The 144,179-nt window shown below is 34.0% G+C and overlaps 1 protein-coding gene across 1 annotated transcript; it reads right to left on the bottom strand.

Annotated features, from left to right (window-relative positions):
• Nucleotides 1-47,614: 47,614 nt before the first annotated feature.
• LOC114754449 (protein SCARECROW-like) lies at nt 47,615-50,569 on the bottom strand. The gene is made up of 2 exons (XM_028943208.1): nt 48,444-50,569; nt 47,615-48,298 (listed from the first exon to the last, which is right to left on the bottom strand). The coding sequence occupies exons 1-2, from the start codon at nt 50,294-50,296 to the stop codon at nt 47,833-47,835; spliced, it is 2,319 nt and encodes a 772-aa protein (XP_028799041.1). The 5' UTR covers nt 50,297-50,569; the 3' UTR covers nt 47,615-47,832.
• Nucleotides 50,570-144,179: the final 93,610 nt, after the last annotated feature.

The raw sequence follows: 144,179 nt of genomic DNA, 5'->3' as shown, positions 1-144,179 counted from the left end.
TCTGATATCTTTAGTATGATTAATGAAAGATTTAGGGCTGACCAAGGCCAGGTGAGATAAAAGATAGATAAACAGCACAACAATTGAAGTGAGAACTGAAAAAGGACTAAATTGTCATTTTTAAAATGATTGGTCTACAAAGGGCATTATCGTAATTAGTGTCTGGAAATCCTAAAAATTTCTAGTAAATCATAGAAAATAGAATTAATGCCGTAGAATGGTATTTGAGGTCTAGAAAGTAAATACAGGTTGAAAATAATTTATTAAAAATTATTTTAATTATTAATATTGGCTAAATTAAGAAAAAATTAGCCAATATTAATTCTTAAAAATACTTAGAGATCTCAGAAAATTATGAAAAATTAAAGGAAATTCATTTAGGAATTATGGATTTTTTTAGAAAAATTCTTATAAACCAGAAAGCACAAGTAAGGAAAAATACAATAAAACTCAATCAAAAATGATATTTAAACACTCGATTACCAAAGAGCTAGGCTCCCTGGCAATAGTGCCAAATTTGATGAAGCCCTGTCGTTAGACTATCAATTAAAACTAAGTTAAATGCAATAAAGTGGCACTAACCTAGATGTTAACCTCTTAAAGAACCTCTGAATGTCTTAGTAATCTCTAACAAATACCAAATTAACCAAGTGTGATATAAGAAGTGTTTGTGTAACCAATGACTATACTAAAACCTAAAGAAAACTATCTAAACTCTTTGTAATTTCTGCATTTAATAAATGAGATGAATGCAATATATGAATGATCCTTGATGATTAAGTCCAAAAATCATCCTAGTTCCTCTCTTGATTGAGTTTTAATTCCTTTATTAGACTTGGTTTGTGAAGACCTTCTACAAACAACGCATTCAATGAACCAGAACCCTAACTCATCAAACTCATCTACATGCGTAATATAGATTATGCTCTGTAAAAGGCATTTTAGTCTCTCAATTAATAATGTTAGAAACCTAACCGGTCAATCAAGAGATTCAAACACTTGAGAAGAAAGAATCAATATAACAAAAGGAAATATCAATGCAATTTGTCAATTAGAGTGCATAATACAATCTAAATCTCAGTTTCAATGTAAAACAACTGAATTACACCTCTTTACAATCACAAATCACAGATTTAAACCTTAAAAACTACAATATATGAATGTAGAGAGTGAAACTAAAATTAAGGTAGAAGAAACTCCCAATTATAGCTTCACGAACTTAGATTGGCTTCATTAAACATCAAGGAATGAAGATCTAGCCTCTTATGACTAAAATCACATCTTCACCAAGTTCTGTAACCTCAATGGCCATAGTGGCAACGATCTGAACCAAAATAGAGGAGAATAATCGATGGACAATAGAAGAATTAGAGTAGAAATGATGAATTGAGGATGGAAAATGGAAGGAAAGTGAAGAGGGACGAAATAAGAGAGCTTTGGATGCAGAAAATAAAGCCAAAACTGAAAAATCATAGAATGACGGATCTAGCACATGTTCTGAAATTAAATCTAGAAAATTTCACATCTTCATTGCGGCGAAGTCAAAACAATATCGTATGAATAAGTGACATGGTTTTCTTTATAACGAACATTCACCACAGTGAATCCCATAGTTGGCCACTGCAAAGTGAGGCAGAACCTTCTTCCAATGTTTCTTTAATCCTCTGATTGCCTATAATATTCAAATTAAGCTCATAGTCATCTATTCCAAGGTATGTGGGATACATAAGATCCAATAAATGAATGAAACTAAAGAATTATTATATAAAAACACACAATTGACTCTTATACCCTTAATGCACAAAAACCTCTATCTTAACCCAAATTACACAATTAAAAGCCACAAAAGTATAAGTTTGGATTAGAAAATATATGTAAAATATGAGACTTATCAATAATACCATTCCATCAATCCATAAACTATTCCCATACATTATTATAGTCAATTATGCATGCCATCATCATTATTTATCATCACATAACATTAATGGCATGTTCATATCATACATTAACATACAAATTATATAATGCAATCCAATAAATTTCCTCAATTCTTTTCCTCTTTCCTTGCTTCTACTTTATGCATCGTTTGCTTGATCATTATCACATATTATGGTTGGTTAAGGGAGAGTGAGATTCAAGAGAATCTCAGTAGCAAACATTACCATTATGCATGCAAGATGGATGCAAGTGTATGACATGCTTATTTGATCTAACTTATGCTTGCTTATAACATATTCTCATGCTCAATGTTTCACATTAACATGCATGGCTATGAAAAATATCAATGAAATAGAGCATCATGCTAGCATTAGCATCTCATATCATCATCAAACAATATAATGCACATCAACACACAAGCATACATATCAAGCACACAAGAAAGGAAAATTCACTACCTTGTAGCCTTTAAGCTTTCTTCTTGCTCCCTTTACTTTCCAACCACCAAGATTGTTTGAACAATCTTTCCATTCCTCCTTCTTGGTGTCTCATGGCTCTAATTTCACAATACACAATAATAGGAAATCCATTAAAACCATGAAAAACCATTAACCATCTTAACTCTTAAACTTGTTCCACTTTGACTTTAATTTTCACTTACTTTTCCATGGCCTTTAAAATCATTCTCTTAGTCATTTTCCACTCAATTTTTTTATGAGAAATCTAAATATGAGCTTGGATTTATCAAAATCTAACTCTTTTCCTTTGAATTCTAGTTGGCTAAACAATATGCACATAGGGTCCAAGATTTCCATTTTCAATTCTAAACTTGTTTTCTCACCTTTACCCCACACAATTTTTCATTTTAAACATATTGAAAGCATTAAAATCATCAAAATCTAATCCTAACCCCAAGAACCAGCTCTGGCCAAAATCTTACTTAAGTTACATAATCATGAAATTAAACTAATTTCAACATAAAACCACTTGATTCTTGTTCCTTTCAAGCCTTTAAACATTATTCTAACATCAATTTCATCTTTCCCTACACTTCAGCATATCCCCTCAAGGTTTCAAGCTTCCAAAAACCATTTTGTAAGAGGTAGTGAAAACTACATCAAAATCCATGAACATACCTTGATTTAGAGCTTGATCTTGCATAGGATCACCTGTTCTTTCTCTTCCCTTCTTCTTTCTCTCTCTAGAATTGATTTTGCAAGAGTTTTCCCATGGTTTTCTTGAGCTTAGGACTAAATGAAGGGAAGGGACAAGTATATATAGAAAACAAGATTGAATTTTGGCCCTTAATCTTGTAAATAGATGGCTTGATATTGACTGTTCATTTTCGTTCTTTGTCTTGTGATGACAAGTGTCCTCATGACTTCATGCTTACCTTATCTTGCTTTCATCATCAAGCCATGTGTCTTGCATTCCACCATGCACTTGTCTTGTATCTGACCATACACGCGTCTTGCATCCAATTCTACATGTGTTTTTCATCTAGCCGTATACTTGTCTCTTCCATGTCCCTTCATTATTTTTGCATTAAAATAGGGAGGAAATTAATAAGAACTTCGTGCAAAATGCAACCCTTAGGTATTCCTCCGCTAATCTTGCTATTTTGCACCGTATCGGGTGCTTTTTTGGGTCCTGACTTTTTCGGGACCACTAGGACATGTTTTGGCATCATTTTCTCACCTCAAATAAGTCCACATGGCATTATATAACATGTCTAAAGAGGAAGTGATGCTCTTTCATTTTTCTTCCATTAAAACAACTAATAATATTTATTTTGAAGTAAACTTGACCAAATTCTTTTTACCGGTCCATGACTCCTAAAATCTGTCTCTGGGTACCAATACTATTTATTCATTATGAGAAATTTATCTAATTTTTATTAGATCAAAAGTCAACCTTCAGATAGTTTACTTTGACTTTCCTCGGATAGTGTATAATCTTAGGCCTCCCTATATTTTAAAAAATTCAATATCTGCTAATATTCAAAATTAGTCAAAACCCTAGGAATCCCAAAAATTCCTTCCAGGGATATTTTTGTTATTTTTAGCCTTATAAAGGTCTCCGGACCTTATTCCTATTTTTTTGGAATTTTTCTAAAGTATTCAAGCCAACTTCCCCCTCTGCCCTTTTCTACCTAAAATTTTAAAAAATTTACGTTTACATCTTTGCTCGAATTTAGCCTTAGGAATCCTCTTACTAAGGTTTGTAGCACAACTTTTGGCCCTTAATTACCTTAACTCCTTCTACTGGACCCCGAAACTTCACATACAAGCCTTAACATGCCATTTCCCATTTTCCAGGATTTTTTAGCATAATTTCCAGGTTTGGCTTAACCCCATAATTCACCTCTTTGAGGCCTCTAACATAACTTTTGGCCTACATTCATCTCTATTTCTCATTTTTGGGCTTCGAGACTTCACTAGAGTCTTTAACTTTCTCTTTTCTAAGTCCCAGAAAACTTTCTCTTTGTGATTTAGTCCCTAGGAATCTCTCTATACCTCTAGGAAATCTCTGGGGCCTCTACTAAAAAAGGTCTAGTAGCCTGCCCATTCCAAACTAATTCTAGTGCTTTTAGGCCTAAAATTTGGGATGTGACAATAATGTGATTAACTTCATGCATAATGTGTCTTGGCTTTATGCAATGTTGAGTAGATTGAATGGTATGTTTGATTACTCCCTTTCCATGGCATAAGAGCATGTTAGTATGCATGTTATTTAGTTAGTGACATGTAACATTCTTGCATTGCATATTTAGCATGATTATTGTGGCTCTTGCTACTGAGATTTCTATAAAATCTCACTCTTTCCATGTTTAATTAATCAACAATATAGGAGTTGGACTATCCAAGGAGAAGGGCAAGGAGATTGTGTTGGGATAAAGTTGTTAATGCTTGAAATGTTCATGGTTTTATGTGAACTTTTGTTTACGCAAAATTGTAATATTTATGTATAAAGTTTGGATACTTGTATTAATGACCTTGGTGACTGTAAAGTATAGATAGTATTATAGTTGAATATGTTTTATATATTTGGAAGTGATATATGATGCCAAAGAAAAAAATTAATCAAGAAAAGGCATGAAAATGGTATTATATAACCCTAATAATGCCTAATTTTCATGTCAATGTAATTCTAGTCAAATGAATGAGTTTTGGGCTAAAAAGTGGCAGAAATATAGATCATATTTTTAGCTTTAAAAGAAGTGATAATTCATCAAAATTAGAGTTTTGTACAGAAAGTTATATCTTTCCAAAATTAGGCATAAATTCTAGGAAATTAAAAATTTACCATATGAACAGTGTTATTTTACATGAATTCTAAGAATGATTGATAAAGGCTTGATACCAGAGAGCATTTTTCCTCCGAAGACCATGTTAAGAGCTTTAAATAGAACTTGGAACCACCTTATTTTGATTTTTCTAGAATTAGTTATTATTTTTCAAAATTTGGCCTAACTTTAGGGTTACATGAATAGTAACCTGAATTTAAAGAATTTTTAAGTTTGAAGTTTTCTAACTTAGGCCATGAGAACTGGTTCCAATTGGTTCTACTTGAAAGGTTATATGGTCTAAAAGGAAGATGTTACCAGAAGCATGTAACACTTATGAGGAATACTTAATTAATGCTATGAATTATGGTTTAAGCATTTTTGAATTGCTAGGGTTGAATTATAATAAATTGACATCTTAAAGGATAGAATTTGACCTAAAATGTACCAAAATTTGACCACACGAGATTTTAATCCAACATAGGAATTTGATCATGAAATTTGGTATATCAATAGATCTCATTTTTTTCTTTAAAATGAGTGGTAATTCATTAAAATTAGAATCTGGTACAAAAAGTTATGCCTATTCAAAGTTAGGCATAAATTTTGAAAAATTAGAAAATTGACCATATGAATAGTGTATATTGACGTGAAGGTTGGCCACACATGAATTATGTCGCACCTTACAATCGGATCCACTTAGGGTTTAATCAAAACCATTTTAGACCACATTGGATGGTCTTGGGCTCAAAAGTTTATGAAAAATGCTGATTTTTGGATTTTTACTGTTCATTGGATAAAAATCCAGTTTTTTAGTCCAACTTCAAAAATTCATAAATTAATCTAGAAAAATCAAAATAGAGTGGTTCAAAATTCTATAAAAAGCTCTTTGAATGATTTTTCAAGGAAAAATAATCTTATGAACCAATTCCATTGGAACAAGCGCTAGGCTTTTGTGAAATTCACCTCTGTCCATTTGGCAAAAATCTTTTTTCCAGATTCTGAACCTTAACTTTGAAAAATCATTAAAAATCATATAGTTGTTCTGCCTATCAATTTGGAGCACACGATGTCAAATATAAGCATACTAAATTTCGTGCAAAGATTTGTTCAGTAACTTAATAAAATGTGGCTCTAAACTGACATCTTGCTTAGAGATTACAGCACCAACCATTGATATTTATACATAACCAAAAGTCCACGAATATTTATGGTGTGACACCATAATTTAGCCTCCAATCTGTAGCTTGCTCTTGGGATTTTCAGGCCCTAAAATGTTAGATTGTATTTGGGGGATGAGATTTTAAGAAATCTCAGTAGCAAGATCAATCAACCAAAACATTAAGATGCATCAAATACAAGCATTTCAACCTGTTGCTATTAATAGGGAACTACTTTACCTCATACATGTAGCACTCTAACATGCAATAGCCAAGGCACATAAAGCAAGGAGTATAGCTACACAATCATCATCATCATCATCATTTAGTTCAACCACATAATAGCACATGAAATTACATAGCAATCAATGCAACACTCAACATTAAGGTCAATTAAATCTTACTACCTTAATCCAATGCTCTTTGATTTTCTTGTTCTTCTTTCTTACTTCCAAAAATGTCAAACCCTAACATGGCAATCCACAAAAAGGGTAGCAAGAATCATCAACCATTCCATATAAGAATCAATAACATAACTAACTCCTAAAACCCTTAAATCTTCCATCTTTGTTCTTGAATTTTTAGAGTTGGTTTCCATAAACCCTAAAAATTCCCTCTTTACTCCTTCCTACATGATTTTTCATGTAGATTCCAAATATCTACTTGGATTTAACAAAATAAATTTCCTTCTTTCAGTTTCAGCTTGACCGAACTATTAGGGTTAAAAATCCAAAAATTGCAACTTTGATTCTATGGCTTCCAACACTTGTCCTTTAGGTTTACCCTACACCATTTTTCATTTTGAACACAATGGAAGCCTTAAAACTTTGAAAAACACATCTTAGGGTTTAGCTTTGGTCTTGGCCGAACCATACTTCTTGGAGTTCAACCATGAAAAACTTTTCAAAACAACACTAAACCACTTGAAACCACCTTGATTCATAGTATTCTAACTATGTTTAACAACAAAACCTCCTTCCCTACACTATACCCATTTCGGCCAGCAACAAGAAGGGACAAGAAATGATTTATCCAACCATACAAATCAATAAAACAAAGCAAGGAACATCTTAAAACAACTTACCAAGCTTGGATCTTAGTTGGAAGGTCAAATATGCTTGCTTTTGCTTGATCCCTTCACAAAATCACTCTTGCTTTCTCTCTTTTCCCTCTAGGATGAAATGAGGTCTGATTATGGGGGAGAAAAAGCTCAATTAAGGCACCAAAATATCCTAACCACCATCAGAAATGAGTTGCCAAGTGTCACCCTCCTACTTGGTCTTGAAATTTCTCTCTTAATTAAGTAAATCATAATGTAATTAATTTCCAAAAGTCACACTCTCCTCCACATGAGGCTTGACACTTGGAAAGCTTTAAATACTCTCCATTAGGGGCTTGACACATGGCTAAATGTGAACCATTTGAATTGCAAGACTCTAGTTCTGCTTTATCGGTGCACTTTTACTCCGGGTTTAACTTCTTTTCTATAATTACAGTGCTCTGGCCTCCATAATTATTTTCTGTCAAATCTATAAATTATTCTCCTCTTTTTTATCTTTCCAAATTACCATCTTTCTCTCAAATTTAATTTCCCAATAATTAAATAAAAAGGAAAACTAATTTCCTTCTCTTTAGTGATTTTTCCACTTTTCAGAGGAATTGGGAAAAATCTTAGATACTTGAGAGTCTTCTTTTAATTTTATAATCTCTTATAATTTCTTTGGATATCATAGGAATTTTTTTTGGGATTTTATTCTCCTTAAAAATATTGATTTGGAATTTTGCAAATAAAAGACCTTAAACTAGCTTAAATCGCCATTAAATTCCTTTATAATTTCACTAAGGGCAATTTGGTCATAAAACTAATTTTAAAATCCCATATAATTCTCAAAGGATATCATCCTTATTTTTCCTTAATTTTTTGAGGCTTGGAAATATTTTTCCATAATCATTCTTAACCAATTTTCCTTAATTAGTCAAACTTTTCATAATTGGCTTGGAAAACTATAATAATTATTTTCTACCAAAATTCTTCTATTTCTCTTTGTCATTTTTGACCCTTAAATATTTAGGAATATCTCTATTCCTAAATGCCATATTACTGGATGTGACAAATTAGGTTTATAATCTAGAAGTATTTTTCCTTAACTATCTCTCTGTAAGTTTCAAGTAGAACTTGGAACCATCTTATTTTGTTTTTTTTAGAATTAGTTATGATTTTTTAAATTTGAACCAATATTTAAGGTTACAATGAATAGTAACATGAGAAAATAAATTCTAAAGTTCAAATTTTTTTCAACTTAAAAGCTTGTTAAATGGTTCCAGTTGCTCCTACTTAATGTAAAACAGGGTAGTAAATTAAGGTGTTATATCTCAAATAGAACCATCCGAAACCATTTGTTTTGGCCTTAGGTTAGGAAAATTCAAAATTTAAAACTTATTAAATTCGGATTACTATTCATGTAACTCTAAACCAAGGCCAAACTTTGAAAAATCATAGCTAATTTTAAAAAAATTAAAATAAGATGGTTCTAAGTTCTATTTAAAGCTATTAATATGATCTTGAGAGAACAAATGCTCTTCGGTATCAAGCCCTTATCAATCAATCCCAGGATTAACACAACATGGTACTGTTCATATGGTAAATTTGTAATTTTTCAGAATGTATGCCCAACTTTGGATAGGCATAACTTTCTGCAAAAGAAACTCCAATTTTGATGAATTACCACTTGTTTTAAAGATAAAAATATGATCTATAAGTTTGCCAAGTTTCAGCCCAAAAATCATCCATTTGATTAGAATCATGTTAGCATGAAATTGAGGCATTTTTAGGGTTGTTTTATCTCTTTTTCCTGCTTTTTCTTAATTTTTCTCTTCCTTTAACACCATAGGGTACTTTCACTCACAAACCTCATATTTAGACATTGTAATCCTAGTCCATTACAATACTCAAAATCAACATTACACATAAGCAAGCTTCAAACATAATTATTACGGGTTTGCATAACATAAATTCACAAGAAAACATAAGCATTTCAAGTATCATCTTCCTCATTACAACATAATCTCCTTGCCTTTCTCCTTAGATGTTCTAACCCCTAGATGGTTAATTAATTCAACATTGAAAGAGTGAGATTTCAAAGAAATCCTAGTTGCAGGAACTACAATAATCATACTAAATATGCAATGCAAGAATGCCATATGTCACTGACTAAACATCATGCATACTTTCATACTCATATGCCATGGAAAGGGAGCAAGTCAACATACCATTCAACCACTCAACATAGCATAAAGCCAAGGTAAATTATGCATGTAGTTAATCACATTATCCTTTACCTAGCTCAACCACATCATGGCATAGAAAAATCAAGCAACACATAGCAATCAAACAAGGCAAGTTAGGAATCAAATTGCAAGTTCATTGCTACCACTTTAACTATACAAGTGTTCGGCCTCTTTGGTCCCTTTGTGTTTCTCCTTGTTCTCTTGCCCAATAGCTATCAATTCATTCATAAACATTTGCCATCTTATCAACAATAATACATAAAATATCATTGAGTACCAAGATAACTCTACAACCCTCTTTTCTTTATTTTTTTACTTTAATTTCCATCTTTGTTTTGCCAAGTTTCAAGGACCATTCCTACACAATATTTCATGTAGAATTCAAATATCAACTTGGTTTTATCAAAATCAAACTTCTCCCTATACATTGAGCTCAGCCAAACAGTATGTAATTCAGGGTTAGAATTTTCATTTTTGATTCCAATGCTTTTAAACACTTTCTCTTAGTGTTCTCTTGCACAAAAATACATTCTAAACTCATTGAAATCATCAAATCAAGCTGAAACAACTTCTAACCCACAAAACCAGGTTTGGCCGAATAGTCTCAATAATTAGGAAACTTGGAATTTCTTCCAAAAATCAATTAACACGTCAAACAAGCAAGCCAATGCAAGCTCTAAATCATGGTTTCTATCCTTCCCTAATTAACCCTCATCAATTCAGAATTTTGGACAGCATGTGTAATACCTCTCTTTATAACCCATTATATGTCAATTGGAACCATTATAACGTGCTTCCTAACGTTTCCATATGCAAAATTTCAGTTTCAAAATTTCACACTTAATTCTGTCCGTATACTGTTCATCCGAAATTAGGCCAACTTCGAAAATTTATAACTAATTCTAGAAAAATTGAAACGGGTTGGTTCTAATTTTCACACGAAGCTTGTCATGATTAATTTAGGGAGAAAATACTCAGTGGACACATTTCCATTCGAAGCAATACTAGAAAATTTGACAAAATGCACTGTTCATATGGTCAAATTTTTTAATTTCCATTATTTTAGCCTAACTTTGAAAGGGCATAAATCTTTGCACAGAACTTCGATTTCAATGTTCTACCACTTGATTCAAAGCTAAAAATATAATCTATAAGTTTGCCAAATCTCAGGTCCAAACACAAAGAAGTGCTTATTATTTTATGTGTCCCAAGTTTGGCTATTTTTAGGGATATTTTATCCCCTAGTTAAGGCTAACTTGACCTTTTCTTTACCTTTTACCCATCCTTGATCTTTTGGGACTTATAACATGCTTACACATACGTTCTAATATACTTAGACATTTTCATACATGTTCACACATGTTCTTCTCCATAAAGGAGCTATTATCCAACAAATATAAAGCATCCAAACATTTCATAAAATAACATAATATCTATTAAAATAATGTCATTATGCCTTTACATGCCTTTATTCACCACTTCTTGGCCTTTGTCCTTGCTTGATCCTCCTCATAGGGTTATTTTACACATAGGGGGAATGAGATTTCAAAGAAATCCCAGTAGTAGAGAATCATAATTGTCATGCAATCATGCAAACATAACGTGACATGCTTTTGTTCACATAACTTTATGATTCATGTATCGTGAAATGCCATGGAAAGTATAGCAGTTCATTCATATTTGTGTAACATAATATCAATGCATGCTCAACTTAAACATTACAATTATAATTCAGTAGCATAACTTAGTCACATCATGGCATTCATAGCACATACACACATACACATAAATGTAAGCAAAAAAGCACTTTAATCATAATTTAATGCTACTTTTGTTACTTGTCCAATTTGATCACTTCAAGAGACAATGTTCTTCCTTACTTCCTCCTCACAAAGCCTATCAAACCAAGCATAAAATAGGCCATATTACTAACCAAACAACTTGTATACAGTCCTTAAACTTTAACTTAACAATTTCCCCCCTTTTCCTTTGATTTTTAACAAAATGATTCCTCCTTTAGCATTAATGACCTCATGACTCATTCCCACACAATTTTTCATCAGGAATTCAAATATGGAATCAGATTTTTGAAAATCAAACTCCTTTCCTATGAACTTGGTTTGCCCGAATAGGGGGTTATAACTTCGAAAAATTCTATTTTTGATTCCAATGATTTTAAATACTTTCCAACAACATATCCCTATACAAAAACATGTTTTAAAGCCATTGGAATCATCAAATCAAGCCAAAACAATCAGCTCCTGCATGAACAATGTTGACCAAAATTCCCCCCTTAAACCCTAACTTTGATTTCATCCAAAATCAATCCATACACCATTTAATCTTCCTTATTCCACTTGATTACTAAGGTTTCTATCCTTTACTAAGCATCACACATCTCAACCGAAATACTCAACATTTTCCAGCATTTTCCCAAGCAAAAATCCTAATCTAATCAATATAATACTTAGCGATAATGATGCTTAGACATATTTAATATACTTAGCGATAATGATGCTTAGACATACTTTAATATTTTCTTGGTGTATGTTGGATGATTTCTTGCCTAAAACACCTCAATATTTTCAAACAAAAGGGCTAGACAAATAGTGGCAGAGTCTCCACTATTTTTTCTAATTTTCTAACATTTTTCTTGGTATTTTCAAGGGTATTTATAGAAAAATTCCATCTGTCCTTACCCCTCCATGTTTGGATGAAATTGGACACCTCAAGGGGTGTATTTGGCAGTCATCAAGTGGCTTTTCTCTAGATTTTTCCACACAAATATCCCTTAATTTCACATTTTACTTAATAAAAATAGAGGGATCTGGAAGCTGCAAGAAATTGGGCCTTTATTGGGTTCAATGTGAGACCCATAAATGGCTTGGGCTGGTCCAAAAAGATGGCCCACAAACCAAATCACTATCTCAAACAAATTGGAAACTTTATCGGTTACTATTCACTAGTAACATTCTATAATTTTTCTAGACCTCCAAAAATTCATTTCCCTCTATGATAATTCACCTTTTAATATGGGAATGTGAACAAAAAATTTTCAAAAAAATTTCCCACCTCTAGGTATTTATTTTGAATTTTCTCCAATTAGGCCTCTATCAGTAAATCTGAGAAAAATAAATTCCCTAAAATTAATTCCTGAGCTTTCAAGCCCTAAAACTAATTTTATAAATTTAAATAAATATTTAGATGATTTATCCATCTTTTTTTCAAATTTATTAGGGCTTCCAACTAATTAAAATAATTATTTGACTGTTGTATGAAATAGGGGTGAATGGTTTATCGAGTTAGGGTTCTGAAACTGATAGGGTTTTTCAAATTCTGAACGTTATAAACTCAAAAATGATCAATCAAGTTATCAATCAATGAATGATCAATCACATGTTTGATAAATACAAAGAACAAGCAAGAACACTAAGAGTAATTATCGATCAAGTTATCAAACAATGAATAATCGATCACATTATTGATAAATATTAAGTAAAAGTCATACCTGATCTGGTTTATCAATCATTTGATCGATTAACAATTTATTGATCAATTTATCGATAATTCTTACCTATTTGACTAATTTGACGAAGAGTTCCATTCTGTTGTTGATCAAAGTGTTGATTGATAATTGAGTGATCGATCAACTTATTGATAATTTTGCTCCCCATCATCTTTCTAATCAGTTCCTATGCCTTGTTGATCGATAAGCTAATCTATAATTTGGCTTTATCCATCAAGCGATTGATAAATTAGGCTATCTTCAATACATGGTTATCAATGCCTTCATTGATCACACCCGTACTCTATTTACCTTTGTTTTTCAGTGTCCGAACAGAGCTTCCTGTAAAACAAATTTTTATCCACTCTAATGCTTAAGTTAGTCTCCTAATCATCAAAACTTTAAATCTAGATGCTCAAGCTAAAGGAATAGTGTGAGATTTCTTACAACTCATTGGGATTTACCATTCCCAATTCTCTTCTAAAGTAATTGATTTTTTGTTGATTGAGAAGCCTCGTGAAAATGCCTGCTATCTGAATTCAGTGGGAATGAATTCTACCTTCACATCTTTCTTTTGAACGTGGTCCCGAATGAAGTGATGCCAAACATCAATATGCTTGGTTTGAGCATGATGAATCGAATTCTTAGACAAGCTTATTGTGCTCGTGTTGTCACACAGGATTGGGATTTCCTTCAAGTTGATTCCCAAAGCTTGTACTTGTTGCTTAACTATAGGATCTAAGCACAACAGCTGGCAATGGCAATATATTCTAATTCTGTAGAGGATATCGCCACAGTGTTTTGCTTTTTGCTTGACCACAAGACAAGGCATCCTCCCAGAAATTGACATTGTCCATTGATACTTTTCCTATCTGTTTTATAGCCTCTATGATCAGCATTTGAGTACCCCATTAGATATTCTGCTCCTTTCTTTGGATACCAGATTCCCAGATTTGGTATTCTGACAAGATATCTGAGGATTCTCTTAACGGCTTCTTCATGTGATTCCTTGGGAGCTGATTAGTATCTTGCACACATTCCCATGCTAAATTGAATGTTTGGTCTATTTGCTATGAGGTATAGTAGTGACCCAATCATTCCTCTTTATTTAGTCAGATTCACGTCTTTGCCTTTCTCGTCTGCGTCCAGTGAAATGGTTAAGCTCATAGGAGCCTTTACACTTTTTGCATTTTCCAAGCCATATTTCTTTAGTAACTCCTTAAGATATTTCATCTGGGATATGAATATTCCATTTTTCTTTTGCTTGATTTGCAATCCTAGGAAGAAATTCAATTCTCACATCACTGACATCTCGAATTCACCCTATATTAACTTAGCAAACTCTTGGCAAAGATCCTCATTAGTAGCTCCAGATATAATATCATCCACATAAATTTGAACAATTAACAGTTCTTTTCTATTTCTTTTGATAAAAAGTGTAGCATCCACTTTGCCTCTTTCAAAGCCTTTTTCTATCAGGAAATTGCTAAGTCATTCATACCAAGCTCTAGGTGCTTGTTTTAAACCATATAAAGCCTTTTTCAGTTTGTAAACATGATCAGGAAAATTAGGATCTTCAAAACCAGGGGGTTGTTCAATGAAAACTTCTTCCATAATATAACCATTCAAAAATGCATTTTTAACATCCATTTGATATAATTTAAAATCCTTTATGCAGGTAAAAGCTAAGAGTACTCGTATGGCTTCCAATCTGGCTACTAGAGCATATGTTTCCTCATAATCAACACCTTCTTCGTGATTATAGCCCTTTACCACAATCTGGCTTTGTTTTTTATGGTTATTAGGTTGGGGTACCAAATCCCAAACTTGATTCCTTTCAAATTGGTTCAACTCTTCTTGTATTGCTACTATCCAGAATTTATCTGACAGAGCTTCGTCAATATTGGTTGGTTCAATGTGTGAAATAAATATAGAGAAACACACTTTATTGAACACTTGTCTTCAGGTTTTAACCCCTTCATTGACTTCACCAATGACTTGTTCCAGAGGATGGTTCCTGTTATGCCTTCAAGCCTTAGGTTGTTCCAGATTTTCTTGAGAAAGGGGTTCATTTGAATCATCTTTATTTTCTAAAGTTTCTTCAGAAGGTACTTTGTTTGAGGGTTTGTTCAAATTCAGTTTTTCAAAACTTTGAACAATCTCAGCATCATCATTTAGAGATTTTGAAATCGACTCAGTTTCAGCAAACACAACATGTATTGACTCTTCAATAGTAAAAGTTTGTTTGTTGAAAACTCTATAGGCTTGACTACGGTTAGAGTAACCAAGAAACAAACCTTCATCAGCTTGAGGATCGAATTTAACGAGATTTTCTTTGTTGTTGTTGTGAATGTAGCACTTGCTTCGAAAGATCTTTAAATGAGCGAGGTTAGGCTTTCTTTCTTTGTACAGCTCATATGGAGTCTTCCCAAGCAATGTTCTGATGTAAGCTTTGCTGGAGATATAGTAAGCCGTGCTCATTGCTTCAGCCCAGAATACTTGAGAAATCCCTTTTTCATTCAGCACTACTCTTTCTATTTCTGTGAGCACTCTGTTCTTTCTTTCTACAACTCCATTCTGTTGAGGAGTTCTTGGTGCTGAGAAATTGTGGTCAATTCCATGCTCATCACAATAGTCCACAAATTTGTTGTTCTTAAATTCTCCTTCATGATCAGTCCTGATTGACACAATAGAAATACCTTTCTCATTTTAGACCTTTTTAGCAAAAACAAAGTCAACTTTTCTCCATTTACAATTCTCCTGAGGAAGGCAGAAGAGTAAATAGAGAAAGCACAAGTACTGTTCTCTAGCGCTTTACCATTATGGGGCGACTAGCGGCAGAAGAAAACAATCATGGAAAAAAATAATTGGATTGTAAGCTTAAATAAATAATGATAGAACATAATGACATTTAAAGTTCAAAAATGTTACTTCAAGGGAATGAAAATAAAAGAGACAGGTTCATCTTTCATCTTTTCAATGTAGCATCATGAACACTGGTTATTTCCCGTAATCAATATATATAAGTTGCGTTTACATCAGTTTCCTAAACATCCGCTGTAAATAAAAAAAATAGGGATAAATATACCTATAGTCCTTATACTGTAGGTCAACCTTAGTCTTAGTCCCTATAACTCCTTTTGTTTCCTAACATTTGGTGATGTGGCAAACGAAGCTCATATGCCTTTAACACTGCTAATAATATGCTAATATGAAACAACACATGGGCAAAATAGCTAAATGGCCCTTTTTTCTTAAAAAAATTAAAGATGTTTAATCAAATCTAATCAAAAAAAATTTAATAAAAGTACAAGCACCAGGGTTGCTCGATGGGGGAGATCAGAGGTGATCAAGTGTAGTGGCTGCATTGAGACTTTGCACCCTTGCCCAGCTTTACAGTATCTTCTCTGCTGGCAGAGAGTTTGTACCATCACCAATAAAGAGTCCCTTCTTGTCCAGTGATGAGCATCATTGGCGCTTCCTCCTTCTCCTCCGGTATTGCTTCCTCATCGACATAGTAATTATGATAGATTTTTCATTCAAGGTTTTCAATAAACACAGTGAATCTTTTTTATTTGGGAAAAACAAGAATCAGTTTAATGAAACAACAATAGCAGAGAAAGGTTTAGTATAGCCACAGGTGGCGGTTCGAAGTTCTACAGATTCTAAAGTACTTAGAGCCGGCTTTCACTGAATGAAATATTGAAAAAAGGTGGTTGATCAGACCGGAATGTCGCCTTCTGGGTTATCAAAATTTGTTATTGCACCAGATAATGTAATATAGGGTGCAACCAATCGTTCTTCTTGAGGAGCGCTTTATTGGAAAACAACTTAGTATAAATTGGTAATAAAAAACATGATAATTTGGGCAAAGAAAAAGGGGGTTCCAACTATTTAAGGTGGTGCAATAATTGAAAAGTGCAGAGGATTAAATGTTTTTCATATTTTAATTGAATGAAGAGATGTTTTAGATTAAAAGGGAATTATGATGAAACAGTCTCTTGATGATGGAAACTCAGCATCATTGCTCTTTAAAATGATTTGGGAGTTTTAGAAAATCTCTAAGTCTGCAGAAAACCCCAAGTAATCACCTAGGTCCAATGTCCTAATTAGTGAAAACTCACTTTAATCAAAGTTAATTAACATCTCTTAAAAACATTATTAGAAACCACTTAGAGTGTAGATGAACGGATGATGCAAATGTCCTTAGAAAGTCAATCGACAATCGTTGAATACCAAGCACACAGAATAATCACCAATGATCACTAATAATTAAATGACCACAAGGATTCAAAACTGATATATATATATATATAAATGATCCAACATTCACAGCATCCAATCCAAATAAATTCGGTAGTCTAAACACAAGATTTACAATCATAAATCAAGTCTAAAACAGATGCAGAAATCCCTAAATCTAGAAATCTCTAACATAGAATCAATACAAGTTTAGACCGATAACTCCCCTATTAGATCCTTGAGCTCAAGCTTCGTCCTCTATCACCAAGAGCCTAAGGGTTTAGCCTCTCATGCCTTCAAATCGATCATAATCGCTCCAGGAATGAACAGCCATGGTTGAAGCTAAAAATGGGATTGGAAAAATGGAGAAAAAGGTGGTTGGAGTGGTTCATCGATTTAGAAATGCAAAAAATGATGAAGGGATGAAGGAAAATGGAGGTTTTAGGTGTAGGATTGAAAGAGAGCCTTTTCTTATCATTCGCTTAGGGGTTCTCACTCAAAATTAAGTCCAAGCTATGCAGTATAATGCAAACTCGGGTCGTTTCTCTTTTGGGAGCCTAAATTAATTTTCTAAGTTAAACTTAATGCTATGCAGAGTAATGGAAAGGGGTTTTTGGGTTTTTAACAAGTAATGAAATGTGCCAAAATTAAATGCAATGAAAACAAATCTAAGAAACTATGTTTTTGGAGTTTTAAGATAATAGAGATGTAATAGAAATGAATGATAGAAAATCTCTTGAAAATGGTTTTGATGCAATCATGGTTCACTTAAATATGGGAGTTTCACAAATCATTAGGTTTTCTTAATCAGAACCTCATTAACTCAATGAGTCCAAAGCTTTCATTAATGAACTCATTAATGAAAGCTTTGTTTAGCTTGCCTAATGTGTAAAATTGGAATGATCATGCAAATGGCTTAATGTAACACTCAATAAACTCAGAACCCAAACACAACCATGCAAGATAAGAGAGAATAATGATAGTTACAATAAGCATATATGCAACTACATATATTTAAGCTCATAGTTCAACATGAATCAATCCAAAAATACAAATGCTAATCAGTAACCACTGATTACAGAATTAATCAAAGGATCTAACTAAGACTTTACAACTCCTAAACCTAGGAAATCATAAATGCCTACCTAAAACCTAAAGATTAAAACTAAAACTCCCCTTTTGAAACTTTGGAACTCATGCTACTCCACCATCTTCAACAGTTAAGAAGCTTAGCTCATCATAGCCTTAGAATCAGCTCCAACCAAAGGGAGTTCTTCAGCCATAACAGTAGCAGATGGAAGAAATGAAAATGGATGGAGAAAAGATGCAGGAAAATCGAAGGTGAAGAAGATGGATATGGAAGATTAGGGTTTCTGATGGAGAGAGGAGAGAAGAAGATGATAGAAACGTAGGTGGTGGCTGAATAATGAGGGCCTGACCTTAACATACCCAAAATAGGGTTTCTAACCCGAAATTTGCGTGCATGGGTCGGTTCCTGGGGGTGGGTAGGTCAACATTTCCTGAAATGATCGGGTCTGAGATTTGCTGATACGAGTGGTTCGCCGCGGCGAAACATGGCAGAGAGCCTTGCTTCTTGACGGACGAAGTTCGCCACGGCGAAGGATAAGTGTGCCGCAGCGAACTATGGCAAAGAATCCTTCTTGCTTCTTGTGCCTTGAGTTCTTCATTCTGGCCCCAATCTCTAGTGTCCTAAAATAAAAAGCAACAAATTGAAGTATCAATTGTCCTAGAAATCAATTGAATACAATTAATAACCAATTATGACAATTTTATCCTCAAAAAGACACTAATTTAAAGTAAGAACTCTTAATCTAAATTAAGCACAATTATCACTAAAAAGGGCCAGAGAATACCACAAAATCATGGATAATGTAATGAAAAGATAATAATACCTTGAGCTCAATCAAGGATCAATAAAGGCTCAAGAGAAAATAGAAAAGGCTGCTATCCTTGTAAATCTGTAGAATGGAGACTCCCTATTCATGGTGGCTGCCCCTAGGTGTAGAAGCTCAGAAACCTATTCCAAAACGCATAGCTTCACTTAACGCACTCAACTCGCAACCTCAGGAGTGTCAGGTCGTGACTTAGGGGGCCCAGGTCACGACCTCAGAAGTTTCATGTCGCGACCTGGGGAGACAAAGAGCTTTCATCTTGACTCAGGTCCAAAACGTGTAGTTTCATTAAAAGAGCATCCAGATCGTGACCTGGGGAGGCAATACACTCTAAGCTCTTGTGTTTTGGTCCTTGTAACTTTGTGGCTCCATCTATGCTCCATCTTAGGTCTTGGATCCTTCTCCAACTGCCTAAAAATCATGATAAAGAGCTTTATAAAGACTAAGTGATTTCAAATCAAGGCAATTACAATTAAGGAGAGAAAAATGACCCCTTTTTACCACTTAAACAGCAAAATGCAATGCATGATGCAATGTAATCAAATGGATATAAATGCATGCATAATGAGGGTAAAAGTGTTGTAAAACATTAGAAAACACTTAAGAAAACTATATAAAGATTGGGTTCCATCAACCCCCCACACTTAAACCTTTGTACTCTTAGACAAAGACTTGAATCATTCCAAAGAAAGTACAGCTACAATTAAGGAAACTAGTATGTTTAAAATGATCTCAAGAACCAATCAATCAACATCTTTTAGGGAGGCAAGAATGATAACACGAATAATGCCAAGTAATTAGATACAAAGTGCAATTAACTCTAAATGTGTGAACAATAGAGATTTGATCAAAGGGTATAAGTGTTTGATTCACTCATCTCTCCTTATTAGGGTTCTTTTCTCTCAACCATCCAAGCAGTAAACATTCTACCATAAGGTTGTAATAGCTCTAAAATCTCTACTACTGCTCAGCATTCATCTAAAGAATCAGGAAGACTTTCAAGGCTATAGTGTCACACCGTACTTCTATACACTTTAGCGCATTATACGGAAGCATTCAGAACCACATTCGTTGGCCTTAAGGTTAGAAAATCAAGTTTTAAAGTTTGACTTGTACGATTATGGTTTACTGCACATTCCAGAATTTGGGGGCCAAATTTGAAAACTCATAACTAATTCTAGAAAAATTAAAACGAAGTGGTTTCAATTTTCACATAAAGCTCTTTCAATTCTCTACAAGGAAAAAAATAACAATCTAGACTTAGACCTTGCCAATTCGTACAGTTGATTCATCAAAGGTTACTGTTCATTTGGTCAAAATAGTGTTTTCTAGAAGTCCTACCTCAACTTTGAATAGCCATAACTCTTAGCATACACATCCATTTCATGTGACCTACCACTTGTTTTAAAGCTCAGGATGTGCTCTAATTTCTTACCAAATTTCATGGCAAAATTTGTTCATTTGCTCTGTCTCATCATTGGCACCAATTCGTGGCTCATTTAGGGACTCTCTAACTCCCTAACTTAATTCAACATTTTCAAATAAATTTATTTCCTCATGATTTTCCATGCCATTTTTGCACATAATGTTATCATTCATCTTCTCACTTCATATTACATGCTGTAAGCATTTATAAGCATCATACAAGATACATAGCATAATGGAACATCAATTAACATAATAGTTACATAACATAGCATGTTATAGAAACATAAGACATGCTTGGTTTCTTCCCTTTATCTTGCACTTCCACTTCTTGATTTTTTGTCCGTCAAGCTTGTAGCACCTATTAGGGGTTGTTAAGGGAGGGTGAGATTCGGGAGAATTTTAGTAGCAAACACTACTCATAAGCATGTAAGACATAATGCAAATGCATGACATGTTATCATAACATTAACATATGGATGCCATAGAAAGTAAGCCAAACATCACATGCTTTCATAACATATCGCCAAGGCATAATATAAAATAAGTTTGCACTTAAATTTGTAAACATTTCATTATGGCTTAGTCACATTATGGCATCACAAGCATACCATGCAAGCATACATATCAAGCGCACAATATAGGTAAGTTCACTACCTTGTAACATAGTTTTTCTCTTGTTTTTCCTTGATTCCCTTGATGTTCCAACCTTATAGATTTTCGATCAACATCTCCACACATCCTCTTGGATGTTCCAAAGTCCTAAACACATCAATACACAATGCCAAACATTTATTAGAACCAAGACACCAACCTATTTCTTGGTTATTTCTTGAACATGATTGAATTCTAACTTTTGAGTTTTAATTCCAATCATCCTAAAATTATTTTCACATACTATTCCCACATAATTTTGCATGTAGAATCCATTTCCAAGCTCAAAGCAATCAAAATCCAACTCCTTCCCTCCTATTCTGATTTGGTCGAAACATAGGTGCTTTATGTCCAAAATTTCCATTTTCAATTCTAAAGCTTCCAAACATGTTTTCTACATTTATCCGTACACAAAATCATCATTTAAACTTATTGGAAGCATCAAAATCATCAAATTCTAAACCCATCATAAATTTCCAGTCATGGCAGAAACATACACAAATAAAAGGGGAAGTTGGATTTCTCCAAGAATCAATATCAAACCACTTGATTCTTATTGTCTTCAAGCTTTTAAACATGTTTCTAACATCAATTTCATCTTTCCCCTATTCTTTCAATTTCGTGCAGCACCTCCCTCATAGGGTTTCAACCATGAAAGTCTAACCAAATCACATACCAAGCTCACAAATAGCAAAAGGGATGAAACTACATTCAAATCCATAAACAAACCTTGAATTAGAGCTTGGATTTGCTTGGGACCTCTTGTTCTTCATCTTCTTCTTCTTCCTCATTGTTGTTTGGTCTCCTCTCCCCTTTCTCTCCCTTGGTAGAAAATGTTGCAAGTGTGAGGGGAGGAGATATTTATTAAAAACTTGAATGAATCTTGGCCATTGATTTCAATTTTGGGTGGCTTAATCTTGGCCCTTGATTTCTTTTCTTTCTTGCCAAGAAATTTGCCACATGTGCTGTGTCACATCCAGTAATATGACATTTAGGAATAGGGATATTCCTAAATAATTAAGGGTTAAAAATGACAAGGAGAAATAGAAGAATTTTTGTGGAAAATAATTATTATAGTTTTCCAAGCCAATTATCAACAGTTTGACTAATTAACGAAAATTGGTCAAGAATAATTATGGAAAAATAATTCCAAGTCTCAGAAAATTAAGAAAAAATAAGGACAATATTTCTTGAGAATTATATGGGATTATAAAATTGGTTTTATGACCAAATTGCCCTTAGAGAAATTGCAAAGGAATTTAAGGGCGATTTAAGCTAGTTTAAGGTCCTTGATTTGGAAAATTCCAAATAAATATTTTTAAGGAGGATAAAATCCCAAGAAAATTCCTATGATATCCCAAGGAATTATAAGAGATTATAGAATTAAAAGAAGACCCTCAAGTATCCAAGATTTTTCCCAATTCCTTTGAAAAATGGAAAAATCAATAAAGAGAAAGAAATTAGTTTTCCTTTTTATTTAATTATTGGGAAATTAAATTTGAAACAAAGAGGGCAATTTGGGAAGATAAAAATGAGGAGAATAATTTATGGACCTGACAGAAAATAATAACAGAGGGTAGAGCACTGTAATTATAGAAAAGAAATTAAACTCGAAGTAAAAGTACACAGATAAAGTGAAGACTAGAGTCTTGCACTTTACTTGGCCCACAAGTTGCCACTTGTCAAGCCTCTAATGGATGGTAATTAAAGCTTTCCAAGTGTCAAGCCATCAATGGAGAGGATCTTGACTTTTGAAATTAATTTCATTTGGCATTAAGTTAATTAAGAGAGAGGATTAAGATTAAGTAGGCATATGACACTTGGCAAATCATTAATGTTGGTTAGTGGGATATTTTGTGCACATTAATGAGCTCCTCCTCTCCCATTTTCTGAATATGTTTCGGCTAAGAGAGAGCTAGAGAGGAAAAGGAAGAACTTCAAAGGGAAACCAAGGAGAAAGGCATCAACTTTAAGCAAACAAGTGAGAATCAAGGTTAGTTTATGGTTCCAAATGGTTCCTTGCTTTGTTTGCTTGAGTTGTATTGTTGAAATTTCTGGTTTTCTTCCTTCTTTGGTGCTGACTGAAATGTATAATAAGTAAGGGGAGAAGTTTTATTGTTCAATCTTGCTAGAACACTTCAAAGCAGGATAGATCCTAGTGGTTACAAGTGGTTGTACGTTATTTTTTAAGTGTTTTCTTTGTTATGTTACAAGTGGACCACTTCGACCAAAGCAAGAGCTGAACCTTAGGATTTGTCTTTCAAAGTTTTGAGGCTTCCATTGTGTTTAAAATGGAAAATGGTGTAGGGTAAACCTAAAGAACAAGTATTGGAAGCCATAGAATCAAAGTTGTAATTTTTAGATTTTGAACCCTATTGGTTCAGTCAGCTCAAAACTAAAAGAAGAGATTTTATTTTGTTAAATACAAGTAGATATTTGGAATCTACATGAAAAATTATGTAGAAATAAGTCAAGAGGGAATTTTTAGGGTTTAAGGAAACAAACTCTAAAATTTAAAGAATAAAGGTAGAAGCTTTAAGGGACAAAGGTTGTCCTTGAGTTATGTTGTTAATTTTTACGTGGAATGGTTGATGATTCTTGCTTCCCTTTTTGTGGATTTCCATGTTAGGGTTTGGCATTTATGGAAGCAAGAAAGAAGAACAAGAAAATCAAAGAGCATTGGATCAAGGTAGTAAGATTTAATTGACCTTAATGTTGAGTGTTGCATTGATTGCTATGCAATTTCATGTGCTATTATGTGGTAGAACTAAATGATGATGATGATGATGATGATGATGATGATGATGATTGTGTAACTATACTCCTTGCTTTATATGCCTTGACTATTACATGTTAGAGTGCTACATGTACGAGGTAAAGTAGTTCCCTATTAATAGCAAAAGGTTAGAATGCTTGTAATTGATGCATGTTGATGTTTTGGTTGATTGATCTTGCTACTAGGATTTTATTGAAATCTCATCCCCCATATGTAACTAATATTTCAGGGACTGAATCATCAAAAGGGAGGCTGCAAATCCAAGGATAAATATGGTGATGAACCATGAGGAAATATTTGTATTTGGTTATGTATAAGTATCTATGGTTGGTGCTGTAATCTCTAAGCAGGACGCCAAATTAGAGCCACATTTTAGTAAGTTACCGAATGAATTTCTGCACAAAATTTGGCATGCTTAAAGTTGACGTCATGAGCTTAAAATCGATAGGCAGCATGTTAAAAATGGCTAACTATGCGATTTTTAATGATTTTTCAAAGTTAAGGTTCAGAATCTGAAAAAAGGATTTTTGCCAAATGGACAGAGGTGAATTTCACAAAAACTTGACACTTTTTCAAATGGAATTGGTTCATAAGATTATTTTTCTTTGAAAGATCATTCAAAGAGATTTTTATAGAATTTTGAACTACTCCATTTTGATTTTTCTAGATTAAGTTATGAATTTTTGAAGTTGGACAAAAAAACTGGATTTTTAGCCAATGAACAGTAAAAATCCGAAAATCAGCGTTTTTCATGGATTTTTGAGCCCAAGACCATCCAAGGTGGTCTAAATTAGTTTTAATTAAACCCTAAGTGGATCCGATAGTAAGGTGTGACATGTTGCCCTTCCTCTCTCCTCTTAGTTAGCATTTTTCTGCCCAAAATATGTTCAAAATTTTGGACCAAGTGGAAAGGAAACAATCAGCCACATATGCAAGCTTATTTCACAAGCTTACTTGAGATATTTTGCAAAGTCATGATTAAACCTTATCCAACCAACTTGACCATGTGCATGGGCTTAGGGTGCATGAAATTCTCTAATTCTTTGGGCTAAAGTGACACAAATCTAGTTAGGAAGCAATGGGATTAATCTAGTTCAATCCCAACCACAATCTTTACTCGATTTTCTCTTTTTAGGCCTTTATTAGGGAAAATAGCTCAGGGCCTCTAAAAATTCATTTCTTTCCATGAAAAATCCAAATTTAATATAAAAGTATAATCTGGAAAGTTTGGAGATTTTTCATAACCTCTAACTATTTATTTCACATTTTCTCCGAAATCTGTCTTTTACCGATAGGATTTCAGAAGTAAATTCCCCATAAATTATTTCCTTCACTTACAGTGCTTGGGAACAATTTTATAAATTCATATATATTCCCAAGGAACTTACCCATATTTTTTCTTGAATTATTGAGGCCCTTATATAATTAAACTAATTATATTTCCTCAATTTTCACTATTTTCTTCAAAAAAATCACTATTTTTGGGAAATATCGCAATAATTTTTTTTGGGCTATTTTCACTCCCAAAACATCATATATGGCTCAAAAACCCCTAATTTATCCTTTTTTCATTTTTAAGAAATTTTTGAGAATTTTTCATAGAATTTCCCATTTGGCCCTTTAGGGACCTGACATTGTTGGTCCGGCTCCCTTCTGGGTTTCTAAGCATTGTTAGAGTACCTTTTCATTGACTTATAACTCAATCCCCTCATGTCATACTTATAGAGAAGGAAATATCCTACTTCTCTCTTTCCAGTGACAATTAATTAAATGGTACTTAATCGGAGTCGATTTTGCCGAATTCTTTTCCACTGGCTCATAACTCTGTCGATCTGCCTCTGAGTTTCATTCTTTCCCTTTCATCATGGGGATTTCCCATAATTTTTTTTAAGTCAAAAGTCAAACTCTAAACAGCTATTTTGACTTTCCCTGGATAGGGTATAAATAAGTTTTAAATTTAATTAAAGCTAACCTCGTTACTTTCTGGGGGCGGAATTAATTTTATAATCTGTGTAAATTCCTCAACTACTGTTCCCCTGTTTTTTCTGATTATTTGAGACCGTCTCATACCTTAAATAATTCAATTTAAGTTACTATCTCACATTGCTCAAAACCCTAGAATGACTTCAGGACATTTTCGTCATTTCCAGCCTTATATCAGCTCCGGGATCCTATTCCCATTTTTCTAAAATTTTTCTGAAACATTTGGGCCATTTTCGATAACTTTGAACATTAGTTGACCAGAACTTTTATTATTTACAATTAGGTCCCCACTTGGCCTAGGAATCTTTTATTTACAATTTAGTGCATGAGAATCCCTCTATCCCTCCAGGGAGTCTCTGGGACCTCTGCTAAAAAAGGTCTCGTAGCCTACCCATTTCAGGCTAATTTCGGTACCTCTAGGCCTAAAATTTGGGATGTGACATATAATGATGGAAAGGATAGATGGAAATGAAATCAAGTGTCAAGAATCAAAGAAAGGTGAGTCAATATCATCAAATCTTAAACAAGGAAGTTCAGATCCTAACCTTCTACCACTAAGGGAATACTTTATTCAACTCTATTTTGTTGCTATAATTTATGCGTATAAAAAGTATTTTTTTCCTCTTTTTTTTTTTCAAAACTTTTCTTCCTTCTTCTCTTTTTCTTCCCTTTTTTTCACAAGTAAAATTAAAATTCCCAATAAAAGTTCATGAAGGTTAGAAAGTCGTATTTATCAAGATGAAATCAACTCAATCAACATCACAGTTCAAACACCCATAATGATAGAGGAGGAGAAGGAAGTGTAGGACTGAAAGGGTTAAGCAATGGATAGATGGTTGTGGGTCGTCTTTGGGTAGAAAGGTGTAGAAAAGAATGCCTCTATCATATTCAAGATCATAAATACACATGTAATTTTGACTAAGAGCTAAAACAAGTTCTAGAGAATGTAAACCACATGAATAATCACTCAAAATAGGGATCAAGGCTCAAGAACATCTTTCTAACAAGGGTTTCATATCTCAAATGCTCATACAAGAAGTTTTAATCAATATGCATTAGTCACAAGGCATCAAGACACTTATCACAAAAGCAACCCATAAGATGAGGATTAAAACGATCAAATTAATCACTTAAGAACATACTTGAGTCTCAAAAATGACTATAAAGTCTTCAGAGAAATCATTTTCAAAATCCACTATTCTTAAAAGTCCAAGGATGGGCATGGTTTTCAAGAAAAACTGTTTGATGCAATGAAGGTAGATTAAAAGGGCAATGGTTTGCTTGAAAAAAATGCAAAGGTAGTTTAAAAGGTTCCTCCCACACAGCATTGCAAAAAGCAAAGAGAAGGAAAGTGATGCACAACAAATGAGGCCAGGTCGCGACCTGAAATCAGTGAGGTCGTGACCTGAGTACACAGAAGCACCAAGTCAGGAAAAGGGGGTTGAGGTCACAACTTAAAATTAGTGAGGTCTGTAACATCCCAGTTTTTGGGCCTAGAAGTACCAGAAATAGCCTGAATTGGATAGGCTACCAGACCCCTTTTTAAGCAGAAGTCCCAAAGATGAGAAAGGAAGTCAAAGCAGTTTTAGGGTCTAAACTGCAAAGTAAAAGTTTGCAGGGGCTCAAGCATAATCAAATTAGAGGCTCCAGTAAAGTCTTGAAGGCCTTAAAAGAGAAAAGAGGCTAGATACAGGCCAAAGGTTAAGTTAGAAACCTCAAAGAGAGGATTGTATGAAATTAAGTCCAAGCAGGGACTAAACAGTAAATTCAGAAAGTTATGACCAACAGGGGTAAAAATGGAAGAGTATACAAAGAATTTCAAGAAAATCCTAGAAAATGGAAAATAATATTCTAAGGCTCTTCTGTGAAGAGAAAAGAAGAAAATACCCCTGAGGCAGCTTAAATAGAATTTATGAGGTTATGGTCGGTAAAAAGTATACCGTTTGAGGTAATTATTTGAAATAGCAAGAGACCTCAAAAATATATACAAAAATGAGATTAAATGGTTGAAAGGTTTTACTAATTTATAAAATTAGTCTCACAACCAAAGGGCCAGTGGAGTGGCTTTAATAAATAAAAAGCCGGTTATACCGATAAAAGGACAGTTTAGTAAATGACTTTTTATGCAAGGCTTAAAGGAAGTGCTATGGCCTAAGAAAATTCATAGATACTCTCTAGAATTAAAAGAAATTTATAGAGCAGATAGAAGAATTTTCTGAGCTCCGAAAGGCCATAAAGGAAGTCGGAGAAATGTGGGCCAAGTAAAATAAGAGAAAACTTAGGGAACAAGTTTTGATCCAATGGCTAGGATCTAATCTCCCTTCTCCTCCACTATATTTGTGACACTTTGCATCTTCTAGAAGAATGAGGTAAGGATGATGCAAGAAGATGATGCAATGATGATGTAAAAGTCAACTTGAAGTTCCAAGATTGCCCTTACCCTTTCTATTAGCCACCAAGGGCATTTTGGTCCATTCAAGCTAAAGTTTTAGCTATAAATACCCCACCTTGGAAGAGCATTTTGGAAGCCATTTTGTAGAGGGAAAACTCAGCCAAAATTTAGAGAGAAAAACGTAGGGGTGAAGGCCAAGAAGAAGGAACAAGATTCAAGCTTCAAGATCAAGGTATGTGATGGTTATAGCATCTGATTTGATGCCTATTTCGAATGTGTTACTCTTTGTATCTGATTTTGAAATTTGGCATGCTTAAAGTAAACTCTGTAAGATTTAAATCCATGGGTATAACACTTCATTTGGATATGTGTACGATTTATGGTGATTTTTCAAAGTTAGGGTTTGAAATCTGGAAACAGTGTTTAACCTTTGGAAGAGTGTCGAGTTCTGTACAATTCCGGTACTATTCAGCATAGAATTGGTTCCTAAAACTATTTTTCCTTTAAACTAAACTTAAGGAGATTTCAGTGAGACTTGGAACCACTCAATTTTGATTTTTTTAGAATTAATTATAAATTTTCAAAGTTGAGGAAAAATTCTGGAATTTCTGCGTGACAGTACCCGTGAAGCAAAATTTTCAGATTTGATCTTCTTGAATCTAAGGCCATCTAAAGTGGTCCTAATTGACAAAAAATGAATCTTAAGGATGGTAAATGATGAGATTTATGTTAGAAAAGCTAGAAAGGAAACCCTAAAAGCAAGAGAAAGGGTTGAGGTTCAAGAGAGCTAGTTTTCAACTTTATGTAATCTAGAGGTCCTAATAGATTGTGTGATCATTATGACTATGTTTAGGACCTTGGAACATCCAAGAGGATGTTTGGTGATGTTAATCGAATGCCCACATGGTTGGAATGTTAAGGGAGTCAAAGGAAAAGTAAGAGGAAAGCTTGAGGTGCAAGGTAGTGAACTTACCTATTGTCATTGCTTGATGTTGTATGCTTATGTGTTGCCGTGTACATGTTATTGAATGTTATTGTGATATGTTTTAGCTATTGTAATTGCTCTTCATGATGAGTAGCTTATGTCTCCATGGCCATACATCAAGAAGTTCGCTTTGAGCATGCTAATATGTCACTAATTAACAAGAGAATAAACAAGTTGTGTGTAGTGCATTAGCATCCATCTAGCATGATTAATGTGGTATTGTTTGCTACTGAGATTCCCCCGAATCTCACCCCCTCCCTAACCAACCATTTAGGTCAATCATCAATGGGCAATAATGGCATAAGAGGCAAGGAGAAGAAAGTGGAGAATTGTTCGTGTCAATGAATGATATTATTATTCAATGTGTAATTCTCCTATTATGTAATTTATGTTATGGATGCCTATGATACCATGTATTTAATTATAATTCTTATGGCATGTATATAAATGTATGAGCATGAATGGGAAAGAGTAAGCCCATGTTATGTATGCCAAAGAAATAAAAAGAATTAAAGTAAAGAGATGTTAAGAGATAAAACGTAGGTCCTGGAGTAGTGAGTTTGTAGCTCTAGTTTGACCTATCAAACGAATGAGTTAAGTCACGATATTTGACAGACTTATAGTACACATCCCAAGCTTTAAAATGAGAGGTGGATCATCTTGATTGGATATGTACACAAGGAGATACGAATTTCCAAATTTGAGGCACAAGATCTGAAAGTTCCAGATTTTTGAGACAAAGAGTAATATTTATGGATTAAACTGTATGAATTGGGTAAGGATAAATCCAATTGGATATTTTTTCCTTAAAGAGCATTGAAATATCTTTCTGTAAAATTTTAGAACACTCCAATACAATTTTTATGGAATTAGTTATGAATTTTTGAAGTTGGACCTGTAATCTGGAAATTAAACAGTAAATAGTAACCCGAGTAATTATGTTGAAACTTTAAATCCATGGGCTTGTGTCATGATCTGCTTGAGCCATAACGCTTACGAATGCATGCTCTGAGGGTTAATGGCAGGACATTTCAAGGTCACAGCCTAAAATCACAAAGAGCCCTCCCTTGCTAAAGCCACACCTCAAGTCGCGACCTAAGGTCAGAAAACTACCAACGAAAGTTTGTCAAAGCTTGGCCAATATTTAACAAGTAAAAACCCTTTCAGCAAGCATCAAAACAGATAGAAATGATTAAATTCGTAGCAATTCACCATCCACAATCAATTCAATGCCAAATAATGATGATGAAAGATTGGATTTTCAAAAAAAAAATTTGCCAAAAATTCTGAAATGACCACAGAAAGGATGCAACACTAGGAAGCAGCAAAGCTAAAAGAATCCCTCCCCCACACTTAAACTTGGCAGTGTCCCCATTGTCAAATGGAAAGGGAAAAGAATGGCAACAACCATAAAAGGGAATACAGTAAACCAACCATTCATTGCAATGAAGTTTTAATACATCAAAGTGAAACCTCTTAAGTAATGAGTTCACAGGACAGAGCAATGGAAAATAAAAAGAAAAACATAGAAACAAAACAAAAAAATGAAAGGTGCCAACTGTCACATCCAGTATTATGGTAATTAGAAATAAGAAATATTCTCAAATTATTGAGGATTAAAAATGATAAGGAAAAGTCAAAGGATGGTGGTGGAAAATAATTACAATAATTTTCCAAGCCAATTATAGGAAATTGACTAATTAAGGAAAATTGGTCAAATGTAAATAAGGAAAAATATTTCCGAGCCTTGAAAAATTAAGAAAAAATAGGGATAATATCCTTTGAGGGTTATATGAAATTATAAAGTTGGTTTTATGACCAAATTACCCTTAGAGAGATTATGAGAGAATTAAAGGGTGATTTGGGCTAATTAAGGGATTTTATTTGGAAAATTCTAAATAAATATATTAAGGGGAATAAAATTCCAAGAAAATTCATATGAGATCCCAAGGAATTATAAGGAATTATGGAATTAAATGGAGACCCTCAAGTGTCCAAGATTTTTCCAAATAATGATGAAAAGTGGAAAAATCCCTAAAGAGAAGGAAATTAATTTTCCTTTTTATTTAAATATTAGGAAATTAATTTTGAGACAAAGAGGGCAATTAGGGAAGATAAAAATGAGGAGAATAAATTAAGGATTTGACAGAAAATAATTACAGAGGCTAAGCTACTGTAATTATAGAAAAGAAATTAAACTCAGAGCCTAAAGTATACTGATAAAGCAAGATTAGTGTCTTGCAAATCCAAGGGATCCTATTGAGCCATGTGTCAAGCTCTTGAAGGAGAAGATTTGAATTAGCCAAGTGTCATTCCATAAATGGAGAGGATCTTAACTTTAGTAATTAATTTCATTTGGAATTTTGTTAATTGTGAGAGAGGAATCAAGATTTAGTAGGGTAATGACACTTGGATTATCATTAAAGAAGGTGGTTAGGATATTTTGAAGCATTAATCAAGCTCTTCTCTCCCCTATTTTCAGATGTTCAATTCGGCCAAGGAGGAAAAGGGAGAGAAAAGAGAGAGCTTGAGAGAAAACAAGAAGAAAGGGAGCATCTTTGGTCATTCAAGCAAGTTTTCAAGGTTAAATCTTAGTTCTAGAGGTGTTCTTACTTTGTTTTCTTTCCTTTTTATGGTTAAAAATCTGTCTCCTCCCTCTCTTGATGTTGACCGAACTGATTAATAAAAAAGGAAAAGGAGTTTTGCTCATTACACTTGCTAAGACACAACAACATAAGCTAGATCCTAGTGTTTGCAAGTGAGTTTAAGTTGTTTTAAAGCATTTTTCATGGTTGTTTTCTTGAGCTTCCATTTCGGCCAAGTGAGGAACTGAACCCTAGGATGAGTTTTTTATTGTTTTAAGGCTTCCATGATGCTTAAAATGAGGAATGGTGTAGGGTAAACTAAAAGGAACAAGTGTTGGAAGCTTTAAAGCAAAATTGTGATTTTTGGTTCATGATTCCTTGTGGTTCGGTCAAAGGGAAACTAAAGGAGGCCATTTTATTTTCATAAATCTAAGCCCATTTTTGGAATCTACATGAAAATCCATGTAGGATTAAGTTAAGAAGTGATTTTTAAGGTTTAAAAGAATCAAGTTTAAAACTAGTGAACAAAGGAGGGAACTTTATGGTTCAAGAATCATTTTGATGTATGTTCTTGCTTTTTCATGGTTGGATAATGATTATGGCTACCTTTTTTGATGGATTATATGGTTAGGGTTTGATATTTGTCAAGGGAAAGAGGAGAATGAAGAAAAGTTAAAACTTTTGGAGCAAGGTAGTAAGTTAAACCTAGCTACTACCACTAACTAGCATTATTGATTATTGTATGGTTAATTGCTATTATTATGGTTGAGCTTTCTTGATTGTTATGTGACTGCTCTTTATAGTATCTTGCTTTGGCCTTTTCATGTTTGAGTTTGCCAAATGATAACCATGTTAGTTCACCAATAGTAGCTAATGTGATCATGCATAATAATAATGCCTGCTTGGTGCTATAGTTGGTTAATTTGCTATTGCGATTTTCAAAAATCTCATCCCCCAAAAATAATGTAACATTTTAGGGCCTGAATCCTCCAAGGGAAAGCTACAAATTGAAGGCTAATTTGTGGGGTTTATCCACAAAAATTTGTGAGCTCATTTTGGTTATGTAAATATTAAACTAACAGTGCTGGAAGCACACTGACCCTGACTGGTTCACGCAACTTTTTGATTATTCTCCCAAATGCGTTTAGTCATGAAATTTGGCATGATGAAAGATAACATCCTGAGCGTCAATTTGATGGCTAATACGTTGAAAACAGCCCAGTATACGATTTATAATGATTTTTCAAAGTTAATGGTCAGAATCTGGGAATCAGGGTTTTTGGCAAATGGACAGTGTTGCTTTTTCTCAAAAACCTGACGCTTTCTCATAAGGAATTGGACAATGAGATTATTTTTCCTTGAAAGACAACTTAAAGAGATTTAAGTATAATTTTGAATCACCCTAATTAGATTTTTGTAGAATAAGTTATGAATTTTTGAAGTTGGGCCAGAAAAACTGGATTTTTACCTAATGAACAGTAAAAATCCGAAATTTAGCGTTTTTATGGTAAAAAGTGAGCTCAAGACCATCCAATGTGGTCTAAAATGATTTTGAAAGGAACCTAAGTCGATATAATAGTAAGGTGTGACACCAACAGCAAAACCTTCAATCCTCCTCCACTCTTCTTTCCTCTTCTCCTGCTTAGACATTGGCTTCTCCCATCTCAACATTAGTAGGAGCAGCAACAGCAACACCAAAAGATTGCCCCGGACCCTCACTAACGTAACTGATGGTAGGAATGATGTTCTCCCAGAAGGCCTGATCATACTTTTAAGGAAAGTTGACCTTAAGAGCCCTGGCCATCTCCAACATTAGAGAATCCATAAACCTCTTCCTTTTGAACTCATGCGACATGGAGATAGCTTTGTAAGCATCAAACTCCTCACTCAGATTCGTCACTTGCTGACCGAGCTCGGTAATTTGCTCACTCAAGGAGGCGAGGTTGAAACTAGAGCCACCCTCAGCTGCCTCCTCTTCTGGACCTTCCTCCACCACCCTCTTTCCTCTCTTCCTCTCTCTGTTGGATTTGGAGGCGGCATAGCACCTAGTCGTGGTAGGGACCAACAGAGAGTCTGACTTGCATTCTAATATCCTTTTTGCTAAACACATATCGGTAATTAGGTGTGGAAATACCATAAGAGTCCGAACATTGTTGACACAATGATCAATCTAGTCCAGGGCAATAATGGGGATGTCAACTGGCTACATGGTCATCAGGAGATGTAAAAAGAGCGCACCCTCTTCAAAGACACTAGAAATGTGGGCTAAAGGCATTATTTTTTATTTCATGAAGTTCAGCCAAATCCTAGCTTCATTATTCATGTGCTTGCACTCGAAAACTTTCCGCCTACTCTCCCTTATAGTCCAACCAGCTCCTCCTATCCCGATGGTTTGGAAGACCTTTTCCCAAGAAACTTTTGTAAGTCCGGTCTTCCATCGCTGGTACTCACAGACAAGGACATCGAGCAACTTGTAGAACTTCTCAATAGCCTCCTGGGTTAAATAACATTCACCACCTCTAAAAGTGATGCCCCTATGCCCGTCCATGGCAGAGCAAGTATATAACTCTCACCAATGTCAGATTGGCCTTGTTTCTCTTCTTCATAGGTTCCTCAAGGCCTCTCGCCTTGGCAAGTTCATAAAAGTGGTACTGCTCGGTTTTTAGAAAATACCGCTCTTGAACCACCCCTCTAGTGGCAAACAATTCCATGGCTTCCTTCCTTGAAAGTCTGGTCTCCTCACGGGGGTGAAGCTTCTTCGAGCCTGAGGACTCGGGGTTCTTAGTTCGAGGCATCTAAGCGCAAGGCAAACATATAGCAAATAATAAAAGGTAAACACACAAAACAAACAACCCTAGAAAAGAAACTAAAACCTACACTAAACCCAGAAACCAAGCACTCCCCCACACTTAGTGAAAAGCTATCCCTTGCCAGACTCACTTAAGCAAAATTGTTGAAGATTTTGAATTAGGACACTTACATTTGAAAACAATTGGGAAAATCATAAGAAAACCCAAGTATTCATAATTTTCAATTGCCCAAAATCTATTTCTTGCAAATACTTAATAGGTAAAGTCAAAATCCATTAAGAAACTGCAGTTTGGAAACCACAGAGGTGAAACAGAGGTTTAAAGGTCCTCCGTGAGCTCAGGTCGTGACCTGAAATCATCGAGGTCGCGACTTGAACAGACAGAGGGAAAATTTTGAATGCAAAAAGCTTTAAGGTCGCGACCTGAAAACAATGAGGTCGTGAGCTAAACGAAGAAAGTTCAGGAAACACAGAACAAACTAGTTTTCTAGAAACCAAAAGTTTGTAGCAAATGTGATCCTAAGCAATTCAAAAACTAGTTAAACAGTAGATTAAACAACCAGCCCAAACTATACTCAATCAAAATCAAAACACTAGAAACTAAAACCCTAGAAAACAAAGAACTAAACTAAACTAAAAAGAACAAAAAGAAAAACAGAGCAAACCTTAAAAGATCGGTAGGAAAAACAGAGTTCACTAAAGAATGGCTTGAAATGCAGACTATAAGGGATGAATTCCAAAGACAAGAAAGTGATAGCAAGCGCAGGAGAGCAGGTTGGCATTTAGGGAGATAAGGGAGTGGAGAAGAGACAAGTTTTTAAAGTGGAGGAGCAGTTTCACTTGAGAAAACTGAAAGAGAAGGACGGTTACCGAAGGAGAAGGAAGTTCGCGACTTCAGGAGAGGAATAGTCGTGGGTGATTGTGCGCAAAGGAAGAATCAAAAGGGAGGGTTCTACGTGGTTTTACAAAGAAGGATTAGGGTTTTGGCCCCCTTGGAGTGTATAAGACTTGAATTCAAGGCAGGTTCAAAGGGCAAAATGGTAATTAGGGTGGAGATAAGGGTAAAGAGGTGAACTCAGTAAAAAAAATCCTGACTTTTCATGTCAGGTCGCGACCTGAGGGATGTGAGGTCATGACTTTAATAGACAGAAGGAGATTTAGCATTTCAGAAGGCTCCAGGTCGTGACCTGAAAACAGTACGGTCGCGACCTTAACTCACAGAGAGCTTTTACCCAGTGTCTTCCCTAAGTCGCAACCTGATATAGCGAGGTCATGACTTTAGCTCACAAAGAGCTCACCTCCTCAGTCTAACCTCCAAGTCGCGACTTGAAATCAGCTAGGTCACAACCTGGGGTCATATAGAGGTCTCTGACACTCTAAACCCTGAAAATCCTCAAAATAAAGACCCTATACCAAAACCACTTATCAAAATACCTATCAAAACAACCTAACTCAGTAATCCATCACCAGATTCTCAACAATTTAACACAAAACTTCAAAAACAAGTGATGAAAGATTGGGAAAAACTTTCAAAAAATTCAAAATTTCTCAAAAATTTTGGCAAGTTTCTACAAAAACTACCCATAACAAGGAATAACCCAACAAACAAAACACAAAAACCACTTTTATAGGCCTCCCTCCCCCACACACTTAAAGTAATGTCCGCATTGCAGAGCACAGTCACATGCCAAAACACAAAGCTCAAAAATAAAAACAACGAAGGTGGAAGTTGTGAAGTTCAATTCAGGATTAAAGCACGACACATCACCCGTCTAGAGAGAAGAAAAGAGCTAAGTGCAAGGATGGGAAAACTCAAGAATGCAATTAAGTGTGTGGTGATGACAGAATAGAAGTAAAAAAATTAGCTACAAAAAAAAAACCAATTAATATGTAACTCAAAGTACTATGTTTATATCAAAAAATGCTGAAAAACAAATGTGAAAATGATAACTTCATTGATCAAAATAAGAGAATATAAGTAGAATACTTGAGGTTTATGTGAATGGAAGACCTAATAAAGACTAAGGATATTGATGATTCTGTGCTTTGAGCTTTAGTCTCCAGTTTTTGAAAACACAGCATAACTATACTTTTATGAATGAATTAAAACAAAGAAGAAAATTTCTAATTTAAAAGGGAAAAAAAGTAGAGGAGGTTTGAGTGTTCATATTCAAATCTGCTCGTAGTTACAAAACCCCTTTTAGATTGGAAATCAATAATGTCAAACCCATAACAAAATCAAAATTGATTATTAATCTAAAGGGAAAAAAACGCATCATAAAACCCCTCTGTCAAAAACCCAATATAAACACTTAGTTAATGATGTGATTATTCTCTCTTAGTCTCTTGTAGCACCGATATCTCGCGATCATTCTTCATTGTCCATCTAGCCCAAGCTGTGATTACTTCCTCTTCTTCATTGGTGGGGCCCTTCTAAGTTGATCACTTCTTGTCCACCGAACCCAAATGACGATTCCCTTTTCATCTTTACCCTAAAGTGACCGTGAATCAATCTCCTCTGCTCCACAAGCAACCTTCATGCCTTAAGCTTGTGTTTTGACTAAATTTGATTGATTTTAATTTTTTTAATTAAATGGGTTTTTGTCACATCCCAAATTTTAGGCATAGAAGTACCAGAATTAGCTTGAAATAGGCAGACTAGGTCTTAGAAGTTCCCCGAGGTACAGAGAGATTTCCAGGAGCTAAATTGTAAAGGGAAATTTTTCTGAGACTGAGAAAAGAAAAAGTTAAAAAAAAACTCTAGTAAAGTCTTGAGGCCCAAGAATGAGAAATAGAGATGAATGTAGGCCAAAAGTTATGTTAGAGGTGTCAATAGAGTGAATTATGGGGTTAAGCCAAACCAGAGGCAAAATCATAATTTTGTAAAGTTTCAAGCTGGTAAGGGCAAAAATGAAAATTATGCTTCAAAATCCCAAAAAAATCCTAAAAAATGGAAAATGGCAAGTTAAGGCCTGTATGTAAAGTTTCAAGGTCCAGTATAAGAAGTTAAGATAATTAAGGGCCAAAAGTTGTGCTAGGAACCCCAATAAAAGGATTCCTGAGGCTAAACCCGAGTAGGGACCTAAACACAAATTTTGCAAAATTTTAAGTCGTAAAGGGTAGTGATGGAAAGTTAGGTTAAATACTTCAAAAAAATTCCAAAAAAATAGGAATCAGGTCTAGAGGCCCGTATGAGGCTAAAAATGATGAAAATACCCCTGGAAGGAATTTGTGGAATTCTTAGGGTTTTGGCTAATTTTAAATATTAGCATAAATTGAATTATTTAAAATACAGGAAGGCCTCAGATAATTGGAAAAAAATGGGAAAAAATACTTGAGCAATTATCACAGGTTTTAAAAATAATTCTGTCCCTAGAAAGCGAAGAGGTTGGCTTTAATATAATTTAAAGCCTATTTATACACTATCTGGGGAAAATCAAAGTAAACTATCTAGAGGTTGACTTTTTACTTAAGAAAAATTAGAGAAATTTCCTGTGATGAATAAATAGTATTGGTACCTAGAGACAGATTCTCGAAATCGTGGACCGATAGAAAGAATTCGGTTAAGTTTACTCTAAAATTAATATTATTAATTGTTTTAATGGAAGAACAATGGAAGAACATCACTTCCTCTTTAGGAATGTTATACAATGCCATAGAGACTTATTTGAGATGAGAAAATGGTGCCAGAATATGTCCCAATAATCCCGGGGAAGTCAGGACCCGAAAAAGCACCTGATATGGTGCAGAATAGCAAGATAGGTAGAGGAATACCTAAGGGCTGCATTTTGCACGAATTTCTTATTAATTTCCCTCCTATTTTAAAGCTAAAATGATAAAGGGACATGGAAGAGACAAGTGTACAGTTAGATGAAAGACATGTGTACAGTTAGATGCAAGACACGTGTATGGTCGGATACAAGACTCGTGTACAGTTGGATTAAAGACATGTGGCTTGATGATGTAAACATGATGCTATCAAGATGATGTAAGCATGATGTCATAAGGACACATGTCATCACAAGACAAAGAAGGAAAATGAACGGTCAAGATTAAGCCACCTATTTACAAGATCAAAGGCCAAGATTCAATCTTGTTTTGTATATATACACCTCCCCTCCCCTCATTTTGTCCTAAGCTCAAGAAAACCATGAAAAATTCTTGCAAAATGAATTCTAGAGAAAGAATGAAGAAGAGAAGAGAAAGAACAAGTAATTTCATGTAAGATCAAGCTCTAAAACAAGGTATGTTTATGGTTTTTGATGCAGTTTTCACTACCCTTGTTGTTGTTGAGCTTGAAACCCTTGGGGGGTATGCTGCACGAAATTTCTAAGTATAGGAGAAGATGAAATTGATGTTAGAATAATGTTTAAAGGCTTAAAAGGAACCAGAATCAAGTGGCTTTGTGTTGAAATTGGTTGAATTTCATAATTGTGTAACTTGAGGAATCATTTCAGTCAGGATGAGTTCTATGCCTTGGGATTGGATTTTGATGATTTTGATGCTTCCAATGAGTTTAGAATGAAAAATTGTGTGGGGTAAAGGTAAGAAAACAAGTTTAGAAGCATTAGAATTGAAAATGAAATTTTTGGACCCTAAGTACATACTATCTAGCAAAGGCTGGTTCATGAGGAAAGAGTTGGATTTTTATTATTTTGAGCTTGAAAATGAATTCTACATGCAAAATTGTGTGGGAATTAATTTTTGAAAGGTTGTAAATCAAACTCAAAAGTTAGTAGTTAATATAGTCCAAAGAGAACAAGGTATTGATGTTGTTAATTACCATAGCTCTAATGAATAATTAGCAATGATGTGTTGTTACATTTAGGGCCATCAGACATCAAAGAAGAGGAATATCAAAGGTTAAAAAAGTAACCTCAATGTTGGTAGCAAAAGGAGCAAGAGAAAATAAAGAGAAAGTTTAAAGACACAAGGTAGCAAACTTTACCCTACTCTTATGTGCTTGGTATTTGCTTACATGTATGACATATTTCTATGTTTATATGATTTTATGAACTCATGCATTATGATTGTGAATATGTTTCAAATATGCCACAGGCCTATGTGTTTTATGATAAATGCATGATACTTTCCAAACATGTCATTATGTTATGAAGATGTTAAGTTGCAAACATATTACAAATGCCAAGCTTGCCATGTATGTTTGGGTGGTTATTGTTTGCTAATGAGATTCTCCCAAATCTCACCCTCCCTTAACCAACCATAATAGGTACAAAGAGTATGGGAGAAGAATTCAAGAAGCAAGGAAAAGAGAAAAGAATTTATGAAATGTATTACATTACATTGTATAATTTGTATGTTAATGTATGATATAAACATGCCACTAATGTTATATGGTGATAAATAATGATGATGGCATGTATAACTGACTATGATAATGTATGGGAATGGTTAATGCATGGATGGAATGGTATTATGCATGGAAAGAATTAATCATGAATTGTTAATGTAAATAAGGAGAATAAGTTATCCTTAATTAAGTTACAAAATAGTGATAGAATAGAAGTGAGGTAAATGATTGATTCTGCCCGTAAAATTTGGTATAATTAAAGTACAATCCTAAAATTTAAAATAAATGGTAGATCACTTAAAATAGATGTGTATGTGATATCTCTCTATATTTCATTAATTCTAGCATGATTTTCATGGTATTATATGTTTAACTTTGGATTTAATGGTGATGAAGTACTACTAATTGCTTGGAAGGAGTGTTTTGTAATTTCATGAGAATTTAGGTCCAAAAATCAAAGAAACAAACACTCAGTGACTTGGTATGCAAAAGTGACAAGACTCTCTATGAAAAGCGCCATGGCGGATTTAGCTCAACAGGCAACTCAGAGTCATTAATCTAAACGATGCAGTTTTGGATGTGCGCCGCGGCGAATGACGAAAATCAGCAATTTGAACCAGTGTGCGACAAAATATGGGAGGGAATGGAACCGAATCTTGGAGCTCCATTTTGGTTAGCACGTGGATCCTGAACTGATTTTCAGTTGGGAGGCGTTAATTACAAGGGAGAAAAGCATTTAGGGGAGGATTGAGTTTTCATATTCAGTTTTTAAGTTTCCATCTTCATCTTCATCTTCATCTCTCTCCATTTTTTGGTCTTTCTGGAATCCTCCGTCCAGATCCTCTATTTCCCAACCATCACTGTTGTTGCGATGAAGTTCCTATCCTCCAGCTTGAGTCTTTCATCCTCCATATCCAGCTAAGCTTCAAGGATTTCTAGGAGTTATAATGGAGCCTGAGAAATGGTTAAACAGGAAAGAGTTTAAAGTTTATAGGTGTTTACTTTCGGTAACATTTTGATTGTGTTGTCAATCTTTATTTCTAGATTCAGACTCCTCTCTATCTATTTCTGTGAGTTGAGATTTGGTTAATTGTATTCAGAAGTTATCTTCTTAGTTTAGAGTAATGATGTATGATTCTTTAGCTAGGTCTAGTTATGGATTTATACATTGCGATTGAATTCTTCAAAAGTATTGGTTAATATTTCTTTTGGAAGTGGCTGAATCTCCATTTAATCAATCTCACCTCATCAGAAATTAATTCAATTAAAGCTCTTAAATTTTGATTGATGCAAGAAAGGCAATGAAGGCAAAGTTATACCTCTTAGGAATTGTTCATCTCATTGATTTCCAATCTCAAAACATTCTCTTTTCTGAATTCTGATTTTAGTAGCATTTGATTACAGTCTTAGAAATGATTTCATCTCAGTCACCAATACATTCACCTGATTTCTTCCCTAAATTGTGACTTAATCACTTAATAACACTATTGGACTCTTGAGTTCCTTGAGATCGACCTCTGATTGGAAGCTACTTTGCTGCATTCTTAGAGTATTAAATTTTGTTTTAAATGACATAAGATCAGCATGCCAAGAGTTATGTTTGATTAAATTTAGGGCAAAGAAACTGGAAAGTACAGTTTTTACCAAATAAACAATAAAATTCAACGAATAAACTGTACAAATTGGTAAGGGTTAAGTCCAGTATTATATTTTTCCCCATAGAGAACTAAAAGAGCTTCAAATAAAATTTTGAACCATCTTAATACAATTTTTTTTTTATAATTAGTTACGATTTTTCAAAATTGGACCGAAATCTGAAATTTAACCAGTAAACAGTACCCGAGAATTAACTTGCAAATTTTTAATCCACGAGCTTGTTTCGTGATCTGCTTGAACAGTAATGCTTCTAAATACGTACTCTGAGGGGTTAAAGGAAGGATATTTCAGTTTTTTTACCCATTCATCTATTTTGCCCATGTGTTGTTCTATCTCAACATATGATTGATAATGGTAATGCCATGTCAGCTCGGTTTGCCACATCACCAAACATTAGAAAACAGAAGGACTAACTTTTTAACGGAATGAAACTATAAGGACTAATACCTAAACAAACAAAGTACAGGGACTAAGACCAAAGTTGACCCAAACTATAACGATTGAAAATATATTTAACCCTAAAAACATATTACGCCAGACTTGTGCACATGTGATGCAAACATTATATTGTTATTTAAGGGGAATGAAAATAAAAGAGAGTCATCTTTCATCTTTTCAATGTAGTATTATTAACACTAGTTATTTTCCATAATCAATTTATATAAGATGCATTTACATCATATTCCTAAACATCCACTGTAAATGAAAAATATTACACTAGATGCGTGCTTATGTGGTGTAAACATTGTATTGTTATTTATAAAAATATCACCACCTCATTTATTACATTGTTGGCATAATAACCAATGTAGACAAGGGGCGTAAAAAGGAGTGTTTCCAGTAATATTATCATGATGATTTATTCTAGCTATATGAGTGGCTAGTTCCCTTGCGTTTTCTGAAAATGAACCCTAGGGCTTGAATTTCATGTCTTATCTAAGGAGTTATAAGTTTTATTTTTCTCTTTATGAATTTAATGATTTTTTAGCTTTTTAGGTATTGAAATTTCATATTTGAAACTTTCATTTGCTAGCTAATAATTTTTGTATCAAACTTTTGTAATTCTATTTATATTTTATTATTTGTAGTCATTAAATTATATCTTGTATTCCTGTTTCAATTAATTTGTATTGTATGAATGTGGCGCATGAGTTGATTGATTTTCTTAAATTTTTTATTGATAATTATTTTAGACGAGAAATTATGAAATTAAAGTGAATTATGAGTTGAGTAGTTTTTTATAATAGTTGTCTAAAAAGTAATTACAATTTAGAGTTCTAGTTGTAATTGCTAATTAAACAATTAAGACTTCAGGAGTTCCTTAAGATTAATATTTAGATTCAGTTATTTGCATCTTCTCAGCATTTGAACTATGGCAGTCATATGTTCATCCTTTGGAAGGTTTATCATTGGTCATTTTATCTCTTACTCTCTTTTCTACGAGGAGACTATGTAAATTGATTATCTTTTAATATCATTTTGACTTTCATTAAAAAAAAAATCTCTTTTATTACTCTTACTCAAAAAATTACTTTTCCTTAAATTTCTCTCTCCTTTTTTCCTAATTTTCACAACACATAATTAATTAGAAATTGAGCTTTGAATTGACTATACAAGAAATCAACCTTAGTTGAGCCTCTATACTGTATGGTTTTGATATGAATTTGTGAGCCTAACAACAGAGATGCATTAGTGTCAGTCATTCTAACAATGAGAATACCCCGATTGTATCAAAAGAAAGATCAATCTTATGGTGGGCTTTTTTACCAAAATGCTACAAACAGTAAAATTATATACCAAAATGTTGCACTTTTAAAAGTATTTATCAATATGCTATACTTAAAGTCGTTCTTCAGATGAATAATTTTTAAAGTCGTTCTTCTAGTAAATGATTTCTTCAAAATTAGTCATCGATGTGTGTGAAGTGACTAAAAATCGTTCTTTTGGTGAACGATTTCAAAAATCGTTCTTCTGGTGAATGACTTCAAAACTTCATCTGCTGCTAAACGACTTCTCATCTTCTCTCCTAATAAATAAAAATAGAAATGATTAGTATAATGATTTATCAATCATTTGAATGACAAAATCATGACTAAATAATGGGAGGAAAATGTTGATAATTACATAATGATATTAAAATTAATTGTGAAATGAGTATAAGATGTATATTAATTAAAAATAAAAAGTAATAAATATTTTATTGTAAAAAATAATAAATAAAAATTAAGTTTATAAAGCAAAAATTATCCACCTTACTGACAGTGACTTCCAGTACCACATTTTGCCCTCCTTCTCGTATGTTGTAGCCGTTGTTCTTGTATGTCAATTTCTTGAGATTTAAGTGTCTCATTTGCTAGTGTAGTTGGCGTGATCAAATCAAACCAAGGTGATTCATTTAAATGTATAGATTGTCGAGGAGTGACAAATGCTTCATTCGATGGTCTACCATATTCAAAAGTAGAAACATTGTATTCCATATTGTTGAACCTACCACTCAACTCCTGAAAATTAGAATAATGAAATATTAACTCATCAAGAGTAGTATGGATGAAAAATCAAATTTTATATCACAACTGCAAATTTTTTAATGGAAAAAATAGAAGCGAAACAACATGCCCACAACAGTAGTAAAAGAGTTTGTCAAGTATTTGGAAGCAAGAGTGAAAAAATAACAGAGCAAGATAACAATGAAAGTGGAGCAAGTGAGAAGAAGAAGAAGAAGAGAGAGCTCGAATGCAAGGAGATGAAGTAAGAGAATGGGAGATTCTCACTTGCATAGTAAGTGGCAGAGATTCTTGCAAGCCAATGAATTGGCAGAGATTCTCACATGGGATATGAATAGGAAAAAAGTAAAATCATTCTTGGTATGAACGGTTTCACTTTTTATCAATTAACATATAAATCGTTCTTGTAAAAAATGACTTGTATATAATTTAAAAGTCATTCTTGCTACGAACGATTTTAAGTGTAGCATATTAGTAAATACTTTTAAAAGTACAATATTTTGGTATATAATTTTACTATTTATAGCATTTTGGTAAAAAAAAAAAAAAAACCCCCCTTGTAGTGTCTTTATGATTAAGATTGTAGGTGACTAGTTCTCCTAAAGTACTATCTCGATCATCTTTTTGACTCTTCACATGTGGAAATATGGAGTAGCACACGGCTTTTTTATCCAGACACGACAAACAGTAAAAAAATTTACTCAGATGCTATAAGATAAAAAATATTTACCCAGATACTACACTTAAAATCGTTCAAACGATGAACGAGTTTAAATTTGTACAGAAGTCGTTCAAGCCAAGAACGACTTTAGTGGGACCCACATCACAAAATAATAAAAGTTGTTCTTGGTTTGAACAACTTCAGTGGGACCCACATCACAAAATGAAAGTTGTTCTTGGTTTGAACAACTTCAGTGGGACCCACTATATACATTGTCTTACACTCCACTAAATTAAAATTAGCACAAATTGGACTGAAGAATACTCAAACCTTATTGAAGCATGGAATAGATGGTCACATGCTGTTGTTGATGCTCCTCTAGTACTTGGTGAACTTGATGAACATCTGAATACATGCAATGGTATTGGAGACATACAAGACGATGGATCCAACGTATTAGTGGTGATACTGGCTATGGGGTAAGGTTTTTTTTAGTTTTTTCTGATCAATATCATCATTTTCTTTTATACAAAATTTTTTTCAAACCTAATGTTTTATTTATTTCAGGCTGACATAGCAATACTAAAAGTTTGAGTATTCTTCGGTCCAATTTGTGCTAATTTTAATTTAGTGGAGTGTAAGACAATATATATAGTGGGTCTTACTGAAGTTGTTCAGACCAAGAACAACTTTCATTTTGTGATGTGGGTCCCACTGAAGTTGTTTAGACCAAGAACAACTTTCATTATTTTGTGATGTGGATCCCACTAAAGTTGTTTTTGGTCTGAACGACTTCTGTACGAATTTAAACTCGTTCATTGTTTGAACGATTTTAAGTGTAGTATCTGGGTAAATATTTTCGATCTTATAGCATCTGAGTAAATTTTTTTACTGTTTGTCGTGTTTGGATAAAAAAGCCAGTAGCACACAATCACAATATACATCTCTTTCATGCACAGATACCAAAACAAAGGCAAGTAGATGCCCAAGCCTCGAACGTCTCTCTTTCGCGAACTTGCTTACTAAAACTCTTACTTGGAAACATTAAGTAAACACAGGGTCAGATATAAAGTTTCAATAACCAATAGTTAGTTTAGAAAGAATGCAAGAAAGGATCATAAGTTAGTGAAAAATTGCATAATTTAATAAATACTAATATACATGTTCCCAAGTATTCCCGAACATAAAGCATTGCACACCAAACTTATTAATCCTCATAATTCCTAGGCAGTACCTGAACCTCCCGTGTAATGTAGGCCAGCTACAGGCCACGCAACTCATATTGAGTGAACAAATTCCTTCTCTTACCTCTTACCTCTTACCTCAGTCTAGACTTGACATTTGCCCTATTCCAAGCGCCAGTCTCCTAATCTAAGATCACAAAACTTTTCATCAACAACAAAATCAAACCGACTAAACACTTCATGTAGTCAACATAATTCATTTAAACTCAAAATATTCAGTTAAATCTCCATCCATTTCAAAATCCAACATAAACCATGACTTTCACCATCTCACAATATAAGTGTAGATGAGATGAATCAAGTTAACACTTACCCAAGAGTTTAAAAGGTCAAAAAGACCGCAAAGAGTCAAAATTACAAGTCCTAACAGAACCAAGACCACCTAACATGAGCTCCCATTCAACTCATGGTTTTAGTTTAAAAATTGCAGGAAATGGCATAGATGTACCCCGACTTTATGAATTCATAATTGATTTCACATATCTCCAAAAATTATGAATTTAAATTTTTTTTAAAAAAAGTTTGGGATGTTTACTTTCTCTCGTATAAAGACCTTAAAAAATATCATGCAGACCAAAAAAAAAAAGGTAAAAGAAAGCATTATGCTGCGATCACCAATGAATAAAATATACATGAAATACTAATTTTCAGAAACGAGAAGTACAACCCCCAAATGAATACGTGCTTAATGGCGCAATGCCACGGGTGGATTTGCATTCTACGCTAATGACGGAGAAGATAGTACTCGTTGAAGATAACCAGACATAAAAAATTCTTAAGTCTTCTTTTCTTGCGTTAATTTCACAAAAAGTGGCCACAGATTTTTTTTTTTCCTTTTATTTTTAATTTTTTTTAAAATAATCCATTAACGATCTACATGTCATTCACATATTCTATATATTCACACTTTTCCTCTCTATGAATTGTTTTGAAGATAATTTAAAATTTTACAATTTAAGAAAAATCTAAATTCAAATAATCACCAAGCTGACTTATTTGCAAGAGAGACTTCAATTGTTATTTTTGTGTGCTAGTAAAACCACAGAACGTAGCATGACAATTGACAAAGCCACATATATGGGAAGAAGATATACTAATTATTTCCCACAATCCATTTACTCCTTGAAAATAATCGATTTATCTTCCAAATTTGTCAATTTTGGGCCGACTGATGACACTGCTCGTCCTGCGAACACTCGCATTCATTATTCTTCATTATATCCACTAACAACTCACTACCCCTGAATTAAATTCCCTGCACGTACGCTCATTGGAAGGACGGAAGAAGAACAAATTGGTAAAGATGAAGATGTATATTTAATACGAACTGGAAAAAACATGTTCAAAGCAAAATTAGTCAAGTTTGACTGCTTAACCAGCGAAGAAAATGAAAATAAGAAGTATCCATAAGGTTCAGTTGCGGAATCATCATGCAATGACAATGTGAAATTATGACCAATCTTCAAGAAGTCAAACTTGAGAGAGAGAGGGGGAGAATTCAAACGCCAAGAATCACCCATGGTGGACGATGGCGGTGGTAGTATTATTGTGGAAGGAAGGTCTCCAAGCAGAAGCAGTGAGCAAGCAGAGATCTTTCCAACCAAGTTTAAGTGTGCCATTGTCCTCCACCAGGGTATACCCATCAGAAGGAAACATGCCGAGAAGTAGGCTGGCTTGCGTGGCGGCGTTACCGGCGAGGGAGATGCCTCTGAACCCACATTGCTGAAGCTTCTCCCTCCAGTTATAGAACTTAAGCTCGCCGGTCCTCGACGGACCTCCGACGGCCAGCACGTTACGGATCTCCCTCGACAGAAGCTGCTGTTCCACCACGTGTCTCTCCTCACTCTCCTCTCCATAGCTTGATCCCAGCGAATCGAATAGTGCTGAGTAATAGTGTATGGCTTCCACAAACCTCCCCAAGAATGACCCCGCGTGGCTCAGGTCCTGCTCCACCACCGTCACCACTTTGGGTGCCAACCTGCAAAATATTCCATTAATCCATAAAAACCTCAAATATTGCTCCATTTACCTTAGTCACGTAGGACAAAGTAATTCATAAGATCCCAAGAAACAAATAAAGATGAAAATCGTCAATTTTACAAGAAAAATAAGAAGGCACCTACCTCTGCAAAAGCCACAGCGTATTAGTATCGGAGCCAGTGACATCATAAAGGGAATGTTGGAGCCAGTGGACGGCCACAGCTTCTGCCTTGCTAACACCTAACCTCTCAGGGTCAAGATTCCCAACCTTGTCAGCCACAGGAAAGAACTCAAAAGGAAGTCCCAATTTATTTGCAAAATCCGACAATCGCTTGCCCGTAGCTTCAAGAGCTTCCATGGAGGTGCCAAGCCCCGTGAGTCTAACGTAAGGGGGTCCACCAGCTCTCGAAGCCAGAATGTGAAACAGCCCAGGCCATTGTAATCCCTGCATTATGTCTAGATCTATGATATGGACCCTCCCCTCTCTCTCGAACGCTTCTTGGATCGCTTGGTTCGCTGTGAAATGTGAGAACTTGACGAAAGGACTGATCCCATTGAACACTTGGAATGCTGATACCATCTTTTGGCTATGAGGCACCATTGGAAGAGTAGCGTACATTCCCAAGCATGAGTTAATCAGCCTAGCCGAAATGGCTTCTGAGAAATAAGCCGCAACCCGCTGCGCCGACGTACCGAATGGTGTGGAGAGTTGTGAAATCTCAAGCAACATCTTATTGGCTTCATCGAAGTTATCACCTGCCACAGCCTCAGCACATTGAAGCAACAAAGTTAACAGGTGCAAACCTTCTTCGTCTCTCTTCTGTTGCTGCAACTCCTCTTTCCTCTTTTTTGCTAGCAAGATTTCTGTAGCTGATGAGGCCGCCGTCGCCGTCGTTGTTGCTGATCGATTATCACAAGGGGAAGAAACTCCATCTTCTTGTTTCTGGTTCTGATTCTCTTGTTTCTCATGAATTTGTTGCTCCTCCTGCGGCGAATGACCTTGATGATTTGACGATGACAGTGGAGATAGTGGTAACGTAATCACCGATGGGTTGGCCCCCTCGTGGACTAAGGCTGTGACCGTAGGTAGTCCCCAATTTGAGTACATCTGATTCCCCAAAGATGGAGGAACCACAACAGTTGAAGAATTTGGAATATGTAAGTTGGAAGCTATGGCGGCAAAGGACGGGCCTACTTGCTGACCAAAAGACCTCTGGTTTAAACCCACGGCCACCGGCACCATCGGAGGTGGCGGCGCTTCCGTCCTTTTCTTGTCACCATAGTTTAGAACAGATTCAGAAGTATTAGTGGACGTGAGGAGGCGGAGTCTGTATTCAAGAATGACAGCAAGGTTGGGGTTACAAGGATAGATAATCTCCCTAACGTTGTTGATGAGCTGGGGGATGGAGACGGCGGTGGAGCCATGGATGAGATCCTTCAAGATGCCGTCGATCCAAGCCATAGCTGAACTATCTTCCATAGAAGAGGAAGAAGAAGGTCGGCCGGCGTCGGCGTTTGTAGCCACCGAAGCAACACCGTCGACAGCCGTCGTAGTAGTACTGGTACTATCAACCCGATTATTTTCAGAAGGAAATAGAGGCAAGCCGGAGAAACCACACACGGCAGGAGCAGGCGAAGGGTCCTGATGAGTCTGAGGTTGAAGGGCTTGAAGATGGGGATGAAGAGAGAGGTTTTCACCGCAATGACGATTGCTGTAGTTAGGTGACGTCATGACGGTGAGATTGGTGGAAGAAGAAGGTAGAAGAGTGGTAGTGGAGTAGTTGGAAAGCGTCACTGTTGTGGGGTTAGGAATAGGAACGTTATCTCGTGAGCCAGATTTACAATGATAGCTATACTTACTGTTATTGCTTGAAGCTGCTTTATCTACGGTGGATAATAGAGAGGAAGCCACAACGCTTGGACGGGGAAACCGGAGATGATAATCGCCGGCGGAGTTGTGAACTTCCATTTCAGAAGCCATTCTCTTTCTCACCATTTTTTATTCTCACTGACTAGACTTGGAGGCTTCCACAATAATTCCTCTTGAAAGTTTCACAACTGGGGCTATTCACATTTGCTTGAGTGGCTCTTACATTGGGGTCTTCATTAGTTAATCTCTCTGGGGCTCTTCATGGCGGAGGAGGAAGAGAAAAGTATTGTGGGTGAGGGGCGTCCAAACAAACAGAAAACGGTGTGAAGATTGCTACACCGGCTACAGGGTTGGGATTTCTATCCATCTATCTTTGCTTGGATGTTGGGTTAAATAACATCATTTGGATTAAGGCGGAAAGAAAGAAACAAGGGAGGCAAAGGAAAATCAGAATCGTTTATTAAAATATTATTAAAACTGGCATCTTTAAAAAGACAACCGAGCGAGGGTAAGAATACTTGAATTGAATCTCTTGCGTTGCAGAAGGGCAAAAGGAAGAAAACAAGAACAAAAACAAAAAACATTCTCATATTTTAGTTTACTGAGACAAATATTGGGTTCCCTGCATTTTTTAACCCAACGGTTCCCTGCATTTGCTCAAAACCCCATTTAAATTAAAAGGGAAAAAACACACACACATATAATTAAGGATAGGCGAATTATTTTTTACATTGATTTTATTGATTCCTGTTTCTCGCTTTTAAACTTTTTATTAGGTAAACAATAATTTATTAAATAATATATAAATATTAAAAAAAATTTATATATAGGTGATGCAAGGAACGAGGAGAGAGAGCCGTCAAACATCAGTTCCCGAAAATCGCGATTCTAGGTTTTGACATTTTGCTTTCAACTGCGGCATCACTAAGCAACTTTTTCCCCTTGACTTCATATGCTGTTTTTTTTCTTTTTCCAAAAAATTTCATTACCTCAATTTTTAATTTAATTTGTTTTGGTCGGGATTAACAAACTTGGAGCAACGAACACAAACCAAAAAGCTGGCAGCAAAAGCAATGACGAAAAGGTAGAATCCACAAAGCTGAACAACAAGGTCACTTGCTCTATGTATATATATAAAATATATGTGTATATATTATAAATAACAACCATCATCTTATTTTTATTTCTAAATATAAATAACATTTGAAAGTTGTCCTAAATATTTGTTATTAAATTTTCTATTTTGTCCTGATTAATTATTTATTGTAATACTCAATATATTTTTATCTCATTTTTAAACTATTAGCTGTTTTTGTCACACATTTTCTCTCTTTTATAATAAGATTTATTATAATAATTTTTTTTATTTTCTTTCTTATACTATCTCTTTCATAAATAAAAGTATTTTGGAGAGATTAATTCTAAATTTTGCATATTTATTATCTTTAACCAATTCTAACTAAACTTTTATTTACGTGATTGAGTCTAAAATTGTTTATATTTGAATGCATTCTTTTTATATTTTTCTCAATACATTCTTGGTAAACTCAATAATGATCATGTTTTATTCAAAAAATAAAAGAATAAGGATCATGATGATGATGATCATAATTAGTGTGTTACATATGCGCGCGTGTATGAAATTTTCTCCGATGCATTCCTTGATATAATAATCTAATATTTTAGTCGAGACAATATCTTGTTAAGTTTTTCTATTCCCTTCGTCATAGCTAAAAATGAAGCCTAAAGCCATATCTCACGTATGGGAAACGGGTCATAGTAGCACCATCTTTTAAATTTATTTATTTAGATCAAGTACTTCAGAGAAAAACCAATTTGATTTCGTTCTGTATTTTCTCATTATGCAAAATCTAATTTGAGTTGCTATTGTTTAATAGTGATATTTCTTGCAAACTTTACGTACATTATTATTCATGGTATCGATAAAACACTATTAATCTCTTTTATTTATATGGGATTGACCCTATAGCTTTTATACAAACCCTATATTTGATATGAGAGAAATGAAAGAGAGGAGGAAAGGTAGGAAAATTTTAATGGATTCAATTTAGAAAATTAAAACAGTGAGGTTATAAAATTTGAACAAAAAAATATAAAATAAAAGTGAGAAAAATTAATGAAAATTTTTTAAGTTTTAACCACATTTTTTTAATTTTTTAAATCCAACTCACTAAAATTTTTCTCCTACTCCTCTTCCTCCCATTTCCCCCATGAGATGACAAGAGAGGTATCGTAATAAGTATTGAGAATCTAATTAACTGAAAGCTTCTTGTCTCTCCCATCCCGTGGGAGCAAAATAAGGAAGAGAAAGGTGAGGAACGAATGCAATAGTGGGCAATTAATTGTTGACAGGGACTAAGCTAAAATTTAGTTATAAGAAGATCAACACTATACAACATAAATAGGTAGCATAAGTTTTAGAAGGCAAAAGATGTATAATAGTTGTATAAAACTATTAAAAAAAATTGCCAATTTGATCCTTGTTTGTCCTCCTCGCTCCACCATTGATTGTTAGGAAGTGACGCTAGTGGTGGCAGTTAGTGCCTTGATCTTATTTACTTAAATCTTACTAATTAAGAGTATCAAATCAAAATGCGATATGAAATGTTCTCAATTTTCAATTATTATTTCACAAAACAAGGCACTAATGGACAACTAATTGTGGCCAAATGATATCATGTATTTAAACGAGAGAGTAAGACAGCAAATGAGGAAGGCATGGGAACACCAAGCACTTAGCTGTCCCCATATATATAAATATATATATGAATTAACTTAGATTTTACCCAAATATTTTAAATTTATAAAATATAAATTTTCTTCTTGATAAATATTTATTATTATAGTTACTACTAAGCATGATGGTGTTCATCTGAATCATTTTTATAGCATAATAATATTGTTTTATTAGTGATAATTCTATTTTTGTCAAGCACCTTTTTCAGCCAAAATTGAAATTTTAATTCATTATGGCTAGTCGCATTCAATAGACCCAATCTTACTCATTAAACTATTTTTATCATATAATGCGCCAATACTTTAAAAAATAAATGCAATAGTCCGAAATATATGATACAATAAATTTGCATTCCATGTTTATGGATACGCCAGCATGTTTCCGCACCTCCTTGAACTTGTTTGGTATCACATCACATTTTAACAGTAAAACGGATAGAAATATAATCTTATGGGTGCCATAACATCACATCACATTTTAACAGTAAAACGGATAGAAATATAATCTTATGGGTGTTTTGTAATAATAACATAGGATTCTTCTTCAATGTTATTGTGTTCGAAAAGGGATAGCAAAAATGTTATTCTCATTCTCTCGTAGAACCTTTGATTCCCATATTTTCACCCATATTGACAAGATCCCTTTCAATGATATCCTAGAAATGTGAAAGTTGTCAGATCTAATGAGCTGTTTTGATTTATATTTTTTCTTGATGTGACTGTTAACTAAGAGATTCAGTATCATCCAGTCATATTTGATCAATTTTGATCTCATCAATGGAAGATAATAGTACTTACAACATAAATTTTTTAATATAGCCCACAAAATTCAAACCTTCAACCTATTAAGGAAATGAAATCCCTTTTACTTGAGCTAATCACAATTTATTGCATTTTTTTATGCTTCTACTATCCTTAATATATGACCTGAATTTAATATTGATCATATATATAAAACCTATTTCATATGTTCATCAATTTTTTTTAAAATTAATTATATGGATATTTTTTTAATAATAATCAAGCAGAGGAGAGGAGATAGAACCAAAAAAAGATGATTATATTGTTTTTAGAAAAAAAATAGCATATTAACTAATTTAACTAATATCTTTAATATACTCAAATTAGTTAATTAAATCTTACATTAAAGACAAGATGAGTAATACAACATCATTCCTGTTTTTAATCAGATATTTAGTTACGGATGCTTTTGTGATTTTTTTTATATTTTTAATTTCTAATTTTAAAATTTACGTGGAAGTGAAGAGATTAGTTTCATGGAAATTTTTTTTTTCCTTTTTGAACTTACAAGTTTCTTCTTTTTAAAAAGGACAATCTTTGTTTTCTAATATAATTATATTTCTATAGGCAAAATTAATTGTTATTTAAATCTGACTATCGCTTTCAAGTCCTGAGTTCATTTGGGTATTGTTGTTTTTATCAATTATTTAATATTTCAACCACTTATCATGCCATTTATTATTTATTGAATGGCATGCGTCAAGATTTGCATGTTTTATTTGTTTATTAAATTAAAAACATTATCTAACATGTCCTAATATAAAAGTTTCCTGTGTGCGTGTGTTCAAGTTTCTTTCTATTTTTCAAGGTATATTCGAGTATTTGAATAACATAACATCTGATAATTCGAACTTATTGGTAACTAATCCGATGACCTATTATCTTACAGTTAATAATAGGATATGAGACAAACAACTTCACAATGTGTGTAATGATTAGATTAACGTTTACCTTATTTAACAAGAAAAGAAATCCATGACCAAGAAGATTTAATAATATCGAGCATAATTATTTAGCCAAAACTTGTTCTATGAGAATAAGATACAGTGCCTATTAATATTTATATGAAATATAATTTATATGCGAACCCATACACATATAAGTCGACTTATATGTAAATATTAAACTTTGGTAATTAGACTATGTGATTCATGCGCATGCACGCATCCGTCTTTTGCATTTTCATTCACATTACTTATTCGCTCCTTTTAGAAGACACCACTATTAATTTAAAGGTCTAAGACTGTACACCATAATTTCACAAACCATATGATCATTGATTTGAACTTTGCCTGCCATCATTATTTTTACAAATAAAGGGTATGTAAAATTAAGGGTATGTAAAATTGCCTGCAAGGGTCGGGTCCGACTGGTCGCAAACGGGAACGCAAGGCGCCTTCCCTACCATGTCATGGGCTCGATACCTGCGAGTGCACCTGGGATTAGTTTGGCCTTGCTGAGGCTGGGATACCCTGAGGCAGCGATCACATCCTACTCAAAAAAAAAAAGGGTATGTAAAATTAATCGATACCTTATTGATTTTATAACATGATACTTATTTTCAAATAAAACCAAAAGTATAAAAGTGATCATTATTATAAATTAGTGAAAAGTTGCATGAGGTTTTGTTATATGTTGTCTTAGCCGAATGCCCTACTAATAAAAAACCCAATCAATCAATGGCTGTATACCCTTTTAATCTCACCACTCTGCGCGTAACTGCCCATATGCAACCACCAATGTGCAGTGATGGTTCAAAAAGCCGTCACTTCCACTCTATTTAAACTCCTCCACTCTATTTAAACTCCAAACTTGACTCCTTTTCTCCATTATTTCTTCATACGTTTTCATCAGTCTTCTCCTATTTGATCAACATGGTGAAATGGATTAGTGAAACATCCTCCTTAAACTCCATTTATTGCATATTTAGAAGCATTACGTTTCAAGCGGATCACGAAATAAACCAGTAGATTGAAAATTTGAAACTTGTTTCCCAGGTTACTGTTCACTGGTAAATTTCAGATTTTTGGTTTAACTTTGAAAATTCATAACTAATTACAGAAAAATCGTATTGACATGATTCAAAATTTTATTTGAAACTCTTTCAATTCTCTACAGGGAAAAAAAATACTCTATAGTTCATTTACTTACTCAATTCGTATAGGTAATTGCATGAAATTTACTATTTATTTGGTAAAAACTATACTTTTCAGTTTCTCTACCCTAAATTTGAGTAGTCATAACTCTTAGTACACATATTCATTTTAACTCATCTACCACTTATTTTAAAGCTTCAGATGTGCTCTAATTACTCACCAAATTTCATGGGCATATTTGATTGTTCGCCTCCCTTTAACTCTGTCACCATTTCGTGACTCATTTAGTGATAAACTATCCCCTAACTTGCAATAATATTGCAAAATTAATTCTTTTCAAACATGTTATCATTCCATCATTGCACTAACCATTCACATACATCATCATAGTCAGTTCTACATGCCATTGTCATCGTTTAACATTACACAACATTGAGAGGCATAATTAAACATTAATCAATATAATGCATTACTTAATATAATATCATAACAACTTATTTAATTCTTCAGCTCTTCCTTCATTCTTGCATTCCCACAACTTGCATTGTTCTTCCATGATGTTTGAACCTATTAGGATTGGTTAAGGGAGTGAGATTCGGAAGAATCTCAGTAGCAAACATTACCTTTCATGCATGTAAGATAAATGCCATGGTTTTATCTTACTTTTATCTTACTTGTAATATGTTATTAATGTCTATTCTTTTAGGGGTGTTCCAACTTGGTTGAGTCTCGATCATAATTAGACTAGACAATTTAATCCCATATTGTTTACATATACATATATGTATAACATTTTTTGAAATTTTATTATATGTACAATGATACTAACATATAATAGTAATAGTTTTTTACTTGCTAAACCCTTATTCATTTCCTTTTCCCATTTTTATCGAGCACAAGTATTTGTTCCTTTACAGCAGGTGCTAAAAATATTTTCTACAGCAGCAATGGTTTTTAATGATAAGAGGAGAATAGAGTTGGCAGCATTCATTGTGGATCCTAAAACAACTTGTAATTACTTATGAAATTTAGCAACAAAATTTTTATTTAGCGACAAAATTACTGATAAAATCAATTTATGATGAAATTTTTTGTCATTAGTTCTTGCATTGCTAATTGGATTACGTACAATAATATATATTATATATTTCATTTTTATTTATATTTATAATATTTGTATTTGTTATTTATATCTATAATATTTTATTGAATATGCTACTTCCGGTCCTTAATATAAGAGCTAGCAAACTAATTTGAGTAGATTAAGAAAATTAGCTAAGTTAGTTATTTGTAATAAATAAGTGTTGTCTTTTCTACAATACCCTACTAATCAAATATTATTTAATGAAATATTTAACATGTGCTATGCAAACTACCACTACCAGAAAAAAGGCTTTTCACGGCGGTTAATAGTGGCTTTTCACGGCGGTTTTGAAGGCGAAGTTGATAAAGGCGACGTTGAAAGATAAAGAAAACATGGCAATTTGGAACCGCTGTGGAAAATTGATTTTCCACGGCGGTTCTTAGTAAACCGCCATGGAAATTCATTTTTCCACGGCGGTTTTTTGTATTAACCGCTGTGGAAAAGTATTTTAACGGCGGTTATAAATATAATTGTCGTTAAAAAAAAAATTTTTTTAAATTCTGCTTGATTTTCATTTTTACCACCATGCGGTTTACAGTTCCAAATAAATGTAGGCAGTGCAGAATACGTAGAACAAGATCAATTAGCTAGTTAATATATATACAGCATTGAAATTTCTTTTACACAATGCGAAAATAGGGAAACCGGCCAATAGAACTAAGGGGTTAATTAAGACCAAGGAACACGTATTGGCTAGGTCCAACAATTCTGAAATTGAAGTAACTACTTCTTTGTACAATAGAAATCATGAACATGTACATATAAGAGGGAACCGAGAGAAAACATCTAACAATGAATTTTTTGAGAAATGACCTAACTATTTGAAAGCTAAATTTCAATAGTTTGTACCAATGTTGTTGACAAAGTGTCCCTCATCAAGTTGATGTCATCCATGAGATATGGTGCAGTATTTTGAAATATCTGTTAATCAAAAATAACATAGTAAACTTAGTCAAAAATGTGAAATAAATTGAAGAACGTCATGCAACGTAACTCATCTTTACCTCATCTAATTTCTCAGTCGTTCCTGTCTCAATTATGTCATTCATGTAGCAGATGACATAATATCCACACTCAACATGTCCTTGTTGACAACGGTACTAAAAAAATAAGATATAAAATTGAATATTAGACATTATTGATTATAAACATTAACTTTAATTCATCCAAAAATGTTTAAAAGTTAGTTCAAAACAACATATACCTTTGGAAGAATCCATGTTAGTGCTTGTCTATTTTGTTTAATCGCCACAACATTAAAAGTATGAAAAGCCCTATCAATAGTATAAGAGAAAATGATATTAGAGCATGCTTGTATAAACTTCACAAGTAATAAATATATAAATAAAAACTAGCGTGTCGATGACATCTTTGGTTTTTTCGGATGGACTTCCACAGAGTGAATCGAACCAGTAAACTTTGTTGTCAAAAGGGGCACAAACAATTAGAGTCCAATGATAATTGCAAAAGACAAACCATGTTAATTATAACACGACACATACAACTTGTATATCTCAAATACAATAATACACTTACCCTTCCACGTAAGGTGCAAAATATATTGGCTTTCTGGTCTAAGTCATTGTGGTCATAATGTAGATTGACCTTGCTTCCATAGTATTAAATTCTTTTTGCACCCTTTGAGGACACGTAAAGCCATATGTTCCTTCAAGTCCTCCATTTCGACAGATTTGATTAAAGTGCCTGTTGTTCAAGTAAAAAACATTAGGACATGCATGAAGTATAATATGTAATAAGAAAGTGATATGGTAACTTACAAAATAGCGAGCTGCATGAAGACTATATCAAGCTCCTCAAAGTTGAGGAACTGAATGAGGTCCCTCTTGTCAATGGTGAAGTCGTATGTTATATCTGAACCCACAACCGCAACGGCATCTTGAAAGTCACAGGCTTATCTATGTTTGGGACCATGGAATGAAGAACCTCCAAACTGGAATACATAAGCGTAACATCACCAGGAAGAGGCACCAGGAATACATAATAGCCCCAAAAGATCAAGAGAAAATAACCTTTACTTGTCCATATGGCACGTTCAAAAGAATGCCATTTGGTCTTTGCAATGCTCCAGCAACATTCCAAAGATGCATGATGGCCATCTTCGCTGACATGATTGAGAAAACAATTGAAGTGTTCATGGATGACTTCTCTGTTTTTGGAGATTCTTTTGATTGTTGCTTAGATAATTTGGCGACTGTTCTGCAACGATGTGAAGAAACTAATTTGGTTTTGAATTGGGAAAAATGTCACTTCATGGTGCAAGAGGGCATTGTCCTTGGTCATCGAGTATCCAAACAAGGCCTAGAAGTTGAAAAGGCAAAGGTATCTGTTATTGAGCAATTGCCTCCACCAACAAGTGTAAAGGGTATTAGAAGTTTCTTGGGTCACGCGGGATTCTACCATCGTTTCATTAAAGATTTCTCTAAAATCACTAAGCCTTTGTACAATTTGTTGGAGAAAGATAGGGAGTTCAAGTTTGATGATGCTTGTATGAACTCTTTTGAGGAATTAAAGAAGAAGCTCACCTCAGCACCAATTTTAGTGGCACCTAATTGGGAGCTACCCTTCATCATTATGGCAGATGCTAGTGATTTTGCCGTTGGAGCAGTTTTAGGACAAAAAGTAGAAAAGGTCTTCCATCCCATCTACTATGCTAGTAAAACTTTGGATGATGCCCAACTTAACTACACTACTACAGAGAAAGAATTGCTTGCAGTGGTGTTTGCTTGTGAGAAATTCCAGTCTTATATTGTGGGCACCAAAGTGACTATCTATACGGACCACTCTGCCCTAAAGTACCTATTTACCAAGAAAGATTCCAAAGCACGCCTGATTCGATGGGTCCTTTTGCTTCAAGAATTTGACTTGGAAATTGTTGATAGGAAAGGCACTGAGAACCAAGTGGCAGATCATCTATCTCAATTAAGTAGTGAAGCTAAACATGATCATTGTCAAGAGATCAATGCATCTTTTCCCGATGAATGCTTGTTCATTGTGGATAACTCAACTACTCCATGGTATGCAGATATGGTTAATTATTTGGTTTGTGGAGCTCTGCCACTAGACCTTAACTCCCATCAAAAGAGGAAATTTCTTCACGATGCAAAGATGTACTTTTGGGAAGAACCTTACTTGTTCAAAAGATGTGCCGATCAGATGATAAGAAGATGTGTTTCGGAAGTTGAGCAGTAAGATATTCTAGAGTGTTGCCACTCTTCAGCTTATGGTGGGCACTTTAGAGGAGAGAAAACTGCTGCCAAAGTCCTTCAAAGTGGTTTTTATTGGCCTTCACTATTTAAAGATGCATACGCCTTTGTGATCCGATGTGATCAGTGTCAACAAGTGGGAAACATATCAAGAAGGAATGAAATGCCTCTAAATAATATTCTAGAAGTTGAACTCTTTGATGTCTGGGGAATTGACTTCATGGGCCTGTTTCCAAAGTCTCTCAATCAAGAGTACATTCTGGTTGCTGTGGACTATGTCTCGAAATGGGTTGAAGCTACTGCATGTGTATCCAGTGATGCTAAAACGGTGATCAAATTCTTAAAGAAAAACATCTTCACGAGATTTGGAGCACCTCGGGCTATCATTAGTGATGGCGGTTCTCACTTTTGTAATCATCAATTTCAAGCTCTGATAAAGAAATATGGTGTAAAGCACAAGGTAACTTTGGCTTATCATCCTCAGTCAAATGGCCAAGCAGAAATATCCAATCGAGAGATCAAAAGCATTCTTGAGAAGGTAGTAGGTGTAACAAGAAAAGATTGGTCATTAAAACTGGATGATGCTCTTTGGGCCTACAGGACAGCATATAAAACTCCGATTGGGATATCTCCCTATCGGTTGGTGTTTGGAAAAGCATGTCATCTGCCTGTAGAATTGGAACATGGAGCTTATTGGGCCATAAAAAAGCTCAACTTTGACTTTCAAGATGCTGGTGCAAAAAGGCTCCTTCAACTAAATAAGTTGGAGGAATTTCGCCTTAATGCTTATGAAAGTGCAAGGCTCTATAAGGAACGGACCAAGAAGTATCATGATTAGAAAATTATCCCCAAGGTCTTTGAAGCGGGGCAAAAGGTGTTACCTCATAATTCCAAATTGAGATTATTTCCGGGCAAACTCAAATCACGTTGGTCAAGGCCATTCACTGTGGTACAAGCTGCTAATCATGGTGCGGTGGAGCTAGAAAATGAAAAAGGTGAAAGATTTCATGCAAATGGCCATTGTTTGAAGCATTATTGGGGTGGAAAGGTGGATCGTCAAGTCTCTACGATCTACTTTGCTGAACAATCATAACAGAGATGAAGAGTCTAGCTGAAGACTATAAACCAAGCGCTACTTGGGAGGCAACCCAAGCTCTAAACTTGCCTTTGATGTGTTTCTTTTATTTCAGTTTTGTTTTAGTAGATTTACGTTTGATCTTTATTTTTGTAGGCCTTTTGGTTTATTCCTCAAACTTTGGAGCTTAGCAGGAGTGGTTGATTTCTAATTAGCGCAACCAAGGAAGTGCACCTAACCTTAATCTCCAGCAGTGGCCTTGACCTTGATTGGTTTGAATTTGTGTTAAATTGAAGCTTGTGGATTTTGTTTTTATGTGGTTGTTTGTGTTGTATTTGTTTTTATGCTTGTGTTTGTGTTTAGTCTTGTTTTATTGTGTGTAGGGTGTTTGATTGTGGTAGGTCCAGTCTGTGTTCATTAATTTTTCATGTTAGGCCTTCTCTGTTTGAGACTCCGCGGCGCATTTGATCAGAAGCCGCGGCGCCTTGTCTGTTTCAGAACCCTCTTTCTGTAATAGGCGCCGCGGCCCCTGCGTTAATCCGCCGCGGCGCCTTCGTCATTGGCTGTAAGTCCGTCTCGGTAAAAACCGCCATGGCATTTAGATATAGAGGCCGCAGCGTGAATAATTTAACTAGAGTCTGCAATTCTGTAAAAGGCGCCGTGGTGCCTTGGTGAATCCGCCGTGGCGCCTTCTCGTAATTCCTTCTTTGTGTTTCCTGTTCTGACCTTACTCATTTGTCTCAATGCCCACTTTGCCCTTGTGTATCTGACCGGTTTTGAGGGTAGATTCATTGTTTTAATTTTAAAACCCTAACCCTTTGGTCTTTTCACTCCCCATCCCAATTTCAAAACCCCCCCTCCCGTCAATTTCCCCATTTGATAATCCCCCCCTTCGGTTTCCCCTCCCTTTCGATAACCCCCATCAGATAATACTCCTTCGGTCCATTCGAAATCACATCTCCATTCGGTCCATCAGATAATCCCCTGGTCACCTCTCCCTCTTCCCTTGCTGAAACCGCTGGTCATCTTCTTTCTCTCCCTCAAAGTCAGCGACTCTCTTCTTTGTTCTTGCGGTGCCTTCCGTCCACTTCCGTCATTTGTTCGTCCGTCGATTAGTGTTCTTTCTTTCTCTGTTATTTATTTTCTTCTAGTTTAGTTTTGCTGGAGATGGGTAATGCTAGGGTTGTGCATTGTGGTTAGATGATTTTAGAACTCTAGATGGGGGCATTTTGATTCTCTAAGGTTACATTGTGGTTAGGTGATAATTCCTTATTGCCCAACTATCTGTGAACATGTATTGGATAAAATGTGATACTTGTGAAATTGAGTGATCATAGCTTGGACCTGATTTGAGAAAATGAGATGCTTGTCTAAATTTTCAAATACTTGTCTAAATTTTCAAATAACACCTGTTCATTACCCAAGTTATGTTGTTCTTTTTCACTTGTAACTAATTTGGAAATGTCATTTTGATTTAGTGAAAATAGTTTAAATTGGCAGCTACTGGTGGTTGTCTGATTTAGAAATTATTAGATAAAAGAGAACTTTTGTAAACTTGATTTGAATTGGGGGTATTTTATAACTCAGGTTTAGAAAGGGATTAAGTAATGGTGAGATTGTGGTCTAGCTCTTTGATTTAAGTTTGGGGGAAAGTTTTTCTTTGTTTTTAGGTTAGTTTTCTTCTTTTTCTTTGTCGGTTGTTTCGTGATTGTGGTGTGTTATGTGCTTAGTTTGTGTGTGGTGTGCTTTGCTTTCTCTTTGCAGGTAACAATCCAATGGCCCCCAGGAAGAAAGCCCGTGCTACCTCCCCTGATCCTCCAATTAAAGAGCTTATTGAAACAAGAGGTTTGCATCAAGAAAGAGAATTTCCATGTACAAACAAATTTGGATTTTATAAAAAAGCAAGGAAGCTCAACTTCTTAAATTTGATTGGTCCCAAAGGTGAAGGGAATGAGAAGCTGGTCAGGAAATTCTACATTAGGGTGGCAACAAACTTGAGTAATGAGATGTTTATATGGTACCAGCGTGTCCTCATTACTCTGGTGCACATCAGAGATCACTATGAGCTTCTCGAGGTTGGAAAGTGCCAATACCAGTGGTATCTCAACAATCAGAAGGAGATTCCTCTCCATGCCATCTCAGCAACACTCACCGGTTCTGATGAGATGTGGGTATGGCCTAAGAGGGGCCAAGCGTACATTATGCGAAAAGACATGATACCTGAGGCCATAATTTGGTTGCATATTGTCACAAGGAACATTATGCCAACCACTCATCTCAGTGAAGCCCCAAGGAATCTGGCACTCCTGATATATCTGTTTATGATTAAAGCGGCAGTGGATGTTGGGAAACTGATTTTTGATGCCATCTGGGATGCCAGCAGAGCCCACAACACAAATCTCGTTATGCCTCACCTCATCTCGGATCTACTATCTAAAGTGGGGGTAGAATGGAAAGACAAAGACCGAAAGTTCAAGCCTGTTTCACCATTCAATTAGTCTAATCTGGTTCCTGAACGAGAACAGCAAAGGATCACTGAAGCCATGTATGCTGAACAGTTCCCTGAGGAATATAGGAGGGAACAGGAAGCTCAAGCCAGTGCCAGTGTTGACCCTACCACTCAAAGCTTGGATCTCCTCCATGAGAAATTGGACAAAGAGATATGTCACAGGAGACGTAGACAAAGGCGCATAAAGGAACTATTAGTCCAGATTGCAAGGAAATTGGACATTGACGCGCCGGATGTGGAAGATACAAGCACTGAGGCAGAGTCACCGGGAGATGAACATGAAGCTGGAACTTCTGGGGCTGGTATTGGCTCGGGCAATGATATAGCCATCGATCCATTTGCAGAGGGTGATGAGGATTAGGGGGATCAGCATTCTGAGGAGGAGGATGACTAGTGTAAAACCCTTTTTCTTAAAACATTATAAACTCGTCATGAAATTCACTACTATGGTAGAAAGAAATTGCATAACTTTAGAAATTAACATTTAAACTCGGTTCAAACTCGAACTTTGTTGCATGCAACTAAAATCATTAATTAACAACCACTGGGCCTCCGAGCCTCCGGCCCGGGTAACAAAAGACATCAAAATCAACCCATCCAATTAGTTTTCAACCATGTATATCAAAGTTTCACAAAGCACTAGAATTGGCCTCCGGCCAACCAAAATAAGGAGATAACATTCTCTCCAGTTTACAACAAGGCCGAGTAATCAAAATATTTCAAAAGGGATCCTAAAGGTGGCAATATATACTAGCCATACATATACAAGGGCTAGAGGCCTAAAGCTAACCAAGCTCAAGCCTCTGCGTCTCTTCCCGGTGGCACACACCCGGAACCTTCGCCTGAAAACATTGTAAACCACGAGGTGAGACAATGTCCCAGTAACCAATCTTTCCAATTCAAGGTACAAACTAAATAGGTGCTTGTGAGGTGTCAAGTGGGGCAGTTCATAAGTCATGTTATAAATGATAGCCACAACAAGTAATGCAAGTGCAATGATGCAATCCCATCAACCATATCCCTCACTTTGGGGGATTTTCAAGAGCCGAACCCGGCCTATCCCTCACTATGGGGGACATAAGGAGCCATAAAAGGCCTATCCCTCACTCTGGGGGACGTAGGGAGCCAAAAGGCCTATCCCTCACTATGGGGGACGTAAAGAGCCAACCATCATGCATTAATGGAGGCCTTACAACGTGGTAGTACAATCAAAACTCTCACCAATTCCCAATTCATGCATCATGTTCAAACTATAATCAAAGAGTAAATAATCATTTCACAATTAACTTCTTTCAGTGGCCTATCTTTCACAAGTTACCATTTCAATCAATATCAATTTAAACCCCACGAGACGGTTTTCCTTTTCAATATACAACACACACTTTGAACACAGTTGCTACTCAAAGCACAAAGCATAAATCCACTCACAGTACCACAAAAGCATGTACAAAGGATTGGAAAGTGGTTACCTCTCGCCTGAGCAAGGAATAACAAACCGACAATAAGGCCCCATGCACCAACAAGGCTTACAACCGGTCTACACAAGCACACAAACACACAACCACCATGTATTAGCTTTCAACTAATAATGTGGCCAAAACAGCACTTGGGGACACAAAATTCCTAGCTCCAACCAAAACTCTACCCAACTAAAGAGGGTATAACCATCAAGGCACACTCCAACGTCATAAAAATCCATTAAAACCTTAATTCCTTTCTAAACATCAATTAAAACTCATAACCTCAAGGACTCACTATAGGAATTCAACACCCAAACATCCCATTTGAACAATTGAAGTCTTAACAACATTCTAAACCGATTAAACATCCAATTTAACCATCCTTAACATAACCCAAATCACAAAACTCAAAATCAACCTCTATATTATCATCCTCAATCACAAACCTCCCATTTCCATAAACCCTAGCTTCAAAAACTCAAAGTTCTTTAAATCCAAGAAAACTACACCGATTAAATACTTAGACTAAACCAAAGCAATCAATTAAACTCAAAACAATCGGTCAAAAACCTCAATTCCATAACAACCTAGAAAACTCTAGGGTTTCACCATAAATCCTCAGAAATTCCAAGAAAGAAAGTAGATTAGAGGTTAAAATCACTTACTTGAGGTAATGGATCCTTAGAAATGCCTTTCCCAAGCCACAACACCGAAACCCTAGCAGAGCTTCTCTCTCCTCCTTCAGATTTTCTAATTTTCACACCAACAAACCCTCCCACGACTATATAGATTCGACACCTTTCGCCGCGGTGAACTAATCCTGAGAGGGATTACTTGCCTGAAAACCTGACTTTGCCGCGGCGAACTCCAATCTTCGCCGTAGCAAAAGCTTCCCGAGAGGAAACTCTCGCTCGCCCAGAAAACCTTTGCCGCGGCATATCCCTACCTTCGCCGCGGCGAGACCTTCCCAAGAGGGAAACCTCGCTCACCTGAACAACTTCTCCGCGACGTCCCTATGACTTCGTTGCGGCCAAACCTGCCCGAAAGACAATCCCCCCTGGAACTCCCGGTTCGCTGCGGCGAACATACCCTGAGAGGGGTCTATTCACCTATTCCTCCAACATACCTCAATTCCAACCCAAACACCAAGATCAACATTAAATCACTATTCTATCCTCAAAATCAACCAAAAGAGGTTATTAAAACCCGATAAAACTTAGGATGTTACAACTAGCTGGGGCCGTTTCTGTTGCTGTTGTTGCTTGCTTTGTTGTTTTTGTCTTTATGTGTGTTTTTGCATTTTCTTGCGTTTTGGTCTATTTTGTGTGTTGTTGTTTGCTCATATGATTCTGACAAGGCTACTAATGGCCTGTTGAACTGATTCTGACTGTTGAACAATATCTATCATTGTTGATTTTCACTGTGTTAACTGTTGCGAAATGATTGAAAATGTGAATGGTTAACGGATCTTTTGATTGATTAATTTGTGGATGCCTTTAGTAATTGATGATTTCATTATGATTATCTGATGATGATACTATTGATAGTTGTGCATACTGATATACTTGTACAGGAAGAAAAGCGAAATTTTGACCTTTCATGCAGCGAATATATTGTTTTTTCGATTCTGCCCGCATGCCCTGAACTTTACTTCCTCTTGTTGACAGTGAGGACACTGTCAATTTTAAGTTTGGGGGTGAGGATTGATTTTTGTGGATAACAGGATTAAATTTGAAAATTTTGTGGATAATAGGGTTAAATTTGAAAATTTTTGAAAGGTCATTTTGTTGAGAAAATTTTGAAACAGTTGAAACAGTAGAAATTTTGTCAGCTTAAATTTTTGCTCGGTTGATTTTATGAAATATGAGCTGAAGTAGCAAGTTGTTAGTTGAGAATGTATGAATAGTCCAATGATTGAACAAAATTCTTAATTACTATGCTTGATAGGAAGTTTTGAATTGCTCTTTGATGCTTGAATTGTGAGGTTAAAACCTATGTTTCTTTAATTTTGGAGAAACTAATGCACTAAAAGGGTCAAGAAATTTCAAGTGGTTATGTTGAGGTTGAGTGGATAATTTAGCCTCTATACTTTTGTTTCAACTAAATTGTTTCAGAACCTTCTTCTGATTTCTCAAAGTTTATAGTTTGTTCTATATGAATTTGAAAAATGATTAAGGCAGTTCTTAAATGCGTTTGAGCCTTTCAAGCTGACCTTATAGGTTTTATATGTTCAAGTTTTGTTTTAAACCCTAACCTCTTCCTAACCCAAAACCAATTGAGAAAAACCATGAAATCCCTAGCTTTGAGATAAATGGAAGTTGAAAGGATAAGGGGTTTGATGAGATGTGGAGATTTTGAAAGGTTGGCAGGGGTAGTCAATTATTCTAAAAATTTAAAGTGTTAGGAGCTAAGCTGTAAATTTTTGTTTTCAATGTTCAAAAAAAAAACCAAAAAAAAAAAAACAAAAAAAAAAGTATATATACATATCTATATATAAATAATTGTGGTACAAGTTTGGGAGAATGAAAGTGGTTGAAGTAAGTTCTGATTATTGAATATCTATTTATCTCAAAGTATTTGTATGATCTACTTTCCCCTTTCTTTCCTAAGCCATTACCTCTTGGCCACGTTATAAGCCGAAAAGTCCCTTTGATTTCAAATGTATATGGGGTGAGTTGTAGACAGAGAGAGAAGAAGTTAGGCTTATGAAAGGATGCGGTTGAAGGCTAGTATGTTGGCTAAAGTCTCCCATTCCACTGAAACAGTATCTTAAGAGATGCTCATTGACTCTATACACACACTCACACTCCAAAATCATTGAAAGTTTGTTTTAAGTTCATGAAACTTGTTTCTTTGGGTGATTCAGTAATTTCCTATCCTCTATAATTTCTTGAGCATTTGATGAGGATATAACTGTTCCTACATTCTTTAATGTGCAATTTGTTACTTAGTCACTGGTTTGTTGTTTTACTCGAGGACAAGCAAAAGAGTAAGTTTGGGGGTGTGATAACCTCTCAAAATTCCTACTGAGTTAATCTGATTTAACACTCCTTTATGAGGTTTGAAAGTCAATTTTACAGGAAACAAAGCCTGAGGAGAGTAAAGAATGGAGAAAAGAAGTCAGCCGTCGTGGCCTCTGGGAGAAAACGCCGCTGCAGATCAAACAGAAAAGAATGAGCGCGTCTCTGTAAAAGGCGCCGCGATGCCTTGCTGAATCTGCCGTGGCTCCCAAGCTGTCTCGAAGGAACCTATTCGGTATAATCCGCCGCGGCCGATTATCACATGCGTCGCGGCTCCGGAACCTCGAAAGGAAAGCCATTCTGTAAAAGGCGCCGCGACGCCTGAAGGAATCTGCCACAGCGCCTGGCCCTTCGTAGCTGTGCGTTTTATGTTGTAACTTTAAAAATTAGGGCATATAGAGGTGGATACTCGGTTTTTCTGGGGGACTTCGACTTTTGGAGCAATTTTGGAGGCTGGCTCTGCTAGGGTTTGGAGTTTTGGAGGCTTGGAACCTTTGGGCTTGAAGCTAGAAGAGATTCAAAGCTTGTAACTTGAATTTTCTGGGTTTCCTTCTTCTTCCCTTCTTGTTTCTGCTATGACTACTAGCTACTCTTATAGTTGTAGTTCTTTACTCGATATGTATAGCTAAATCTGTTTTTCTAGGGTTATTTTGATCTATTGTATGGATTGAGACTTGGGTTTTACTATCTCTTTAGTGTTAATGATAATATTCAATTGTTTTTACTTTGAGCTTAATGCTTCCTTTTGCCTGGCCATCATTTGGATTGATTGATTGATTAGTTTAACTTGAGAAAGTTAAACTAATTCGTGAACTTTGGTAAAAACATGCTAGTCCAGAAATTTAATTGAGTAAATAGATGGTTTGTCGATGGAGCAGAGATGTATCTGTTGACTTAGCATAGACTAAATGGGTTTTGGTTTTTAAAGTGCAACCTTTTCAAACAAGTGCAAGAGATTGCTGTGTTTTAATCATGATTGCGAACATTTGGTTTTGACTTGAAAGCTTAATCAATTCTGCAAACCCAGGCTAACTGAACTTATTGTAAAACACTACTTGAGAAGTAATTAATCCAGTTTCATGAAATACTTTAGTAAGGAATAACCCTAGTCTCTTAATTGTTTCGAGGTCGAGTTGATTTTATACTGCTTTTAAACCATTGTTTTCTTACAACAATTGTTTTTACTTAACCTAATCAAATACACAATTATTATTTTTCAACTCATCTAGCCTTAGTCTCTGAGGGAACGATACTTTTAATATTACTTGCGACCCGTCCACTTGCGGTCAAGTTATTTGGTGAACATCACCCTTGCTTGATCGCTCGGAATTTTGTTGCCGTGAATCGTTGTGCCCATGAATGCTCGACCACTAGCAACATGAACAGGTGAATTTTCATAATCCACATAGAGAGAACACGGCATCCCATTGTCTTCGACAGGGTCAGGGCTAGGGTCAGGGTCAGACATTGTCAGTTGCTATGTCTGATTATTACTGCCCTTTCCGCTTTTTATCACAGGTGAACCCTGAAACATAATATGAAATTAGTTAAGGAACATTAAATAAGTTTAAATAGATCAAATGAATCTTTAGAAGATTTAAAAAGATGTGTGATTATTACCTGGGAAGGTTTAGATACTCGGGGCATCTGGAATCCGCTTGTACCCATCATCATCAGAGTCTGTTGAAACTTAGCATCGAATTCGTCACGTATCTTTTGCATCTCTGCCATGTGTTGTTGACTTAGTTCAGCTCGAACTCTCTCTGTTTCTTCCTGTAGTCGTTGGTCGAGCTCCTCTTTAGATACCATGTTAGCGGAGGATGATCTAGTGCTTCTTCGTGAAGCAAAGCCAAAAAATTCTTTAATACCAATCCCTTTAGGAGTCCCTCTAACTCTTCCGGGATGGTCAGCCTTTCTAATAGCAGTGGCCAAGATATCCATCCGTCCTTGAGGGATGAATGTACCTTGAGATAATTGCTCCTCAAGTGTATCCTGTATCATTAAAGCAGCAAATTCAATTTAAGATAATTGAAAAAAAACAATTAATGAAGCATAATTCTTAAATATTACTTACAATCCTCTCAGCAACAGCAGCAGACTGTGGAGTAATGTATTGACCCTTTTTAATCCTCGCCGCCTTCCATTTTTCTTGGCGAGAAGGACGTTCAGTAGGTGGAATGTAGCCAGTAGGATCTGAAGCAGCAGCCATCTGTGCATTCTTCATCCGTTCCTCCATCATACTTCTTTCTAACCCACCATACCCTACACGAGACATGGTATGTGGGTATACATTCTGCTCAGATATTTGTTTGTTCTTTTGACTCAATACCTATGACAATGAAACAAATTCGACAAAGTTAGTTTAGTTAAATAAAATATGACCTAATTAAAAATTAAGTTTGAAGAAACCAAACCTGAAATATAGGGTCTTCACGTTGCTTTACAAAACTCTCCCATGCCTCGTCACAAATAAATGAATATCGTTCCTTGGGATGCTCACCCTTCCTTTTTCCAAATATAATGTTTTGTAAGCGTGGCCTTAAACTCCCTTCACCGTTCATCAAGTTGCTTAAACAGACGGTCTCTCATTTACTTAGTGGCAGGAATATCAAATGTCAGCTGCAATACAATAATAGCATAGAGTTATAAAGTAAATAAGCAACTATAATTGAAACAAGTAGAGAAAACAATGCACAATATAATATACCAATATATCCTCCCAAATGTTTTTCTTCAAATCTTTGTCCACCTTCTTCCAGCTAGGAATGTCAATGTCAATCTTACTGCGGGCGACATAACCCACATAACTAGTAAATTGAGCCCCAGCCTTTCCTATAGGCTTCAGATCATCATCAAACTCCACTGTAATCCTCACAGGCTGTGTGCTCTCATCACGTAAAGCTAAATGCCTCATATAGGTTGGCCCTCTACCCTTTCTCTGGCTAGTAAAAGAGCTGTCGTCACCAGAACCCTGTTGATCGGATCCGTCCATTTCCTGTTTAAAGAACAATGAATTAATAAATGTAAGAATAAGAAATATCAAGTTAATATAAAACATTATATTATTAAGTATATTTAGCAAAAAAAATATCAAATAATTCATTTGAGGCTTACAACGATTATCCTCCCAAATTCCTTCACAATGATCATCTCTAACAGCATAGTCATCATCTACCAAATCTAATTCAACTGCTTTAGGTCGAGTAGCTGTGAAAGGCGGGGTTTCATCAAGATGAAGCTCTAAGTCACCATCATCTCCACCAACTCCTTGCCTTTTACCTTGAAGCACGATAGACAATTTCTTTTTCGCTAGATCGGGAACGAAGAACACTTGTTTTGCTTGACTTGCCAAAATAAATGGCTCGTCTCCATATCCAAACCTCTCAAGATCAACCAAAACAAATCCAAATTCTTCATCCACTTGCACAGCATTACTATTAACCCACTTACATTTGAAGACGGGAACTTTAAACTTGGTATAACTAACCTCCCATATCTCTTCTATTATTCCATAATAGGACATTACCGCCAACATTGGGTTTCTGTCTTTAGAACTAGCAAAATGCATGGCTTCTGCTACTACCATCACCCCACTATTCTGCACAGTACTCTTATCGTATTGGGTTTTTGTGTAAAAAGAATAACCATTTATATCATATCCACCCCAACACAAAACCTCAAAAGAAAGCCCTGTAGCTAGCCTCTGTATTGTCTCAGAAGGATTGCCATCTTTTAACACTTCTCGCTTGAACCACTCTGCAAATGACTTATTATGTTCATTAGCTAGTTGCATATCACTCTTTCTTGGATTCAAGTTCCTCAGCATATTCTTGTGAGCATTCAAGTAAGGCAAAACTTCATCCATGTTGTTTAAAATGTATAGATGTGCCTGCATTACAACTTCTCTTGACATAGACCTCACTATGACACCCCATGTTCCCTTGCTTCTTCTCCCCTGATCATGTCGAGATTGAGGAAGACCAACTACCTTTACCCTATCAAGATATGCGTTACAAAACTCAACTGCCTCCTCAGCTACATATCTCTCAACAATTGATGCCTCAGGCCGATAAGGATTCTTAGAGTACCCTTTTAGGATTTTCATGTATCTCTTAAAAGGGTACATCCATCTTAAACACATAGGGCCATAAAGTCTTATCTCTCGCACAAGATGAGCTATCAAGTGGACCATAATATCAAAAAATGATGGAGGAAAATGCATTTCCAATTGAGAGAGGATCACATAACCTTCATTTTCTAATTCATCCAACTCAGCAGGATCAATGACTTTACTGCAAATGGCACTAAAAAACATACAAAGTCTTGTAATAGTATTTCTCACATCGGTTTTCATAATGCCTCAAATAGCAAGTGGAAGTAATTGTTGCATCAACACATGACAATCATGAGACTTCATTCCCGTTATCTTCAAATCTTGCATTGAAACAAGTTTGCTTAAATTAGAAGAATAACCTTATGGCACCTTAATACTATTGACAAAACCACAAAAACTTCTTTTCTCTTCTTTTGATAATGTGTGCGCAGCTGGATGTAAATAAGCCCTCTTACCATCTCTTTCTTGTGGGTAAAGGACATTTCTTATTCCAATTTCGACTAAGTCTCGTCTTGTATTGATTCCATCTTTAGTCTTTCCACTTATATGCAAAAGTGTACCAATAAGGCTCTCACATACATTCTTCTCCACATGCATCACATCTAGACTATGCCTCACATCAAGACTTTGCCAATATGGAAAATCAAAAAAGACAGATCTTTTTTCCATATATTTCTCTCACCGACAGTCTTCTTCTTCTTCTTACCGAAGACCACATTAATTCCCTCCACCCGCTGATAAACTTCTTCTCCAGTTAATGGTCTTGGAGCCATTTCATATTCTTGTGAGCCATTAAATGCCTTTTTCAATCTACGGTAAGGGTGATACCGACTAAGAAACCTTCTGTGACCAAGGTATACTGTCTTCCTGCCATGTTTAAGTTGCATATAGTGGGTGCCTTCTTCGCATATCAGGCATGCTTTATGCCACTTAACACTGTATCCTGACAAATTTTCATATGCTAGAAAGTCATTTATCGTGGTGAAGATCATGGCACGTAAATTGAAGGTCTCTTGTTTATATGCGTCAAACACATCAACACCTTCCTCCCATAATTTCTTCAGATCCTCAATCAAAGGTGCCAAATACACATCGATATCGCTTCCCGGTTGTTTTGGCCCCGAGATCATCAAAGATAGCATGATATACTTTCTTTTTATACATAACCAAGGAGGCAAGTTGTAAATTACGAGGAGCACTGGCCAAGCACTGTGTGTGCTACTAAGATTACCATATGGGTTAATTCCATCCGTACAAAGCCCTAGCCGAAGGTTTCTTGGCTCGCCACCAAATTGAGGAAATTTTTGATCTATTGTTTTCCATTGAGGAGAATCTGCCGGGTGACGAAGCTTTCCATCACATATTTTCTCATCGAAATGCCATCTCAAGTTCTTTGCATCTGTGGCATTAGCAAATAGACGCTTAAATCGTGGTATTATTGGAAGATACCACAGAACCTTCAAAAGAGAACCTTTGGTCATCTCATTATAATCACCATCATCTTTCTTCATTTTGTATCTTGAAGTCCCACATTTAGGGCACTTATTCAACCCTTCATAATCATTTCTGAATAATATGCAGTCATTAGGACATGCATGTATCTTCTCATATTCCAAACCCATTGGACACAAAATCTTTTTTGCCTCATACATTCGTTTCGGAAGTGAATTCCCTTTAGGAAGAATATCACTCAGCAATTCAAGCAATTCCGTAAAACTAGCATCAGTCCAACCATTTCTTGCCTTCAAATTCATTAGTTTCAATACGGTTCTCAACCTTGTATAATCATCTTTGCACCCCGGGTATAAAAGTGTCTCTGCATCACTACACAAAGTTTCAAAGGTAGAAGAGAACTGTGTAGAGGATTCAGACCTTATATCATGAAACATATCCGAAATTCTATCACCAAAGTCTTCATTCACAACCTTCTCATTTGCAGACAATATAGTCTTTCTAATTTCTTCATGCCATATCCAATTTGTATACCTCAAATTTATCCCATCACAGATAAGATGCTCTTTTATCTCAGAAATACTCCGTCGACTATTGTTTAAACATTTGACACAAGGAAAATAGTACAATCCATCTCTTTTACTAAGGGCATTTCTCTGAGCAAACTCAAGAAACTTTTCAACCCCATCCTCATATTCCTTACTAATTCTCTTAGCTTTCATCCAACTACGATCCATTGTTCTATAGATTATTTAAACAACACTTTATTATCAATCAAAATTCATAACGAAGAAAAAAAACACAAAATAACAAACAGATTATTTATTACTAAATTCTTATATTTATTACAAAAAAAATTATCAAAAATTCGAAATAAATATCAAAAAATTATTAAAAAAATTTAAAAACTTCACAACTAATCAACTCCAAACATTTAAACATATTTCTAATACAGTATATAAGAAGGAATTAAGGTTTTCTCACATCCAATGCCCACCAATCAACACCAATCAACAGTTCAACCACATAAAAAATGCAAAATGAACAATACAAGCCAACCACAATGTAAAACTAACAAACCCATTTCATATATAACAGATTTTCATGGCCAAAACATTCAACAAACCAAGAAAAATTGAAAAGAATGAAAGAAGAGGATACTCACAGAGCAAAGAAGATTCAAATGCGAAATGAGGGCGTTTGAACGGCGGCGGACGACGGCAACGTACCACAAGCTTAATGGAGGAGTTTAAACGGTGGGATAGTGGGGGGTATGGCCGGTTTTCGGTGGTAGGACAGAGGGGACCACGGCTAAGCAAGAATGATGCGAAATGTGGGCCGTTTGAACCATGACAAACGGCGGCGGATGGCGGCAAGGCACCACAAGCTCAATGGAGGAGTTTAAACGGTGGAGTAGTGACGGGAATGGCCAGTAAAGACAGTTTTTAGGTGGTGGGGCAGAGGGGGACCATGGTGCATTGATGAAATGAGAAAGAAAGTGATGGAAAATCGAAGTGGAGAAGGTAAAGTGACACACTTTTCACGACGGTTTTCTTAAAAACCGCCGTGGAAAATAAAAACCTCTTCAACTTAATTACAAAAATGCCACCGCCTTTTTTTTCACTTCGTTTTTCTGCTTAACCGCCGTTATTTTGCGACGTTAAAAGTCTTTTTTCTAGTAGTGTACCTTGCAAAAAATAGGTAAATATGAGAGACAAAATAGATTTGGATCTTATACTTAGAACCAAATTGAAAGTAAAACAACCTCTTATATTAAGGATAGGGTGTAGTATTATATTGTACTTTCATTTTCAAATATGATTCAATAATTTGTACACATTTATATTACTATTTATAGGACAATTGTCTTGTAAAAATATTATTTTTAATATAAGACTAATTACAAATGAGATAAATTTTAAATTAAGAGAAATAGTATTTTTAAATATTAAAAATTTGTCATTATAATTTTTTGGTTATTATATTTCAAAGAAGAATTCAATATTTCTTCTAAGTTTCTCACCTACTATTGAAATAGATTGCAAAATGAAATTATATTTCTAATAAAGTTATTGTATGATTATAACTAGCAAAAAATCCAATTATTGAAAAACATTAACTGTCATAAAATCAAATAAATTATATAACGATATCAAATTTCATTCTTTGATCATTCAAATTCAAAATTCTCTCAAACATTAGCTTGCTCAATAATAATAAATTGGAGGTACAACAAATTGTTTTTTTTCCATCAAGTTACTATATCATTATATAACTAGCAAAAAATCTAATTATTCAAAATGCCTAATTGTCACAGAATCTAATTATTCTGTATAACAAACTCAAATTTCATTATTTGATCATTAGACTAGAGGTGTATGCATAAAAATCCATTTATCAATTTTGGGTTTCTATTATGTGTTACATTTTTAAATATATTTTATTAACAATACAATTATTTCTTTGTTATATTAATTTTTATAAAAAATGTTATTAATATTTTTATCTTATTTGTTTAATTATTATTAATAATAAAAAGAAATTAATATTAATAAAACATAAAACAAGTCTATAGAGAATCATCTTTCTATCTCAGTAAGTGTTTAATAATGAGATCAACGATGACAATGTCTTTATTAACACTAACTCCACAAATATATTAATTTATTTTATAATTTAAAATATATTTAAATAATTATATTATTAATTATGTTACTCCTTTCATCTTTTTTTTTTTATAAGAAACATTTGATCAAATCATGTGGATCAAAAAGTTAGCTTAGTTAAAATTGTTCAGTGACTATAAATATGTAAAATTTGTAATTTTTTTTTCAAAAATGACCTTATTTATCAGGGGTAGAAAGTATAAGAGAATATAAGGAAATAAATGAATGATGTTTTAAGAAACAAGATAATAAATATATTAAGTATTAAAATATATAATTAATGGGCGTAAAATAGAAAACTAACCAAAAAAGTTTAAGACATCATGCAAATGTTTCTTATAAATAGGGACAAGGTAGATATGATATTTTTTTTAATAAGCTAGACAGATATGATAGTTGTTTTTTTATTAAAAAAAAAGATGATAGTGGGAGTGTTATAGCAATAAAAAAAAATTTTGTCACTGAAAATTGTGACCAAAACTAGTGACCAAACTAGCGCTGAAGAGATTTTATTGCTAAAAATGTAATGATGAAATTATCAACAAATTAGTAATGGAATCAAGTTCCGCAACTAATTCGGCACTAGTTTGGTAAACAAAATATTCTGTTAATAATTCATCGATAAATTTAGTGATAAATTTTTCATCGGTAATTTATTAAAAACTAGTGACAAAATAATTTTTCATCATTAATTATGTTGCTACTAAGCTTTTCCTTTTATTTTTAATGTAGTTTGTTGGACTTTCAAGCCAAACATATATCCATAAATAAGCTAAATTAAATTTAGTAATACTCGATATAATTGGAAAAAAGGAGATAGAAAATTGAACTTTGAAAATGTTGTCAAAATAGTAATATGAAAGTTCCATTGCGAGAACTTATAAATAAAGAAGGGGAGTGGCAGCTCACTACCAAAAAAGAACCATTTATTGTCAATATAGTATCAATAAACTATGAAATATCATGAAAGATGTCATAGTTAAATTTAAATGACAAAGATGTCTTGCTAAACAAATGCTTTGTGAAGAAAGAGAAGAAAAATCTACCTCACGCATTGACTCATCAAGGGCTCGCTCAGCAAAGCTCCAAATAAAGAATAGTCAGTAACGGAAGCAGTTTTACACCTGATTGGATGGGAAGAAAAGTTAAGAGGAAAAAAATGAAAAGAAAAAAATTGAAGAGAAAAGAAAATTGAAAGGAAAATATTATCATTCGTCCTGCTGGGAGGAATGAGAGAAAATGGAGAGGAAATAAAATGAGTAAATATCATAATCACTAAAATATCTTTACTATAAACAATTAACAAAGAAACTAAATAATTTAGCAAAAGAAAATTATTTTTCTAGATAAAACAAACAAAAAGGGGATAATTTTTTGAATTAAATAAAATTAAAAAAATTATACATTATCCAATATTTTACTAAAATAATAAAAATAGAATAAAATGAAATACATTTTTTTGGATTACAAAGGCAAGCTCACGCCTGATACAAATACCAAGACTAGACACAATTAGAAGAGGCATATGCCTCCCTCACTTGTTGAAGGTCCTCCAAAAATCTTTGTCCACAACTCAAATCGACCTCACTTATCAGAGTTGTCTACGGTCCCAGCTGATGAGCATTTCTAACCAAAATATCAGCATACGCAATGGTTTCCCTATTACTATAATTCACTTGAACAAATTGTTTCTCATATATTAGGTTCTTGACCCCGTCAATTTCGCAATAAAAGGAATGATTGGTGTTACATCCCGCCAAATTTGATCTTAAAAATGTGAATAATAAAGTGGTAAAAGATCAAGTGGTAAAGTAGACTTAGAGGTGAAACAACTTTTGAGTTGAGATCTGACTGTTATCCGAATTGATATTTTTGAAATTATTGTCCAGGAAGGGTAAAATGAAAGAACTTGAAAAACATTCTAGAAAATTCCCATAAAATAGTAAAAAGTTAAACTAGAGATTTTGGAACCTTAATAGAGGCCCTGAAGGTGAAAATAGTATAAAAATAGCTTATTACAGAATTTCCTGAAAACAAAGGTTTTTTGGAAAAAAACAATAAAAATTGAGAAAAAAATGATTATTTTAAAAATATAGAGGTCTCAATAACCCTAGAAAAAATGTGAAATAATTATCTAAATATTTGAATGCATTTATAAAATTGATTTCAAGCCCTAGAAGTGCAGGAATTAATTTTAGAAAATTTATTATCAAAGTCTTACTGATAAAGCCTTATTTCGGAAGAAATTCAAATAAATAGTTAGAGGAGGAGAAAAATTCTGAAACATTCCAGAATGCCTTCCTATATTAAAATAGGATTTTTGATGGAGAAAAATATAATTTTGGAGGCTTAGAATAATTATTGAAAGTTACAAGTGAATAGTAACCAAAAAACACCATTTTAGCTTGAAATTGATATTTTATGATTTGGGCCACTTTCTTGCTCCTTCCAGATCAGAATTGAGCCTCATTTTGGGCCAAGAAAGCCCAAAAAATTCATGAAAGACATGGCCCAACAATTTAATAGATTTAAGCTCACTTTAAGTCAAAATATCAATGGAAAATTCAAGAATCAAGACACTTGGCAAGATCAGAAAATTTGAGGCACTTGATGAAGGCCACCTGGCCTCTTAAGTGTTAGAATATCATGCCACAAGTGAAGGGGGAGAGGTCAGAAAATTTTTCTATAAATACCCCCTAAAATACCCTAAATTCGGTGGAAATTGGAAAATCTAGGGAAGGTGCTGCCAAAAAAAACTTACCTTAAAAGGGAGTCTTTAACCATGCAATTAGAGGAGGAAACATCAAGCTTTGATCAAGGATCAATTAAGGCAAGTTTAACCTTGGTTTTGGTTAAGTTTAAAGCTTGTTCTGGTTAGGAATTCAAGTTGTAACTTGAGGTTGTTATGCTGTCTATTTTGGCATAATTAAATATGAGTTAGGGAAGGATAGAGGCCTTGATTATGAGCTAGAATTATCATATTTAAATGGTGTTTGGATTGATTTTTGAAAAAAAAAACTAAGTTAGGGTTTCAAAGAACACCATTTCGACCAAATCAAGTTCTTAGGGTAGGAATTTGTTTTAATATATTTTGATGATTTGAATGAGTTCAAAAGGTGTTTTTCTATAGGAAAACACCAAGAAAAAGTGTTTGAAAGCATTGGAATCAAAAATAAAATTTTGAACCTAAAAGGGGCCCTATTCGGCCAACACTAGTCGAAGGGGAAGAAGTATGATTTTGTTAAATCTGAATTGATATTTGGATTCTACATGAAAAATTGTATAAAAATGAACCAAGAGATTGATGGAATTAAAGAATGAACAATTATGTCAAAAATCATGGAAAAGGGGGATTTAATTAGGTTTAAGGTTAAGCACTTGCAATAAAAGCTTGAATGGTCGGTAATTTGGCTTGTAATTATGTTTGAATTGAAAGGTTTTATGGAGAAGAACCAAGGATAACACTAAACCCTTGAGGAGGCCAAATTGAACCAAGGATAAGAGGTAGCATGGATCTATAATTTGATTGTTTTTCTTGCTTACTTAATGTGAATGTGTTGCTTGCTTTGTTTTGCCATCAGATGATTGAGTTATGCTATGGCATTGAATGTTTTTCTATGCTTGATATGCTTTGGCCAAATGTATAGTAATATGTAATGTGAATATGTGCTAGTTTTCTTGATGGTATAATGTGTTATTCATAAGTTTAGAAAATGTTATTGAGCATCGTAACATGTCATATCTAAAGCATGATTAACATGACAGTTATGGTTCATTTCTACTGAGATTTTCATGAAATCTCATTCCTTCTTGTGTTAAATTATGCACCAAATAGGAAATGGATCAAGCAAGGACAAGGGCAAGGAGTTAGTCTTCGAACAATGAAGTTATATAACTTTTGTGGCTATATATTATTATGTTGTATATTAATGGACTTTGTTATGAGTTTGTAGCGACTTTTGGATGATGTAAACTCAAGACTATGCACTTGTAATATAGTGTTTTGCCCATGCATATTGGCTTGTCATGACTGGTTTTATGTGGCATGAAAAAGAGTAAAAGAAATTCAAGAATTCATGGTAAAAAAGGATTAAAAAAATGCCCTAAAATTGGATGAATTTGTGACACATAAAACAATAAGCAAATGGATGAGTTTGGATCTGAAATTTTGTAGGCTTATAGATCTTAGTTTTAAGCTTTAAATCAAGTGGTAGATCATTAAATTTGGAGTTTTTGCTAAGAGTTTTGCCCTTTCAAAGTTAGGCATAAATTCTAAAAAATTAAAAATTTAACAAATAAACAATATCACTTTGCACAAAATCTGGGATTAATGGATGAGTTCTAAATGCCAATATTTTTTCCTAAAAGGGGACATTAAGAGCTTTAAGAAGAACTTGGAACTACCTTATTTTGATATTTCTAGAATTAGTTATGATTTTTCAAAATTTGGCCTTTATAAGGGTTATAATGAATAGTAACTCAAATTTAAGAAATTTTAAAGTTCAAATTTTTTTAACTTAAGGCCATAAGAAATGGATCTAAGTGGTTCGAATCGAGGTTAAATGAGGTCTAAAATTAAGGTGTGACAATTGACACCACTATCCTTTGAGAGCATATTGAGAGCCTCTATGGAAATCAAGAAGAGTTAAACTTTTGTCAGATGGAGAGAGTAACGCCCCTCTAAGCCTATTTGAATTGCTAGAAGTTCAGCTCCTGCTACTGGTACAATGCCCAAATTTTTCTTGAAACCAATGATATGTTGTCCCTTCTCATCTCTAATCACAGCTCCATAAGTTGCTTGACCTAAAGATAGAACCAATGCATCCACATCAACTCTAACCACACCTAGCTCTAAGGGAGTCCAGACATTGCATGTTTGCTTCCACTTGTTGAAAACTTTATGCTTCAACCTCTTATTTTGAATCTCTTCCATAAGTAAGAAAGCACAGTGATGTGCCACTTCAGTTGCAGAGGCTTTGTGTGCTTGGAATATTTTTCTGACTTCTATATTTCCAAATCAGCCAGCACAATAGGCCAAACGCTCAAAGCCATGGTGCCTCTTGAAATTTGATTCTCCTCGGTGCATGTGAGACATTCCACCACAATCAGTCATGTAAATTACCATAAAAAAGGACATAAAAGGAGTTAGGATGTATAAAAACCTTCCATATCTATCTCGCCCTATCACAGTCTCTCATTAGGTGTATCAAACTCTCCTCACTTTCACACCCAAAAGGACATATAGGTGAATTAGTTAGGCCCCTCTTAGCTCTCATAGAGTTAGTCAAAACTCTCTCATCAAAAATTTGCCACAAAAAGTATTTCACTTTCTCAAGAACGTGCCAGCACCACAAACTCCTCGAAATAGGATTCCCCACCTCTGCTACTGGTTAGGAAAGAAATTTATAGACTACTCAATGTGAGAAGTTTCCGTCATTTGAGCTTTTCCAACAAAAAGTATCTCGTTGATTGCTATTGGAAACTCTAACTTGGAGAATTCTCCTTATAACCCAATTAGAAAGAAATTGTTGTAGCTTTCCCACATTCCATCCTCTATGTTGATAAAAAAAATCAGACACTTTGTCATTTGGATTAATATCATCTAAATTTTGATTGACAATTACTATTAGGGGTTTGTCCACATCCACTCATAGTTCCCACCAAAAGTTGGTAACCTACCTGTTACATATCTTTTTTCCAATCTTTGCCATAAAGTGCTCCCACATTTCAATGATGGCTTTCTAGGTATTTGACATATTCTTCTTTTTGTTTATTGTTGGAATGGATGAATTCCCACTTTCATAAATGGCTCTCAAACATTGAACCCATAAAGCATCTTCTTTAGTAATCAATCCCTAACACAACTTCTTTATTCTACTTTTCGAGGTTCTTTAGGCCAAGACCACTATTTTTTTTGCTTTAAGCATAGTGTCCTAGGAGATAATACATCTTCCTCATACTCTCATCTTGACATTATAGGAATTTTCTACTAATTTTCTCTACTTGTTGTAGGGTCCCTTTTAGAAGGAGCGAAGATTGCATTTGATAATATAGTAATGCTAAGATCACAAATTTGATGAGAATTGATCTTCCAACCATGGAAAGATATTTACCTTTCCAACCATATAAATGGAGTCTCATTCTGAATTATATGTCCCAAGGTGCCTTAATGACTCTCAAGTGAATAAGTGGCACACCTAAATATTTGCCAAGATCAGCAATAATACGAATACCCAACGTCTGACTTAGAGCTAACTCTCTGTTGATATTAATGTTGTAGGAGAAAAGGGCTTTTGATTTCTCTAAATTTATTCTTTATCCTGAGGCCAAATAGAACCTTTTCATTACCTGCTTGATTTTCTCCACTTGAGGCACTAAAGTTTTCACAAAAAGCAACAAATCATCCACAAAAAATAGGTGGGAGATTAGAGGAGCTTCACTATTAAAATGTAAAGATTTCCACATGCCTCTATTGCATTTAGTTAAAATTATATGACTTAGTCTTTCCATGCATAACATAAACAAATAGGGACTAAGGGGGGTCCCCCTAATGAACCCCTCTAGACAAGTGGAAGGTAGGTCCAACTTCACCATTCCATAGAACTGCCATAGACATAGTGCTGATACATGCCATGATCATCTCTATGAGTTTAGCTCCTAAACTAATAATCTATAAAGTTTGTAGCAGGAAGTTCCAATCCAACCAATCATAAGCTTTCTCCATGTCTACTTTGATAGTCATATATCCTTTCTTACCTGGTTTAGACCTCATCTAGTTGATCGCCTCCTATGTAGTGATGATGTTGTCACAACTTGACCTGTCGGAAATAAAATTGCACTAACGTTGGTCGATTAAGTGGTTTATCACAACTCAAAACCGATTAGCTAATAGCTTGGGGATAATCTTGAAGCTCACATTATCTAAGGATATTGGTCTTATATCCTTAAGTTTGGATGGGTTATCAACCTTTGGGATGAGAAAAATATTTGTCTAGTTAATTTCCTTAATGGATCTGGGCTTTTTTCACCATCTCACAGACTTGACTACCTACTTTCTCCTACTATGTTTAGAAAAAGTGTGGTTGGAGACCATATGGTCCCGTAGCTTTAAAAGCTCCCGTAGTAAATGCCGCATTTTTAATTTCAATGTTAGAAACCTCTTGGTGCAACATGTCAACTTAAGATGGTTCCAATTGAGGGAAACCATTTGGCTAACTAGAATCCATATGAGTTTTAACATCTTTTATATAGACTTTTTATAAAAATCATATGCCATTTGTTTCAGTTGTTCTTTATCATAGATCTAAGAGTCATCTTCCCCTTGTACGGTCAAGATCTATGACTTTTTCCTCCTAATCACCGTCGAGGCATGAAAGAATCAGTATTTTTATCCCTCTATTGCAGCCATTTGCATCTTGACTTCTGGTACCAAATTAATTCTTCTTGAAGAAGAACTTTATAATGTTCCTCCCATAAGCTCTTTTCCGATTGAAATAGCCTACTAGGTTGTCCCTAGGACTTTCTTTTTTCAATACCTTCCAATCTTCTCATGAGCTCTTTTCTCTTTTCTGGGGATGCTTCTAATCCTCTCCTTGTTCCATTTTGTCACTTCCTCCCAAAAAATATTAACTCTTTAAGACCAGTTATTCCCTTGCCAAGCTTTATCAACTATATTATGAAAGTCTTTTCCCACCCCCTAGGATGCTTGGAAAAGGAATTGAGGAGATGTGGCTGGGTTGATTGTCTCTCCCATCCAGCTCACTACTACCACCTTATGATCTGACTTATATTTGAGATCCAGGGCTACCTTAGAGTTAGGAAAGTTGGTGGCCCACAATACCTGACAAAACACCCAATCAAGTTTTTCCTATACCCCCTCCTTCTCCCACGTGAATCTTTTTTCCGGGTTCAAGAGCTTAAGTAGATTTGCTTTATTAATATAATCATTAAAGTGCTCCACGGAGGTTGAGTGGGGTGAAGACCTACACATTTTATTGCCTGGTTCCCTAAAGGTGTTGAAATCCCCAAGTAGTATCCATTCCTCCTTAGTGTTTTCAGCCACTGTATTAATTTCCTGCCGTAACTGTCTCCTCTCTCGATAATGAGTTTCCCCATAAACAAACATTCCCACAAAGAAGTGATTAAGGGTGACGTTGGTGATTTTACAGGGAAGGAATTGCTCACTCAAGCTCAGATATTCAACCACAAAGTTAAAATCATTCCACAAAAGCCAGATACCCCTAGCAAAACCAGTAGCTTCTACCCTTAACCAGTTACTGAAGCCAATCATCTCACAATCCCATCAACTTTGGCTCCACTTATCCTAGTTTAGTAAGGCAAAAATTCCAATTCTGTTCTTTTTAACAATATACTTGAATAAATTAGGGAAAGACCAGCCTCCAACCCCCTTACAGTTCCAACATGCAATATTCATAATTAACCCAACAAAAATAAAAAGGCATAAGCGAGGGCACTTATCTGGCTTCCCCTATTTCAGGGACAAATTTTGAAACTTCAGAGACATCTTCAGATAATAGTGTCTCTTCTTCCTCCCCTATGGGATCTTCTACTATTTGTGTCATCTAACTTAACTCTAGCGGTCTAGTTTCTACCCCACAATCCCTTTGTGAATTGTCACTACCTTCAACCCTATAGGAGTCTGCAAAGCATCTTTCTTTTCCATCTCACCTTGAAACCCATGTCTCCCTTCTATCCAATTCTTCATGCTTCCCTTATGTTCAATAGCCACAATCACCATTCCTTTGTTGGACTTTGTTCCCAAATTTTCATTGACCATAACATGTCTTTTCTGGGCCTTAGTCTTAGGCCTATCTGACTCTATGATCTGCCTTTTTTGATAAACCACTAAGTCCATACTCCTTCCTTTTCTCCCATTTTGGGCCTAATGTTTTCCTTTCCCTATGCTGGCCCAATGTGTTTATGCTTATCTTTGGATGAATTTCATCCTTTCTTCTTATTTTTCAAACTCTCCTGCCCTATTGTTAGAGTCTGCCTTACCAATTGTATGCTATCCTCATAATTCACTCTTCTCAAATCTTCCGAGGTATCTTTTACCCTTATGTCACAAGCTTGTTGTTGCCTTTCCTCAACCTCATCACTGTCATACTCTATCAGGGCCGTATGGCGTGAAATCTAACCAACTTTATAGAGCTTCTGTTCCCCTTTTGTCACTAGTCTTTGCATACTATAGCCAACATTTTGTATCCCCCGTCTTGAAACCCGAGCCTTATTGTTTCTCGTAACAAACATCCATGAACCAAAAGGCTCTTTAACGTATGGATTTTCCTTTTCCGGTATCTCTTTCCTCTTCGGTCTGTTTTTTGTCACTGCTTTGCTTTGTTTATTTTCATATTCACCATTTTGTGTTTTACATGGACAAGCTTCGTGCCTATGTCCACATCTCCCGCATTCAAAGTTGATTAAATTTAATCCTTTATACTTAACATTAAAAAATTCGTCTGCTATAATAACATGCGGAATCAAACTTATCTGGAGATCTAACTTCACGCAGAGTCTCACGTATCCTGCTCTTTCAATTAAGGCACCTTCTGCCATACCATCTAACAGGGTATGTAGATCAACTCTAAGAGGTCTTCCAATCCTTTCCCCTAACCTAGCTGTAAAATTATTATTGTAACAATACAAAGGAATTTGTGGTATTCTTACCCATGTGACGATCTTGCGCAATTGATTCTTATAGGGATTGAAGTAGGGTGTCCATCTTTGAACCAAGATACAATGTTGAGCAATCACCCATGGGCCATCATAAAGCACCTTTCTGTAGTGTTCCTTCCAATATGATTCATTAAGGAACCAAACAACAAAATTTTGTTGTTTGGTAAGTCGATCAGTTTGAACTCTGAGATTCCCCAAATCTTTGTCGGATGCGCCTTTAGCATGTACATGTTGAACCTTCTACTGAACACTGTGACTATCAGCGAGTAGTTCCATAGCTCACACCATTGATTAAAATCCTCTCATGAGATGGGTACCACTGGATAAATTTCCATCAATTTCTTCACTTCCTCTGATGACTCCGGTAGTTTCCAATAAAAATCACGCTCCTCCTCAAAAGTATCCTCCGTCTCCATGCATCTCCCCCCATTTATCATGCCATTAAAACCCAACAAAGATTGCTTGTAGGAGGGAGCCACGTTTTTCGTCCCAAACAATTCTGGTATCTCTTCTCCATTTATTGGCTTCCCAGCTCTTTCTTCCCTTCCTACATCCTCAATTTGCATTGACGATCTGTGTCCTCTGTAACATGCGAAATAATGGCACAGTTCCCAGAGAGAGAAAAACGAACTCTTTTTTACTGTTTGTGGTAATAATATATACACACAAAATGAAATACTATAATAATATGAGAAATTAGTATAATGAAAATGTCACTAATAATACCAATAAAATTAATCTTGATATTTATAAAATAAAATGCCTTACGGTATGATCATGAAGGGCAACAATAGGAATAATTTTTTTGGGTGAAAATATCTCCACTTACAAAGTGAAATATAGGAGAAAATGGGATGTGGGACCTACTCTATTTTTCTTACTTTTTCTTCATATTTTCTTTTCTATCCAAGTAAGGTAAAACTCCATCCATCTCCCATTTTCCACTCTATTTTTCTTCTTTTCCTATTTTCTCTCAATCCAAGCAACCATAAGTTTAAATTTGAACTATATGAGACAACGTTGTTGGAATCTTTGGGTCCTTCAATTCAGCAAGGTCCTCCCAATCTTTTATTAGCTGAAGATTCTCTTCTTCAAGAGTGGTTTCTACTTGACGAAATGCTTTGACGTGACACGTCATCAGTTGTTTCATGTGCCCAATGGTTGCCACATTGACTTGAACAAGACTCCTTACTTTTTGTTAGACTCGGTTTTAAGATTAAAAATGTGTTTGATTTGATATGCTACATATATAGTATGTGTCTCTATGTAATATTTTCTTTGAGTTAAATTATAAATTTGTTTCAAAAAATTTTGCTCAGAAGCATTGGGTATGTGGAAGTTTGTTTTGACTCAATATTATCCTAAAAGTTTTCAAATCGTAGCAATGTCGCTGTAGTCATCATTAAGGTTAAATTTAACCATTAATTGACCAAATATGTTGAGTTGGTAGGTCCATATGTCATCCACTTCACTTTTTTTGATTTAAGGTGCAACTTTATCATAAAAGTTTTTACTCACGAATACTGGGTATCTGGAAGAGCTTTTTTTTCAAAAAGAAAAATTCAATGTCACTCTAGAAATTTTTAAATCATAGCAATGTTATATGCTGGTATTTTGATGCAATAATTTGGTCTCCTCATTTGATTTAGATTGATTTTCTCCATGAGTTTTATGATAAAAGTTAGGGGGGAAGACTTTGCAACACATGATTAAAACAATAAGGTTTAATTTGGTCGATTGTTGAATTGAATGACTAAATGAAAGGAGAATCCGTTCTATATAATATCTTTTTGATCGCATGTCCTACACGAAAATATAATACACTTCATTTTTTTCAACGTGTGTTCATACTGAGAAAATCAATCTAAATCAATTTCGTAGACCAAATTATTTTAAATTCTACTAACTATTATCTAGACTAAGTTTGAATATTAGTTGACCAAATATGCTAAGATGGTAGGTCCACATGTCATCCTCTTCATTTTTTTAAAGTGAGGATTTAACACTAATTTTGAAAAAACTATTGCTTCTATACTTTCTAAACACGTAGCTATTCCTGAAATTAACCTCATTATTTATATCTTTCAAGAATTCTTGTGAGCTTTTTCACTACATATATTATTTACTATATTTTTTGTGCTATACTCTTGTGCTTATAAAAAATACCAAACTAAGAGCGAATGACGAAATAACAAATATATAGAGAGAGTTGTTTGTGTGGGAGAAATGACATTAGCATTTTGAACTATAAGTGAAGTAGATAACTTGGAAAATAAAATGAAATGAATCACATATAACTCTATCAGTTCAGCATATTTGGTTAATTAATAGTTAAACTTAACATGAATAACAGTTGGGACAACATTGCTCCAATTTGAAAACTTCCTGATACTTAGTGCTCTTGACTAAAAACTCTAGGGGCAAATTTGTACCTTAACCCAGAATAGAAAATGATGTGGATGACACATGGACTTGCCAACTCAATATATTTGGTAAACTAATGATTAAAATTAACTTAGATAATGGTCAGGGCGACATGTCATAGTTTGAAAACTTCGATGATGACATTGAGCCAAAAAAAAATCCAAATACATAGTGTTCTTAAACAAAAACTTTTAGAATAAATTTACACTTTAACCTAAATTTCTATTGTTACTCTCGTCTTGTTTCAAGTCATGAGCCTGAAGCTTTCTGATTTTACTGCGCCGGGGACACATACGTGTTATCATTCTTCACTACTTTTTAATAATTAATATTATTACTAATTTTTTGTAAAAATTTTTATTAAATGTTTTTTTCATAGTATTTTTTCTTCTTATTTTTCTCTCATTTCTCCTCATCATTTGGCAAAACACTCTTAATTACTTGCAATTACAATTTTGAGGAGACAAGGAGACAGAAAGTCTTTCTGAGTTCGTGGTTGCCTCGAAAGTGCTAAAATGGATCAATGTTAACCCCTTACTAACGTTAGTTTTTTAACAAGATAGGTAACATTATTATACTTTGAAATTTTCGTTACGAACTCAAAAAAAAAACTTTTAGAGCAACATTAGTCATTAGCAAATATTTTCAGAACAAATTTATATCATAACCTTTTATTTATTTCTAATGTTCTATTTGGTGAGTTAGAACGTCAGTTGCGAAACAAATTTAGAAAAGTGTCAAAGTCTTGAAGCTTGCAGTTAAGTGTCTAAGTTTTTTTTTAATAAAAATGAAGTATGTAAGTGTATTTTTAATGTTAATATTTCATCACTAAAATTAATAGTTCGCCAGCAAAATACTCTTTTATTAGCCCCAAATTTGGGGATAAATCTTACATTCGGGAACTCGCAAATCAATATTCAAGCACACTTTCAATATTTTGTCTCAAAGATGAAAAGGTCAAGGAAAAATATATAATAAAATATTCTGAAAATTGTTAAAAGACAAATCACTATACCTGAATTTTAAAATCTCGATTCAAACACTTTGTACTATTTTGAAATTTTCAAATCCTGCAAAATTACGCAAATACGTTACATTATTTTTTTAGTTTTATCTTTTTAAATATTCTGTTGAAGCTCCAATGACATGACTACTATTTCTTATGTATTAACAATTTTTTTAACTATTGACTATATTTGTTTTAGAACTCCGATGACTACTCTTGTTTAACTATAGACTACTTTGATATTGTGATTGACTGTTTTCATTTTTAAAAATTTGATAATTACTTTTGTTTAGTTATTGACTACTTTTGTTGCAAAAATTTTAAAAAAATGCATTAAGTATTACTCGAGATCTAGTGATTACTTTTTGTTTAGTTATTTACTACACTTATATAGTTAATATCTATATAAAAGTAGTCATTGGAACTTTGAAAGAAAAAATAGCCAATAGTAAAACTAGAGTAATCAATATCTATATGAAAATAGTCAGTCACTGGGAATAAAGATAATGTTGTCATTTCATAATATTTTAAAATTTTTAAAATAATATAGAAGGTTTGATTTGAAATTTTAAAATTTACTCACCTTAATTTTTTTAAAATCATTTTTAGAATATTTTAGTGTCTCTTTCGCAAAATCGCAAAGGTATAAAATAATTTTCTGAAAAAAAATTGAAGATACGTTGCGAAACATTTTTAATGAAAGTAAAAACTATCGTCCGCAAAATAACATTCATTTTTACTCCAAAAAAAAATAACATTATTTAATCAATCGAAAATCAGGGGACATATTTGTCAAACTTTGAAAATTTGAAATCAATGTGCAAGTCCAGGTTTCATTAACTTTCAAATTGATAAAAGGCTTATGATCTTCCGGTAAATGATCAACATTATATTTTTATTTAATTTAATCCTTCTCCTTTTCGTCCTCATCCTTCCCGGACTCAGTTCCCAATAATCCCAATTTTAGCGTTTGACATTTTGCTTTCGGCTGCGGAATCACCAAACAACTTTTTCCCCTTGACTTCATGTGCTATTTGTATTTTGTGGGCTTCATATGCGCTGCAGCATTGCCTTAATTATTTCTGGCAAAAAGGCGCGGGAAAATGACAGAAAAATGATGCTGAGTTTCAAAATTTTTAAATGATCACTTAAATAGGTAAAATATCAGTTTTGGTACAGGTAATTAAATTGATATTTGCAAATTTATTAAAATAAACATATTGCTCTCTATTTTTTTTTAAAATACCAAACACCTTAACTAGTCAGCTGGTCGCTGAAACTCTGATTATAAGAGTTGTCAATATTATTACACGACTTGTTAATTACGTTACTAAAGTTGTAAAAATACTACTTTTTGAATTTTCTAGAAAACCTGATATGAACTGCTATACTAAACTTGTTAATGGCGTTACAAAACTTGTTAACTGCGTTATTGAAGTTATAAAAATGCCACTTTTTGAATTTTCTAGAAAACCTGTTGTTAACTGCTATACCGCACTTATTAATAGCATTATAGAACTTGTTAATCGCATTATTGAAGTTGTAAAAATGTCACTTTTAGAATTTTCTAGAACATCTATTATTAACTGTTATACTGAACTTTTTAATAGTATTAAAGAACTTATTAACTATGTTACTGAAGTTGTAAAATTTTTCAAAAAAAAAAAAGTTGCTAGCCGCCATAGCTCCAGTGACCGGTCATTAGTTCGCTAACTTCGGCGGTCACCATTAGCACCGAAGCTCTAGTGATTGGTCAGTCGATAAGGGTGCTTGACTATTGAAAAAAAAAAAGGACAATGGACCTTTCAGCAAATTTGCAAATCTCAATTTGATCACTTATACCTAAACTGGAATTTTGCTTATTTAAGTGATCATTTGGAGATTTTGAAATTTAAGAATTATTTTTCTGTTGTTTTTCCAAAAGACACATTGCCTTCGTTTCTTTTTTTTTTTTTAAATTAGAAAGGCAAAATGTCAGTGAGTTATACATTAGCTATATTACACAAACTTTCAAAGCAGATAAAGTAATTAATATATTACTTTTCAGGGTTAATATAATTTTTAGTCTATAAAATTTGGGCTCATTTTGATTTTATTCTCTCAAATTTCAGACCAACGGTTTTAATTCCTAAAATTTAGTTCGTTTTAAAATGTTGGTGTATAAAGGTATGACAGTGTTAAAATTGGCCAAAACATCATAAATGGCATTAAAGTGATGGTATACAATTAGAGTTGGGAAAACTGGCCGAGTTCGTCAGGCCGACCCATTTAGGCCCAAAACTTGTGAAGGTCGAGGTTGAAATTTTTTCCTTTAAATGAGAAACAGGCTTAAAAGAGACTAGCCCTATAGGGCCAAGGACTTATACGGCCAGGTCATTTAGGCCTTTTTGTAATTTTTTTTGTTTTTTTAAAATTATTTTTCTACAATTCTAATATTATTAATTTTTTACATTGTTAATGATATTTTGAATATTTAGTTATTATTATCATTTTAAAATTAAATTTCACAAAATGGTTTAATTTATTTATTTTTAAATAATAATTTGTCCAATTAAATCTTAAAAAATGGGTTCATTTGAACTTTAATAATGAGTTGATTTATATTATATGTGTTGGTATTTTTGAACTATATACATCTGATAAGAGAGTATTTTTATACTTATATAACTGGTGATTTTATAATTTGAATTAGAAATTTATGAGTTTTAATAACAATGTTTCTCAAACTAAGGTAAAATAATAGCTAGACTGCAAAATTTAATAATGAAATTGCTATAAAGAAGAAAAGCTTGATATTTTTGCTACGAAAGAAAAGCATACTTATGAAGAAGAGCAATTGATTATAGTGAGGACAAAATTTCAAAAAACTAATGATAGTATTTGTCTATTGCACATTTGCACTATTAATTAAACTTTTGGATGTTATTATCTTATTGATAGATGTTTTAAATATTCTTGAATGTTAATGGATATTTCGATATGATGATATTTTGTATTTGTTACTTAATGTTATTCATATTTATGTTTTTATTAATAGTTTCATTGGTTTGTTTTTATTTTTTTAATTAAAAAAATGAGAAATATGAACAATAATATTTTTTCTTAAATAAGCCGAAAGCCCGAGGGCCGACCTTGAGCTCGTCAGCTTAAAGGTCAAGCCCATCAAATTAGAGTGTTTTTGAAATTTTAGTCCGGCAAGGCTGGCCCCTATTGCCACCTATAGAATCACCAATTGTTACCTAATTGGATCATTTATGAATAACAAGGAGAAAAGAGGATGTTCACGAAACGTAACACATAGAATTATTGTGCAAAGGAGGATGAGTTCTCAAAACGTGATGAACAAGTCCTCAAACAAATAGCGAGAGAAAAAAAGGGGACCAAACAATTGTGCTTTGAGAACCTATTTCTCTGTTTTATCTTCTATTGGCCATATAAAATTCAAATAGATATCATCTAGTGAGGCCATATTATTACTTTAACACCGTTTGCAACATTTCAATATATTTTAACATCGGTAAACCTCCAAGGACTAACATATTAAAAAGGATTAAATTTTAAGGATTAAAACTATGATCTTAAAATTTGAAGGACCAAAATCCAAACAAGCCCAAATTGCATGCACCAAAAATTATATCAACCCTATTTTTGTTTTTAAATTTACTCTTCAATAATTTTATAGGTAATAAAATTGCAATATTAAATACGAGGTTTCAAACATGAATAAAACACTGATCGTTTAAAAATATTTATAAAATAAAAAAATTTCTTTGAAAATAAGTTTTATTTTAAAATAAAATGAAGTAGTATTTATTAATATTTATATAATTTGTTTTGGGCATCCAACAAACCAAGCAGCGCAACAGACCCAAAACAAAAAGGATATATTTTCATGAGGTAGATTTGTCCGCCTTTTAGCCCCAAAATTAAGTACTAATAATACAGATATTTCAGCCTATAATATTTAAGGAAAAAAAAGAAAGAAAATTAATAGTGTGAGTAATGCCAATTTTTCGCATTACCCTTCATCTAATTATTATGTATGACCCCTTATAATTATTTTATCAGAGGCATTTTTACGAAGAAAACGAATAGTGACACGTCTAAAACAGTTAATCAACAAAACTAATATTTTATTAAAAAATAATTATTTGTTTCTTGTATTTAACAAGGTAATGAGGACAGTGATTTTAATGTTAGTACTTCAAATTGGAATCATATAATTGAAATAGATAAAAAATACTTTTTTATAATAATGAAAAAGTAATACTTTTAAAAAAGGAAATAATTCACAAGTAAATAAAATATTAAAATATGAATCATACAAAGTTCAACAAAAAATTAGTAAAATACAATATACTAGTTTTTCCTTTTTTTAAATCATTTTGAACTCAATAAATATATACTATCTTCGCTTTTAAATATACAGTGTAGTTTAGTTTATAGTGCAAATTTTAGTACAAATTAAATTTTAGGATTAAAGTGCGCCTAGTATTTTAAAATATTTTTCTAGGTTACTCATTATCCTAAAATTATTTGTCGTGTAATTACATCTCTGAAATATTTAAAATGATATGCCCATGATCATTCCTAATCATTTTATTTGACTGTCAAGCGCTGAGCCTGTTCCATTTTCACTAAAATAATCCTAGGTAAATACTTACGTGTTGAGTTGCTTCTTCTTGTTATTGTTTCTTCTTCCTCAACTCTCTTTTTCTCTCGTCTGATAAGCTGGCCTTTTGCCTCTCAAATCCGCCATTGACGTACCTACTGGAGTCATTTAATTTTTCTCAAGGCATCAATATAAAAAATGATAATTTTTTGAATTCTAGTACAAATTAGATTTTATGTTTGACGTAGTAAAATCTAACCTAATTAATGGAGCCAGATGACGGATTCACTGGCTTAATATCATGCTGGGTGGAGACGTGGAGTTGTAAGTTAAAATTAAATGTGCATTCGTGTTTTTTGGACCCCAGCACCATTTTCAAACGAGCAAAAAGATGAATGTCTTTTCAAGGGACCACGTCCCTCCTATCCCTTACATACTCATCCATCGATGTCCCTAGGACACGGTCAGTCAGAAAAGTTAATGCACGTGACAGACAAAGGACACAGGTTTCTTCAGGGTTTCTTATCAAGTCATTATCCAATTACTCTTCGTTCTCCAGAATTTCGCTTTTTGAGTTTTTCTTTTTTTATTCCTTTCCCACCAATTTTTTCCTCTTCTCGTCTCAATTATTAAATTCAAGGCTAATGTATTTTCGATATATTAAGGATCTGTTTAGATTGAATGTGGGAAAATTACTTTTTTTTAATATGATTTTTATAAAAATTAGAATGGATAAAAATATGATAGTATTATATGATTTATGTTTAGATTGACTTTTATGAAAAAGTCAATTTGAGAAGTTAAAATTTATTAGATGATTAATAAAACAGTAAGTTTAGATATAAAATGACTGAAAATAACATAAATTTTACTGTATATATTATATGTATCATTTTAAGGAAAATGTTAAAATCAAACTTAAATTAAAAGAATTTGATGTATCATTGAAAAAGTTGTAAAATATTTCTTATTTTAATTATTATTTTTACATTAACAAATAAAAATAAAAAGTCAATTTGAGAAGTTAAAATTTATTAGATGATTAATAAAACAGTAAGTTTAGATATAAAATGACTGAAAATAACATAAATTTTACTGTATATATTATATGTATCATTTTAAGGAAAATGTTAAAATCAAACTTAAATTAAAAGAATTTGATGTATCATTGAAAAAGTTGGAAAATATTTCTTATTTTAATTATTATTTTTACATTAACAAATAAAAATAAAAATATATAAATCTAGGTAGCATGGTCATTTTCTATGTAAATGGCATTCCTTTTGTGGCAACAGAGAGGATATAATTTTTACTGCACCGTGATGGATTAGAGAAGCTATAAAAAATGATTTCAACTTAAAAATTACTTCTTTCTATGAAGCTCTTTTGTTTTAGGGTGTGTTTGGATGAAACCAAACCATGATTTGGAGAATAGCTTTTGAAAAATAGATTCTGGGAAGAATAGATTTTGGGGGTGTTTGGATGAAGCCAAACCATGGTTTGGAGAATAACTTCTGGAGAATAGATTTTGAAGAGAATAGATTTTGAAAGAATAGCTTTTCTGAAAAAGTGATTCTGATAAAGTGAGAGTGTTTGGATAGTTGTTGTCAGAAGTGCTTTTTTATATGTAGAAATTACTAAAAAGGACATAAGTTTAAATGATAATTACATATAAATTATATTTCATAATATATGTTTATTTGAAGTAAATAAATAATATTAATACAAAAACTAATACGTATATATATTAATAAAATAAATAAATATGTTTTTTTGCAAAATGATTTAATAAAATAATTAAATATGTATATATATTAATAAATAATATATATTAATAAAATAATTAAAATTAAAACGTATATATATTAACAAAATAAGTAAATATGTTTTTTGTAAAATATATTATTTCTCACCCTCACAGACTCGGTCACTCCCCTCCCCCGATTGGCGATTCCCCGTGCCCCCCTCCCCAAGCACACAAAAACCACCAGCCTTTGCCTTCGTCTCCGTCAGTCGAGTACTCGACGCTCATCGCCCCAAAGCCCCCACCTCTCTCGACACCTGTGCTCTCTCCTCTCTCATCGGCGTTGCCTCCGTCAGTCTTGTCTTGGCGTCTCGTCTGGTTGAAGTGAAGCCAGGAGGCTGGCTCTCTCCTCTCTCGTCTCGTTGAAGCGAAGACAGGAGGCTGGAGAGTGAAGGACCGAAGAGCTTGTGCCTCCTTCTGAGCTAAGCACCGAGAGTGAAGGCGTAGGATGGAGCTCGGTCGAGTGAAGGAGGAAGGAAATAACTGAAGCTTCTTCTGTGTAATATTCCTGGGCCCACCAACGGTCAATTATTTGAAGCAAGTAGAAGCAGCCCTCCGCCCCATTATCCGAAACCAAGGTTTCGGGGGACAAAACCATGGTTTCAGTTTTTTGAGGGGTGTTTGGCAAATTTTTTTCCAAACCATGGTTTGGGGGAAGAGCCAAACACCCCTTTTGTGAAGAATAGATTTTGTAAAAAAGTGATTCTGAAAAGTGAGAGTATTTGAATAGTTGTTATCAGAAGTACTTTTTATATATACAAATTACTAAAAAAAACATAAGTTAATATGATAATTATATAAAAGATAAATTTTATGATATATTTTAACTTGAAGGAATAAAATTGTTAATAATATATTTTTTATCAACATAATTAATAATACATAAGATAATGTAATTAATAAATAATTAATATGTGTATATATGTTTATAAGATATAAGGTTAAATATGTTTATAAAAAAATAATTGAGAAATGTTAAAGTCATATTATTGTTGAGATCTACTCTGACAGGCACAATCATCTCTCCAATTTGAGCCAGAGACAGAATGAATTCACTTTTCCTGAAACCATGGTTTTGGATTCCAAAACCATGGTTTCGGCCCAAGCCATGGTTTCAGATTATTGGCCTAAAATTGATGCTGTTTGGGTGACATCTCACCAAAACCATGGTTTTACCTCCCAAACCATGGTTTTGAGGGTCACCCAAACAGGCCCTTACTTTCACTAAAAATTTTAACAAGTTACTTTTGTCGAGAAGAAGTCAGTTTGAGATCTCAAAACATGATCCTAAACACAGCTTAAATTTGTTCTTATTTGATTTTGATTTCTCAAGTTTTAAATTATAAATTTTGGTCCTTTAAATTTCTTTTCATTTAGACCATTTCTCAATATAAATCAATAAAAGTTTAGACAATTTTGCCTCTTGAGAGATCAAAACCTATTATTTAAAACATAAAAAAAAACCAAAATGAAAATGAATTTAAAAGACAAAGATTATATTGATTCTTAAAATTAATTGATTCAACATTTTCTAAAATATTTTCAAGATTTTTCATTTCAATTCTGAATTGTTTGGATCAATTTTTAATATTTTGAATTTTATATGATTTAAAATTTTGATAAAAATTTAGGATTAAATTAAATCATTTTAGAACTATATAAATTTAAATTATTTTCTAAAATATTAAATTGGGAAAATCCCATATAAATACCTATTGAATTCTAAAATCCCAAATAAGTCACTCTAATTTCACAAAAGACAAATAAGCATACAGCATTCAATTGGAATTTGCAAATTTTGACAAATTATCTCCACGCCTTTTTTCTCATTTTCTCATTGTCTTCTTCAGGGTAAGAGATACAGTCGAACTGTTTCTATTCTTGAAATTAACAATAGAATTTCCCACACAATCTGTTTGGCATCCCTTTCATTAATTGGCCTTTCACTTCAACAATTATATAGACCCACAGTTTTTATTAGTTGAATTATCTCTGAGTTTTCTAAGGTAATTACTATTTGGATTCAAATGATTTCACAAGAAGATGAAGAAGACATTACTTCATGCCGTAGCTGCATCATTCTTTCAATGGGTTTTGTTGGACATTGGAGATGCAGTTGAAATACTTTGGGGTAGAGAAGAGAGATCGCCGTTGATGTTGGGAGCACACCATTCTACAATGGGTCCTCTTCTTCTTCAAGTAGCGGCCATTACGGAGCTTTATTGCTCATGTTTATGAATCGAAAGAAGTCATGGGAACCAAAGTAACAACTATGAGTCATCTTCTTTAGAGAGAGAGAGAAGACACAACTAAATATACTTTTTCCTCAGCTATGGTAGCACTAAATGTAGTTACTATCATGGGACATTTTGGTTCTTGGTAAATGCTATTAGTGTAGTTGTCAAACCCATTGTAAATGTTGTCAATCATATTAGTATGCAATGGGTTGACTTTTGTGGTTTGAATGACACGAAATTATTATAGGTGCTGATTTAATTTTAATACTGACTTGTCATTTGAATATATTTAATGTAACTTCTACCATATGCTTGTTGGGTTTTTATAAATATTGTCATTTTAGTGGTCAATTTTATTACACATGTAGTAAATTATAAAAGTTATTGATACTATGTTTATTATGATGTTTTTCTAATGTATTTGTATACTAATTTGTCAACACATTTTGACTCTTGTTTAATGCCCCAAAGGCTAGACTTAAAACAGGTTACAAAAATCGCTATGCATTTAGTAATTTTCATTACGCAAGTTATCATTTCTACTACATATTTAATAAAGTTGTCTGTAAATGAGCTAAAATTGGTTTGCAAATAAACCAATTACAAATTGCTTGATGGAAATGGTAACTTGCATTATGCAAGTTGTCATTTTCGTTACTTGTTTGTAAAATAATAGGTAAGTGACTTAAAACAAATTTCAAAAATCATTATGCAATTGGTATCTCTCATTATGCAAATTGTCATTTGCGTTATATGTTTAATAAAATTCTTTATGCTCCTCCCAAAATAAAATAGGAAAAATCTCATATAAATACTTATTGAATTCTAAAATTTCAAGTAAGTCATTCTAATTTTATAAAGGACAAATAACTCTATAGGTATTAAATTGAGATTTGTAAATTTTGACAAATTACCTCCATGCCCTTTCTTTCACTCAACTAGGGATTCATACAATTTGTGTAATGAAAGTTATCAGCTGCATACCAGTTTTTGCAACCTGTTTGAAGTCATTCACATATTATTTTACAAAACAAGTAACAAAAATGACAACTTACCTAAGGCAAGTTGCTATTTCGATTACAGATTTGTAGCCTATTTATTTGTAACCCAATTTTAATCCATTTAAAAATTTTTATTAAACATGCAAATAACAATTTGCATAATGAAAGATACCAATTACATAATGATTTTTGCAACCTATTTTAAGTCACTTACATATTATTTTACAAAACAAGTAATGAAAATGACAACTTACATAATGCAAGTTGTCATTTTCCGTAAAGCAACTTGTAACTTATTTATTTACAACCCAATTTTAGCTCATTTGCAGACAACTTTATTAAACATGTAATAAGAATGATAACTTGCGTATTGAAAATTACTAAATGTATAGCAATTTTTGCAACATGTTTTAAGTCTAGCCTTTGGGGGAATTAAACAAGGGTCAAAATGTGTTGACAAATTAGTATACAAGTACACTAAAAAAACATCATAATAAACATAATATCAATAACTTTTATAATTTACTAAATGTGTAATGGAATTGACTACTAAAGTAATAATATTTACGAAAAACCAACAAGTCTATGATAGAAGTTACATTAAATATATCCAAATAACAAGTTAACATTAAGATTAAACCAGTAACTATAATATTTTTTTGTCATTCAAACCACAAAAGTCAATCCATTGCATACTAATATGATTGATAATATTTACAATGGGTTTGACAACTGCACTAATAGCATTTACCAAAAATTAGAATGTCCCATGATCGTAACTACATTTAGTGCTACCATGGCTGAGGAAAAAGAAGATTTAGTCATGTCATCTCTCTCTCTAAAGAAGATAACTCATAGTTGTTACTTTGGTTCCCATGGCTTCTTTCGATTCATAATTATAAGCAACAAAGCTCCGCAATGGCTGCTACTTGAAGAAGAAGAGGACCCGTTGTAGAATGGTGTGTTTCCAAAATCAATGGCGATCTCTCTTTTCTACCCTAAAATATTTCAACTACGTCTCCAATGTCCAACAAAACCCATTGAAAGGATGATGCAGCCACGATATGAAGTAATGTCTTCTTCATCTTCTTGTGAAATTGTTTGAATCCAAATAGTAATTACCTCAGAAAATTAGAGATCATTCAACTGACAAAAACTGTGGGTCTATATAATTATTGAAGTGAAAGGTCAATTATTGAAAGGGATGCCAAACAGATTGTGTGGGAAATTCTATGGTTAATTTCAAGAATAGAAACAGTTCGGCTACGTCTCTTACCCTGAAGAAGACGATGAAGAGAGAGAAGATAAGGAAATGAGAAAAAGGGCGTGGAGGTAACTTGTCAAAATTTGAAAATTCTAATTTAATACCTGTAGGCTTCTTTGTCTTTTGTGAAATTAGAGTGACTTATTTGGGATTTTAGAATTCAATAGGTATTTATATGGGATTTTCCCTATTAAATTTACACTGTTTAATTATCAAAATAAAAAATGAGGAAAGAATATGTATAAAACAGCTTCCCATCTTTGCCAATTTTCCCTCAAGAGGTGGAGAATAGGAAAGGACATTCTAGGACGTTCACATCCCATGCTCAACTAGTGCTGGGCCTAGGAATATGGGTTGAACATATGGATCCAATTTGTTAAGTCTACAAAAATAGCAGATTAGAATTGGCTAAAAGTCAACTTGCCAGTAAATAAGTCTTGTTAACCAACACCAGCCCGTCACCTCGCAGACTAACCTGCATTTATTTTTAAAATTTTTTAATTATTATAATTATATTATTATATATTATATCCTATCTAAAAAAATTTTAAAAAAAAGCTACATAATTTAGTTGGTGCTTTCAATTAAATATTTGAAGGAAAAACAAAAATCTCATTTTATCTTTTTGAATATTGTATAAAAAAATTAAAAAGTAGAAAAGTTAAAAAAAAAAAGTAAATAATTGTTGGCAGGTTGACTCACCAACTCACCAACACACCTTAGCAGGTTAAGGTTAGTTAAAAGCCAACCCGCCTTTAAACAAACATTTCTAACAAATACCTAGAGGTTTAACCCGTCACGCACCACTCCAAACTTATAGGTTGACCCGTGTTACCATCTTTATACTTAATAAGTATATGGGCATCCAAAGCTCATCTAACACGAGACGGAATTTGGGATTTTGGAAATCGTCACCTCCGGGTAATTGGAAAGTGGATTGCACCTATTCCCATTTAATACTCTTGTTAAAAGAAGTGAGTGTTTTTTTGGTCAGGATTAAAAGAAGGGAGAATTACTATAGATTCATTGGAAAGATAATTTACTATTAAAAAGTCCCATGAAATAGCAAAATAAATATGAAATCTCCAGGGACTTAATAGTGAGAGAATGTAATTATTTAGTGATCATAATACCCTTTTTCATCTGAGAAATAATTGAACGAAAACGGGGAGGGTTCATGCTATTCAAACAACTCCCTCTCTCCATTACTGTGTCTCTTAACTCGTCGGTCATCGTTGCTCCTTGTCACCACCGTGCTCCTCATCGTTGCTATCCTCACTAGTGATTATCGTGCCCGCCCTTCTACCACAGGGGTGATATCCTCAATGCTTTCGTCCGTTCTTAGACTTCTCTTCTGTGTTTGGATAGGTATTTTGTCTCCTTTCCCTCTCAACTTTTGCCTTTGTGGCTGGTATCTATCTGGTTAGGTCTTCCACTACAAAAAAATATGTCAATTGTAGCGGTTAAAGTGACACATTTCTAGCGGTTTTAATCGCAACAAATAACATTTGTAGCGGTTAACAAAACCGCTAGAAAACCAGGCGTAAGAAAAAATTTCTAGCGGTTATGGCAACCGCTACACATCATGGTCAAAACGCTAGAGACTTTGTAGCGGTTTTTAACCGCTAGAAAATGTTTAAAGGAAAAAAATTTCTAGCGGTTTTATAACCGCTAGAAACATGCTAAACCAAATCTATTTTGCCGGGAATTAAATAATTCATTAGCGCGCCGAAATTTCTAGCGGTTAGAGAACCACTAGAAATTTTTGGGAAATTAAATTTTCCCGCCAATTAAATTTTTGGAATGGCATCAAAAAAATTTTCTAGCGGTTTGAACCGCTAGAAATTTTGGCGCAAAATTTAAATTTTACGAAATATTTGTAGCGGTTTGGAACCGCTAGAAATGTTTACCGTGCCAGAAAAAAATTTATGGTTTTTCATATTATAATTTTAAAAACCATTAAATAAATTATGTTGAAGAATTTTTGTTAATTTGTATAATTAGTTATATGTTACATTTTATATATTTAAATTTTGTAATAAACAATATGTAATTAAATTATGAGTGTGTCAAAAGAAGTGAATTTAATTTAATAAGATAATTGAATTGAATATTTAATAAGATAGTTGAATTGAAGATGAGATAGTTTGTAATATTGAACATATAGTGTTAGGTTGAGGAGTATTTGAATCAGTTGAGGAGGGCATGACAAGTGTGAAGAAGAAAAATCTGAAAGAAAAGGAGAAATAAATATGTTAGTAAATTTTAAGTAAAAACAAATAAAGATACAATGAATTATAAAATAAAATTCACTTACCATACAGTAAAGAAAAAGAAACCACCATATGAGATAGTAAGAAAAAAAGAGAGAATTATGAGGAAGAATAGGAGAGGAAAGAAAAGAGATGGAGTAAATGAATGTAGAGAAGATATGATATTTATAGAGATCAACGACACATTTGTAGCGGTGTTTTTGTAGCGTTTTATTGCATTTTGTAGCTGTTAGTCATTTTCTAGCATATAACTAACCGCTAGTATTTTGTAGCGGTTATATTTGTAGTGGTTATTAACCGCTACAAATTACAATTTTGTATAATAAATTTGTAGCGGTTATGTAACCGCTACAAATTTAATTTCTTTTATTTTTTAAAAATCTGAACGAATTTTAATTTATACATATGTATTTGTAGCGGTTAATAACCGCTACAAATTATAATTTTGTATAATAAATTTGTAGCGGTTATGTAACCGCTACAAATTTAATTTTTTTATTTTTTAAAAAACTGTATGAATTTTAATTTATACATATGTATTTATGGACGGAAAATTTTTTTAATAATAAAAATTTTAGATGCTGCTATTCTCCATCATCATCCGGCCTGAAAGGACACATTTTAAAAAAATTTGTTAAATTTATAATGTATTTGGAAAAAATTAGTAATTAGTAGTTAATTATTTAAATAATTTAAGAAAAGACGTGTACCTGATAATTGGCAAATTATCATCTCCTTGAGGAAAGAAGTCTTCAAAATTCGAGGGTTAGAAGGGTTCACTGTCGTAAATAATGTCACCATCACCCATATCATAAAGATCCCGTGGCTTGAGGTGAACGACCATATTTCAGTCTTTATGTTTCTCGTCCTCGACATAGTAAATTTGGTGTGCCTCAAAAGCAAGGATATATGGCTCATCATCTTCAGATGCCCCCGTATGAATAAGTCTAGAGAAATTAACTGAGGTGATGCCCAAATGGTCAGTAGCGAGTCCCCGTGAAGTTGTCGTATTTGCCTAGGAGCACTTGAACAGTGTCACGGTGAAAAGCTGGTAACTCAACTCAATAATGTCAATTAGCTTTCCATAGTAAGTGACGCCTCCAAAGCGCATATCACCATCACTACTGCTAGCATAACATCTCGTTCCGAATGTCCCGCAAACTCCAGAGTTTTGTGTGAGCAATCCCTGATCACGTCCAATCGTACAGAACTTGAAGTCGTTGACATTGTACGCGGTAAACCTTCGTGCATGGTCTAACGGACCGAGAGAAAGAGCTTTAAATTCATCTGTGTATGGGCTGTTGTCATTACGTATTCGACGTGTAAACCAACTGGGAAACTCTTTGTGGACTCTTTTATCAATGTCAGCAGAACGCGCACGGCCTCGTAGCTGACGCCTGAGATAACTCCTAAACTCACTATAGTAAAGTGTAATTTGTTAGAAGAGTCAGTAAGAAACAAATATAAAGTGTAAAAGCTAGTGAGCTTATATGATATATATACTTACTACATGAAGGGTTCAACTTGGCTGCAATTTATCAAAACGTGTCTGTGTGCCTGGAGTTTCTCTGTAGGAGTGAGTCTGAAGAATTCATATCCTCCAACTGGTTTCCCAACAGGAGGAAATAAAGTTGACGTGGAAGGACCAGGAGGAGAATCATCTACGCGACGCGGGCGGTTAAAAGATGTCTCCATGTCATCAAAGTACCTCGAACAGAAAGTTAGGACCTCATCTCCGGAATAACCTTCTGCTATTGACCCCTCAGGCCATGCCTTATTCCTAACATATGATTTTAATTTTCCCAAGTACCTGTAAGTTAAGATTGCATTAATAATTACGAGTAAATGAAAGAACAATGTGAAATTTAAAGAGGCGGGAATAAAAGATAATCTAGTACCTTTCTATAGGGTACATCCATCGATAGTGAACTGGGCCAGCAACCTTTGCTTCTCGAACAAGGTGGACAGTCAAGTGAACCATAACAGTAAAGAATGATGGAGGAAATATCATCTCCAAGTGACAAAGTGTAAGAATAATTTTATTTTGCAGCTGATCAAGCTCTTCCGCTATCAAGACCTTCGCACACAACTTCTTGAAAAATGAACATAATTCTACTAAAACCACTGATACATCAGAAGGAAGTGTGTTTTTCAAGGCCAATGGAAGTAACTATTGCATAAGAACATGAGAGTCATGACTTTTCAACCCAGTAACCTTTCGAGCCTGCAGATCGATACACCTTGAGATGTTGCTAGAATATCCATCTGGTACTTTTATGTTCTTCAACGTCGTGAGGAAGATATCCTTGTTTTGCTTTGTCAAGGTGAATTTAGCTGGTTGAAACTTGTCGTTTTTATCAGGCCAAGCCTCTTCACGAATTCCCCAGGCTCGTAAATCTTTTCTAGCTGCGAGATGGTCTTTGGACTTTCCAGCTTCATTGAGCAACGTATATAGCACATTATCGCACACATTTTTTTCAATGTGCATAACATCCAAACTGTGTCGTAGCAAATTAGATTCCCAATAAGGAAGAGTGAAAAATATGCTTCTCTTCCGCCATTGCATAGGTTGCGTATCAGATGTCCCACGAGATCGTCATCCCAATCGTTCGGGATCCACACTCTTACCAAACTCGACATTAACATCTTCTAACTGCCGCAAAATATCCATACTAGACAAAGTAACAGGAGGATCTCTCTTCTCCTGTTTCCCATCAAAGCGAATCCGTTGCAATCTAAGTCTGTGCTTGGAATCAAGGAACCGTCGATGTCCTATGAAGCACCACTTGCGACTGTGTGGAAGGCGACATGGCACAGAATCAAAATTGCACTTAGGACAGGCCAACCCAGTATGCACATTCCAGCCAGACAAAGTTCCCAAACCGGGAAAATCACTTATTGTCCACATCAAGGCTGCACGGAGATTGAATAGTTGCTTGTCATGTGAGTCATATGCCTCAACACCATTCGTCCATAGGTCGATCAATTCGTGTATCAACGGTTGCAGGTATACGTCAATATCATTTCCTGGTGCTTTCTTGCCAGGAATGATCATGGAAAGCAAAAAGGAGCTCTGCTTCATGCACATCCAAGGTGGTAGATTGTATGGAATTAACACCACCGGCCAGATACTGTAACTTGTGCTCATGTTTCCGAAGGGATTGAAACCATCGGTTGCCAATGCAAGACGTACATTTCTAGGATCATTGGCAAAGTCTGGAAATTTGCATCAAATGCTTTCCACGCCTCCGAGTCTCGTGGGTGCCTTAACCTACCATCTAGATTTTCCTCAGTCGTGTGCCACCTCATGTGCTGAGCCATTTTTGATGACATATACATTCTTTGCAACCGTGGTTTCAAAGGAAAGTATCTAAGAAAATAATATATTAAAAATTTAAAATACCGAATATTTAAATACTAAATATTGACTCAATTTAAAAAAAATGATGACATAATCAATTGTTTTAAGAATTTCAAATATCGAATATTTAGAGACGGAACAAGTAACACACTGTAATAATTTGTACCTGAGAATTTTGGCCGGTTTCTTCTTTTGCTTCTTGCCCTTCTGTACCGACTTATAGCGTGACGTCTTGCATCTCGTACAAATCTCTTTGTTGGCATCATCTCCCCAGTATAGCATACAGTCGTTTGGGCATGCATCTATCTTCTTATAGTTTAAGCCAAGCTTGTTAATAATCTTTTTTGCTTCGTAAAAAGATGGAGGGAATTCAGCTTGGGGGAAAGCATCTCCCAGTAATTCCAGCAACATGGACATCGCCTTGTCAGTCATACTGCACAAGCATTTGATGTGATACAGCCTCACCAAGAATGACAACTTCGAATACTTTGTGCACCCAGAATAAAGAGGCTTGTCAGCTTCGGTCATGAGGTCAAAAAATTCCCGAGCAGTTTCGTTTCTTAGAAACTCCGGTTGAGGTCCCTCTACTTCATCTTCGTTGGGATTCGGGCTTTCGTGAACACCAAAAGCATCACGCACAGCATCATTCACGGCATCGGCTTCATCCACTCGAACTCCCATCCGTGAAATTACTGGAACTGACTCAGCACACATATCTAGCCGTTCCCCATATAGTTGCCAAAATACGTACTCTTGCGGAAAGGGCTTAAAGATTAAATGTTCTCTAACAATATCTTTGGGATGCCACTTTTTGAAATTACATTTAGGACAGGGACACTGAATCTTACCATTTACGGCAGCATTGGCGAAAGCAAAATCCAAGAAATAGTTTAGACCGGCCAAGTATTGCGGAGTCGACCGGTGCAAGTTGATCCACGACCTATCCATCACTAATATTACTCAAATTTTGTGAAAATATGACACAGGAAGCTCAAAGAGAAGTTAAAATGGAATTCAGTTGGAGTGCTTTAGCTTATAAAGGAGGCTGTCAACGAAGTGGAACGGTCATTTTTTTGTAGCGGTTACAAAACCGCTACAAATTTGTAGCGGTTTTAACGGAAATTTTCAATTTCCAGCGGTTATTAACCGCTAGAAATTCAAAATATCGGTTACAAACCGATAGAAATTTCTAGCGGTTTTAACGGGAATTTTGTTTCCAACGGTTTTGAAATTTCTAGCGGTTACAAAACCGCTAGAAATTATGTAATTTTATAGCGGTTTTTGAATTTTCTAGCGGTTACAAACCGCTAGAAAATGGTTTCGCGTTGTAATGAGATTCGGTTGAATTTTTTAACGGTTTTAGAACCGCTAGAAATATTTCGCCTTGATTTTCTTCCGGTTTATTAATCGCTAGAAATGATATTATTTTTAAATATTAAATATAAATACTGCGCAATAAATTAATAACATTACAAAAATAAATATTTATTAAATTAATAAATGATTATAGAATTATTTTGATTAATTAACATGTTTAACGTGTTTAATAAATTGTAATGTTCATGTTGTAATAAATAAATAAATATTTCAATATTAATTAATACTTGACATAAATAAAATTATAGAAATAAATAAATAAAGTAAACAAATAAATATAAAATTTAAATAAATATCTAAATAGTGTATAAAATCATAAAATCAAAATTCTAATAAAATCCTATACAATGAAAGCAAGATAAATCATGGGTGAGAGGTAGAAGCAGCATCATCGTGATCATCCTCTGCTGGATCCTCCAGCTGGGGGTGGGCAGGCCGCTCAACCTGCTGGGACTGGACTGGCGGATGGGGGGGTAGGGGCGGGACTGGTGGCAGGCGTAGGTCGGGGATCTCAGGAATCGAGATGTTTGGAGCTATACTGACCACCACATGACGCATAGCCGTAGTAGCTGCCAAGAGCTGGTCAAGCTGCGCCTGGAGCTGACGATCACGCTCCTCGATCCTGGCCTCGATGCTGGCCTCTAACTCTTGTCTGAGCTCCTCTCACAACTCCTCTAAGGATGAGGAACCCGGCCGCTTCGCTCTCGCACTCGCCTGAGAGCTCCCGGCAGTATATGAAGGGCCAGAGCCACTTGAGCAGGGCAACCTAGTCGGTGTAGGTCCAAGTCCAAGCCCGCTAACTCGACCAGGGTGCTGCGGCCGGCCACGACCCGTTAAAAGTGAGGCGGTGGGATCCAAGGCAGACCCCTGAGACTCACGCAACTCGGTATCGACCTGAGTCATCCGTGCCTACCAAAATTAATATAAAGAAGTTAATTATAATATAATGATATTTACACTGTGATATTATATTAATATTTAATTTATTACTTACCGCTATCTCCTCAACCTCATCCGACGCACGCCCGTCTCGAGGTCTATACACCATCAGCCACATATCGCCATAAGTGGCCGTGTATCCCCGCTCCTGCCGTATCTTTTCCCTCTGTAAATGAAATCAAAGAAATAATTAGTTACAAATTAATACATATACATATTTAATAAATTTATTTCAAGTACTCACAATCTCGTCATAAGTGATCGCAAAGCTCCTGGATCCAGCCCTATGACATATCGTCTGATGCCTGACGCTCCCAGCATTTCTCCTAGAAAGAGCCTGAAGCAAAATGTAAAAAAATTAAATTAAATTAGTCAAGTCGGATAAAAAATAAAAAAATTATAATTAATACAATATTATCATACCATCTGGTCAGCCGTCATCCTAAAATAGACGTAACTGGACCAGTCTTGCTCCGGGACTCCACCAGATACATCTGCCAGTATCTCCTGGAGAGGCCTCGTCCCGTCACCTTTCTTCTCCCTCCATAGGTCGGCCCTCCTGTTCTTCCATGCCATCCCAAGCCTCTTGATCGTGTTAGCCCTTAACTCCTCCCCCAGAATAAATTTACTCTATGATTAAAATAATAAATTAACTAAATAACAAATTATAAACAAACAATTAAGCAATTTCAATAAAAATATTTAGTTTTTAACTAATTTAAAAATATTATAAATAAAATATAAATTATATCAAAAACAAATAATAATTAAACAATTAAGTAATTTAAATGAAAAAATATTTTTACTCAACTAAATTTAAAATTATTATAAGTAATAAATTAATGAAATCAATAACAAATTATTTTCATTTAACTACTTTTAAATAATTTAAATAAAAAATATATATTCATTTAACTACTTTTAAAAATATTATAAATAACAAACAAATTAAATAAATAAAAAACTATAATCAAACAATTAAATTATTTGAAAACAAAATATATAATCATTTATTTAAATTAAAAAAATCATAAATAACAATTTTATATTACCTTAATCATTTCCCAACCTTGTTGCTTCTTCTCTAAGGTGATCTTCTTCCAGTCCTGCACGTAGATGGGGAACAGCGTCCACTGCTGACCAAGGAGGCGCACGTACTTGTTGTACAACTGGCCACCTTTCTTCGTCGGTTGGCCCAACTCATTGAGCGGCACAACCACTCGTCCGCTCGTCATCATCGACAGCTCTCTGGCTGTCAGCCTCCTATAGGACCTGTTCTCCTCAGTGTCTGTAAAATTTAATTAAGAAATAAATTATATATCAATGAATTAATACAATTTCTATATAAATTAAATACTTATCAAAATTTAAAAAAGTTAAATAAATACTTACCGACAAATTCCACCTCAAAACCAGCCTGAAGTCTGGGAGCAGGACGCTGCGCAGCCTGGGGATTCTCATTCCCCTGATCCTGTTCCTCCTCCTCCTCTTCGTCAGCAGCATCAGCATCAGCATGAGGTTGCTCATCCCCAGTAAAATGAGCCTCCTCAGTCCGCTCAATATCATCCTGCTCCATAAAACTGAGGATATCCTCCTCGCTGAGATCGTAGTCATGAATGCTGGGGAATGGCTCACCAGCATCATGATGATCCTCACTGGGTCCAGCTCTCTCAGGATCAACTGGCTCCTTCCCTGGCCGACGACTCATCCTAATAACAACAAATAGTAATTATTTATAAATAAAATAAAAAGAAAAATTATTTATAAGCCACAACATAATAAATTAAATAAAATAAAACATAAAAATAAAAATTATCTATCAATAAATTACTACTTCTACCTGAAAATAAGGATCTGCAACTGAACCAGAACTCGGATATATTTTGTGGAGAAAATTCAGCAGAGTTTCGTTTCCTGAACGATTGAAGAAGTGAAAGTGAAGGGGGGTATATATAGGCCGAGCATTTCTAGCAGTTTTTGTAAAAACCGCTACAAATTTCTAGCAGTTCTGGGAAAAACCGCTACATTGCAACGGTCACATAAAAACTCCTCGGGAAATTAAAACATTTCTAGCGGTTCATGTGTTAACCGCTAGAAATGTTCCGAATCTAGCGGTTTATTGGCCTCAACCGCTAGAAAATAAACGCTACAATTTTGGCGCCAAGTTCCCGCCAAAACCCGGGAAATTTTCTAGCTCTGAGTTTCTAGCGGTTAGGTTATAACCGCTAGAAATATGCGGGCAATGGTCAAAGCGTTGCTAATTTGTAGCTGTTTTTCTTAAAACCGCTAGAAATGTTGGAATTTCTAGCGGTTTTGGTTGAACCGCTAGAAATGTTCCGCTGCTAACTCAACATTTTCTTGTAGTGTTCTTTGTGGCTAGGTGTTAGTGAAATTGAAAAGGGAATGTGTTTCATTTATTTATTTGGGAGAGTTTGGAATGTTGGTGTTGGGTATCTAATTTTTTTGGTGTTGTCGTGTTGACATTACTCTGGCTTTTCATGCTGTAAAAATTTTTTAAGAAGCAGTCCAGTCTAGAATTTTGTCCACCTTATATATAGCCTTGGGTATGTAATGTTTTGGTCTGCACTACTTGTTTCGAAACTTAGTTGTGAATAATTTATATAATAATGTTGACATTCTTATTTACTTGAATTTTATATGAGTAAACCTCTACGGATATGGGATAAAGGTGATGAGTGTTTTATGGTTTACAGCATAAAGGGATCATATTTAGAGCTAGTTTTTTTGGTTTGAAATGCTTGTTTCGAAGTTCAATTGTCTTGCAAGTTCTAGACTTCAATAATGTGAGATGATGATTTTAGGCCTCCAATTTTCAAGTTTGTAAGTTTGCCCTTGTTTGAGGTTTTCGTTGATTTTCCTAAAGATTTTGCGGTCTTTCAAATTTTCCTTGGTGTGTTTTTTGTGCTGGATTGTGTGTTCTTATCCTACATAAAGGATTTTCTGACTAGTAATACTGGGCATTATGACTATTCTAGTTGCTATACTTTGTCAGAAACTTTGAGAAGAATCTTCATTTTAAAGAGAAAATGACATCTTTCTTTGCATTCATCTGTGATGAAATTAATTCATCAACATTGCTTAAACTCCCAAATAGATTCTTGAATGTTTATATTAATGTGAATTTTCCTTTTACCCCTTTCAATTTCATTTCCAATATGTGAACTAAAAGCATATATTTTACTTGCAGTAGCTTTGCTTCTAGAGTGCACAGTGTATAAATATTAACCATAGCCAGTCATTTTATATATTTTATTTGTAAAAGCATGTATTTTTGTTATTTAAGTTAGTTTCACTACAAAAAACTATGTATTTTCTAACGATTAAATTATGATGTTTCTAGTAGTTTTAACCGTAACAAACAACATTTGTAGCGGTTAGACAAACTGCTAGAAAATCAAGTGTAAGAAACAGTTTTCTAGCGGTTAAGGGAATCGCTACACCGTCTGGCGAAAACACTAAAAACTTTCTAGCGGTTCCCATAACTGCTAGAAAAAACAAGGTGGGAACTGGTGAATGAGAAGAAATTTGTAACGGTTAAAAACTGCTAGAAAATGTAAAAATATTTCTAGCGGTCACATAAACTGCTAGAAACTTTTGGACGAAATTACATTTTGCTGGGAACGAAATTTTCATATTGGCGCCAAAAATTTCTAGCGGTTTATGACCGCTAGAAATGTTTATATGAAATCATATATTTGTCGGGAATCGAAATTTTCATATTGGCGCCAAAAATTTCTAACAGTTAGAAACCGCTAGAAATTTGGCGCCAGGTGGTAATTTTGCAAAAAATTTTCCTCTTTTTATTAAAATTTCTAGCGATTTTAAACCACTAGAAAGTTCACTCCTGACAAAAAAAAAAATTCAAATATTTTAGTATTAAAAATATAATTTTATAAATTAAAAAACCATTAAATCGATTACATTAGAGAATTTTTGTTAATATGTATATTTACCAATGTATTACATGTTATATATTTAAATTTTATGATCAATAATAAGTAATTAAATTATGATTGTGTCAAATAAATTGAATTGAATTGAATTTAATAAGATAATTGAATTAGAGATGGGATAATTTATAATATTGAACCTTAACTCTTATGTAGAAAAGTGGTTGAATCATTTGAGGAGGATATGACAAATGTGAAAAAGAAAAATCTGAAAAAAAAAATGTTAGTAAATTATAAAGGAAGATAAATAAAAGAAATTAAAATTTACAAAATGAGTACCATCTTACCATATAAAGAAGAGAAAAGCCACCATATGAGAGAGCAAGAAGAAAAGAGAGAATTATAAAGAAGAAGAGGAGAGGAAGGAAAAGAGATGGGGGTAAATGAATGAGGAGGTGATATGGTATTTATAGAGATTAGCGAGAATTTTCTAGCGATTTCTTACAATTTGTAGGAGTTTCATGCATTTTGTAGCGGTTTGTCATTTCTAATAGTTTTATAACCGCTACAAATTGTATTTTTTAAAATTTTAAAAAAGTAAACTAATTTTACTTTGTACATTGTATTTATGAAAAACAAATTATATGAATGATAATAATTATTAAAACTACTATTCTTGATCATCATCTTGCTTGAAAGGAGATATTAAAAAAATTATTGTTAGAATCATAATATATTTAGAAAAAAAATCATTAATTAAATTAGTAGTAAATTATTTAAATAATTTAAGAAAAGACATATACCTGATAATGGCCAAATTATCGTCTCCTTGAGGAAAGAAGTGTTCAAAATTCGTGGGTTGGAAGGATTCGCCGTCATAAATAATGTCACCATCACCCATATCATAAAGATCTCGTGGCTTGAGATGAACGACCATATTCCAGTCTTTATGTTTCTCATCCTCGATGTAGTAAATCTGGTGTGCCTCGGAGGCAAAAATATATGGCTCATCATCTTCAGATTCCCCCGTATGAATGAGTCTAGAGAAATTAACACAGATAATGCTCAAGTGGTCAATAGTGAGTCCCTATGAAGTTGTTGTATTTGCCTAAGAGTACTTGAACAGAGTTACGGTGAAAAGCTGGTAATTTAACTCAACGATGTCAATTAGCTTTCCATAGTAAGTGACACCTCCAAAGCACATATCGTCATCACTACTGCTAGCATAACATCTCGTCCCGAATGTCCCGCAAACTCTAGAGTTTTGTGTGAGCAATCCCTGATCACGTTTAACCATATAGAACCTGAACTCGTTGACATTATACGCGGTAAACCTTCGTGCATGGTCTAACAGACCGAGGGAAAGAGATTTGAATTCATTTGTGTATGGGCTGTTGTCATTACGTATTCGACGTGTAAACCAACTGGGAAACTCGCTATGGAATCTTTTATCAATGTCAATAGAACACGCATGCCCTCGTAACTGTCGCCTGAGGTAATTTCTAAACTCACTACAATGAAGTGTAATTTGTTAGAAGACTCAGTGAGAAACAAATATAAAGTGTCAAAGTTAGTGAGCTTATATAATACTTACTGCATGAAGGGTTCAACTCGGCTACAATTTATCAAAACATGTTTGTGTGCCTGGAATTTCTCTTTGGGAGTAAGTCTGAAGAATTCATATCCTCCAACTGGTTTCTTGGCAGGAGGAAATAAAGTTGACGTGGAAGGACCAGGAGGAGAATCATCTATGCGACGCGGGTAGTTAAAAGATGTCTACATGTCATCAAAGTACCTTGAACAGAAAGTTAGGACCTCATCTTTGGAATAACCTTCTGCTATTGACCCCTCAGGCCATGCCTTATTCCTAACATATGATTTTAATTTTTCCAAATACCTGCAAGTTAATATTCCATTAATAATTATGAGCAATTGAAATAATAATGTCAAATTTAAAGAGACAAGGATAAAAGATAATCTAGTACCTCTCTATAGGGTACATCTATCGATAATTGAACTGGGCCAACAACCTTTGCTTCTCGAACAAGATGGATAGTCAAGTGAACCACGACAATGAAGAATGATAGAGGAAATATCATCTCCAAGTGACAAAGTGTAAGAATTATTTTATTTTGCAGCTGATCGAGCTCTCCCAATATTAAGACCTTCGCACACAACTTCTTGAAAAATGAACACAATTCCACCAAAACCACTGATACATCAGAAGGAAGTGTGTTTCTCAAAGCTAATAGAAGTAACTGTTGCATAAGAACATGGGAGTCATGACTTTTTAACCTAGTAACCTTTCGAGCCTATAGATCGATACACCTTGAGATGTTGCTAGAATATCCATGAGGTACTTTTATGTTCTTTAGGGTCGAAAGAAAGATATCCTTGTTCTGCTTCGTCAAGGTGAATTTAGCTGGTTGAAACTTGTCGTTTTCATTAGGCCAAGCCTCTTCACGAATTCCCCAGGCTCGTAAATCTTTTCTAGCTACGAGATGGTCTTTGGACTTTCCAGCTTTGTTGAGCAACGTATATAGCACATTATCGCACACATTTTTTTCAATATGCATAACATCCAAACTGTGTCGTAGCAAATTAGATTCCCAATAAGGAAGAGTGAAAAAAGTACTTCTCTTCTGCCATTGCATAGGTTGCGCATCAGATGTCCCATGAGACCATCGTCCCTGTCGTTCAGGATCCACATTCTTGCCAAACTCGACATCAACATCTTGTAACTGCCGTAAAATATCCACACCAGACAATGTAACAGGAGGATCTCTCTTTTCTTGTTTTCCATCTAAGCGAATCCCTTGTAATCTAAATATGTTCTTGGAATCGAGGAACCGTCGATGTCCTATGAAGCACCACTTGTGACTGTGTGGAAGGCGACATAATACGGCATCAAAATTACACTCAGGACAGGCCAACCCAGTATGCACATTCCAGTCGGACAAAGTTCCCAAACCAGGGAAATCACTTATTGTCCACATCAAGGCTACACAGAGATTGAATAGTTGCTTGTCATATGAGTGTCTCAACACAATTCGTCCACAGGTCGATCAATTCGTGTATCAACAGTTGCAGGTACACGTTATATCATTTCCTGGTGCCTTTTTGCTAGGAATGATCATGGAAAGCAAAAATGAGATTTGTTTCATGCACACCAAGGTGGGAGATTGTATGGAATTAACACTACCGGCTAGATACTGTAGCTTGTGCCCATATTTCTGAAGGGATTAAAACCATTGGTTGCTAACACAAGACGTACATTTCTAAGATCACCGGCAAAGTCTGGAAATTTCGCATCAAACGTTTTCTATGCCTCTGAATCTTATGGGTATCTTAACCTACCATTTGGATTTTTCTCAGTCACATGCCAGCTCATGTGCTCAACCATTTTTGATGACATATACATTCTTTACAACCCCGATTTCAAAGGAAAGTATCTAACAAAATAATGTATTAAGAATTTCAAATATCGAATATTTAGAGACAGAACAAGTAACACATGATAATGAATTGTATTGAGAATTTTAAATATCGAATATTTAGAGACAGAACAAGTAACACATTATAATGAACCGTATTGAGAATTTCAAATATCAAATATTTAGAGACAAACAAATAACACATTATAATGAATTGTACTTGAGAATTTTGTCTGGTTTCTTCTTCTGTTTTTTCCCCTTCTGTACGGACTTATAGCGAGATGTGTTACATCTCGTACAAATCTCCTTGTTTGCATCATCTCCCCAGTATAACATGCAATCGTTTGGGCATGCATCTATCTTCTTGTAGTTCAAGCCAAACTTGTTAATAATATTCTTTGCTTCACAAAAAGATGGAGGGAATTCAACTTGAGGAAAAGCATCTCCCAGCAATTCCAATAGCATGGACATCGCCTTATCAGTCATATCACACAAGCATTTTGATATGATAAAGCTTCACCAAGAATGATAACTTAAAATACTTTGTGCACCCAGAATAAAGAGACTTATCAGCTTCGTTCATGAGGTCAAAAAATTCCCGGGCAGTTTTATTTCTAAGAAACTTCAGTTAAGGCCCCTCTACTTCATCTTCATTGAGACCCTCACTTTCTTGAATACCAAAAGCATCACACTCAGCATCGTTCACGGCATCAGCTTCTTCCGCTCGAACCCCCATCCGTAAAACTACTGGAACTGACTCAGCAATCATATCTGGTCATTCCCCATGTAGTTGCCGAAATACATACTCTTGCGGGAAGGGCTTAAATATCAAATGCTCTCTAACAATATCTCTTGGATGCCACTTCTTGAAATTACATTTAGGACATGGACACTAAATCTTACCGTTTATGGCGGCATTGGTGAAAGCAAAATCCAAGAAATAGTTTAGACCAGCCAAGTATTGCAGAGTCGACTGGTGCAAGCTGATCCATGATCTACCCATCACTAATATTGCTCAAATTTTGTGAACATATGAGATGAAAAGATTAAAGAGAAGTTAAAATGAATTTCAGATGAAGTTATTTAGCTTATAAAGGAAGTTGTCAACAGATAGTTAACGGTCAACTTTTTATAGTGGTTCAGAACCGCTAGAAATTTCTAGCGGTTAAAGCGCTAGAAATTTGAATTTCGAAGAATACCGCCAGAAATATTGAGGTGGGAGGAAAATTTGAATTTGCCAATAGGAAGATTTTTCTAGCGGTTTTATAAGCACTAGAAATGATCCAGTGTAACGGTAACAAAAATTCTAGCAGTTATTAACTGCTAGAAATTCTGCCTAATTTCTTCCAAACTTTCTAGCGGTTTTAACCCCTAGAAATATCAAGGCAATGGTAAGAAATTTCTAGCAGTTATGAACCGCTAGAAATTGTCAGTCAGCATTTAAATTTCTTGCAACTTTTGTAGCGGTTTGTAACTGCTAGAAATTTATTCTTCCTTAAAAAAACATTAAGAAATAAAAAAACGAATGAGTGACTAATAATAAAATTAAACAACTATGGTTTCAAATAAATAGAAATAAAATTTAAATAAATATCCACATAAAACATAATATAATAAAATCCAAATAAAATCCAATACAAGGAAATCGGGGAAATGAGGGATGAGGGGCAGAAACAGCATCATTGTCCTGTCAGGCGCTAGATCCTCCCGCTGAGGCTAGGCAGGCTGCTGATCGGGCTGGGGCTAGGCTTGCTGCTAGTCGTTCAGGGGCTGGACTTGTGGTAGGTGTATGTCAGGGATCTCAGGAATCGGGATGTTTGGAGCGAAACTGATCATCGCATCACGCATGGCCACAGCAGCTGCCTTCAACTGGTCAAGCTGTAACTGGAACTGATGATCACGCTACTCCATCCTGGCCTCCATCGTGGCCGTCACCTCCCACCTAATCTCCTCTCACATCTCGTTTAAGGATGAGGAACCCGACCGCTTCACTCCTGCGCTCGCCTGATGGGACACTGTTGCTAACTGAAAGCTCCCCGCAGTGTGTGAAGGCCCAGCACAACCTGAACGGGTAGCCTACTAGGTGTGGGTCCAAGACCAAGCCTGCTAACTCGGCCGAAGTGATGTACTTGGCCACGACCTGGTAAAAGTGAGGCGGTCGGATCTAAGGTAGACCCCTGAGACTCTCTCAGCTCGGTATCGACCTAAGTCATCCACGCCTATCAAAATTAATATAAAAATATTAGTATGAAATATTTATACTGTGATATTAATATTTAGTTAATTAATTACTTACCACCACCTCCTCAACCTCCTCTGATGCAGGAGACCCGTCCCGAGACCTGTACAGAATTGGCCACATTTCGCCATAGGTGGGCGTGTATTCCCACTCCTACCGCGTCTTTTCCCTCTGTAAATGAAATGAAAAAAATTATTAATTACAAATTAAATATATATACACAACATGCAAATTCTTTTTAAGTACTTACAATCTCATCATAGGTGATAGCAAAGCTCCTGGATCCAGCCCTATGACGTATTGTCTGTTGCCTAACGTTCCTAGTATTTCTCTAGGAAAGAGCCTGAAACAAAATATATAAAAATTAAATTAGTCAAATTAGATAAAAAAATATAAATTTTTTATAATTAATGCAATAATATCATACCATCTGCTTAGCCATCATCCTAAAATACACATAACTTGACCAGTCTTGCTCTGGGACTCCAACAAGTACATCTGCTAGTATCTCCTGCAAGGACCTCGTCCCGTCACCCTTCTTCTTCGGTTCTCCCACCACAGGTCATCCCTCCTATTCTTCCCTGCCACTCCAATTCTTTTAATGGTATCCGCCCTTAGCTCCTCTCCTAATATAAATGTACTATGTAGTTAAAAAATAACAAATTATATTTATTTCACTAATTTAAATAAAAAATAAATTAAATAAATAACAAATTATAATCAAACAATTAAGTAAAATTATAAATAAAAAATTACTTAAACAAATAACAAATTATAATCAAATAATTAAGTAATTTAAATAAAAATATATATTTATTTCACTAATCTAAAAATATTACAAATAAAAATAAATTACATAAATAAAAAATTATAATCAAAAAATTAAGCAATTTAAATAAAAAATAGATATTCATTTAAATAATTTAAAAATATTATAAATAAAAATAAATTACATAAATAACAAATTATAATCAAACAATTAAGTAATTTAAATAAAAAATATATATTCATTTAAGTAATTTTAAAAAATTTTAAATAACAAATTATAATTAAACAATTAAATAATTTAAGTGAAAAATATATATTCATTTAACTAATTTTTAAAAAATTATAAATAAGAAATTAATTCAACAAATAATAAATTATAATCAAAAAATTAATTAAATTAAAAGAAAAAATATATATTCATATAACTAATTTTAAAAAAATTATAAATAGCAAATTAATTAACCAAATAACAAAATATAATCAAAGAATTATGCAATTTAAATAAAAAAAATATTCATTTAAAAAAATTATAAATAACAAACTAATTATATAAATAAAAATTATAATCAAACAATTAAATAATTTAAGTAAAAAATATATATTCATTTAACTAATTTAAAAAATAACGAATTTATATTACCTTCATCACTTCCCAACCTTGCTGCTTCTTCTTCATAGTGATTTTCTTCTAATCTTTCACATAAATGGGGAACAAAATCCACTGCTGACCAAGAATGTGCACATTTTTATTATACAACTGGCTAACTTTCTTAGTCGGCTTGCCCAATTCATTCAGCAGCATAACCACCCCTCCGCTCATCATCATGGACAGCTCTCTGGCTGTCAACCTCCTATAGGACCTGATCCCCTCAGAATCTACAAAATTTAATTAGAAAATTAATTATATATTAATTAAATTAAAACAATTTTTATATAAATCAAATAGTTGTCTATTTAAAAAAATTAAATAAATACTTACCCATAAACTCTACTTCAAAACCGGTCTGACATTTTGGAGCAGGACGATGCTCATTGTGGGGATTCTCATCCCCTTGAGCCTCTTGCTTCTCCTCAACATCACCATGGGGTTCATTCCCCGAGAAATGAGCCTCCTCTGTAAGCTGGATATCATTATGCTATATGAATCTCAAGAAATCCTCCTCGCTCAGATCGTAGTCATGAATGCTTGGGAATAGCTCACCAGCATCATCACTCCCAGCACTGTGACCTCTGCTAGGTCTTCCTCTATCAGGATCAACCAGCTCCTTTCCTGGTCGACGAGTCATCCTAACAATAACAAATAACAATTGTAATGAAAAATATATTTTACAACTAGCAATTATTAAAAATAAACAATTATATGAAATAATAATTATTTCTATTAACTCTAAATAATAATATCAAATAATAATAATTGAAAAACAGATATTTGTATATTTAAATTTGCCATCAACTCATTAAAAAAATAATTATTTTTATTAACTCTAACTAAACCAGTCTATTAAACTCAATATAAAAAATATAATAAAACAAATAAAATAAAAATTTAAAATGAAAATAATTTATAAATAAATTTCTATTCTTACCTGAAAATGTAGAATAATATCTAGATCTGAATATACGTTGTGGAGAGAATTCGGTAGAGCTTCACCGCGTATCCGCCAAAATAGTGCAAATGAGAGGGAGGGGGTATATATAGGCCACGATTTTCTAGCGGTTCCACAAAAACAGCTAGAAATTTGTAGCGCTCTCACTCCACCTCCACCCGCATGCAGCCACGTGTCAGGCTTGCTTGGGAAAATAAAATATTTCTAGCGGTTGAAGTGAAAACCGCTAGAAACTTCGTTCAAATTTCTAGCAGTTATGTAACTACTAGAAAAAGCAATGGCGATTTGCATTCTCTAACAGTTCTAACTACAAAGCCATTGGAAATTAAACGCTGGAAATATGACACCAACTTCGTGCCAAATGGCAGCAACAGATTTTTAGCGGTTTGTGTTATAATCGCTAGAAATGTCTATTTTTGTAGCGGTTTTTTTAACCACTAGAAATGGACTGCTGGTAATTTACTATTTTTTTTATAGTGTTTGTTATGTATTTCTATTAGATATTAACCACAGTCAGTTATGTATATAGTGTATAAATATTACTTTCATATGAATGAAATGCAAGTAATCATATTCCCAAATTATTTTCATTTCAATTATATTTCTAGATGAGATTTTAGATTCAAATATTGGCTTCTTTCCTTCTTTTCATTGTTTTAGTTATTTAATTGTTACAATATTTGGATCTTGATTTTTATTAAATTCTTTTCTTATTATTTCAATGTTGTACTTCAGTTTTACCATTCTCCATATTAACTTGGTACTTCTTTACTCTCATTCTTACAAGTGTCAACATAGTTTCTGGGTTTAGTTAGAAGATTGATATTGATTTGGTTATTGTTATTTGTTTCTTTGGAAGAAGTGTTTTGAAAGTTTGTTGTGAACATAGAGGTCCCTACAATTAAAATGAATCAGTACTATAATCACATTCAAATGTTTTTTCTTGGAAATTTTTTCTTTTTTTAGGTTGAGGTGCAAAAATACCCATCAACTTATACTAAAAGTACGCCAAAAACCATATACTTTTTTTGGTGCAAATCTATCCATCGAAGTTTAAAATGAGGGCGAAAATGACAATGTCGTTAATTCTCCTTATGTTGACCATTTATAGGATTATGTTTGACTGAAAATTATGACATGGATCTAGCTGGCAAACACCTCATACTGCCTCGCTTTTTCTTCCTTCCTTCGTCACTATCTTCAGAAATTCCAATCCCTCGCCGCTACCTTCTACTTCAACAACTTGAGACATTAAAGAAAAGATTGTGAAATTTGTAACTTTCTCCTTCCAGGTCTGCTATTTTAGAAACGCCACGGTGGTGCTTATAGAGGTGCTTCTTGACGATGATTCTACTATCACAGAGTTGACCCACGCACACAGACCTAAACCCGTCATCTTCAATTTTGCATTTCAGATCTGGATTAGTGTTCTGCTATTCATCCTTCGAATCCAACCAAGGACAAAATCGTACTCCTATGAGCCTTTTTTAATTGTGACTAGAGCTAAATGAGCAAGACAATTAAACCAGAGAGGGGAGAACACAAATCGGAATAGAGACTAGCTGAGCATTAGCCTCACTATCCTGAACGCGATCTAAGACGCAGGTGAGAGGCGAGGACAATGTTGCAGTTCTATTCTTCTTATTCTTCGATGAAAAGAAAAGAAAAAATGGAAGGACCTTTTGTCTCCTACAAAGCTTTGAATATCAAAATCTGATTGCATTCTTCTTCTGGGTTTGAATCAAAATAAGCCCCATGTCAAAATATGTTGTCATATTTTTTTATCCTTTGCTCTAGGTTTGTACCAAAATAAGCCCCAAGTTCGTGAAAGCTAAACAATGAAAGAGTTAAGGAAGAAAAAGAGCCCATAACTTTTTTCCTTTTGGGTTGTGAAAATATGTCGGAATTTATCAAATATAAGGGAATGGAAAAGGATTGATAGGGGATTGGGGGAAGAAAAGAAAAGCATATCAGAATAGTTATAGTTGAGGGCAGACCATGGAAGACACTCGCGAATTTGCAGAATTTTTTTAAAAAAATTATAAATTAATATTAGTAGGGTTTTATTTTCATTTTTTCCCCTCCACTACCAGTTAGGACATCTTCATTGCCACGACTGCTTCCAAATCAGTGTTTTTAGTTAACAAGTGGGACTCATTAAACTAAAAGTAACAGACGTTTATTATAATTAACGGCATTGTTATTTTTGCTCTCATTTTAAACTTTGATAGGTAGATTTACACTTGAGAAAAGTAAATGGTGTTTGATACACTTTTGATATAAGTTGATGGGTATTTTTGCATCTTTACACTTTTTTTATTTTTTGCTTCCATTGTTTAATCTTAGATGTTAATATTCTTTTTTTTTTTTTGTAAGCTGAATCGTTCAAATGCCAACTCACTTGGGTAAAACTGGCTTTATACTGATGAAGATAACTTGGTGCCCTCCCGGAAGTCTGGTGATTTACACTATGGAGTGAGTTAAATTACATGTATGTATTAACAACTACCTGGTATTAGTATCTGCACACAATAATATGTGCAGTGTTAAGATTAATGAGGAGCCAAATTAGTGGGTTATGCATCAGTTTGGCAATAAAGATCCCAGTAAGGGTGCAGTCATGCAGGAACTAAGGGTAGAAGTGAGAGGCTTAAGAAGAAGAAAAAGAGGCATGACATTAAGCTTCAGGAGCAAGAAGATCATGGAGTTAAAATAAGAGAGATAGAAGGTGGTAACAAGCCACCACTAACTGAGGTTGGAAATGAAAACGAGGAAAAACCAACTCATGATGGTCTTGATTTTAGCTGAGAGGGAGAAGCATAAGATGATAAAGAAATTTGAAGACGAGCCCATTAAGCATGTGGTTGATGAAGTTAAATTTGAAAAGTGGTCAAATAAGGGAAATTCAGGTGATGATGACAACTAGGGATTACGTGAAGGAAAGAAACATAAAAAGAGAGAAGAAAAAGAGAGAGAAGGATATTATGATTAACTACTCTACCAAAGAGGGTGAGGTTATCATATAATTTCTTTTCAATTGTACTATCATGAAATTATATTTATCTAGCCGGGAAGTAAATATTTTGAGATAAAATCTTTCTGTTTTTTTTTCTTTATATACATATATCCTTATTCTTTTCTTTATAAAATAATATTTTTTATCTTTCTTTATTCATTATTTCACTGAAATGATTTCATGTAAGGAATAAAAATTGGATTGGGAATTAAACCAGTCAAGACAGTGGGTCAAGAGTCACTAGTCAGACCTGTTATATTAAAATAATTGAAATTTAATTCATAATATTAAAATACAACAACCATCACTGCTACTCATGATAATACACGTCTTATTCCCCACATAAACGATCAAACACACATTTATTTCAACTTATGCAATTTATATGTAAAATCCATCACTGCCACTCATGATAAGACTCAAAATATTAATTTAACTAAACTTAAATATTGAAGACAATATCATTACATCAGTACCAGACCCTACACTATTATTAGAGGTGAACTTTGAGCATAAAACAAAAAAAGCCAAAATGGTTAACTTTCTTAATGTGAAGTGTAACATCCTAGGTTTTTAGTCATGAGCCTTAGAGGATACTAAGCTTGGATTTGGGTAATTAAATTGGTTAATCTTTTGGTCTTGAGATTAATTAAGGCATAGAAATATAAAGAATGATAATTGAGAGTAATATCTCAACATCTTTTTGAGTATTCTTGGGAATTTGGCATTTTTAAAGGTCAAATAATCTTGATTTTCATTAATTCCTTTTGTATTAGAAACTAGACATCTCAGGCTTTCTAACAAGGCATAGTTTATAATTTTTGGAGATTCATAGAGTTAGTTATGAATTTTCAAAGCCAAATCTTTTTATGCGTATTTTTTCACTAGATGTTTGCTATAGTAAATAACAAAGTGTGTTAACTGTCTCATTTGTTAGAAGTTCACTAGATATTCACTATAGCAAACAGCATGGAATGTTTGCTATGTTGTTGGCTAGATGTTGGGTAGATGTTCGCTATATTGAATGTGCCGAAATCTGGTTTTATAAATAAGTTTCAGATGCGATTTTTAGGAGGTTTTGGAAGGAGAACTCATGGGACTCTACTAAGGTTTGGTGTTTTCGGTTTTAGGGGAGTATATTTGAGTTTCCAAACATCAAAATAAGTATTCCTAACCTCATTTCTATTGTTTCTTCTTAATTTCTGAAATTTGAGATAGTTGAAATCAATGGTTTATGATGATTTTTGAATGGGCATCCACGTCAACACCTTCGATCAAACAAATGGTCAATATTACAATAATTAATGATCATGATATTTTTACAATTTTTTGAAATCATCATATGTATTTTTGCACCCAAGGTTTGTTTATCGTGCTAGACACATATTTGGTACAAGTTCATAGGTATATTTGCACCTTCACCCTAAATTTGACTGTATACCTTTAAAATTCATTTAAAGTCAATTCAAGGGCATTACTATAATTTTTCTTCACATACAGGCCTTGACATGCCATTTCCCATTTTCTAGGATTTTTTTGAAATTTTGGGGCAAAATTTTCATCTTTGCCCTTTCCTGCCTGAAACTTTGTGAAATTACAATTTTGACCCTAGTTCGACTTAATCCCATAATTCACCTCATTGAGGCCTCTAACATAACATTTGGCCTATATTTATCCCTATTGGATCTCGAGACTTTACTAGAGTCTTTATCTTCTTTTTTTAGTCCCAGAAAGCTTTCGCTTTATGATTTAGTCCCTAGGAATCCCTCTATCTCTCCAAGGAACCTCTATGACTCCTACCAAAATGGGTCTAATATCTTTCCCATTTTAGGCTAATAGTGACATGCTACGCTTTGTAATGATGAAGGCCTAGTTATTGTGAAATATTGTTACTATTGGTTTACATACGATTGTTGTAATAAACTCTAATATTCATGATAGCTTTTAAAGGTTTTATTTTGATTTTTTTTCTATCATGGATAAGTATTAAAAAATGAGTTTATCTCTTTTAACCATGATATGTGTTTTTAAGGATTAGTTTTACTCTTTTCTATCATGGTTAATCTTTCTTGTGATTCAAGCTTCTTCTATAACCGTGATAGCATTTCAAAATGTTATACTAAGTTTCTTTTCTACCATGGTTAGCATTATTAAATGGTGATTTAAAAAGGTTAGTAACCAATTTAGAAGAATCTTTGTTATAGAAGCATAGTATCACTATAAGGGAGTAAAAAACAATCTGAAGCATAATATTTTGTCCCCACTAAGGCATATTTGTAATTAAAATTAGTGGTCTTGACAAGAAAAAGAAAAGAGACAGAAATGAGGATCTCATTTAAGAAACAAGAATAATGGTAGAGATAATTTCTGTAAAAACTATTCTTCTATAACTCACTGCAAAGTAATCAAAACCATTTTTAAAAATAGTTAACCATGATAGAAAATGATAATCCTTAAACTTGTGACAACCTCTATCTTGGTTAAAAGAAATTGACCTACAACCCTAGACACTTCATGTTAGCATAAGCTCTGCCCAACTAATATGGTTTCACAAATACAACACGCCTCTTATTGAACAAAATATCACAACAATAAGAAACAAAATATTCGGGCCTTGGACATTTAGGGTCCAGAATTAATCCCTAACAACACCAGCCCAAATCATTAATTAATACTTTCATAGCATAATCATGCTCGTTCTAAAACGTGCTATGGTGCTCTATTAATCAAAAGCCAAGACCTCAAATAATGTCACTTATAAAGCTAAAGGCCTCTGGCCTTCGGTAAGCACTCCTATGAAAATAATTAATCAAAAGCATTTAGTTACACAAATCAAAGTGTTTGAGCTGTAGGTAGCAATATACAAAATGTCATCGCAAAATAAAGGAGAAAGAGGCTATACAATAGATATCACAAATCTATGCCTCCGGACCCTTCCTAAGGTACCAACACCAGAACTACTACTTGAAAAATATTGAAAAGCACGGGTGAGACAAATAGCTCAGTAACCAGCATTCCAACTCATCATGCATATTAATATGTGCTCGTGAGGTGTCAAGTGGGAAAAATACAAGAAAAGTCACAGAATTATCAGTTCAACAGCTTTCATAGCTTATCAGGTTGTAAAATACCCCATAACCTCCCATTAAGCCATTTGAACCGCCTTATTCCCTCATATTAGACCTATGGACTAAATATCTATCTATGTTATTGGCCGCCCAAAAGCTCACAAGACATGTGATGAGGACTGGCCAAAATCCGTAGAGCACACAACCAAATTGTGGGTCTTTCCCTCATCATACAGATGGGGTGTCGTAGCTCCTTGTTGAGCCAGTAGGGCTGTCCCTTGTTGAAATAGTGGGACAGAAAGTGAGCCAACCATTGTGCACTAATGGGGGCCTTACCACATGGTAGGATCATTAACCTATTGCCCATCCAAAGTAATCATTTCAATATACACATCATTGGGGGTTTCATAAAATAATCGAAGTCATTACATTTATGCAATACACATCAATAGGATTAAAATATCAAATCATGCTTTCACCATTCAATGAACAATTCCCACAAGACAAGTTCTATTAAAAGACTATTTCTATAATATCATATCATTTCTCAAATCATATACATACACACATTTTCACAATTTCTGACAAACACATATCAACATATATAACAAGTAGAAAGTAGTTACTTCTTACCAAAGAAAGGAGAAGAATATACTACAATCACTCCAGGTTCGAGCCACAAACTCATAAGCGGTCTAGACAAACCACGAACATTACTCAATACCAAAAGCCACTGAAGTGATTTAGGACAACAAGTAGTAGAGATCCCAAACTTCTTAGTGCCTAAAAGTCACCATAACCATAAATCAACCCTTCAACACTATACTTAGTGTCATAATAGCTCAAAACTTATCTAAATCACTCTTCAACCTCAACCGACACAATTCAATCAAAAATCTCAAGTTCACACTTAGTCTTCAACCTCAAAATACCCATTTGAGTAATTTAAGATCTATCAATAATCTAAACTGATTAAATATTAATTCTAACTCGTATTAGCATAATCTAATCTCCAAAACTCATTTCTAATCTCCACACTAACATTAACTATTAAAATACTCAAGAAATACTAAACCCCAAGCTCAAAAATCTCTAAAACTCAAAATACAAGAAATTTAAACCGATTAAACACTTAATCTAACCCATATAACTTACTTAAACTCAAATTAATTGGTCAAAACTTTAGCCATTTCAAAATCCTCAAGAAATCCCAAAATCTAACTACTTTAAAATCTAAAAATCTAAGAGGAAAGGGAGGAAATCAAGTCTAGAAAGCTTATTTAAGTTTTAGGAAGCTTGAAACCACCTCTAATGGCCCAAAAGTACTTGCCCTGATAGAGCCCAGTTGTGCCTATTCCTCCTCCTTTTTGTTTTTCACAGCTAAAATTTGATTTTTAAAACTAGATTTTGACGTGTTTGCCATAGTAAATGTCTAGTGAACGTCACAATAAGCATTTTTAACTAGAAAACATCTTGCAAATGACACAGTGAGCACTCTGTGTTGTTTGCTATAGCAAATATCTAGCAAACATTTACCAAAAAACACAAAGCAAAAAGGTTCAACTTCAAAAATTCAAAACTAACTCCACTGATCTCTAAAAATTACAAAATAGGCCTCTTTAAAAGGCTTGAGATGTCTATTTTCTAATGTAAAAGGGATCACTCAAAAGTAAGATCATTTGACCCTTGAAAACGCCCAAATTCCAAGACTGCAAATTATAAGGTCTAGAGAAAAGATCTCCAACCATAAATTTTAGTATTTTTAAGCCTTAAACTTCTAATTTCAATTACTTAATACCTTAGATTAAAACTTAGGATGTTTCAATTTCTATTCCCAAAAAATTTTAAAAAAACTTCCACTCTAAACTCCAAAAGATCATAGATGATTTGTATCTTATTCAAGGAGAAAGTGAAGCTTCAGCTTGAAGCACGACGGACTAGCAGAGATGATTTGTTGGCTTGCTATAGAGCACTATGTGTCAATGCCAGGAGTTGAAAGAGGAGATCGAGATACAAGTAGGACTTGGAGATGGACCACGACGAAATGGGATTTCAAATTTTGGGGGAAAACCACTGTGCCTTCCATCTTTAATTGAGGCTGGCAAAGCAAAATGTAGATGCTAGGGATTTAGAGGAGGGAAGAGAAGCAAACGCTCAAATTGGGAAGGGAAGGGAATGAGATTTCATATTTAGGGGTAGCAATCTTCAATTCAACTTTTTTATTTTATTTTAAAATTAAGTGACATTGTTTTGGGCCTTTTTCGGAGTGAAAAATTTAAACCGGGTGACCCACTCCAACTAGTGGGTTACTCTTTAATATCGATTTTTTGTGGTTTGACAAGTTTTCTAGCAGTTTAGTCTCTACTCGGTTTATTCCTAAAACCAAACCGGATCATGGATCAGTTGATCAGTTTTTTGGTCGAACCAACTGGCCTGGTTCTTTTTTTCCTGTGGTTTTGTGTAATCCATGCTTGACTTTTATTATGAAAGAAAAGAAAGTGGAGACCTATCATGGTGATTGAAATACTAATTATACGTAGATAATGCAATGATATGGTGTTGATACTTTGAGATAATAAAAATCATAATAAATTGAGATTATTGAGTTAAGGTGCCAAAATGTCAGGTATATTTATATTAGAATATTACACTATAATATCATACACTTATTATTATGATTAAACTTTATATTAATAACTATCATAATATGTATTAACAACTAATATCAACCTGAACTACATGCTTGTTTATTGCCAACTAAACTAATTGTATTAACAACTTATGTGGTATGTATTATGTCATACCTCCTTCATTATCCCATTATATAACAATTGAGACTATTCGGAACGATTATTCAAGTCTTGAGTATGAGAAAGTTTCAAAATTTTAACTTTGGTTCGAGTTACTATTCACTATTCACTGAAATTTTTGTAAACTTTGAAAATTCATAACTAATTATAGAAAAATCAAAACGAAGTGGTTGTAAGTTCTATGGAAATTTCTTGACATTCTCTTTAGAGAAAAAATACTCATTGATATCTAGATCTCATGCACAAATCCTAGATTTTGTTCAAAGTAGTACTATTAATTTAGTCGTTTTCTAATTTTTCAGGATTTATGCCCAACTTTGGAAGGGCATAACTTTCTATACAAAACTCTAAATTTCATGAATTACCACTTATTTTAAAGATAAAAATGAGATCTATAAGCATGCCAAATTTTAGATCCAGATTCATTCAATTGCTCAAAATCATATTAGTCAAACTTTGCTTCCAAAAAGTCAACTTTTATCCATTTTTCATACCATTCTTGCCTTTTTTTTTCCTTTTCTTTTCATCTAGCTTTTCTAATCATACAACACATATTTAACCATGATTCCTTGAGCAATTGTTCAAATGTAAGGCATCCATGTCATTGGTACATATTTCGATATAATCCATACATGTACATAATAATACATAATATTATGTAACAAATGTCATACATATACAAAGATGGTAAATAACTTCCATATACTTCCATAACATAATTCCTTCCGTCAATATACCATCTCCCTGCTCTTGAACATATTCATTGAGGTCCCCATTGATTATTTCACTACAAAAAAACATGCTTTTAGAGACGGAATTTTTTATTTAGTGACGGATTAGCGACGGAATTTGTTCCATTGCTAATTCCTTTGTCACTAATTGATTAGCAACGGAATTGAAAGTAGTGACGTATTAGTGATGGATTTTCCGTCGCTAATTACCGACGGAATTTTTCCGTCTCTAATCCGTCACTAATTAGCGACGGAAAAATTCCGTCGCTAACTTGATTTTTTAAAAATTAAAATAAAATGCCACGTGGCACCTCTACCAATTGCCACGTCATCACTAGGGACCACCTCCACGTGTCGTTGCCACCTCACCTCTGCCTACCACGTGTGCGCCACGTGTCATACCTCTGCCTACCACGTGTGCTTGCCACCTCACCTCTGCCTGCCACGTGTGCGCCACGTGTTACCACCACATAATTCCCTCCTCAAATTGACTTCTCCATGGCTTGAACCCAGGACCTCCTCCGTGCGCACGTGCGGCTTTACTAGTTGAGCTGCAATGAACCTATTGATTTATTATGTAAAATTAAATATATATATTATATTATTTTACACAAACTATTATATATACATATATATTATTAAAAACTAAAATATACTATATGATAATTTTAATCATAACTATTTTAATGAAAAAACAATTTTTAAATATTTTTTTTACTATTTTTTATAATTTTTTATTTTTTAAAAATATTTTTAATATAATTTTAATTTCTAACGACACTATTTTGAATTTTAAATCATAAATAATTTTCTATAAATAATTTTTAAATTTATTTTTTAATTAACATTGATAAGATATACAATTTAATTATATATATTATATTACATTATATTATATTATGTATATGTGTTTTATATATTTGAAGAAAATCATTTACAATTAGTCAAAAAATCTTATTATTCAAAAAATAACTACTATAATAAAATCTAATAAATAATTCTATATAAAAAATTAAATGATTTAAATAGATTATGATAAACAGTATTCTTCTACTTGTATATATATCCTATGTAATTTATTTTCTTAAAATTTGTGACGGAATTTGCGACGGAAACAAATTCCGTCGCTAATTTTTTTGACAGATTAGCAACGAAATTTTCTGACGGAAAAAGACTCCGTCGCTAATTCCGTCACTAAATATTTATTGACAGATTTTCTGATGGATTGGCGACGGAATTTAGCGACGGACAGAAATTCTATCGTAATTTCGTCAGAAATTAGCAACGGAATTTGTTTTCGTCGCAATTTTTTTCCGTCGCTAATCAGCTGTTTTTTTGTAGTGTTTATACATTGAGGAGAATGAGATTTCATTGAAATCTCAGTAGCAATGAATTACAATCATCATGTAAATCAAGCAGTGTATGATGTGACATGTTATAAAACTTCAAGGCATCTTTAAGTCACATAAAATCATATTTTGCATCATACTAAAGAGAAATATCAATACTTTCACATGGACATGTTTTTATGCATTTGGCCAAAGCACAATCAAATGTCATAAAGTCAACCATTATCATCACATAAATTCCTCAAGTCAAGCAATCAACATAATCGCATTAAACAAGCAAGATAAACAATCAAATTATAATTCAATGCTACCTCTTAATCTTTGATGCAATTCGGCCTCCTTAAGGGAATTATGCTCTCCTTGAATTTTCTCCACAAAACCTAACAATTCATGTATAAACATATTCCATTTCATGAATAATTCAAGCATAAACACCAATGCTTGAAATTAGGCTTAATTAAACCTCTTTTTCCTTGATTATTGACACAATTATTCCTTCTTTGTTTCCATCAATCTCTTGGTCTATTCCTACACAATTTTTCATGTAGAATCTAAATATCTAATTAGATTTATAAAAATCAAACTCCTTTCCTCTCAAACAGCCTTGGCCAAATAGGGGTATATAGGTTTCCAAAAATTTTATTTGTGATTCCAATGATTTTAAACACTTCCCTTTAGTATATTCTTACACAAAAACACATTTTAAACTTATTGAAATCATCAAATCAAGATGAAATAAACTCCTCTTGGCCGAGTTGAACCTTGAGGAAACCTAAGTTGGTTTTCTTTCAAAAGTCAACCCAAACACCATTTAAACATGATTATTCCACATCACATTTAAGGTTTTTATCCTTCCCTTAAGCATAAGCATGTTGACCAAATTTATGGCAACAAAACACCTCAAAAAATAATTCAATTTCCTAACCAAAACAAGCATTAATTTTAACTAAACCAAAGCTTAAACATACCTTGGTGAATCCTTGACTAAAACTTGATGATTTCTTGTCAAAAGCACTTATCAAATTTGGTCTCTAGCTCAAGAAACAAAATGGGTAGCACCTCCTCTTGTTTTACCAATTTTCTACCTATTTTTGGGTATTTTTAAGGGGTATTTATATAAAAATAAATCTGCCCTACCCTCCCTATTTTAGGCATGATTTTCTGCCACTTGAGAGGCTATTTGGCTGCCATCCAATCCTCTAATTTTCAGATCATACCAAGTGTCCAGTCTCTAAAATATTCCTATTGATATTTTGTGTGAAAATTGATTTTATTTCAATTTAATGGAAGGGCCTAGAGAAATCATGAAATTAAACCTTCTTTATGCCCAATATGGGGCCTACTTATGGTTTAAGATGGCCAAAAAGATAGCTCACAAACCAAATCACAATCCAAACCATCCCAAACTTTATCGGCTACTATTCACTAGTAACATTCCATAATTTTTTTAGGCCTCCAAAAATTTATTTCTGTCCATAAAAAAATCCTCTTTTAATATGAGGATATGATCTAAAAATTTTTAGAATTTTTTTCCACCTCTAACTATTTATTTTGAATTTTCTCCTATTAGGCCTTTATCAGTAAAACTATGGGAAATAAATTCCCAAAAAAAATGATTTCCTGTACTTTCAGGGCCTAAAACCTATTTTATAAATTCCCATAAATATTTAGATAATTAATCCTTTTTTTTCTAGAATTATTTAGGCCTCTAGCAATTTAAAGTAATTATTTTCCTTCAATTTTTTTACTATTTTTTTGAAAAACCTCTGGGAAATACCGCAATAATTTATTTTCACATCAATTTCACCTCTAAGGCCTCCATTGAGGTTCTAAAACCTCTAATTCACTAATTTTCTATTTTAAGGAAATTTTCTAGAATTTTTCTCAAAATTTTTCCATTTTGTTCTTCCTGGACCAATAAATTTTAAAATACCGGTCCGGATCCTTTTTGAGTCTCACACAATACCTAGTTTTTTTAGCCAATCTTCTCTCCCTATTGGCCCTTAACCAAATTTTTTATCCGTTCTATTACCACTAAATTTTGCGGGATGTGACATATTAACTAATGTGAACTTGTACTATACGCTTATCATTGACAATTAAACTAATTATATTAACAATTATGGCGGTATGTATTAACAACTAATGTTAACTTAAACCACATACTTGTTATTGACAACTAGACTAATTATATTAACAACTATTACAACATGTATTAACAACTAATGTGAAACTATACTATGGACTTGTTATCTACAATTTGACTAGTTATATTAACAACTATCGTAGCATATTTTAACAGCTAGTGTGAATCCATACAACACACTTGTTGTTAACAACTAGACCTATTATATTAACAACTATCACAACATTTATTAATAACTAATATGAATTTACATCACAGACTTGTTATTGATAACTAAACTAGTTATATTAACAATTATTGTAGTTTATATTAACAACTAAACTAAATTGACAAGGGGTAGCTTGATAAATTCACAATTAGATTCTCATGCCCACAAGTTCTATGGAAATTGAAATTAATTTGATGCTTTAAAGGGACCTTATAGTAATAATTTCTTTTATTTGGGACATGAGTATAATTTTTCTTTAAAAAAGTATACTTCTATATAGTCCTATTTATAAAAGTGAAAGAATCTTTTTTTTGTTCTATTTATAAATAACTTCAATTAATTATTAGCATGGATATCCTATTTTGTCATTTATTTATTATAATATTATTTATTTTTTTAAAATATATATATTAAATATGAGTAAATTTAAAAATTTCTTATATTTTAAGGAGAGTTACTATAGTTTAAAGTTTTTCTTGATTTGTGTAAAATATGTTGCAAATGTCCTATAAATAGGATCAGAGAAATATTTCAATAAAAGTATAATATACAATTGTTATGTAATAATAACAACCGTTTCACTAATTTTCTTAATGTTTATAAATTAATTAAATATTATATATATACATCACTCAATTTTTATTTATAAATCAGTTGTACATTAAAGTGGCAAATCAAGAAATACATTAAATTTATAATTTTTTCTCATTTTTTTCTTATTAAAGAAAGTATAGTAATGTTTTATATTATTTCTTACCTATTTATTTTATCTTTCCATACATTTATGAAGTCAATAGGAATAAAATTAAAAAACCTTATTAATTATTTTAAAAATAACTTATTAGGAACACTTGTTCACAAATAATTTTCAAACATGAACAGAACAGTATATGTGTTTAATTCGGGGGTCTTATAATTCCAATTTAAAATGGATGGGCCCTGGTGGGGCATTCAAACAGAAAACGGCGCGAAGATTGCTCAGATCTCAACCTCACGCTCTTTTATGGTACGCATCACCTTTAATAATGTAAGTACAGCTAAGCTTTGCGCTTTGGAGCCTTCTGATTCTGATCGTTCCCATGCATTGAAGGGGCGCAACAGAAGAAAAAGTATAATTGAGGAGCGAGTCAAGGTGTCAGGGATTGAGATCTTAGCTGGATAGGTGCGAGCTAGGTAAATAAAAAGAAAAACAAAAGAAGTTGAAACATGCTGACGAAGAAGCGATGAATCAAATAATGGTGGGCACTATGTAGGAAAAGAAGACGACAATGGAGTTAGTGGGAAAGGAGAAAAGGCTAGCAGGGAAGGTGAAAATCCTACTGTGAGCACAGTTGCCTTTTCGTCCGGAAGCGGAGACAAAACATGTTTCTCGTCCACCTATTCAATCAATCCCTTTTGGGGTCAAGGAAAAAAATCCCATTTGCATTATAAAAAAGCATTTCCTCTCTCTCGTTCTTTTATTTATAAGCGAGACGATCTTCCATTTATAGAAAATTTTGCATGTCTACTGGTCGGGACCTCGGGGGTTTTCCGTTCCAGCTCCAACAACAGCCGTGCTCTTTAAATTTTATTATACTGTACTTTTGTAATTCATAGTAATTTGATTTTAAATATTATACTACCCCCAATCTTTAATACTATTCCTAATCTTCAACACCATTTCTGATTTTTAATATAAAAACTAGTTAACTAATTTAAATAAATTGAGAAAGTTTGTTAAATTAATTATTTGTGAAAAATATGTGTTATTTTTCTTAAAATACCATTACTGATTATATGTATTATGCAGAACTACCATTTAATAGAATCTTTAACATATGCAACTACTACAAAGACTACTTTGAAAAAAATAAATAAATATAAAAGGCAAAGTTGATTGAGGTTTTATATTTAGAACCAAAGTAAAAGTCAAAATAGTTTTTATATTAAGGATAGTAGATATAAGAAGTAGTTTGACTTTCAATTTAGTCATAAATATAAAATTTAAATTCATTTTGTCTCTTATATTAATCCACTTTTTTCAAAGTGGTCTTTGTAATACTTACACATGTCAAGAATTTTATCAAATAGTAATTCTAATTAATACACATAATTAGTAAGTGTATTCTAGAAAAATTCAATATCTGTTTATTATAAATAACTAAATTAATAAACTTTCTTAATCTATTTAAACTAACCAACTATCTCTTATATATTAAAGGATTATTTAACTTCGGTATGTTGTTTTTCATGGTCTGAAGTCTGCACTTTATTTTGGCCAGTCAAAGTGAGTGGGCATTCGTGTTTTTTTTTTTCTTTTTTGGTTTCCGATCTTAGTATTTTTTTTGGGGGTCAAATTTCGGATCTCCTCATCAGCTGCAGAGCAATAGGTAAAAATAAATTAAAATCTCTTAAAATTAAATTTAAGAAAAATTGGAGATAAATCTCTCCTTAAAAATTTAATTAGCAATTGAGATTTAAAGATTTTGTACAGCTTAATTTCTACTGTGTGTAACTTAACCTTTTTTTTGTGCAATTTATCTTCCCTTATATGCAATAATCTTTCTTTATGCGTTGTGCAACTTAATTTCTATTTGTACAAAATGAAATTTTTTTATTTGCAAGTCATCTTCTTTTTATACAACTTACTTTCTTTTGTGTGCAACTAATCTTCATTTGTTTAATCAATCATTCTATGAATTATTTGCCAATTAAATTTATAATGAGGAATTTATCCTCAATTTTCTCTTGAATTTATGTTGAATTCTCTTGGACAAGAATTATTACGAGATTGCCATGTAACCCAAGGATGGAGAGTAGAGAGCCGTTAAATATCAGTACCCAAAAATCTCTATTCTATTTTCACATTTCGCATTCAGTTACGGCATTGCCAGCTATATTTTGCTCCGTGACCACCATGCCAATTATTTGTTTTATTATAATTAAATTATGTTTTAATTGACAAATATATTGTAAGAAATTGACAAATAAGTATTCTTTTATTTTTTCTTTTTTATAATTTTTAAAGTATTGTTTATGAGATGACTAGGACTAAAAAAATTGAAAAAAAGACGCTAAAATACCTTAAAAGACAAATTAGATAAATTTTAAAATTCTAAATAAGACCCTTTTATACTATTTTGAAATTTTAAAATATTGTGAAATGAAAACATTGCCTTTACTCTGAGTGACTACTTTCATATAACTATTAATTACTTTAGTTTAACTATTCACTTTTTTTTTTTTAAAGTTCCAGTGACCACTTTTGTGTAGTTATTGACTATACAAGAGGAATAAATGACTAGACAAAAGATAATTACTGGATCTCCAACAATACTTAATGCCTTTTTTAAATTTTTGAAATAAAAATAGTCATAGAGAAACTAAATAAGTTACTAGATTTTTAAAAATGGAAGTAATTAATCATAATACTAGAGTAGTCGGTAGCTAAACAAGAGTAGTCATCAAAGTTATAAAAATAAGAGTAGTCAATAGCTGAAAAAAAAATAGTCAAAATATAATAAAAAGTAGTAATCGGAGGGTCACCTGTGCCGAAGCTTCAGTAGTCAAACACTGGCAAAGAGTGCTGATGTGGCAATATTTTTTAAAAAGCAACAAAAAAAATAGTGAAAGGCATTTGTGTAATTTCATAAAATTTGAAAATTTCAAAATAATGCAAGAGGTATGAATTAGAATTTTGAAATTCACCCAGATTGATTTGTCCTTTAACAATTTTCATGAAGGGAGGTGATCGATGAGAATGAGTTGAGAAAATGCAGTGGGTGATGGTCAACCTGAAGGTGCATCCGTCAGCCGTCTGTGGGAAGTCACCGTCAGTGTTGCTGGAAGTTAGAGAAATCATAACTCTGCCTTACGATATGGTGTCGTCTCTGGTGCTTGGTGTGTGAGGTAAAATATTTTTTTTCAAAGTTTTCGTTTTGTTAAGCTGACTTGTTGAGCACAATTGAGTTGTGATGGTTGAATAACGTAGAAATGAGTGTCTAAATGCATGGGTAAATAGGTAGTGAGAGAGGGAAAACCTGATGGTGTTTTAAATTTTAGAAAGAGGTTGTTATTGTCTTGTTGTTTAAAGTTAATAAACATGAGATTATAGTGATTTTTGAAAAATGGGCGAGAATGGGTGAACAATGACTGAAATGCGTGGTTGAAGGAACCTAAGGATGGATGAAAGGGAAATGGGTGAATGTGCTAAAATGGGTAATATGAAAGCTAAATGTGCAGATGATTGAACCCAATTGTTCTATGTTATTTCATATCATTTTAAGGGTTTTTATCATAGATTTTGACTCCTTTTAATGATAATTGTGTTTAATTTAGACCAAGAGTCCTTGCTTTGAGTTAGTGTCTTTTTGAGGGTAAAATTGTCATAATTGGTTATTAATTGCATTCAATTGATTTCTAGGATAATTGATGCTTCAAAGTATTGCTTTTCATTGCAGGATACTTAGAAATTGGAGCCAAGATCAAGGACTAAGGGATGACACAACACAAGATAAGAGTATCAACATTGGCACACTTCGCCATAGCACAACTTGAAAATCTCACTAGTGATTTCTCAGGCAGAGTTTACCGCGACCAACTTACAACTTTGCCACGGCGAAATCACAAGATTAGGCGAAGCTCCTCTCGCGAATACTTTGCTGTGACAAAGTTATACTGTGTCGCGGTGAACTCCTTGTATCAGCAATGTCAAACTCGGATCAAAACGCAAAAGTGGAGCATCTACTCATATGATTTGACCTAGATGGACCCCTTAAACCCCTTAAACCCTATTTTTGTTGAAGACCTCCATTCTATCATCTCCAACACCTCTATTCTCTCATCTTCTTGCCTCTCCACCTCCATCTTCTTCCCCATCCATTTCCTTCACCTTTCCTTCATCTTTCCTTCACTCCATCTCATTTTCTTCCACTCCCAGCTGCCATAGTTGACAGATTCACTCTAGTTAGAGCTTTTCTTGAAGCTATGGAGGGCTAGGGTTTATCAACTCTTGAAGAATGGTGGTGTGGCATGAGTTTCCAAACTTCAAAGGGAGTTTAGTTTCAGTCTTCAGTTTTCTAGCTCTGAATTTATGATTTTCTAGGTCTAGGACTTGTAAATTCTTAGTTGGACTCTTGGATTGATACTGTAATTATTGGTTAATGATTACATTTGTAGTTGGATTGGTTAATATATAATTTTATGCTTAAATATATGTGGTCACATATATGCTTCTTTGTAACTCTCTTGATTTCTCTCATCTTGCATGGTTGTGTTTTGATACTGAGTTAATTGTTGGTTGCATTGAACAAATTGCATTAATCATTCTCAAATTACACATTAGGGGAGCTTAACAATGTTTTCATTAATGAAGTTCATTGATTTAAACATTGGACTCAATGAGTTATTGAGGTTGTTATTAAGAAAACCTAATGGATTTGTGAAACTCCTAATATCTTAAGTGAACTATGATTGCCATTAAAGCAATTCTCAAGAGATTTCCTATCATTCATTTCCATTCCATCATCATTATTCAAAAACACCAAAAATATAGTATCTTAGGTTTGTTTTCATTGCATTTAGTTTAGTCACCATTCATTTAAATCTTAGAAAAACCAAACCCCCTTTCATTGCATTGCATGACATTTAGTCTAGCTTAGGTAATTAAAAAAGGCTCCCAAAAGTGAACACGACCTGGATTGAATTGCTATACTGTATCTCTTGGATCCGGTTATAAATTTCTTGCATTTGACCCCAAGGCGTAACGACATGGTCAAATCAGCAGATAAATGGTAACTTAAAGTTGTGAAAATATGTATTCAGATTGTGAATTGGCAAATTGGAGTTGTGCAGGAAAATGACAATTTAATATTGTGAAAACCCGTATTTCTGTTGTCAAACCGCAAATTCCTGTTGTTAACATATTCTGTCTATTATTATTAAAAGCTGACTGAAACTGATAGTTCAATGATATGCAGCAACGAATTATAAATAGCTACTAGTGGTGGAAAACAATTATTTTGCTTCTTCCATATGGGAGGAGAATTTGTAAAGACCCCAAAAGGAAAATTGATATATGAATGGGGTATTGTAAATGGAAGATTGATAAGAGAAGGGATGATATATGAAGAACTACAAAGGAATTTATTTTTGGTGGCGGGTTGGAATTTATTTTGTTTAGTGAATTTATAGTTGAAATATTTTAGGATGGTATTTGACGACACGCTATTCCAAGTACTACACTGAAATTAGGTGGTTACACTGTAAATATATGAAAGACGTTGTCTACTTGTGAATGGATGTATTTCTGTTGTTAGTTAATGTATTTCTGTTACAAATTCCCTAATTTCTATAGTAAAATACACATAATTTTAGCTAATTCCCCAACTCCTGTTGTTAATTCCAAAATTCAACTTGCGAAAACATAAGTTCCTCTTGTAAATTACCTAACACCTGTTGTAAATTGTTTAAACCCAGTTGTGAACACATATGATAGACTAGTGTGATGGTCAACTTATATATGAAAATTTGCTCTTGAGAAAACACGAGTTCCTGTTGTAAATTACCTAACACCTATTGCAAATTATCTAAACCCCGTCGTGAATGCCCATGACAAACTAGTGTGATGGTCAAGTTACATGTGAAAATTTGCTCTTGCCAAAACATAAGTTCTTGTTATAAATTACCTAACGCCTGCAGCAAATTGTCTACACCCAGTTATGAACGCACAGGACAGCACGATGGTTAAGGTATATGTGAAAATTTGCTCTTGTGAAAACATGAGTTCCTGTTGTAAATTCTCTAACACCTGTTGCAAATTTTCTAAACCCAGTTGTGAACGCATATGACAGACTAGCATGATGGTCAAGTTATATGTGAAAATTTGCTCTTGCGAAAACATGAGTTCCTATTGTAAATTACCCAATGCTTGTTGCAAATTGTCTAAAAGCAGTTATAAACGCACAAAATAGACCCTAGCGTAATGGTCAAGTTATATATGAAAATTTGCTCTTACAAAAATAGGAGTTCCTATTGTAAATTACTTAATACCTGTTGCAAATTGTCTAAACCCAGTTGTAAACACACATGATAGACCTTAGCATGATGGTTAAGTTATATGCGAAAATTCACTCTTGCAAAAACACGAGTTTCTGTTGTATATTCCCTAATGCTTGGTGCAAATTGTCTAAACCCGGTTGTGAATGCACATGACAAACTAGTGTGATGTCAAGTTATATGTGAAAATTTGCTCTTATGAAAACACCAGTTTTTGGTGTAAATTACCTAAAGCCTGTTGCAAATTGTCTAAACCCAGTTGTGAACACACATTACAACCCTAGAGTGATGGTCAAGTTATTTATAAAAATTTGTTCTTGTGAAAACATGAGTTCTAGTTGTAAATTCCCTAACGCCTGGTGCAAATTGTCTAAACCCGGTTGTGAATGAACATGACAGGCTAGCGTGATGGTCAAGTTATATATGAAAATTTGCTCTTACGAAAACACGAGTTCTAGTTGTAAATTACCTAATGCCTGTTGTAAATTGTCTAAACCCAGTTGTGAACGCACATGACAGACCTTGGCATGATGGCCAAGTTATATGTGAAAATTTGATCTTACGAAAACACAAGTTCCTGTTGTAAATTCCCTCGCACTTGTTGCAAATTGTCTAAACTAGTTGTGAATGCACATTACAGACTAGTGTGATGGTCATATGTGAAAATTTGCTCTAGCAAAAACACGAGTGCCTGTTGTAAATTACCTAACACCTATTGCAAATTATCTAAACCCAGTTGTGAACGCACATGATAGACTAGCGGGACGGTCAAGTTATATATGAAAATTTGCTCTTGCGAAAACACGAGTTCCTATTGTAAATTACCTAACTCTTGCTGCAAATTGTCTAAACCCAATTGTGAACACATATGACACCCTAGCGTGATGGTCAAGTTATATGTGAAAATTTGCTCTTGTGAAAACAGGAGTTCCTGTTGCAAATTCCATAACGCCTATTACAAATTGTCTAAGCCTAGCTGTGAACGCATATGACAGACTATCATGATGGTCAAGTTATATGTGAAAATTTGCTCTTGCGAAAATAGGAGTTCCTATTGTAAATTACCCAATTCCTGTTGCAAATTGTCTAAACCTAATTGCGAATGCACATGACAAACCCTAGCATGATGGTCAAGTTATATGTGAAAATCTACTCTTGTGAAAACACGAGTTCCTGTTGTAAATTCCCTAACACTTGTTGTAAATTGTCTAAACTCGGTTGTGAACGTACATGACAGACTAGCGTGATGGTCAAGTTATATGTGAAAATTTGCTCTAGCGAAAACACAAGTTCAACGCCTATTGGAAATTGTCTAAACTCGGTTGTGAATGCACATTACAGACCCTAGAGTGATGGTCAAGTTATATGTGAAAATTTGCTCTGGCGAGAACGCAAGTTCTTGTTTTAAATTCCCTAACGCCTGTTGCAAATTGTCTATACCCAGCGCACATGACAGACCCTAGCATGATGGTTGTTATATTTGGGAAAAAAACGCTTGCGAAAACACAAGTCCTAGTTGTTAATTGAGCTATTATTGTTGCAAAATTCCTAATTCCAGTAGTCAACATTTGTAGTCAAAGTGTGATATTTGTGGGGGGAAAATATAATGCCATTACTGGACATGTAATAAACACATAATACATAATTGATTGCACCGAAAATGAAATTGTGCACAATCCTTATGCATAAATTTTGACACATCCTATGCTAGTCTAAAAGACATATTGAGTAGACAAATCTCTCTTCAATTTTTGCTCAGTTGTGGCTGTATCTTTGCAAGTAGTTGCACAATAGCTGTCGACCTTGTATTTCTTGCTCAAGCAACTAGCCACCATAGCAACTTTAACCTCAAGGAACTGAGTTCTTCCTATTATACAACATTAAAAAGCATCAAACAAGGGATACAGTGGAGTAGAGGATTAAAATCTAAAAATAATGCATTCATAGATAAACACTTAATCAACTCATACTTTTGTATAATAAGGAATAATATATTCAATTCCATCTTCTCTTGTACGTGGGGCCACTCTCTCAAATATTTGATGACATGAATCCCACAATTGTCATTGGACAGTTGACAAACCACACTATTAGGTTCTATTAATAATGGGAAATGTAGCACAAAAACCTTATTGAAAACTCACGTATTTTGTTGGACATGAACAGTGGGGTACAAGATGTCATTGTTCACATGTGGGTTACTCAATGACTCCAGATCAGGCTTCACTCTCTTTAGTATGTCAATGAAGTATGCCCTCTAGATTAAAAAAAATAACTATTAAACAATAGTTTTAATCAACGGTGACAAAGTATTAATAAGGATGATTGAACTAACACAAAATTGAGCCATCTTGCGCTGGCCTTTATCTTTAGGATCAGTTTTTCTCTTCTTTTGCTTTTTCTTTTTGTTTGTTACCTCATCGCCACCATACAGGGAGTCTAACACATAAAACCTTAGTGTCCTTGGTTCAAACACAAAGCAGAACCAGTGCATTGCAAATATGATCGGTGCAAAGAGATAGTTATATTCCCCTAAATTGTAGCCCAGGTGTTCTGGGAGTACTTCTTTCAGGTTTTTCTCCACCTCCCATGATCTTTGTTGTTGCACCATTCTTGTCTATGATGGCCAACAATAGAGAACATCAACTTGTTAATATCCAAACATTTATTGCAAATACTCTAGTTCTATATGCAAATTTTCAAATTGTCCTTGTCACAAGACGATGTGATTCAATGCATTCTCAGAGACACATATGGAGACCATGAATTTGTTAATATTTGAACTTTTATTATAAATACTCTAGTTCTATGTGCAAATTTTCAAATTGTTCTTGTCACAGGACAATGTAATTCAAATTCTCAGACACATAAAGAGCCCATGAACTTGTTAATATCCGAACTTTCATTGTAAATACTCTAGTTCTATGTGCAAATTTCTAAATTGTTCTTATCACAAGACAATGTAATTTAATGTATTCTTAGAGACATATATAGAGACCATGAACTTGTTAATATTTGAACTTTCATTGTAAATACTCTAGTTCTATATGCAAATTTTCAAATTGTTCTTGTCTTCGGACAATGTAATTTAATGTATTCTCAGAGATACATATGAACGTATTAACAGAAAGAAAACTAGACAAGAATAACTATGAAATCATCATCAAATATATGACTCTTTACCACATAAGCTTGTTCCTTATGTTTGCTGTTCATAGCATGGGCAATCAATGACATAATCTGCATATTTATGCAACATGAAAATTAAAATTGATTCACAATATGTGCCTGTACAAATTCAATTCAACTTCACACATACTCGGCTGCTTATCCACTGCCTTGGACTAAGGACCTATGAGTCTTGCTGTGTTGTAT

Source organism: Neltuma alba, unplaced genomic scaffold, assembly GCF_004799145.2.
Source record: "Neltuma alba isolate B1F8T4 unplaced genomic scaffold, ASM479914v2 tig00010144_pilon, whole genome shotgun sequence".
NCBI classification, from domain to species: domain Eukaryota; kingdom Viridiplantae; phylum Streptophyta; class Magnoliopsida; order Fabales; family Fabaceae; genus Neltuma; species Neltuma alba.
Note: the sequence above shows the minus strand (reverse complement) of the source record. Positions and strands in the feature narration are given on the sequence as shown.

Bases quoted from the DNA above. Each gene is read 5' to 3' on its own strand.
- LOC114754449 (XM_028943208.1), bottom strand. From the start codon at position 50,296: ATGGTGAGAAAGAGAATGGCTTCTGAAATGGAAGTTCACAACTCCGCC. The intron at 48,299-48,443 runs GTAGGTGCCTTC...AATATTTTGCAG, and splicing joins ACGCTGTGGCTTTTGCAGAG to GTTGGCACCCAAAGTGGTGA.